General features: G+C 56.3%; 7 protein-coding genes across 7 annotated transcripts; 2 read left to right on the top strand and 5 right to left on the bottom strand.

The window, feature by feature from the left end:
• Nucleotides 1-3,841: 3,841 nt before the first annotated feature.
• Nucleotides 3,842-10,611, bottom strand: BSG (basigin (Ok blood group)). Its single transcript, XM_052643096.1, has 7 exons — nt 10,473-10,611; nt 5,975-6,131; nt 5,618-5,700; nt 5,110-5,523; nt 4,734-4,758; nt 4,545-4,611; nt 3,842-4,456 (listed from the first exon to the last, which is right to left on the bottom strand). The coding sequence occupies exons 1-6, from the start codon at nt 10,537-10,539 to the stop codon at nt 4,548-4,550; spliced, it is 810 nt and encodes a 269-aa protein (XP_052499056.1). The 5' UTR covers nt 10,540-10,611; the 3' UTR covers nt 3,842-4,456; nt 4,545-4,547.
• A 14,260-nt stretch (nt 10,612-24,871) lies between these two features.
• On the bottom strand, nt 24,872-30,484 carry GZMM (granzyme M). Its single transcript, XM_052644270.1, has 5 exons — nt 30,445-30,484; nt 26,749-26,908; nt 25,878-26,013; nt 25,454-25,717; nt 24,872-25,045 (listed from the first exon to the last, which is right to left on the bottom strand). Exons 1-5 carry the CDS (start codon nt 30,482-30,484, stop codon nt 24,872-24,874), a joined length of 774 nt encoding a protein of 257 aa, XP_052500230.1.
• Nucleotides 30,485-33,290: 2,806 nt separating this feature from the next.
• CDC34 (cell division cycle 34, ubiqiutin conjugating enzyme) lies at nt 33,291-39,296 on the bottom strand. Its single transcript, XM_052643227.1, has 5 exons — nt 39,083-39,296; nt 36,421-36,507; nt 36,231-36,328; nt 35,402-35,536; nt 33,291-33,803 (listed from the first exon to the last, which is right to left on the bottom strand). Exons 1-5 carry the CDS (start codon nt 39,257-39,259, stop codon nt 33,596-33,598), a joined length of 705 nt encoding a protein of 234 aa, XP_052499187.1. The 5' UTR covers nt 39,260-39,296; the 3' UTR covers nt 33,291-33,595.
• Nucleotides 39,297-44,187: 4,891 nt separating this feature from the next.
• TPGS1 (tubulin polyglutamylase complex subunit 1) lies at nt 44,188-50,602 on the bottom strand. The gene is made up of 2 exons (XM_052643420.1): nt 50,229-50,602; nt 44,188-44,962 (listed from the first exon to the last, which is right to left on the bottom strand). Exons 1-2 carry the CDS (start codon nt 50,600-50,602, stop codon nt 44,428-44,430), a joined length of 909 nt encoding a protein of 302 aa, XP_052499380.1. The 3' UTR covers nt 44,188-44,427.
• Nucleotides 50,603-55,454: 4,852 nt separating this feature from the next.
• On the bottom strand, nt 55,455-59,907 carry MADCAM1 (mucosal vascular addressin cell adhesion molecule 1). Its single transcript, XM_052644285.1, has 5 exons — nt 59,847-59,907; nt 59,460-59,732; nt 58,730-59,050; nt 56,700-57,191; nt 55,455-55,564 (listed from the first exon to the last, which is right to left on the bottom strand). The coding sequence occupies exons 1-5, from the start codon at nt 59,905-59,907 to the stop codon at nt 55,455-55,457; spliced, it is 1,257 nt and encodes a 418-aa protein (XP_052500245.1).
• Nucleotides 59,908-73,594: 13,687 nt separating this feature from the next.
• ODF3L2 (outer dense fiber of sperm tails 3 like 2) lies at nt 73,595-78,140 on the top strand. The gene is made up of 4 exons (XM_052643516.1): nt 73,595-73,721; nt 74,632-74,739; nt 76,480-76,593; nt 77,656-78,140. The coding sequence occupies exons 1-4, from the start codon at nt 73,595-73,597 to the stop codon at nt 78,138-78,140; spliced, it is 834 nt and encodes a 277-aa protein (XP_052499476.1).
• Nucleotides 78,141-80,944: 2,804 nt separating this feature from the next.
• SHC2 (SHC adaptor protein 2) lies at nt 80,945-106,685 on the top strand. The gene is made up of 12 exons (XM_052643701.1): nt 80,945-81,409; nt 93,283-93,353; nt 94,734-94,794; nt 94,944-95,063; nt 96,887-96,940; nt 97,073-97,124; nt 97,208-97,334; nt 98,560-98,722; nt 99,307-99,364; nt 102,012-102,161; nt 103,685-103,995; nt 106,557-106,685. The coding sequence occupies exons 1-12, from the start codon at nt 80,945-80,947 to the stop codon at nt 106,683-106,685; spliced, it is 1,761 nt and encodes a 586-aa protein (XP_052499661.1).
• Nucleotides 106,686-111,699: the final 5,014 nt, after the last annotated feature.

Genomic DNA, 111,699 nt, shown 5'->3' with positions numbered 1-111,699 from the left:
TGTGTTCTGGCTGAAGAGGGATCTTTCATGCACACCCTGGGAAGATGTCAGTCTGGGCAGACCGCCAGAGCCCTGGGGCTCTGGGTTGAGAGTAGGGAGGAGGCGGGCCCACAGCTCAGCCCAAGGACCCACCAGACCTTGGAAGGGCACAACGGCACCCTGCCACCAGGGACCTGTGAGTCACAGAGGAACGGGGTCCCAACCCCTCTCCTACAGACCCCTCCCCAACCCACGGGCTCCACCCTGAGCCAGGCCGCCATCAGGCTCCCTGTCCCTCCCTCCCACTCTCACCACTTGCCCAAGCCAGAGTGTTCTTAGCATCATTCATTCCTTCATTCAATGAATACTTATTAGGCACTTGATCAGGGGCTGGGATTCAGAAGTGAACCTAACAGGCCATCCCTACCCTGGTAGGTGACAGTCGAGCGGAGGCTACAGTCAGCATGGCAGGTGTGATGTTAGCAGACATAGTTGTATCCTTCAGAGGGTGGTGAGCTCAGCCTGAGCCAGGACAGGGGATGAGGAGATGCTAGGGGTGGTGTCTGAAGCCAAGCCAGGACCCGACAGAAGGGATGGGGCCCTGTGAATTTCTGTGGGAAGACGGTCCAGCAGGCAGCACGGCCTGTGCAAAGGTCCTTGGGCAACTTGGTGCCTGGCTGGTGGAGTAGAAGGGATACTGAGGCCCCAGGGGGTGGGAGGTGTAGGAGATGAGCACACAGAGATGGAGGGGGTGGGGACCAGAATTTGCAGATGGACTAAAGCTCTAAGTCAGTCCTTAATAGTCTGTTGTCCTAACCACTGGACCCCCATTGTCTGTGGAAGGAAAGCCCAGTTCTTGCCACCCTGTGTCTCTGCCTCTTCCTCACTGGCATTGCGTTCTGGGCCCGGGGGCCTCCAGCAGGTGGGGCCTGGAGGGTTTGTCCTGCAATCTGGCTGTCCAGCCCCCTGCCACAGACTCTCAGCACCTCCTCAGCACACCACCCACACTTCCTGCTCAGCCAGGGCAGAGTCAGGTCTGATGTCATGGAGCCCACAGTCTGGGGAAAAACAGCTGTAGGCCAAGGAAATGAGACTAGGCCAGGGTCTTGGCAGGCCTGGGACCAGCGAGAGAGGGGCCCAGAGTATAAGTTCAAGGGAAACACCGAACAACTCCTCAGCCTTGCATGGTGGCCTGGCGCCCACATGCACCGCTAACTTGGAGGAGGAGGAAGTCTCTTGGTCGGGGGTGCCCGCACGAGTGCCATTGTCAGACCCTGCCTGGCCAGTGGCCTTAGTTAAGCAGAGTGCCCCTTGCCCAGGTCTGAGTCCTGGCACCTGCACAGTGAGGGTGGGTCCTCTGTTGGCCTGGAATTTCCTTTCCCTACAGAGCCCCAGAACTACCTGGTGGGGGCACAAGGGCATGGGGGGACCAGGGTCTGAGGACCCCCACACCTTGGGCTGTTCCTTCTCAGCTCTGCCCTTTGCTGCTGGGCGAGACCCCTCAGTCCGTCTTTTACTGCCCACTGCCGTGGTACCTTGGGGTGCCTTCAGGGGCGGTGGGCCCAGGGACGGGGTGGGCAGCTGGGGCTGTGGCCCAGAGGGAAGGCACACCCAGTCCTGCCCCTGCCTCAGCCACTGGACCTCAATGCAGACCCAGGTCAAGAGCCTCCAGGCGTTTGCCGCAGACAGTCTCCCTGGATCTTGGGACACAGCTGTGACATCTCCCCGGGGGGAAGTGAGGCAGCCCCTGTGGCACAGGGGCCGCAGACCACCATGCTCACCAAACTTGCTCCAGAAATGGCCAGGAACACTTGGTGAAGGAGACAGGCGGAGCCATGTGTCTGTGCCCCACGGCCTGGCCCTGTGAGCAGTGGCCTATCTCGGAGCCAATTCCCTCCCCACATCACATGGACCACCCACCCTGTCCCTCAAGGTGCTGCCTGGGGAAAGCTGCACATTTTGGATGAAAAAACCAGCCTCCTGAACCCCAAGCTGCTGTGTGGGTGCTGGGGGCACAACAGAAAGGGGTTGGGCAGAATGGGTGGAGCCCCAGGGGTCTGGAGTTACAGGCCCCAAGCTAGGGAACCTCTACCCGTGCCCCCTCCATACTGATATTGAGCCCCAGCCTCGGCAGCACCCCCAGAAGGTCCGGCCTTGTCATCACCTCTGTGCTGGCAGAACACCCAGCCCCAGGTGCATCAGTGCTGACCACGCTGCCCAGTAGGGATGTCCAGAGAAGCTAAAGTGTTGGGTGCCTGGGGCCCAGGGCCCAGTGTGTCCAGCAAGGGGTACTTGGGACCAGGCTGCTGCTGCTGCTGCTAAGTTGCTTCAGTCGTGTCTGACTCTGTGCGACCCAATGGACAGCAGCCCACCAGGCTTCCCCGTCCCTAGGATTCTCCAGGCAAGAACACTGGAGTGGGTTGCCATTTCCTTCTTCAATGCATGAAAGTGAAAAGTGAAAGTGAAGTCGCTCAGTGTCCAACTCAGAGCAACCCCATGGACTGCAGCCTCCCAGGCTCCTCTGTATGGGACCAGGCAGGGCAACCCAAAGCCTCTTGACACGATTCTCTGACTTCGTGGGAACCAGTACTCTCAGGGGTGTGCACGAGGTGCCCTCTGGTGGTGGCTGGAGGGAATGGCTGGCCAGCAGCAGCCCTTCTGCCCAGCCCCTGGGTTTTCTGGGACCAGTGGCCTCAGTTCCTGTGAATGAGGGCATCTCCTCCAGGCTGTGGGGTGCAAAGTACCTGTAAAGGGCCCCTACTCACTCCACGGGCGCTCAGAGGAACCAGAGCGGCAGGTGACTTTGTGACACACCTGGTCAGCAGCCTGGTGCAGTGGGATCCGCTGGGGAGAGGCATGTCCATTCTACCTCAGAACCTACCAGGCCTCAAACTGGCGGCCAGCGGGCCTAGTTTATCCACATGGTATGTAGGGGATTTTTGCCAGTGTTGAAAAATGCTTCCCTTGTAGCTCAGTTGGTAAACAGTATACCTGCAATGCAGGAGACCCGGGTTCAATCCCTGGGTCAGAAGATCCCCTTCAGGAAATGGCAACCCACTCCAGTATTCTTGCTGGGAGAATCCGATTGACAGAAGAGCCTGGCAGGCTAGTCTGTGGGGTCGCAAGAGGTGGACACGACTTAGCGACTAAACCACTACCACCAGATCTCCGGCTTCTCTGGAAATATGGGAAAAGCCAGCCCAACACTGAGACCCCTGCCTCTCCCGAAAAGCAGGGGTCCGAGCCCCTCATCCAGACCTGAAGGTCTGCAGGCCTCCAGAGGGCACCTGGGGGACCATACAACCCTGCGGCTCAGGTTGCCCATGCCCAGGGTTTGGCCCCACTCATGCGTCCCCATTTGGCCCAGCTATTGGGGTACAGGATGGGCAAGCAGGCAACCCTCTTCTCCCCCTGGAGGGTCTCAGGGCATTGGCCCTGCCCCTCCTTGAGTCCCCCACCCCACCCACTATGCCTTCTGGACAGACTTCCAGCTCGAATGAGGCCCACCCAAGACACACGGAGTGGTCTGCCCAGGAAGGGCGTGCCTGGCAGCTGGGGTGAGGGCTGCCTGACCTGGGGGCCCTGTGGGAAGGATGCCTTGGTTTTGCCCAGGTTCCCTTCGAAGGACATAAACAGGCTTATTAGAAGGGCTGCTGCCTGAAGAGCCAGCAGGTGACTCCAGTTCTGCTGCAGGGCTCCTCCCATCCCTTCCCACCTTTTCCCCTCACCTAGCCCCCAGCACTCCAGCCATCATGCTCTAGTCTCCGCATGTTTTAGTGCTCAGCCTCACCATCTAAACCTCCCCATCTCCCGAGCTCTCCTAGTGAGCCCCAGGCCCCGCACAGACACACAACAGAGGACAGAGGATAAGGGTCAGACTTTATTGTGAGCAGGATGGTAGGGAGTGGGGCTAAGGCCCAGCACAGCGGCTCTGAGACTGTTGGCCAGACTACCTCCCTCCGTGTGTGCAGACGGGGTTGGTGAGGCAGATGCCCTTAAGGCCGCCACGTGGTCAGACCTGCAGTGACCTGACAACACTGGCTCCACACGGCAGGACGCTTGGCACGGCACACAGCCTGGGACCTTCCTGTGACCTTCCACAAAGGGCAGGGGCCTGGCTCCAGCCCAGCCCAGCCCAGCCCAGCAGCCTCAGAGGTGGACCTGGGGCAGGAGCCTTCACCCCTGCCCTGTGAATAGATCAGGACACCAATACCCCAGGGGACCAGTGGGATGGGGGGTGCAGCAGGAGCCTTACACAAACCTCATGAGGCCTGGGATGCTCACGAGATGTTTAAACAAGAAAAGCAAAGCCCCTAAGGAGCAGAATTCTACACATAGAAAACCCTACTTCAGTTTTTAAAAAAGGAGAGAAAATGTGTAGTCTGAATGTACAACACGGTCTACTTTCGCTGGGGGGTTTCCAGAGAGGGAAGAGCGTGGGGCTGTTCTCTGCGCTGCCTGTAGACTCATCCTGGTCCTGTGGGAAGTGGGGACTCAGACCAGCCCAGGAGCAGGGCCCCACCCCCGCCCCAGCCCCAGATGCTGTGCCCTCCCCTCCCCTTCACCTCTCAGCTGGAGTTCCTCAGGCGAACATTCTTGTCTTTGTCATTCAAGGGGTTCCCACTGCTCTTCCTGGGGGCAAAGGAGACCTCAGGAAGAGGGACTGCTGGGACTCCCTGCTCCTTCCACCCCCTCTCCTTGGATCAGGGTCCCAGCCCCTCCCCTGCCCACCCACTCCCCAGCAGGGGACTTACAGTGGAGCAGAGCCTATGTCTTCATCTGAGCAGAGCAGAGGCAGCCACATGCAAGAGAAGGGGCAGGCGTCAGGGGTTCCCCACACCAGACCCCTCACTGGGTGGCCCTGACACACAGCATTCTGCCCTCAGCCGCCCCTGGGACAGGCACCCTCGCATGGGCTGTCTGGGGTCTTGGTGGGTCTGGTACCCTGGAGCACCCCCGCAGGCAGGCACCTGGCCCCGAATGCCCCACCAGGCAGCCCAGTGAGGAGGAGAGGGGAGGTGAGGTCTCATGGGCCAGAAGACTCCCTGCCAGGGAAGGGAGCACATCCCCCTGGAGAGGCCCAGGGTCCCCCACCCAGGAGGGAGTAGAGGGACTGTGGCACCGACTCACCATCCAGGACCTCGTCTGGCTTCCGCCTCTTCTCATAGATGAAGATGATGGTGACCAGCACAAGCACCTCGGCCACGATGCCCAGGAAGGGCCAAAGGGCAGCGAAGCGGTTGCGCACGCGCAACGTGATGGCCGCCTGGCTGGTGCCCTCCAAGCTGGTGCCGTTGCACACGTACTTGCCGGGGTCCTCCTTCAGGTCCACGTTGGGGATGTGCAGCTCTGTGCGGCTCTCCGAGGAGACCACGAAGAACTTGCTCTGGGTGCTGTTGGTGATGACCTGGTCCCCAGACTCGCTTTCCTTGTACCACAGCCAGTTGATGACCGGCGGGAAGGAGTCCGATTTGCAGACCAGGATCACAGTCTCCCCCTCTGTGGCGTGCTCTGACTTCTTCACAGCCTTGATGCTGGGGGGTCCTGCGGGGAGGAGGGCAGTCTGGAGCCTGACCCCCAGCCAGAGATGGAGGTGGAGCTGCCCTGCCCCAGCCCCCAAGGTGGGATCTGCGCCTACCCCTCACTTCCAGATCGGTGCGGCCCGCGTGCTCCGGAAGGAAGATGCAGGAGTACTGGCCTGAGCGGTCTTCTGAGTCCACCCTGCAAGCAGATGCAGGGAGCAGGCTGAAGAGGGCAGATTCCTGGGCAGGAGGGACCACACCCAGGAGCCCTGGCCTGGCCGCCGTCCAAGCCCATGGCAGCTTCTGGAGCTGCTCCCTGCGGGGCCCAGGGCCCAGCGAGCCAGAAGTGGGGGACCCGAATCCACAGGAAGCAGGAAGGGTCTTAAAGGTGGTGGAGTCTGGCAGCCCGGGAACTTCCCTGGATCCTGGATCTCAGCCATCTCCACACCCGTCTGTATGGTGGCCCCACTTACTCATACTCCGTCTTCAGGTCAGGCAGGGCGTCCTCTTTCAGCACCTTACCACCCTTCACCCAGCGGTGGCCCACAATCTCAGTGGCACTGTGATTCAAGGCACAGGTGAGACGCGTTTTGGAGCCGTCATTGTCTATGTTAGTCCAGATCCTGCTCCCTGGGGAGCCAAAGAGAAATGCAAAAAGCATCAGGAAAATCCGTCAGGAGAACCCATGGTGTCAGTCTGCCATGGGCCCCAGCCCCCACCACAGGGGAAGGGAGGCCAGGGCTAGTCCCCAGGTGTCAGGGGAGCAGCAGCACCCACCTCATGCCAGAACAAGGACCAGGACGATGAGTGCTGGGTCTGCCCCCTCTGGGCGGCCTGGTATGTTCCCCTCTCCCCCAACCAAGGCAAGGGCACCATGTGGGACAGGTCTGCTCAGGCCATGGGGCTGCAGCAGCCCAGCTGGATGTGCCTGCCTCCCAGGAGGCCACACCTGCCACCAAGCCTCCATGCAGAGTGTCCTGCCTGGATACTGGGGCGATGCCCAGCAGCTGTACCACTTTGTTTCCAGCCAGGCAAACCTCTCCATTTCTTACGACCTCCTCTTTAGGAACCAAAATGCGAAGCCCCTTAGAACCAGATGGTCAGAAGCAGGTGGATGGTTCTGGAGAGGGGGGCTGGGCTTGAGCTAGGGAAGGACCCTCCGCAGGAACCAGGGCAGGACACTCCAGGCTTCCAAGCATTCAGGGAGGAGCCAGGAGGCAGCCCAGAGGAGGAGCTGTTTTGGGGGTTGGGCTGCGCCTCCAGGTGCTGACCTTCAGTCATGTCCACACCACAGCCCTTTCCCAGCACTGGGAGCAGGCTTCCTGGGGACTCTCCCGTCAGGCCCCTGGGATCCGTGGCTGCATGGGGCTCTCACTGTGCCTGGGGACAGTGGACTTTGTAATATAGCTGGCTGCCAGGTCATCCACCAGGAGGTGTCTGTTTCTCTGGAACCCTCACCCACACACACCCCCCCAAGGTGTCCCTTGGAGAAGGCCATACTCCCAGGATGGATGCGCAGAATAAGCCAACCCAGAGGCCTCTGGCATAAAGCAGAGCCCAGGGCTGCACTGGGACAGCTCAGCCAGCCGGAAAGCAGCCCAGGCCGCCATCCGGACTCCCGCTTCCTCAATGGGGTCACGGTGCCATCTGACAGCACAGACAAAGCATTAGAAGCTGGTGGAGCGATTGGAGACAGTGAAAACTCCAGCTGATGCCCAATACCCCAACCAGAGACCGTCCTAAGAGCACAGCCTGCTCAGCTCCCCACCCCCAACCCCTGTCAACACTGACTCCCAGCCACCCAGGAGACTGAAGCTTGAATCCCAGGACAGATTTCACAGCTAGGCTGCCTTCGGCTTTAGGTCCTGGGTGGGCTGGCCGCAGGCTGATCTAGACCCCAGCTCTAGTTCTGGTTCGGGAGACACCAGCTTCCTTCTGGTGGAGGAGGGAGACCCAAGGGAGCCCGTGGACAGGATATGGGGATGGCCCGGTGGGGTCTCTTCCTGAGCACCAGTCCTCACTGCCCCACCTCCAGCCACCTGCTGGCTTTCTTTAAAGGAGGACAGCATGTCTCAGAAGTCGGGCCAGTAGGGCCTGAAGCAAAGGAGGCCCCTCGGTACCTCTGGATCCCCTGCCCCGGGACTCTCCCACAGCAGCACCTGCACATGTGTGCACACAGGTTGTGTAGGACAATGTGCCTGGCCGGCTACAAGGCCCAGGGACAGGCCCACCTTCAAGTCTAACCACCCAGGGAAGCCCACAGGCAACCCAGCCCCCAGGCTAGGTGGTGACAGACACAGGGGTGTGAGGCTGGATACCACCTTTGCACCACTTTTGAAGGCTTGCCTCCAGTCACCCGTTTCTCTGTCAAGATTTCCCAAGATTGCAAAACCAGCAGCTCTGTGCAGAGCTGGGAGGTGAGTCAGGGCAGAAAGTGAGGCTGGCAGCCCCCATTCTCCCAGACAGGCCCTCGGACTCAAGGGTGCTAGGAAGGAGCTCAGGCAGGTCTTATACAGGCCCCACCCTGCCTCCAGAGAGAAAAGAAGTGCCCCAGGCCACCTGCAGGTGGCAGCAAGGTGAGGCCTCAGCTCTCAGAGAGGGGCAGAGGCAGGGCCCCAACCCCACCCAGGGCGTCTACAGAGGCCAGTGGGGGGCCAGAATCAACCAGGAGGGCCTCTCCAGCTGAGGCCCTGCAGGCCAACACCCTAGGCTTGGTCAGAGGCCTACACACAGCAAGGGAGTCATCCTACCCCCTCGAGTGATCTGCCCCATCCTGGATGCCCATCAGCAGGGCTGGGTCCCTCCTGTGCGTGTGGCGGGGGGAGGGGCAGGGGCTGCAGCCACCCAAGGCCACCACGGAGGCTGTGACACCTCTGACACTGACGGTCATCAGGACAGGGCCACGACGAAAGACGCCTCCCAGTGCCCCTCAGGAAGCGCTGATGGGAACAGCACGCCTGACCTCCAGCCAGCCCAGCACCCAGGAGGCCTGGGCAGCACCCTCAGGACTCACAGGGGCTCCGGCCAGAGGCAGCAGAGCCCAGGAAAGGAGGGCGCCTGACCCTCCTCCTTTCCTGGCCATGTGACTGCAACCCACGTTCTCAAGGAAAGTCACCTTCATCTAAAAACAGCCACCCCTCTTCCGTGCCCACTCAGCAGCCGGGCCGGGCGCAGGGCCAGGCAGGCCTCGGTACACAGCCCAGAGGGAGCTCCTGGGATGAGGCAGACAGGAGACCACCTCTGGAAGGCCAGCCCGGGCTGCTCACCCCTCCACTGTGCCGGCGGGGGCCCAGTCCTTCACCAGCAAGCAAGCCCCTGCCCGCCCATTAGCTGTGCCAGGACCAGGGGACCCTGCACATCTGGACAGCAGGTCCCTCCCAGGAGGAACACTGTCCTGGGGCCTCAGGTGACAGAAGGGCCGAAGAGGCCCCTGAGGCAAATTTCTCCTGACCTGGCCAGGAAAGGCAAACACTTCCACGAACGCCCTCACCCCAGGCAGAAAAAGGACATGGGACCCAGACTTTTTGGTCTCTGCCAGGGTCCCTGGAAAAGGTGGAAAGTGAAAATGGAGGATGAGGCAGACACTGCCCCAGGGGAATAAACCAGGACTGACCACCCCTCCCCCCCGAAACCCAGTACGTGTGTGTGTGTGTGTGTGTGTGTGCGCGTGTGCGCATGAGCACGCGAGCAGTCCTCAGCGAAGGGTGATGGACCACCGGAGGAACGGCCCTCTACAGAGGGCCACAAAGGGCCTCCTGCCCCACTGGCCAGCGAGGCCTGCACCTGGAGGGCTCAAGCTGCCAGGGCCTTACCCAGAGGTGGTTAATAAAGGGCCACTTTGATTATACGGAAGAGAAAAGAGGTGGACTGAGATCTTGGATCTTAAAGTGGGTCAGGAGCAACCAGGGGAAGCTTCCCCAACATGCAGGCCCTCCCACACCCTAGGGCAGCTGGCACCCTGCTCAGAGCCCACCTGTTCCCGCCTCCCCTGGGGAAGAGACCCAGACCCTGTTGGTTTGCACTTTGTTCTCCGTGTGCCGGTCAGTATAAATCGTTAACCTAGAACCAACTGAAAGCCTCGATCCACACAAGAAAAAAAAAAATCTGTCTTTCAGGCAAAGATTCTGTGGGGCTTTATCCAGGAAAGGCACGCCTTAATGCATTTTCAGGCAAGCATTCTCTAAATCCGACCTGCCCACCAAACACGCTGCCTCAACCTTAAGGAAGCTTGGCAAACAGAGCCTCGATGGAGAGTCTGTAAAAACAGACGGTCTCCCCACACTTCCTGCTCTGAGTCGGGTGGCTCACGGGTGACCTTGGAACACCTCCCCTCCCGGCCGGTGCCTCCAACTCCTATCCCGGTAAAAGCAAGAGGGTGAAACACCGCCACCTCCTCCTGGGCCCTGAAATCAGACAGAACTGGAGGAGGTGGAGTATCGGCCTCCTCACAAAGGTTTAAGTGTTTCGGCGACCCCAGGGGTGAGTGCACGATCAGAGTGAGACACGGGACCTAAATCCTGGCAAGAATGCGACAATCCCTCCGGCCGAAAAGCCGGCCCGCCTCAGGGGCCGTCACGTGCCGGGGAGCCCCGGGTCCCCTTGGGGACAAAAGTCCACCCACCTCCCGGATGACAGCCAGTGTCTCGGCGCCAGGGGTTCCCCTGCGCCCCACGCTCCAGCTCTCCGAGCTGAGAAGGCTCCTCATAAACTGCCTCGCGCAGATCTGCTTCAGCCCGGAGTCTCCCTCCCCACCCCCCCGGGCCTGGGTCTCCCTCCACAAGCCGGGATTTATTCCCCTGGGGTCTCCCTCCCGGGTCCGAGGTTCCTCTCCCGCCCGGGCCGGGGTCTCCGTTGCCAGGCCGTGAGTCCCCCTCTCGCAGAGGCCAGGGTCTCCCATTAAGCTGAAGGCGAGCTGCTCCCTGCCAGCTCGGACCACCGACACGCTTCGCACCCCCACCCCAAGGTCCTGACCTGCCCCGAAGCCACCCTGGGCGCTCAGCAGCACGAGCCCCAACACCGCGATCTGACCGGCCGCCATGTCCCGCCGTCCCTCCGTCCCGCCGTCCCCGGGCAACCGCAGCCCGCGGCACTATAAGAACCCGGCAGTCGCCGGGCGCGCGCACGCAGAGAGCGTGGCGGGGCGGGGCGTGTGCATGGTGAGTCGCCCACCATCTGCGCACGCGCACTGACGCCTGTACGCACATTCCTGCCCGGGCCAACTCGTTCTACGGAAGCCGAGTGGGCGGAACCGTGTGATCACCCGGATGAGCTACGCCCTGTCTCCAGGGGCGTGGTTACGTTGCTAAGAAACGGGGCGGGGTCTGGGAGCCTGGGCCGGGAGCCTCGCCTCTTTCTGGCTTGATTTACGCTCCAAGTAGTCAAAATGCTCAATTTCTGGGTACTTTACCCCAGTGCAAAAAACTTAAAAAAGCAGCGACGGAGGCGATGGGGATCACTGTGAACAGGTAGGCTATGTCCCCTGGGGTGAGATTGCCAGATTTAGCAAATACAAATAGCCCGACAGCAGTTACATTTGAATTCCAGGTAAAGGATGAGTAATTTCGTAGTGTAAGTGTTCACTGCAGTGTATGCACACTGCTTTGCAAGGAAAGTATCATCATTTGTCCGAATAGAACGTAACTGGTCGTCCTGTATTTGGCTGGACTGCATACCCTGAGGTGCCCGTGTTTTACGACAAATACTTTGAAAAATGACACACACACACACACAAAAACCCAGGGTATATTGTATATAGTCTTTGTGACCTTGGATTAGGTAATGTTTTCTTATGAATGTCACCAAACCACGAGCAAAAACAACAAAAAATCAGATATTTTGGAATTCATCGAAATTAAAATCTGGGGGACTTTCCTGGTGGTCCAGTGGTTAAGACTCTGTGCATGGGCTCTAGGTCACGCTGGCTTCAGTAGTTGCAGCTCTTGGGCTCTAGAGCGTAGGCTAAGCAGTTGTGGTGTGTGGGTTTTGTTGCCCCGAGGCATGTGGGATTTTCCTGGATAAGGGATCAGGGATCAAACCTGTTTCTCCTGCACTGGCAGGTAGATTCTTTACCACTGAGCCAGATCAGGAAAGCCCTTAAAAACATTTCTGTTTCAAAGAAGAAAGTGAAAAGACAATCCACCTGATGGAAGGAAATACTGGTAAAGCATGTATGTGATAAGGGATTTGTACCTAGAATATATAAAGAATACTTACAACTCAACTTTTTTTTTAACTCAACTTTATAAAAAGTATAAAAGAAAACAAATAACCCAGTTACAAAATAGAGGATCTGAAAACATATTTCAGAAAAAGACACCTAAGTAGACAGCATAAGCACATGAGAAGGTGCTCAGGGGTGGGCAAGTGGAAACCACAGTGAGACACCACTTCACAGCCACTGTGATGTCATGAAATAATGAGATGGGGAAAGTGGAGCCCTGTGCAGGGCTGATGAGGAGGTGGAACGAACCATGCTTCCATTCCTCGAAAGGTTAAATGAAGTGATAACTTAAGCCAGCAATGCCAGTCCTAGGTGTGTGCCCAGGAGAACTGAAAACTCAGGTCCACAAAGAAACTTCCGCGGCAGTGTTCACAGCACAATAGCAAAAAGTGCAACAGCCCAGAGCCCAGATGCTCATCAGTGGGTGAATGAATTAAAAAATGTGATCCCTTCACACACCAGAATATCACTCAGTTCTGAAAGGGAGAGAAGCCCTCACACTCACTACCACATGGAGGGACCCTGAGAACACGATGCTCAGTGAGAGAAGCAGATACAGAAGGACACACACGGTGTGATTCCACTGATGGGAAACATCCAGAACAGGCCGATCCACAGACAGGGAGCAGGTTCCTGGTTGTCAGGGGCTGAGGGAGGACATGGGAAGTGACTGCTGGTGGGGACCAGGCTTTCTTGTGGAGTGATAGATTGTTCTGGAATTAATTGCAGTAAAGTGTGCTCAACTCCGAATGTACCAAAACCCTTTAACGCTCAAATGGGTGAACTGTATGGTAAGTGAATCATCTCAATTAAAAAATGGGGTGATGTGGATCAGGAGGCCTCTTGGAGGTGATGACGTTGGAGGTTACCCATGAATGACGAGGGGGCAGCAGCCAGGGAAGGGCTGAGCTGTAAGTCTCCTGGCAGCCTTGTTGGAGGGGTGATGGAGGGCAGCTGGCTGGGGCTGAAGGAGGTAGGGGGTCAGCTGATAGAGCCTGGGCTGGAAGGGCATGGTAGAGGAGCCTGGACTTGCTGATATGGAGGCGGTGAGGGAGGGGAGGCAAGGACCCTTCCTGCATCCAGCAGGGCCGGGGCCTGGGGCTGGCAGGTTCAGCGAGTCCGCAGGGAGTGGTATGGAGACGGACGTGCTGGATGAGGGAGGCAGGCTGCCAGCTGGCCTCAAAGCACCTCCGGGCCCCGACGGAACTCTGGGCCCCCTGCCCACCCGGAGCAGGGCTGAGGAGATCTCTAGGCTGCCAGGAAGGCTCTGTTTGTGTCAATAGAACAAAGCAGCGGCTCCCTGCAGATCTGGCTGTCCTGCACCCACCGGACCCCCTCTTTGCCCGTTCAGGATGGTGGTCCCTGTCCCCTTCTGCTTCCAAGAAGAGTTTTTTCAGGATTACCCGGGCAAAGGTGGCCAGATTTAGCAAATAAAAACAGAGGACTCTGAGTTACACTGGAATTTCAGATCTTCCAAAAATCACTAATTATTCAGTATAAGTATATCCCATGCACTGTCTGGTTTATACTTATATTAAAAATGATCTATGGAGAAAGAAATGGCAACCCACTCCAGTATTCTTGCCTGCAGAATCCCATGGACAGAGGAACCTGGCAGGCCGCAGTCCATGGTGTCACATGACTGAGCATGTGTGCATGAGGGTGGAGGGTGACAGGTCAGTAGCAATAAACTGGTAGAACTAAAAAAAAGAAAAAAAAGATCTGTTCTCTGTCAGAAATTCAGATTTCACTGCAGCCCTGTATTCCATAGGCCCTTCGAGATGCTGGACCTCGGAAGCTATAAGGGCAGAGAGCAGTAGCAGGAGACCTAACCGCTGGACCACAGGGACCAGCAGTGAGGGGCTGGGTTCTGAGTCCTTGCCTGCCTGGCCAGGACGCAGAAGATAAAGAATAAAGTCCAAAGTTTATTGAAAATAAAAGTCCTTGCGGAAAGATCCAGGGGCAAATTCAGAGAGAGAGTCACTCCTCTGGGAAGTATTTAATTCCTTTATGCTGTTGCTGCTACTGCTAAGTCGCTTCAGTTGTGTCGACTCTCTGCGACCCCATGGACTGCAGCCCACCAGGCTCCTCCGTCCCTGGGATTCTCCAGGCAAGAAACCTGGAATGGATTGCCATTTCCTTCTCCAATGCATGAAAGTGAAAAGTCAAAGTGAAGTCGCTCAGTCCTGTCCGACTGTTAGCGACCCCATAGACTGCAGCCTACCAGGTTCCTACGTCCATGGGATTTTCCAGGCAAGAGTACTGGAGTGGGGTGCCATTGCTTTCTCCTAATTCCTTTATGAGTAGTGTTAATCTCTGTCGTGTCCAACTCTTTTCGACCCCATGGAATGTAGCCCACCAGGCTCTATCCGTGGCATTTCCCGGGGAAGAATACTGGAGTGGGTTGCTATTTCCTCCTCCATGGGATCTTCCTGACCCAGGGATTGAACCTGGGTTTCCTGCATTGCAGGCAGATTCTTTACTGACTGAGTCAGGGAAGGGTGCAGTTTTCCAGGTCTTTGTCTTCTTTTTGGCCAATTGTATTGTTTTGACCCCCTGGCTAATTTGCCTCTGGACCCTCCCCTTGGTGCAACAGGCACCCCTCAGTTAAGATGGATCTCATAGCAGAGGCTTATGGGAGGGGGTAGCAGTACTCCAATACTTTGGCCACCTGATGCGAAGAGATGACTCATTGTAAAAGACCCTGAAGCTGGGGAGGATTGAGGGTAAAAGGAGTACAGGACAGCACAGGATGAGATGGTTAGATAGCATCACTGACTCAGTGGACATGAACTTGAGCAAACTCCAGAAGATAGTAAAGGACAGGGAAGCCTGGTGTGCTGCATGGGGTTGCAAAGAGCTGGACACGACTTAGCGACTGAACAACAAACTACTTATTATGGGCTAGCATCCCCTACCTTTCTGACCCCATGAGTTTTCGCCCATGTCTAGTGTCTTCTTTGCCCCAAGGATGGGAAGTGTGTGACCTTCTGACCTTTTATTAATAACAGACCCTAGTCCCAATCTGTTCCTGCCATAAAAATGCCCGATGTCTGGTTATTTACCCTATTCCTGTTGCTGTGTGTTTTTTTTAATTTTTATTTATTACTTTTGGTTTCACTGGATCATCATTGCTGGTTGGGCTTTCTCTAGTTGTGTGGAGTGGGGGCTACTCTCTAGTTGTGGTGCACGAGCTTCTCATCGCAGTTGCTTTTATTGAGGAGCATGAGCTCCAGAGCACATGGGCTTCAATAGTTATGGTGCATGGGCTTAGACACTCTGAGGTATGTGGGATCTTCCCAGACCAGGGATTGAACCCCTGTCTCCTGCATTGGCAGACAGATTCTTTACCACTGAGTCACCAGGGAAGCCCTCAATTAGTTGGTTTTTATGAAAAGGAGTCGGTCATGAATATGTTGTCCTGGAGCCCGTTTGTCTCCTGCTTCAGGAAATGTAATCTGGGGGCTGGTGATGCATGGACTCCTGGAGCTCATCTCCTCACCCCGGGATGTGTGAACAGGAGGCCAGCTGTAAATACCTAGCTTGGGGCCCGTCTGTCTCCTGCCTCACTCTGACCCCATCTGTCAAAGCAGCCGGTCTGGTCACCCTCTGTAATTAACTCCCCTGGCCTCCTGGTCACTCTCTGCCCTTGTGGGCGCCCTGTGCTCCTCGCTGGAGGTGCGTGCAGGCAGGGCCAGGCGGCCTGACCTGGGCTTGCTGCCACGCTCTGGTCGGCACTCAGCCGGTACCCCTAACTGGCCATGGGAGGGTTAGATCCTCCCTGGATCCCCATCCTTCCCTGGCCTCTGGAGGCCTGAGGGCGCCCTGGGAGGGGCCCAGAGACCCACAGACAGAAGGAAGGGGAGCAGCCCCCAACCTCTGCAGTGTGCACAGACAGGCCTCTACTGCCTTCAGCTAGACAGAGAGAAGACAGCGCCAAACCCCGCCCTGGGGCCTGGCCCTACTGACCCTCGGGCCTTGTAGCCCTCACCTCCCCCACGGCTTGGCTCCAGCTTCCCTGGCCCCGCTCCCGCCCTGAGCTCTGCCTGGGCAGTGTCTGCTGCCACCAGGCATGCCTTCCCAGGTCACTGCCTGGCTCCTTCCCACGTCGCCCTGGCCGCTCCCAGAATTCTGGCCCTGGGCCTCCCACTTGGGACCCCAGCTTCTGTCCAGTTTACTTTGTTTGCAGTTTGCTTCGTTTGCTTTCTACTTTTCCCTACAAAAGCTTTCAAACTCACAGATAAGGGGAGAGAAAGCAGGGAGATTTATCACAGCCATCTCTTTGTGGCTAGGATGGTCCAGCTTAAGGATTTATGTGCATATTTCTGTGAGGGTGGAGTTTGAAATCCAACCCTCCCCCTGCAGTGACTGGCTTGGGTGTGGATTTTATCCTCAGGGCACTCAGGAGCCCTGGGAGGGATCTGAGTGAGGGAGGGAGGGCTCCTGCTGTTAGACTGATCTGGGGCTCAGGTAGGAGGGTGGGGTATGGGCACGTTAGGAGTGGAATTTAGGGAGGACAGGATGGTGCATTGGGTTCAGTGGTTGCTTCCAGACCTGAGAATGGGGCCTTATTTGAAAAACATCTTTGCGGATGTAACTGTTAAAGGTCTTAACATAAGGTCATTCTGGATTAGAGTGGCCCTGCATCCAATGACCAGTGTCCTTGAGGAGAGAGAGAAGAAGGGCTTCTCTGGGGGTCCAGTGGATAAGAGTCCGCCTGCCAGTGAGGAGACACAGGTTCAATCCCTGGTCTGGGAAGATTCCACATGCCTCAACTAAGCCCATGTGCCCCGAGCCTGTGCTCTGCAGCAAGAGAAGCCGCCGCAACCAGAGTAGCCCCTACTCGACGCAACTAGAGAAAGGCTGTGTAAAGCAGCGAAGACCCAGTGAGGCCAAAAGTAAAAGTAAATAAATAAATCTTAAAAAAAAAGGAAAGGCCATGTGAAGATGGAGGGACAGGCTGGGCTGATGTGGCTACAAGCCCAGGATGCCTGGAGCCCCCAGGAGGTAGAAGAGGCAGAAAAGACCCTCCCAAGGGCATGGTTTCTGCTGTGTGAATGGCCTAGTTGGTCATGCTTTGTCTGAGCAGCTCCAGGAGCTGGTACAGGGGGTCTGGTGGTTGATCCTTTTAGCGCTGGGGTTGACTAAAGTGTGCCGTGGGCTGCCCAGTTTGGGGGAACACCAGGCTGGGAGCCTGGGAGGCTCCCTGCAGGAGTGAGTCCTGGCCCTGGACACGCCCCACAAGCCAGCCTGGCTCTGGCTTTAAGGTCGGTGTGTGTGGGAGGAGGGGGACACGCGAGGGAGAGGTTTACAGACACCGCCGCCCTCTCACCTCTGTCCTCCCTGGAGAAGTGACAGAGGATGACCCCGAATGAACCCGGGGTTGTGATGGGGTGGCCCGGGGCTGGTGATCTTTCCTAGGGGGCATGTCCCACGGGTGAAGCAGGACAAAACAGAAATGAAAGCCTCTGAGAGTGAGATTGGGTCCAGCTTCCCCAGCTGAGATTGCAGGTAATTCAGACTCTTGTCCTACACAGTCCTGGCTTGCCCTGTCCTGACCACCTGGGAGGCTGTTCTTAACCAAAGACCTCCCCGGGCCGCAAGGGGGCCGAGCTTCAAGGTGTGCTGGTGTTTCCAGGTTTCCTCGGCCTGTTTGCTCATAAGTCATTCTGAAATACGGAGAGGAGTCTTTGTTTCTCAGGTTTGTTATGCGACGTCCTCAAACGGCAGAGGAGTCTGGGGACAGCAACACCCCACGCCCCGCCCCCCAGCTACCTGGATTCCCAGTCAAGACTTTGGCCACATTTGCCTCCCCACCCCTGCTTCTGTCTCTCCCTCCCTGTCTCCCCCCACCCCCCCCCCGTCTCTCTATCTGTCTCTCCATCTCTCCCTGTCTCTCTCTCTTTTTATCTCCATCTCTCCATCTCTGTGTCTCTATTTCTCTGTCTCTCCCTCCCTGTCTCCTGCCGCTTTACTCTCTTTTTTTTGTCTGTGCCCCATCTCTCTGTCTCTGTGTCTCTCACATTTTCCCTGCAGAACCATTTCGGAGTAAGGACAGGCACCAGATTCACCCTAGGAACCAAGCAGGGGGCTGGGGTCCACAGGCCCCTCTGAGGTCCGTGTGGGATCCTCCCTGCAGTCTAGTCCCCCAAAGACTGACCTCAACCTTCCTTCATGGCAGTCGTTCCCAGGTCCAGGGCCAGTCGGGGCCTGACTGTGTCGAGCTGCCCTGTTGCCATCTGGGCGCAGGTTCTGGGACAGATACAGCTGCTGCTCCAAGAGTCGGTTGTGGGGCTTGTTTCAGGAAACTTTCTCTGCAGGGTCCCTGCCCCTACCCCAGCTGTCCAGCTGAGAACAGAGCCCCTGGTCTATCGCTCTGACCACCTGGCAGCGCCTCCTGCTGCAGCTGCCTCATCCCCGCTCCCAACCCTTGAAACCCCTGGGCTCCCATCACCGGGGGTGGGGTGGGGCCCAGCTGGGCGGGAAGGAACCTCTGTGGAGACAGATAAGCTTCCTCCCACTAGGGTGCTGGGCTTCCAAACACTACCCGCCCCCACTGATCTCCATCCTGCTGGAGTCACTCCAGGTCCCTGCCCAGGACTGCGGAGATCCCTAAAACCACAGCTCCCCCTGGCCCTGGTGGGAGTGTGGTGCTGAGATTCCTCTGTCAACTACAAAATGTAGTCACCACCTGAAAATACAGAGTTGTGTTATTTTATTTGGTGGAAATGTTAGGACCTCAAGCTGGGGAGGCAGCGTCTCAGGTAGCATGGAGGAGGCCAGGGAAGGAGTCAGGATTATAGGAGTTTGCCACAATGGAGGCAGGCAGTCAGAACTTCAAAGGATTACTGCTAATTAAGGAAAATCAGATACCTCAAGGAATTTAACACTCTTCTCCATATGAGAAGATGCAGGAGTCTGGGATTATTGACGTCATTCCTTTTATGCATCTCAGCTACCTGGGGGCAGCATCCTGTCCTTTTGATTTCTCACATGCCCCCTCCTGCAGCTCCTGAGCAGTCACCAAAGGGGCTGGCGGCATCTCCTGGATCTGAGTCGCAGGCCTTGTTTCCCTTTTGGGAACCTCATTGACATCTGGAGGTCTGAAATCGCTGAGGGATATTACATCCTTGGTTGTTGATGCCGCAGGCCAACTGCAGGATAGTGGTGGCCAGACGGAGCAGCCACGGACCCACAGCAGCCAAGGGTACAGGGACAACCCATGTGTCCATTGATGGATAAATGGGACAAATACCACGTGGTCCCTCCACACCCCGGAGCATCCCTCAGCCCTGAAAGAGAAGCCCTGACACTTGCTACCACGTGGACGGACCCTGAGAACATGATGCTCAGTGAGAGAAGCGGACACAGAAGGACATGCAGGGTGTGATTCCACTGATGGGAAACATCCAGAACAGTCAGGGACCATGCACAGGGCCATTTGTGTCGGCCCAGGAGGTGGGAGGGGCTTCAGCTCTTCTGCAGGCTAGAGAATGCACACGGGAGAGGCTGATACGTCCTATGGGCTCAGGCTCTTGGTCCTCTCCCTCTGCAGGTGGGCAAGCGCGGCATTCATCTTGCAAAGTCCCAAATCTTTGAAGACAGTCGACGTACATCCATCCATATTGGGGCTCCCCCACCCTGTACTGCTGATATGGGGGGGTCACCCTCTGTGGGGTGTCTTGGGTATTACAGGGTGTGGAGCCACACCACTTGCTCAGTGCCAGATTTCCAAGTCCTGGGGACCACAGATGTCTCTGGGGCAGAATCACCCCCAGTGAGACCCCCTGGTCTATGGGAGAGAATAGATGTGAGGGGGGGTACGTGATGGAACCCCCATGGAATGGCATGGATGGCCCACTTCTCCCTCCGCCCCACACTTGGCCAGGTGGGAGCACTGCCACACTCATTTTTGAGGGGAGGACTGGAAACCTTGGGGGGTACAGCAGACAGGACCCCTCAGGGATGGGAACCCGGAGGTAGGAACCTTGCTGGGATGGGGGCTTGGGGAATCCTATTGTGTCAACCTGGGTGCCAAGTACAGTGGTGTTTTGTTTGCCTGGGGTATTTGTCAAGCACCCAGCAATCCTGCAATGCCCAGAGGACACCATCATGCAGTTTTAATTCAGTTCCAACTATTAGATAGGTAGAACAGGGAAAAGGAGTCCAAAATGGCGGTGGTACAGACAAGGAAGGGAAAGCCTGTGAAAATGAATCAAAAGAAGGTCCGAGGACCGGAGTGAGGACCTCAGGTAAAACAAACAACACTCCGGGCTGGCCCAATTTACATAGGACAGGCCCAGGGAGAGAGAAACATAAATACAGGAGCCAGAGCCAGTTCGCTCTCTTCCGCGTGCTGGGGCGCTCTTCTGGGATTTTCCTGCTATCTTCTAAATAAAATAGAGCTGTAACACTGAGCTGTAACACTGATTTGTCTAGGAGCTATAACACGGTCCATTTGAGACCTGAGAGCTATAACACGGTCTATCCAAGACCTGAGAGCTGTGACTCGCCGAGGGGGCTTTAATGTCCGTCACTCCCAATCTCTGTTGTGACGAGACAAAGAACCGAGGAACATACACTCGCGTGACGCAACCCTCTCTGCCTGGAGTCAGTGCAGAACCCGCAGCTTACGGGCTCAGCCCACAGCCCTGTCGCCTCCCCATACCAGTCCCGAGTCCTCTGTGACCCCTGAGCATCTGTCTTACTGACCAACTAGCTGTGTGTCATGGTTCCTGCCACCCCTGTCCCTGGGTCTGACCAACTTGTTACAGCAAACAAATGGACCTAATTAAACTTAAAAGCTTTTGCACAGCAAAGGAAACTATCAACAAAACGAAAAGAGAGCCCACAGGATGGGAGAAAATATTTGCAGATGAAGTGACCCACAGGGGTTAATCTCCAAAATATACAAACAGCTCATGCAGCTCAGTATAAAAAAAATAAACCCAATCAATAAAACACAAAGACCTAAACAGACATTTCTCCAAAGAAGACAGACAGATGGCCAATAGGTACATGAAAAGATGCTCAACGTTACTAATTATCAGAGAAATGTAAATCAAAACTACAGTGAAATATCACCTCACACCAGTCAGAATGACCATTGTTAAAACGTCTATGAATTACAAATGCTGGAGAGGGTGTGGAGAAAAGGGAACCCTTTGTCCCAGAGTTTTAGGTACAAAGGGCTTCTAGCCTGGTCCCTCTTGGCCTGGATGTGAACTCAGGTGGTTGAAAGAGGCTCATTAGGAGGGTTTTAGGAGCCCTGTGCCAGGACAGGATTCAGCAGTTTGGTTTGTGGAAAATCACCAGCTGTTGTGACCTGGGTGTGTTCTGTACATAGGTGACACCTCCATAAACAGTTAAAGGTTAACAAGGCACTTGCCTCTGCAGACCCATCAATCTTGGGTTGGGTTATCCAGTCCTGAGAGAAACATCAGAGAAAAAACAGCTCCATGGAGGGATGCTCTCCAAAACCCCTGACTTGTGCCTCCACCCCTGACTGCCCAGGCCATTGAAAGAGGCACAGCCCAGGGGGATCCCAGAGAGGCCTGAACATCACAGGGGACCCTGAAAAGTCCTGGGGCCGAGAGGATGTCAGGGAACCCAAGGAGAGGTGAATACTATGGGCTTCGGTTGATAATAACATATCAAGATTAGTTCATTAATTGTGACAGCTTCCCCGGTGGCTCAGATTGTAAAGAATCTGCCTGCCAATGCAGGAGACATGAGTTTGATCTGATCCCTGTGTTGCAGGAAGGGGGACCCCTTACAGGGCCCGAAACTGGACTCTTGTCTAACACTTGGAAATAAATTGTCTGAGGAGACACATGTGCTGACAAAGCAAGAGATTTTACTGGGAAAGGGCACCCGAATGGAGAGCAGTAGGGTAAGGGAATCCAGAACAGCTCTGCCATGTGGCTTGCAGTCTTGGGTTTTATGGTGATGGGATTATTTTCCGGGTTGTCTTTAGCCAGTCATTCTGACTCAGAGCCCTTCCTGCTGGTGCACGCCTCGTTCAGCTGAGATGGATGCCAGAGAGAAGGATTCTGGGATGTGGCCGGACATGTGGTGTCTCGTTTTGACCTTATTAGTTCCATGTTCCTTACCAGGACCTCCTGTTGTAAAACAACTCAGATGCAAATGGTTACTATAGTGCCTGGCCAGGCTGGGCAGTTTCAATCAGTGTGCTTCCCCTAACACCTGGATCTGGAAGATCCCCTGGAAGAGAAAATGGTAACCCACTCCAGTATTCTTGCCTGGGAAACTCCATGGATGGAGGAACCTGGTGGGCTCCAGTCCATGGGGTCGCAAAGAGTCAGACACGACAGAGCACCAGGCACATCATAAGAATCTCATCAACTGAAGGGGAAGGAACACTTGGAGGCTTGGTACTCTCTTCATTGTTTTCTGTAAATATAAAACTGTTCTAGGGGCTTCTCTGGTTGTCCAGTGGCTAGACTCCGCGCTCCCAATGCAGGGGATGCAGGTTTGATCCCTGATGGGAGAACTGAAATCCTACATGCTGCATGGCGGGTCCCCCCCCCCCAAAAAAAAGACAGATAAAAGAACCTTTAGCAATTTAAAAAAGAAAAAAGAGTTGAGTAGACTCCTCCTTTCTGTCCTTCCTTTTCTCTGGCTCTGAAATAAAGACATAAGTGTTTCCCAAACCGTCTTACCACCTTGCAGGAGGCCTGGAACTCGCAGTGCTTTGAAGACAGGAAATTCTGCTGCATCACCAGAAGAGAAAAGCCATTGACTTCTGATGGGCAAACTCACCTTCTGGGCTGCCTGACCAGCAGCCTTTCCTGCTCAGAACACCCTTGGATGAGCACGGAAGGCACCGCCAGAGACAGTTGCTTCCTGGGAAAAATGATTCGGTGCAGGAGGAGAGATGATTTTCTCTCCTGAGCGGCCTTTTGTCCTTTTAACTTCCTGTCCATGTGCAGTAAAAGCTACACAAAATCTCGATGTGAGACAAGCCTGTAAGAAGTGAGGGATCTTCTGGGGTCGGTGGTGTGGATTCCACAGGGCTTGGGTTGCTCATGTGCATGCCTTGCTGTCAGAGCAGCAAACCCTTGATCGAGATTTGTGCCTTTCCCTGTGTGGGAGGGAGGGAGGGAGAGATGGGCCTGAGTAAGTCCTGCGACCCAGCCTTGGCCCCCCAGGGCAGTCTGGGGGCTCCTCGGGGAGGCTGCCACCAACATGAGATGCACCAGCAACAAAGCCAAATAGACAGATGGACAGACAGACTGTGGAGGAAGAAGCAAGCACTTCAGCTGCTCCTGGGAGAACCCACGTGGCGGGAGTGGGGTAGGGGTAGGGGTGGGGGGCTGGGGGGGCAGGCACCTAGGTGTTTGGTGTGCGGTTATTTCAGGGAGGCTGTTTGAGCATTTTCATAATAAAAGCAGATTCTGCCAGAAAAAAGCAGTTTTCTCACACTGTTCCACACAGAGTCCGTCACCGCACGGTCCAGCACCTTCTCTCTGCCTCATCAGAGCACACTCAGGAGAACTAAAAACACATGCACACGTGCCTTTGCACCCGTGGCCACAGCAGCCATGGTGGAAACAAGCTAGGTGTCCATGGACAGGTGAGCAGACATACACACACGTGTCCCTCCACACATGGGGCATCCCTTAACTCTGAAGAGGAGAGAAGCCCTCACACTCGCTACCACGTGGAGCAACCCTGAGAACACGAGCTCAGTGAGAGAAGCAGACACAGAAGGACACGCAGTGTGTGATTCCACTGATGGGAAACGTCCAGAACAGGCCAATGCCCAGACACGGAGAGTGGGTTCCTGGTGGTCAAGGGCTGGGCAGGAGGTGATGTTGCTTTTGGGGTGCTGGAAAGTTCTGGAACTAGATAGAGGTGCTGGTTGCACAACCCTGGGAATGCACTGAAAACCCCTGAATCACACACTTATTTAAAAGGGTGAATTGCATGGCACATGAATTATCTCTCAATAAAGACAAACTAAGATCATGGCATCTGGTCCCATCACTTCTGGCAAATAGATGGGGAAACAATGGAAACCGTGACAGACTTTATCTTCTTGGGCTCCAAAATCACTGCAGATGGTGACCGCAGTCATGAAATTAAAAGACGCTCCTTGGAAGAAAAGCTATGACCAACCTAGACAGCCTATTCAAAAGCAGAGACATTACTTTGCTAACAAAGGTCCCTATAGTCAAAGCTGTGGTTTTTCTAGTAGTCATGTATGGATGTGAGAGTTGGACCATAAAGGAAGCTGAGTACTGAAGTATTGAGGCTTTTAAACTGTGGTGTTGGAGAAGACTCTTGAGAGTCCCTTGGACTGTACGGAGATCAAAGCAGTCACTCCTAAAGGAAATCAGTCCTGGATATTCATTGAAAGAACTGATGCCAGAGCTAAAGCTCCAATACTTTGGCCACCTGATGCAAAGAACTGACTCACTAGAAAAGACCCTGATGCTGTGAAAGATTGAAGGCAGGAGGAGATGGGGATGACAGAGGGTGAGATGGTTGGATGGTATCACTGACTCGATGGACATGAGTTTGAGCAAGCTCTGGGAGTTGGTGATGGACAGGGAAGCCTGGTGTGCTGCAGTCCACGGGGTTGCAAAGAGTTGGACACAACTGAGTGACTGAACTGAACTGAAAGACAGTGTTGGTGGTTGATGGTCTAGCTGCTAAGTCATGACTGATTCTTGTGATCCCATTGATTGTAGCCCACCAGGCTCTTCTGTCCATGGGATTCTCCAGGCAAGAATACTGGAGTGGGTTATCATGCCCTCCTCCAGGGGACCTTCCCAGGCCAGGAATGGAACCTAGGTCTCCTACATTGCTGGCGAATTCTGAGTCACCAGAGAAGCCCACTAAACACAGAACCAAAGTCAAAAAGACAAGGAAGGAGATTCGGGGCCCTTTTCTCCGTGTTTCCCTCTGGCCCCTGGTGCCCCTGGGCCTTGTCCGCGGCTGGCCCTCCCATGCAGCCTGAAAAGTGCAATCCATTTTGTAGGTGGCAAACCCGAGGCCCTCAGCCTGCAGGAGGCTCAAGCAGTTTTATTATTATGGTTTATTGGTCCCCTGATACATCTGGGCCCCTGGCTGCCCCACTGCACGATGCTCCTTGGAACACAGAATCAGGGCCACCTCTGGAGGGTCAAGGAGAGGGAGGTGAGCTGTTGTGGCGGAGGGTGTTCTTGATCCAGGACATGTAGGGGGCCACGGCGACAGCCACGGGGGGTTTGAAGATGTCGGTGCAATTCTTAGAGCTGAAGGACAGGATTCCGGCCACTTGGCCTCTTCTGCACACCACCGGCCCACCTGAGTCCCCCTGTGGAGGCAATGGAGCACCAGTCACCTCCTGATGAAGGGGGCCAGTTACCCAGTGGGAGGGGATGGAAGGCTGATTCCAGGGCAGAGACCCCCATCTCCCCACTTCCTCCATCTCCTTTAGTCCCTTCTCAGTTCCTTTCTTGCTTGGTAACTCTCTCTGTGCCCTCTTCCCACCCCAGGACCTTTGCACATGCTCCGTCTATGCCCTGATGTTTCTAGGTGCTGGAGTTCAAAGCCTAGCTCTGCCACCCACTGTGTGACCATGGGCAAGCTGCTTAGTCTCTCTGTGCCTCAGTTTCTGCACTTGAGAAGTGGGCACCTGCTCCTTCCCAGCTTCAGGACGTCTAGGGAAGGGAGGGAGCCAGGCACAGGCTGGCCTGAGCGCCCCCACCCCCAGCACCCGCACCTTGCAGGGGGCCTGGCTCTTGGAGTCAGCTGCCAGGCAGATCATGTGGGAGCTGATGTTGCCATGCCAGAACCGACTATTGTTGCACATCCTGGTGTCCAGCACACGCAAGTCCAGCTCCTGCAGTGCCCTGGCCAGGTTCCCAGGCTGGTGGGTCTGGCCCCAGCCGGCCAAGCTGCACCGGGTGCCTGTGGCCACCGCCTGGCGCCCTCGGGGCAAGTCCAGGGGCCGGATTTTCTTGCTGGGCTTCACCTTCCCATCCAGCTATAGGGACAGGAAGAGGCAGGTGAGAGGGTGAGGGGATGCTGAGGGAGGAGAACACAGCAGGAGGGGCAGTGGGAAGGTGAGTCTGGGGGAGGGGCAATAGGGGAGGGGAACCGGGGAACGGTGGACCTGGAACTACCATTCCTCCCACTGGCAGCACCTTTAGCAGCGCGAGGTCATTCTCCAGATGAGGGGCTGGCTTGTATTCAGGATGCAGGACCACCTTCCTGATGCGGCAGGTAAGGCTGGGGTTTCCCAGCACATGAAGCCCCAGCACAAGCCTCAGCTGCTGCGTCCTGGGGGTGGCAGGGTCGGATTGTGGGGGTGCTGCAGGGTGTGTGGGGAGCAGCAGGGCCTGGGTGTGAGCCCCAGCCCTCCCAGGCTCTGGCCCAGGGGCACTCACTGTCCTGCATACCCTCACCCAGCTTCTTTCTGCAGTCCTTCCCCTGCCCAGTCTGGTCTTTTCCCTGCCTCCTCCAGGAAGCCTTCCCTGCTCCCGCCTCACCCCAGACTCCTGTACAGCCGTGCCTGAAGGCTGTCTCCTTTCCATGTTTTCGGTTTCTTGAATAAACAGACCCCCTTTGATTACTTCTCCGGGTTTGATCTGCGGTCTTTGTTACTGGCCAGTCCAGAGGTAGGACAGCTCTGGGATGGGTTTACCTGGTGGTTTCACAACGGCATCATGCACCCAGGCTCCTCTCTGTGTTGGCCCTGCCAGCCTCATAGGCCAGCTCTGTCCCTGTGGCCACAGGTGGGAGACACACTCCTGGGTGTCACCTCTGTCCATTTGGAAGGTTCTTTTTTATAGCAAATAAGCTGCCCCCAGGAATCTTTGCAGCCTGATGTCACACACACACACATAAGGTTGCTCTGACGTACTGTTGCCTTAGCAACCACTGCAGAGGGAAAGGGACCCCCTCACAGGACTACAGTTGACTTAAATCTCTCCAGACCCACCTCCTGGTGGGAATGGGGAAACCAGGATAGGTCTGGGGACATCTGGCGTGATGGGGTGGGGCTGGGTCACTCACGGCTGGGCCAGGCAGTGGGCAGCTGTCAACACCCAATTCTGGCACAGGAGCACCCCACCACATAGGTGGCGGCCAGACTTCTGCAGTGAGACCATGTATGGGCGTGAGTGGGGGATAGCCTCTCGACCCCCAATGATGTGGGTCTCGAAGGTGTTGCCTCCTGGGGAGAGGAAGAGAAAGGTTAGGACTGGGTCCCCCACCCCTGCCCTGACACTCTGACTCCAGCTCTGAGGCCCTGGATGGAATGTTCTGGAATTAGACTATGGAGATAGTTGCAAAACTCCAAATGCACTAAAATTCTCTGACTTGTACCCTTTGACTGGGTAAATTGCATAGTATGTGAATGACATCTCAATAAAGCTGCCATAAGAATTGTTCTAAAACCAATGATGGGGACTTACCAGTGGTAAAGACTCCACTTTCCAATGTAGGGGACAAGGATTTGATCTCACATGCCCTGGGATGTGGCCAGAAATTTTTTGAAAAATTGTGAGTTAAAAATGATTGATAAAAAGCATTTTAATGTAAGTTAGCTTTATAAAAATCTACCTGTGATTCCCCATCATGCTTTAATTTTTAAAATCTATTTTTAAAAATTTTGGCCGTGCTGTATGGCATGTGGGATCTTAGCTTCCTGGCTAGGGGTCAAACCCATGTCCCCTGCAGTGGAAACACAGACTCCTAACCCCTGGGGCACCAGGGAAGTCCCTCATTCATGCTTTAAACATCCAAACTCCTCATGACCCACAAGAGACACCTCAGCTGACCCTGCTTCCTTCACACTTGCCTCCACCGCCTCCAGCACTCCGGTCTCCCTGCTGTTGACGGATGGATGCATAGAATGGAAGGAAGGAAAGAAGGAAGGGAGAAAGGACGATGGGTGGGTGGTGGGAACCCCTATCCTGCTGGGTCACCAGTGGATCACAGTGAACCTGGCTGGATAACAATCCAGCCAGGCCAGCATGGTGGGATGCCCACCATCCCACCCAGCCTGCTTCTCACGCTCCCAGGTGCCATTTATGAACAAGTGTATACAGTCTGGGGAGGTAGCCAGCTGGGGCTGAAATTTCAGCTCCGTCCCTCCCAGCGGGGCGATCGTGTGAAGGTTGCCTCGCTCGTGGAGCTGTGGTTTCCTTCTCTGCATTTCCTGGGTGCTGCTGGGGAGCAAACAGCCTGCACCTGTCCCCCATGCTGTGAAACCAGCTCCACCAGAGCCCCACGGCCGCCCCTCAAGACAACAACCAGGCGCACGTGTGCGACCTCACCCTGGAGAGGCCTGGTGTGATCCACCATGAAGGGGGGAATACAGCGCCCCTCCGTGGTTCCTCCGGAAAATACATCATCCGAGCCCAGCCTGGGGACGCAGCCCAGGGCCGCGGTCGGAGGACTTGGGGGAGATGGAGATGCTACCAGAGCTCAGGGGACGGAGGACAGCAAGACGACTAGATCCTGCTCACTGAGGACACCGTGCGGACAGCTGGAATGAAGTCTGTAGGTGAGCTGAGGGGAAGGATGCTGAGAATCCATCCTATGAAAGGATGGCCTGTTCCCAGCACACACACACAACCTCCCCTACACACACATATAAGCACAGGCACACACATCCGCACACGCACACAGATGCACATGCACACACACACATACCTGCCAGAGCGTTTAGGGGTGAGGGCATGCATCTACATCTCACTCTCAATTGGTTCAGGAAAATAATAATAGACACACATTTGTATTTTGTATACACGCCAAGGGGTGGGGTAGGTTGGGGGGAGATAAAGCAATGGAGGCAAAATGTTTACCACGGAGGGATTAGGAGAAAAGGAAAGTTGTCTGCAGGACTCTCCTGACTTCTCTGTAAAAGTGGAAGGAATTCAGAAGGAAAAAAATGGGGTGACTTCCCTGGTGGTCCCGAGGCTAGGACTCTGTACTTCCAATGCAGGGGGCGTATGTTTGGTCCCTGGTGAGGGAACTAGATCCCACATGCAGCAACTAAGAATTCACATGTCAAAACTAAAGATCCTGCTTGCTGCAACAAAGATTGACAATCTTGCGTGCCACCAAAGATTCGGTGCAGCCAAAATAAACGCATTTTTCTTTTTAATTCAAGAAAGGAAAAGAACCTCACATCTGCTAAGCCTTGCTCTCGCCCTCAGGCCTCACTCAGAAGTCATGACAGCCTTGTGGAGATGAAACTGACAGACCCTCGGGCACCCGAGCTGTGAAACCAGACCGTCCCCAACAGCAGGAACAGTCCTATCACCCCAGGAAGAAGCCCTGAACTGTTAGCAACCCATTTCACACCTTTTTTTTTTTTTTTTAATGGTTACTTTTGCTTTTTTTCACTTTTTCTTTTATTTTTTTGGTAACATTTATTTTTATTTATTTATTTGGCTGTGCTGGTCTTAGTAGTGACATGTGGGATCTTTAGTTGCAGCATGTGGGATCCAGTTCCCCGACCAGGAATCAAATCCAGACCTCCTGCGTTGGGAGCACAGAGTCTCAGCCACTGGACCACCAGGGAAGTCCCTTTTTTCACTTTTTAAAAAACTGACGTATAGTTGATTTACCATGTGTTAGTTTCAGGTGTATAGCAAATATATATATATTTTTATATACATTATTCAGTTTATATACATGTATATTATATATATATATTCATCCCTGGGTCAGGAAGATCCCCTGAAGGAGGGCAAGGCAATCCACTCCAGGATTCTCATGGACAGAAGAGCCTGGCGGGCTACAGTCTATAGGGTTGTGAAGAGCTGGACATGACTGATCAACTAACACTCATATTTATATTCTTTTTCAGGTTCTTTTTCAAATTTTAGGTTATTATAGGATATTGGGTATAGTTCCCTGTGCCAAACAGTAGAACCTTGCTGTATGTTTTATATATAGTTGTGGTTATTTAGTCACTAAGTCACGTCTGACTCTTTGTGACCCCAGGAACTATATAGCTCCCCCGGTTCCCCTGTCCATGGGATTTCTCAGGCAAGAATACTGGAGTGGATTGCCAGTTTTTCTCTGGGGGATCTTCCTGACCCAAGGATCAAACCCTCGTCTCTTGTGTCTCCTGCATTGGGATTCAAATTCTTTACCGCTGAGCCACCTGGGAAGCCCTTTATGTATCTGTTAATTCCAAACTTCTAATTTATTCCTTTTTTTTTTTTAATTTAAAAATTTTTGGCCATCCTGAATGATGGCTTGCAGGATCTTATTTCCCTGACCAGGGATCAAACCCATGTTCCCTGCAATGGAACAGGGGACTTTCCAATGCAATGGAATGGGACTTTCTAGAGTCCCAACCGGGGGAACACCAGAGAAGTCCCCCACTCCATTTAAAATTTTTAAAAAAGTATTGTTGGAGGAAAGTGAAGCTCCCTCCCTGCCGCCCCGCTTCCTGCTCTGGAGCCTCCTTCCAGAAATATTTCATCTGGGGAAGGGGAACAGGCTCAGAATAGAAACCCTCAGGACGGCGGGTGTCCTCGGGCCTTTGCTCTTTGCTTTCCCCACAATCTCTTTTTGAGGCTGTTTCATGGACAGCCATCTCGTGCTCTGGGGGCCGCTGACATGTTTTCAGTGAGTCCTGTCTGGGGACAGGGAAATTGTATCATCTCTGTTTCTTAACCCCCCTGCCCTGCCCCTTGCCATGGGCCCCGGATACCGCAGCTCCGGCCTCAGTGTCCCCACCTCGCTCACCTGCCCACAGGGCTTCCAGGACCACCAGCAGGAGCAGCATCTCGGATCGGGGGGCCTCCACGGTTCTGGCCCCAAGCCCCAGCACAGTTCACACCCACCCTTCCTGTGGGGGAGGGAGGTGACGTTCACAGCTCCGGCTGATTCCACATCACCCTCAAGTGTTTCTGAAAGATATGCACTCTTTGGAGACAAAACCCCGTCACCATGATCACACCTGAAAAATTTACAGGAATCCCTATTGAGCATCTATTACCCCATCATGTTCCACCTCCCAGCTCACTCGTGGTGTTATGTGGTTTTAGCTCGATCATTTCCTTGCCCTGTTGTCTCATTGTGGCAAAATACACACACCATAAATGCAGCATCTGAAGTGTATTTAAATGCACAGCTCATAGCATTAGGTACATTCATGTTGTCGTGGGATCACCCTCACAATCATCTCCAGAACGTCCTCATCTTCCCAAACTGAAGCTCTATCCTCATGAAACACTGACTCCCCAGCCCCACCCCCAGCTGGTGGCCCCACCAAATACTTCCTCTCTCTGGACCTGACTCCTCTAGGGACCTCCTGTGAGTGGAATCAGTGTGTGTCCTTCTGGATCTGGTTTCTCTGAGTATCGTCTTCTCAAGGCTCATATACGGTGTAGCAGATGTCAGAATCTTTCTTTTTAAAGGCAGAATAATATTCCAGCATGTGGAGGGACCACATTGTATTTATCCATCATGTGTGTGTTTATCCCTCCATCTGTCCATGGATATCTGGGGTCTTTTAGATTTTGGCTGTCATGAATAAAGATGGTATGAACACTCATTTGTTATAAGCACCCTGGGGATCCTGCAAGTCTGTGTCCTAGCCAGGCTCATCTGGGTCCTCCCTCCTTCAGTTCACCCTTCTCCTTGCAGCCCTCAACACCATGGGATCCAGACCAGCCAATCAGAGCACTCCCTGTGCCCTCTGGCCATAGAGATTGGTTCTGGGCAGAGGACCAATCTAAACCCTGCACCAGCTCAGTGAAGAGGAGGACCCATGTTTCTTCTGGAACTTTCCAGAAACAGCCTTCACGCTGCTGGACTTGGAAAGATAACAGCCTAGGGGTGGGACCAGGGTGAGAGGCTTCTGCCTGAAAACGAGGAAGCTGACCACATACGTGCTCAGTGCCTGAAACCACATGCATTTACTCTCTCGTGGGGCAAACATCCACATGTGGGCCAGGCCAGTTCCTCCGGAGTTCGAGAGGAGAATCATTTCCTGCCCTTCCAGTCTAGAGACACAGATGCCGGGGGTCGGGGAATGGACATTTTTGGAGCTGCTCTTCTGCTGACCACAGGTTGTGGGGAGACAAGAGTCCGGGCTGGAGCCAGTGCTGTGCCTGAAACCCCTGGCCACCAGTCATGAAGTCACACTTGAGTCAGTGTGAATTGGGTTTTCCTCTCCTGTGATACTGAAAGGGTTGTGATAAACAAATATGACTTGCCTGAAAAATGGGTCACAGAGGCAGACAGGCTCATCCTGGTACTGGCTCTGCAGCAGGGGCCTACTGTCCATCTCTCCTTCAGTGGCGTCTGGCACACAAGGCTCTGGAGCCATTTTCACAAGGAAGGTGTGAGGCCAGAGTTAGGTTTAAGAGAAATGGGTATTTATAGTGTGTTCTTATGTCCAACCCTGTTTAACCCTCCCAATGACCCCAGGAAGCAGGTTTCGTTAAGTGTTTGGGGCTGGGAGGGGATTGTTCATCAGATTTACCAGGTAAAAAAAACAGGGTAACAGCTTATATTTGAGTTTCAGATACACAAGTAACTTTTTGGTACAATTAAGTCACAGACATTACTTGGGATAACCTTTATTCCATGTATCCCATTACATGTTTACCTTAAGTCCACAAGGCAGACCCAACCCTGAGATGAGACTCTGGTTAGGATAGGACTCCCAGGCCTTGGTCAGTCATGTGGACCCTGGCCACAAGCCTCACTCTCTGGAGGGCAGCCCATGTCCCTTCCCATAGCTTCCGAGCTCATACCTGCTCTTGCTTGTCCTGTGCAGAGGTGGCTGTGCTGGGTCACTCAGGTGGTGGAACCTGTCCTGACGCTGGGCTCTCATTCTCCAGGCCCCAAGGCTCTGGTCACCTCAGTGGTGGAGGGTAATTCCCAAGCCACACAAGCCAAGTGTGAAGCAGGGTGAACACTGAGTCTGGGGCCGTGGTTACATGGCAGGAAAAGCCTGGGGGCAGGGGGAATGGGTCCCAGGAGCAGAAGGGCTGGACCCACAGGCCTGAGGGTTACGGGAGGTTGCAGACACTCCTATGAACGATCAGGAAGTGTTTCTGACTTTTGACACAGAGGCCGTATTACCATCACTCAAGCTTTAAAGCTGCAGCTCAAAAGCAGCTAAATGTGGGTGAAGAAATGAGTGTGTCTTTGTTCCAATAAAACTTTTATTTACAAAATGGGCAGTGACAAAGCCTGGCTGGAGGCCTTGGCTGAGGGCTCTGGGGTCTCCACACTGCCTCGGGGCTCCTATAGCCTGGGCGCCGGCACCTACTGGGTTCAAAGGACACACAGCCCTGGACACCACCAGCATGGGTGACATTGCCGGGGAGCTGGGGCTCAGTACCCCCAGGGCCTCTCAGCCCCAAGTGTGCCCCGAGGCCCTTCCTGCCCAGAGCCCAGGTCCCAGGTCCCTGTGGCCCCTCCCCCCAACCAGACGACCCAACAGGAGGCCCCGGGAGCTTCCGGGCTCAGAGGGGCCGCTGAAGGCTCCCGTTGTGGATCACATGCCCGTCACCAGAGCCCGTGCCCTTGCCTGGGTCCCACCGACCTCGGGGCCAAGGAGAGGTTGGTCCTCGGGCTTCTCATAAAGTTGCTTTATTTAAATTCCAAACAAACCAAAGCAGAGAGAAGAGGTGACTCTGAGTCAGTCCGTCCACTCCCAAGCCAGGACCCTGAGTCTCTGGCCAGCAGGCGGGGCAGGCAGGCTAGGGTCCCTGAGCAGCGTCTGGCCCATGCGGGGCCCAGGGACGCGAGCCCAGCGGCCTCCTTGGAGGCGGAGATGGGGTGGACGGCGCCGAGCCACGCGGCGCCCGGAGGTAGTGGCGGCGGCAGACAGTCGGGCGGCTGAGGTAAAATTTGTAAGTTTATTCGCAGGGATGTAGTGTCAGGACTCTTCTGTGCCTGAGTCATCCTCATCGTCCCCGAAGCAGCTGTCGGCCTCAGCCTCGCCATCCTCATAGTAGTCGTCATAGAAGAGGTCGGAGCCCTCGTCCGGCACTGGGGCCTTGGTCTTCACGCAGTACTCAGCCAGTGTGGTGGGTACCTTCACGCCATCCCGCTCTGCGTCCACCTTGGTCCCCAGGACCTGCTTCCTGCGGAGACACAGGTCAGCCTTGCTGCGGCCGGTGGCCCCAGACCCGTGCAGGCACGCCCGTGGAACAGTACAGGGCACCCAGGGGTGGCACAAGCACCAGGGGGTGCCCCAGAGCAGGCAGAGCCTGATCCCTCAGGGGACAGCCCATGTGTGCCCCAGGGGTTTCTGCTCACACACAGGTGCACACGCACACACGTGTGCACAGAATGGGGCGACCATGGGCTGAGGATGAGGCGGAGCATGGGCTCTGAACCAGGAAGGTGTCAGCTCATCAGGAAGAGAGACACAGATCCCAGCTGCCAAGGAAAAGGCTGGGTGAAGTGGGAGCAGCCAGGGTGCTGGGCCGGCTCTGTAGGAAGGGGAGGGCCGGCCACAGGGCGGTGCCCCTGGCAGATGCTCAGCACATTGCCGCCAGGCCGGGTCCCAAGTCCTCCCCTCTCTGCACTTGAGTATTTTGCATCACTGGCATCACGTCTTCTGCATGTGCTTCCCCGCTGGGGCTCTGACTGCACCTGCTGCCCCTGGGGTCCCACATTCCAACGGTGCCGCTGGGCTTTCCCGAGCTCTCGCTGTGAGGTCGCGAGGCTGGCCCACAGGGACGGGTCCCTACAGCTCCACAGGCACAGCAACACAGCAGGTGAGTGTGGGTGCTGGTGAGAACGAGGACTCATTTCTCAGGGTAAATGCTGGGGGTAGGGGAAGAGACTAGGTCGTCATGGAAACACGTGTCTGACCTACTTGCTTTTCTAAGAGACAAAGAACAGACCAAAAACCTCCTCAGAAGAGACTTATGGAAGAGTTAAGTTTGTTGTGACGTAAGTCACAAGTCCCAGGAGAACAAGTGAGAAAGAGCAGTGATCACTGACCAGCTCACAGGACAGAGCAGACACAGCCAGATGGAGTGCGCAGGCCCAGGGGTGTTGCTGGCACCGGTCAGCACTCAGGGGAGTTTTGTATAGACTCTCCCGCCAGATCATGTACCCTGCTCACAGGGGAGAGAACAGGAGGCCAGGGTAATGAGAGCGCTCCCCTGGCCAACTCCTGACAGAAGCACTGCTTTCATAGCCAGGAAAAAATGACTTTCCTTAAATGAAGACCTTTCCTAAACACGCTGATCCCACCCGGCTCTGCTGCCTTTAGAAAACGATTCCAACTGTCAGAACTGCAGTGCCAGCGACACTCACTTTCGTGAGGTGAGAAAACAGACCACCTTGCACAGCATGGGCCTGGTCACACACAGAGAACCCACTCCCTGAGGAGACCCGTGGGGAAAAGCCAAGGGCCAAGCACGCATGATCACACCCCGGTGTGCAGGGTCTTCACACAGGGCAGGGTAGGGGTTGGGAATCGCTACCCTTCTAGTTACAAAACAAGGGAAGGTGGCAAGACCCTGCTGAATCCTGGCAGAAAGCAGGGTGTGTTAACTCCGTGTGAGGTACATGCCCTCACACCACACACACAGACACACACACACGCCCCACAACACACACAGCATGTCCACATGTCACGGTACATACGTGGACCACACGCTTCATGACAGAAAAATCCTGGCCTTTCTGGCAGGAGGAGGAGGGCCCAGGCCCCTGGGCCGCTCACCGGATGATGTCCGTGTACTCGCGGTCCTTGCCTTTGCTCTCTTTCCACTTCCTGTACATCACAGAGGCGTCCACGTTGGCTGGCGAGAAGGTGTTGGGTTCGTTGAGGAGGGAGATGACACTCAGGAGGATGGTCCTGGAGGAGCAGGAGTCGGCGTGGGGGAATCCACGGCCCAGGGCACTGCCCACCTGGGAGTCTCCCACCCTGACCCTCATCCTCTGCCGCATGCCTAGCTCCTGGGATAGGATGTGGGGTGGGCAGCCAAGGCCAGGACCACCTTTGCTCAGGTGAAGCAGGCCTGTCCCCTCCCCAGGGTGTTCCCCCTGCAGGGTGGTTTTCCCAGGCCACTCACGCTCAGACCTGGGCTGGATGAAGGGTGCTGGGCATGAGGCAGGGTGAGCATAACCCCCAGGACAAAGGGGACTGTGTTCTCTGGGGCTCAAGGAAGGAGGGGGGACCCCTGGGGTAGACAGACAGGATTCCCCGAAAAGTGGAAGTCGTCGTGTCCGACTCTTTGCAATCCGTGGACTATACAGTCCATGGAACTCTCCAGGCCAGAATACTGGAGGAGGTAGCCTTTCTGGTCTCCAGGGGATCTTCCCAACCCAGGGATCGGACCCAGGTCTCCCACATTGCAGGCAGATTCTTTACCAGCTGAGCCACAAGGGAAGCCTAGGACTCCCTGAGGATGTTACCAAAGATGGGTGGGGTAGTGGGTGGCAGAAGATGGGGGAAAGGCTGGCAGAGACAGGGCCTGTGTGCGCAAGGACAGGAAGTTGCGCCCGCCCCCTGCATCCACGCCCCCAGGGCGGCCGTCTGATGCCCTCACCTGACATTCTGCGTGGGGTTCCACCGTTCTGAGGGCAGCTCCCCGCTCTGGGGGTCATCCACTGGAGGGTGGAGAATCGAGATGCAAACGTCCCCAGTCTGTGAGATATGGGGGGGCAGGGAAGGATCAGCACCCAAATGGCTCCTGTCCCCACGCCTCCTACCCCTACAGGGCCCAAGGGCATGCTCACCTCGTAGATGTTGGGGTGCCACATCTTGGTCAGGAACCGAAAGGCAGGAGGGGAGTAAGGGTAGTCGATGGGGAACTTGAGGCGTGCCTGGTGGGAGAGCAGGGGGCTCAGTGAGTCAGGCCACCCATGGCCACACACAGCGGTTGGCCTGGGACCTGCCTGCCTCTGGCACCCCTCACGGGCCTGGGGTGTTCATGGAGTCACCTGAGCCAAGCTGCTCCTGGTTCCTGCCTTGTTGCCAGGTGTGGGCACCCCTAGGGAGCAGCTCCAAGGCCTGTGGTGGGACCAGAGCCCAGGGCTGGCTACCTGAGCACCATGCTGGGCGCCCAGCCTCAGTCTCCAGCTCGTGGGGAGGATTAAAATAGATGCGTGTTCACTAGGCAGGCGCTGGGGGTGGAGATGAGTCAGCGCCGGGCCCTCGGCCTGCAGGTGTCAGCCCTAGGGTGTCAGAAGGTAGCCTGGAAGGTCACGGGAAGACAGGGGAGGGCCCCTGGGGGAGACTTGTGCCCCCGGCTCAGCCTGTTTATGCCCCAGTCCAGGGACCCTGGTGGTGCTTCAGGCTCTCGGGGACCCATGGGGCACCTCTGCTAAGTTCCCCTCTCCGCCTATTGTTGGAGAATCACCCTCTAGGATAGGGGACGCTAGGGTCAAGGGGAGGCTCTCTGCTCTGGAGTGACCTAACCTTGAACTCAGGTCTCAGACCCTGCCCCATCGTCTCCAGCAAGCCCAGGGCTGGGTTTCTAAGTGATAGCCCGAGGCCAGCTGAGGCCTCTTTTGCCCCAGGCACCCACCAGGTCCCAGAGGTGCCTTCACCACTGTGTCAACTGAGGCTTGGTGCAAAGTAACATGCCCAGGGGCGCACAGCATGCAGCTGTGGAGGGGCACCCCTCAGCACAGCACACGATTCCTGGGGCCCCTGCAGCTCATAAGGGGGGACGGGTGAGGCTGGGTGGCTGAGAGGGAGGCACTGGGAAACCATGGTGGCCCCCAGGCACTTCTAGCACCCATGTCCTCTCTCCACTGCCCACCCAACCACACTCTGACAGAAGGATCCAAGGGTGGCAGAACCACCGTGGGTTCCTTGCTGCCTTCCTTAAGGCCAGCCTACAGGAGACGGGGTCAGGTAAGCCCCCTCTCCAGGCCATCCTTCTCTAGAAAACCAGCTTATACCAAAACCAGCCTGGGAGGCCCTACCCACAATCCCTTGCTAACAGTAGGCAACAGCCAGGAACCCAGGTTCGTTCTTTTCAGGCCAGAGTCCTGGCCTGGCCTTAGGTAGGACTCCCTATTCCTGCTCTGAGCGGAGCTCTTATCCTCACAGTCGGCTGCTCCCAGAAGCAGACAAAAGGGGGTTGTGGGAGGGGGGCTGGTCAAACCATTTGGTGATCAGCCCCAAACGCAGGCCCTGTGTGGAGAAGATGGACTCCAGATCAGATCTCAGCCTAGGGCTGTCGACCTGCAATCCCCCATCCAACCAGAGAACCTCAACCAAGGATCACCCCAGTAGTTCAGCCTGCTCCCTTAAGGCCAACAGCAGGCTTGGCTAAAACGCTAGCCAAAAGTGCAAAGACAGACACCTGCCAGGGTAGCACCAGCCTGCCCCGCTCCCGCCCAGGCCTCCCAGCCAGGTCCGCTGGGACCTTGGCAGGTAGTGACTGGGTGTTCCAGCTGTGAGTCCAGGACCCATCTCTCTCGCAAGGCAACCCCCTGCCTTATTCCTCTTGCTTAAGGAGCGAAGTCCTTTGATCGGGAGATATCCTCCCAAGGCCACATCTGGATTCACAGCCTGTCCAGGTTTTGACCTGAGTTCTAGTCCACATTGGCCTGAGACACAGCCAATCCCAGGGACAGCCCATGCCTCACTGCTCCCGACAATGGCTATTAAGAGCGAGCTGCTCAGAACTCAATCACCACAGAGGGCCTAGGAGCAGCCCAGAGCAGGCAATTCAGGCCCAAGAAGCTGCTTGATCAGCAGGACAGGAGAAACGCCAGGTAGGCTGCAAAGGAGCCAAAGCTTCTGAGGCCCCACCTGTGTGGGTTCTACAGTGTGGCTCCCAGGAACACGGCAAAATGTGGGAGCGAGGGTCGGGCGGAACAGGTTATGTAAAGATCATGGTGAAGCCCAGAGGACCTGCTACTGGCCAGGGTGGCCGCTTTCCAAGCCAATCCTGGCTGCCAAGCCCATCCAGGCCTTTGTTGGAATCCCAGTAAGTGGCCGAGCCAAGGCCAGGGCTCTTCACAACAGTGTTGGCCAGTCCTGGGGAGGCCTCTTTGTCTGCTCTGGGCAGCAAGTACAGGCGGGAGGAGGGGGCGGGCACCAAGGCCTGGGGAAAGCAAAGGCCATGCACCTAAAGAGACAAGAAGGTCCCGGGTCTTCCCACTGGAGGCTTGAAGTAGCCTTAGGGGTCCTGGCGCTTCTCAGGGACTCTTGGGGCCGGAGGGGAAGAGGGGGTGAACGAGGGCCCTCAGCACGCCAGAGGCGACCAGGCAGAGGAGCAAGGGCAGGGGGGCCCCGCGAGAAGGAGGGGGAAGAAAGCAACCCCACGAGGACCAGGGACAGTGGGAGTGGGCTCTGCCAGGGGAGTGGGGAGGGGACAGAGGTGGGGGAGGGGCCCCGAGGAGATGGAGAAGGGGTCACCGCCCCTCCCACCCCGCCGCTCACCTTGAAGTAGCCGCCCTCGTAGTAAGTGTTGGGGGGTCCGAAGATGGCCACCTCCCAGTTGTACAGGTCGCCCTCGTCCACCAGGGTCACCCGAAAGCCCTCCACCGGCTCCTCTTGTAGCCCCTTGAGCTCCAGCAACAACGCCTTCTGCGAGCTGGGCACCAGCGGCCGGGCCATGGCGGCGGCGGAAGGGCCCGGGGCCGGGGGCGCGTGGGGCCGTGGGGCCGCGGGGCCGCGGGACGGGCCGGGGCCGGCTTCCTCCTCTGCGCCGCCGCCGCCGCCGCCGCCGCCGCCGCCGCCGCCCGGAGCCCCCGGGCGCTCCACTCGCTCTGCGCCGCCGCCTGGCGCTCGCCTCCGCTGCCGCGCCCCGCCCCCACCGAGTGCGCCTGCGCGCCGCCTGCCCCGATCGCGCCTGCGCGCCCGCCCGCGGGGCACGCCGGGAAGCGACCCCTCCCCCGGCCGCCGAGCGCGCCGCCGGGAGCCGGGGGCCGCGCGCGCAGGCGCTTTGGCGCTTCCGACCCCCTGGAAGGCCGCCGCCGCCGCGGCTCGGACTAGGTCCGCGGACACCTGTACTTGGGGCCGCGGGCAGGGCAGCGCTGCGCCGCTCTGCCCGGCCCGCCGCGCTTTTGGGGCCTTTTTGTGACGTTCCGGCGCGGGGCGGGGCTGGGGCGGTGCCGGCGCGAGCCTCAGTTTCCCCACCCGGGACCCGGTCTGGCCTCCCCAGACGCTCGAGCGGGGAGGGTTCTGTCGCTCGCAGCCCTCTCCCAGCTCGGCGCGCCTTCTGCAGCCTTGACTCGGCACCCGTCCCACCGGAACCCCCGACCAGAGTCCTGACTGAGGCTGCTCCCTGGGCCCGGACGCCCACTCAGATCTGGATGGGAGAGTAGGGATAGGGCGTGGCCTCCATCCCGGCACGTCCGCAGGTGACAGCTCACCATGAGGGTGGCCTTGGCACCCGTGGCCTGTGGTGGCCTCGTGGCGGGGGACCCGGGCTGCCAACAGCTGCACCAACACCTGGGGCAGGGCTGAGCCTCTTCCTTCTCCCAGATGCCCTGACATCTGGCCCTGGGCTGGTCACCACTGAGGACAGGCAGGTAGACCTGTCTGGGGGAGGAAAACAAAATGTCATCTGTGGGGACGAATGGAGGACTCTGAGAACCCTGGGTAGAGTAGCAGCTTCATCAGTACAGGGGGCTGTGCCCTGCACCCTGTGGGACCTGGAGGGGACCCTCGTCTATAAAGTGGGCTGCACACCCTGCTTTGTCTAGTGTTCTAAGTGTTCTCTGTTCCTCCTCTGCCCATAGCATCAACATCATAGCATTGGTATGCGCCAGTTTGTTGATCAGTAGTAATTAGAATGAATTATGATTCTTCCAGAGAAGTTTGCCAACATACACCCCACATCACAGGAGTTTTGGGGTGGGTGGGGGCTCAACTGGAAAATGTAAAGGGTAAAGGGAGGTGCCAGGTTTATGGACCCTCCAGCCAGTACCCCCCACATGAGGCTGTGTCCCTCCAGGAAAGCCCACACCTTGGACTCTGAAACATCCTGGGGTGGTGGCCACCTGGGGTTTCTACTTGCCTGTTTTCCAGCCGTAGCACCTCCATTTTCCTATGGAGGTACCCATTTTTAGCCTGCAAGGTTTGAATTGGACTGACTCCGAGCCCTGGCTGCAGAGCTGGGTCATCCAACCAACGTCCTAGGGCCCCTGGCTGCAGTGGTTCATCTGGGGACAGCATGTGACTTGGTCTTTTTCTGGGGACACGATGCTGGGGTGGCTGAGCTGGGAGAACTTGGGCCTGCAGCTAAAGGACCATCTCATCACCACAAGGCCTGTGAAAAAAGTTGGCCCTCAGGAAAGCTGAGCTGCCTGATGGGAACGTGCTGATGATCCTGTTTGTGCTCTGGATCCAGCCATGCCTGACCTCCCCTTGCAGTAATGCTAGTAATTAAATTATTTATTTTTTTGTTAAGCCAGTTTGAGTTGAGCCTTCCATCACATGCCATAGAAGAGCCCTGAATTCAAATCTAGGTTCTGCCATAAACTTGGAAATGATCCTCAAATGTTAAACCTTACAGAACTGTGAGATAATGAACTTGTGTTGTTGTGGGGTTTTTCTGGGGTTTTGTTTTTCAAGTGCTTTGTTACTGCAGCCACAGCGAATGAATACCCTGGCTTCTGTGAGTGTAGATTCTTCCTCTGGAAAAGTGATTAATTAATTCATGGCCTTCCATAGACATATTCAGGTACAGCAGTGAATAAAATTTATAAAAGCCCTGCTTTTGGGGAGACAAGAAGAAAGGACAGAAGCGAGTTGTTAAGCAACTTCTGGTAGCAGTAATTGTTATGAAGAAATATAGAGCAGAGTGAGGCATTAGCAATAGGAGTGGAGCAGACAGGTTATTTTGGATGGGGATTGTTGGGGGAGGCACCTCTCCGGAAGTGGCATTTGAGCAGAGACCAGAAAGGAATGAGCCACGTGGGTCTGGAGGAATAGTGTCACAGAAAAAGGAACAGTGTGTGCAAAGGCCCGAAGCAGGGACAAGCCAGACCAGCTGGAGACCAGTGTGCCTGGCCCAGTGAGGGGACAGAGGCAAGAACAGATGCTGAGGAGTCTCCCTGCCCAGCCTTCCTGAGTGCTCACTTTGTTCACAGGCCATGTGGTGACCAGATGGCTCCAGGATCCAGGACCAGGTCTTCTCAGCACAGCAGCTCCAGGAAAAGTCCCAGGGCTATGTGTCTCATTGGCCAGCTGGGAGTAACATGCTGTTCCTGAACCACTCACTGAGGCCAGGGTACCTGAAGCACTGCTGGGCTGGTGGGGATGTGGGCTGGACCAGGGTAGGTAGGAGCAGGCAGGATGAAGCTGTAATGTGCAAGCAACAGGATGCAGAGAAGGGCCGGCTGACAGGACAGGGGAGGCACCCAGGCCAAGCCCCATTCCTGGGCGTGGAGGCTTCCTCAGAGACCACAAACTCTAGAGGAGCCCCAGGACCAGAGAGGCTGTCCGGAGGCTCCATCCTGAATGTGACAGGCCTGGGATGATCTTGGGATGTCCCTGAGGAGATGCCCAGCAGGTGGTTGGCTCTCCAGGGCTGGAGCAGAGCAGAGCTGGGCTTGAGACGTGAATTTGAGACTCCTTGGTGACCAGGCAATAATTGAAGCTGTGGCCCCGGTGAGATGCCAAGTGAGGAGGAAGCACGAGTAGAGGAGAGGCCCTTAACAGAGCTCAAAGACACCTGCCTTCCCCTGGGAAGCTGGGGGAGAGGAGGAGACTTCTGGGGCCTGTGGAGTGTGGAAGGCAGGGAGGCCAGCGCCCATGCTCCTGCGAGGCCAGGTAAGCAGAGTGGCTCAGCTTCCCCAGGTCATGCCTGTAAAGGTCAAGCCAGGACTTCTGGACCCAAGACCAGGCGTGATGGTGACTTAGGGGAGGCAGTGAGGGAAGGTGGACGGAACAGGGGACATGACCCCAGCTGGCGTCAGCCTCAGCCCAACCCAGGCGGGGCAGGGGGAGTTGGGGGGAGTCAGTTGGCCCTGAAGTGTGACCTGCTCCAGAGGTAGCTTCCCCTGAGGCAAGCAGGCCAGCTTAGACCTATGGCCAGTCCTTCACTGGCCATACCCGAGTGATTCCTTGCTGGCCACGCCCCTGAAAGTCCCCCATTGGTCATCCCCTGGTGGTCACTGGCCACTCCTGTCCCAGAGGGGGTAATGGGGTCTCCTGGGCATGTGGCTCCTTCTCTGCAGTGGGGCAGCTGTGAGCCTCCTTAGCTGGGAAGAGAATCTGGTGGCACCAGTGACAGCTCCTGCATACTGTCCAGCCTTGTTTCTGATGGCTGGCGACAGTTTCTGTCGCCCCAGGGGAACCACAGGTAGTAACCCAAGAGTAGGCCGTACAACGTAACAGCTAATGCTTACTGACTGGAGCACCTGCCTGAACCTTCTGGTTATGAAACAAATGACCCCACAACTTCAAGACTTGAGACAATAACACTCATTCATTTACCCCAAAGCAGGAGCTGCCAGTCAGGTACCTCCAGGTAGCTTGTGCCTCCCTCACAGCATGGCCGCTGCATACCATGCCAGCACCCACAGGGGTACCTGTCACCTTTTATGATGACAGGTACATAGAGCCAAGTACTGTCACAAAAGCCACCAAGTGCAAGGAGTGGAGGGGTGGGACTCAGTTTCCATCTCTTTCCTGCCCCTGGAGGGGGTTGGGAGATTTTGGAAGAGCCAGTGGGAAAAGAAAGGAAGGTGGGGCTGTTACTGTTTTATCAGTTACCTGCCAAGGGCAGGTGCTGGGAAACGAGGAGGCAAGCTGGCTCCTGCCAAAGGTAGCTGGAGAAAGGCTTTAGATTCTGTCCTTGTGTGTGGTCTCCCTCAGTCGGAATGGGGGTGGCCTGGGTCCCATTAGCAGAGGAGGAAGCTGAGGCTGGACCCGCCTGCACCTGGTCTGGGCTAGCAGTGTGTTTCCTGCAGAGTCCTGGTTCCAGGAAGTGATCCCACTGGTGGGAGGGGGACACCCAGGTGCTTGGTGACTGTCTGGTGTGCCTGGATCCTGGATGGGTTTCCCACCCCTCCCCTCCCACCCCGTGGTGATGGAGGTGGTGTGGGTGTGGGTGACTGGGGCTTGGGCCGTTAGCCCCTTACTGGTGGTGTGACCTCTGCTCCTCTGGGCTTGGGTTTCACCATCTGCCAGATGTGGGCAGTGGTTTACCTTCTGCATAAGAGAGTGGTGAGGCAAGACACTGCAGGCCTTGGACTTGTAGGCTATTTCTGTCATCACCATCATGACTACTGGCCCAGCTGACCTCTTTCCTTGGTGGCTGGGGTAAACCGAGGACCAGAGAGGACCTGTTCCGGCCTGGCGCTCGGGGAGGGACGGCTGGGGGCCACCCGTTCCTCCCAGATCTTGGGGCTGTGGGTCCAAGGCATCTCACTGGATGTCTCAGTGCCCTCCGCTCCCATGAAGCCGAGTGCAGGGGCACCCTGGTTTCTGGGCAGCGGTGGGACTCGCTGGGGCTGGCTGGGGTTTCCCAGAGTGGAGAGCGTTTCCAGGGATGTGTGCTGGGAGTGGACACCGGCGCTCACACACACATCAGGTCAGCCTGGGGAACAGACTTTATTTCTGCTCAGGAGCGGCGAAACTTGGTGAATGTGCGGGGAGGGACCCTTGCCCCCTCTCCTGCTGAAGGGGGCTGAAGCACCATTCCAGGTGGGAAGCTGGCATGCAGGGATACCCCAGTCCTGGCCCCCGGAAGTGCTCCGCCCAGAAGCAAGTGAGCAGGCCCTGAGGGCCCTGTATGTCCAGGCGGAGGAGGAGGCGGTGGAGGAGGGCGGGGCTCAGCCCACGGGCTTGACCTTAGCGATGAAGAGGGCCGCGGCCTTCTCCAGGAACTCCTCCCGGGTCATGGGGGCACTGGGTCGTCTGGCCACCAGCGCGCGGTCCATAGCCAGCGCCAGGCTGTCGGGCCCCAGGCGCGAACCCGCCTCCAGGTAGCGCGCGGGCGCAGTGTCGTCGCTGGCCTGCAGGGCCCCCTCCAGCGTGTCCAGCACGGCCTGGCCCAAGCGGCGGTCAGCCACGGCCAGGCCCGGGTCCTCCAGCAGCCGATAGAGGGCGCCGGCGCGCGCCACGAACTCCAGCAGCACGAAGCAGGTGAGCATCCCCGCGCGGAACACGGCCAGCGGCACTGCCTCGTGGTCCCGGCACTGGATCTTGCGCAGCAGTGGCGCCACCACCTCCTTGGGGGCCTCTCCGTCGCGGCAGATGCGCTTCAGCAGCTCGCTATACGTGCGCCCGTCCAGCCCCGGCTTCTTCTTGCGCCCGCTGGCGCTCAGGCACTCGTAGGCCACGCCGACGTTGTTGTTGAAGGCCGTCCTGAGGGCGGAGGGGGCGTCGGCTCGCACTAGAGGCCTGCTCCGGCCCCCCAACCTCAACACACCGGCCCCTCCTGCCTCAGGTCTGTTCCACCAGCTGTGCCCTGACCTGGAGTGCCCTCCCGCAGATTTCCCCACAGCTCCGCGGAGTCTGTGCTCAGCCGTCTGTGTTCAGCATCATGTCCAGGGCAGTATCCTCCCCGACCCCCTAACCCCTTCCTATACTTATCTTCATGGAGTCCTCCTGAGTTCCCTCCCTCCCATCACATCAGATCAGGAGCCTGTCTGAGAGTTCATCTGTCCGGTCACTCATTACAGTCCCAGGGCCCACACCACCACCTAGGAGCTAGAGAAACGGCTGCCAACTCTGCCAACGGGCTCCTGCCGACGGACTTTCCACTTTAGAGATGTCACTGGGCAGGACTGTCCCTACCTCTTAACTGAGTTAACTCATTTCACCTGTGCAGGCCCTGCGCCTGTAACCCAGGGTGTGGCTCAAGCCTGCTGCTGCTGCTTTGTAAGTTTATCCGCAAGTGGCCACATCAACCTGGACCCGCTGCTTCCTGCCTCCACAGGTCACATCAGGAATGGCCCTAGTGCTTACACTACTTACTGCTTGCCCCACGAAGCCATGAGGTACCCCCTGCTGTGCCCTGGCCATGCCAGGAGCCTCCCAGGTGGTCGTGTGCGGGCTTGGGTCAACCTGGGTGCCCAATCCAATCCCCTCCTTGACAGTCAGCACCCTGCCGCAGCTCTAAAGCAAAGGAGAAGTGAGGCTTGGGGCAGCTGATGGCCGGGCCAGGGGTCCCACAGGTAGGGGAACCCCATGGCTCACACTCACCGTTTCTGAGAGCCAGGCTCCACTCTTATCTGTGAGACACGGCATGCCACCCGCCTGTACTGGACAGCGTGGGTAGGAGCCTGGTCCACACTGGGCCGGAGCAGGGTGGGGTCCAGGGACAGCCATGCTCACCCAGTGAGCTCCAGGGGTCAAGGCCCCTTACAGAGGAGAAGCCGAGGTGCAGAGGGGAGAGGGCAGGACCTGGGGTCTTGCCCAGCTGGGATTCACTTCTCAGTTCTAGGACAATGTGCTGGGGCTTTAGGGTTAGTGAGAGCACCCTGTGAAGTGTGGGGGTGCCAGACCCTCCCTTTGCACAACTGGCACTGCGTTAACTGCTGCTGCCTCGAAACAACCCTTTGTAGGAACTTCTGTTGTCAGCTACTTTCCCCAGGACAAGGGTCTCTGGTGGGAGCAAGCCTGGTGGTGATGATGCCGGGGCCAGCTTGGTGGCCGTGTAGCAGTTAAGCCCACACCTAGATCATGTCCCAGACTGAGTCAGGAACTGGGAGCAGCTTGGCTGGGTAGTCCCAGCTCAGTCTGCAGCCAGGACCCTGGCGGGGCCCCCTCCCCTGAAGGCTCCCTGTGGAAGCCCCTCCCCAGGGGCAGGGTGAGCACGCTCAGGTTATGGTGCTGGCCCCGAGTAGGTGACAGGCAAGGTAGTGATGGGGGCTGGTCTGGTTTGATGTGCGAGGCAGCTGCCTGAGGTTGTGAATACAGGGGGGCTTTTGAGGGCATCTCGGCAGCAGGCTATCCCACCCCCGAGGGCGTGGTCCACTTCCCATGGAGGGTCCACACCTGCAACCCTGAGTGAGCAGTGCCCTGTTGATTCTGCAGCAGCCGTGAGGCCACTGAGGTTTCAGGTGCCTGTCCCTGTGGCCTGATAGCTCATCCATCAACCACTCAGCTCTGCCCGAAGTCTCCCCCAGGAACCTGGTCAACTAGCCAATTGTTCTGAGTGACTCAGTCGCCCTGGAGTTGGTCAGTGCTGTTCCTGGCCGGCCTAGACCTGTGCCGGTTCTATCCACTGTGCCGTTTTCCTCATCTGGAAAATAAGGGTTCTAGCCCGTGTCTCAGGATTCTTGGGAGGACAGAGATTAGTTTTTGTGCCTTGTGTGAGGCTGGGGTCCCACGTGTGCTTGTCACTTGCTGCCATGCAGCCCTGTCCAGGTGCTGTTTACCATGGGCTCCCAGCCTTGTGGGCAGGACGATGCATAGCAGGCAGTGATGGCCCAGGGAGACGAGATCATCGGGGAGAAGACAGAGGAAGGCCCACCCCACCTCAAGGCCGTTCTGGGGGCTCCAGTTGAGAGGGGGCACCCACGTGGTCTGCCATCCTGGGCTCTGGTCCTCAGGCTCCCCCTGTGTCAGCTCCCACACAGAGTTTACAGAGCATATTGGGCATTTGTTAAAAACCAATTTATGGGTCATGTCACAGAGACAGGGAGACTTTTCTGCTGTAGACAGGGGGCTCTTGATGGGGTGACTCTGCCCCTAGGAGACACTAGTGATGATGTCTGGGGGCAGTTTTGTCACCATTGGGTGGGTGCACAGGAGGTTGCTCAATACCTGCAGGACCCCCTACAGTGACCTCCCCCACCCACACAATGTCAGAGAGCCAAGGGGGAGGGGCTCTGGTTCAGTGTTTGAAGAGATGCGGTCCTCTCTTTGCTCACAGCCTTTGCCTTCATACTTGCCCCTCTGAGTCACATGGTGTAAACCAGGGTGGCCCCCGAGCATCTGTAAGTCCCCTCTCCCCAACTGACTCAGGTGTGTGTGAAATGTGTACATCTCAGGACTTCAGAGGTCACATGGTCATGGAATGCAGGGTCTCCTGGGGCAGGGGGAGGGGGGGTCGTGGACTCCTTTATCTCGGCGTGTCTCATCTGGGGAGATTCTGCCCCCAGGGAACATGGGGTGATGTCTGGGGCATCTGTGCTTGTCATGGGGGAGGGCTCCTGGCATTGAGTGGGTGGGGAGCAGGACGGCTGCCTCACACCCTCACAGTACCCAGGACACCCCCACAGAGGATGCTGTGAGCCTAGGACACTAGCCTGGACACTGTGGTGCTTCTGCGTGCTTTCTGGGGTGACAGCGCCTGCAGGGGTTGGCTACTTGCTGCTACTCTCCACATGTGGCATGGCTGCCCTACAGCATCAGCTGTTTGTGCTCTGGGGGCTGGTGGGCTGTTGGCTCCACTGTCTACCAACACGTGTCATTCCTCCACCCCAGCACAGGGGATTTAGGTTGAGTTTGCCCCAAATCTTTCGTGCTGAGGTCATTCTCAAGAGCAGCCCCAGGAAACCCCCGCCACTGCACAGCATCGGGGCTGCCTGGCCTCAGGTGGACCCACGCCTGGGACCCACCTGGTCTGGCTTCTGCTTCTGACCTGGCAGCTGAGGTGACCGGGCGTCTGCCTGGGAAGCCACCTCTGAGATCAGGGAGGCCAGGTGCAGCACTAGCCCTGGTCGTTTGCCTGGCCCGCTCCTTTCTCTTGGAGCCTCCCACCAACAGCTCCAGCAGCCCTGCAGCGTGGTGGACAGTGTCGTCCCCTCAGCCCCACGCGTGCAGTGCAGGTCTGCCCAGGACCTGTGGGTGTAGCCTTGTCTGGAAGTAGGGTCTTTGTGTCATTAGTCAGGATCTGGAGATGAGATGAGCCTTAAACCCAATGCCAACTATCCTTTAAAGACAGACACCAAGGATGTTCACAATGCCCTGAAGGGAAAGAAGTTGGAAGGACCTCCCCCAGCAGCCTCAGCGGATGGGGGAGCACAGCCCTGTAGCCCCTGGATTTCTGGCTTTGGCCGCAAGACTCTGGGAGAATACATTTCTGCTGCTTTGAGTCACGAGCTTGTGGTAATTGCTTACAGCAGCCCCAGGACACTCAGGCAGCCCCTAGGTTCTAAATCCTACACGTCTCACATGCTCTCACCTTGAAGGCCACTGGACATGGGGTGGCCGGCAGCTCACAGGTACTTGTGTGGATTAGGAAAAGTGCTGCAAAAAGCCTTCACCTAGTGATGTCTAGGGGCTGAGTGGCTTGTGCAGTGCTTGACGTGGACAAGGACCTGACGGCCCTGCTGCTGACTTTTCTCCTCCTTGGAATGTGTCCTGGATGCCCCTGTCTTCTGCTTCCCTCCTTTATGTCTGTTCTGCCTTCTGACACTTTCCTGTGGGTGCGCTGAGCCTGGGGCGCCTCAGAGTCGGGTCCTGGGCTCTTCTCAGCTCCCCTGAGGCCTCCATAATGCCCCTCTCCCCATGACAACCTCCTGCCCCTGTTACATGTGTCAGCTGCAGACGTGAGTATCCACCTTCCAGCAGCAAGGTTTTCCCAGCACCCGATTGACCAGTGACCTCCCCTCTCACAGACCACCTGGGGCTGCTCCTGAACAACCCCCATCCACCTGGGCTCCAGCAGAACCCATGCATGCTTGCCAGTCTGCCCCCTACCCCCCATCCCCCCAGGCCCCCATCTCCAGGTGCTCCCTTTTCTGGCTGTCACTTCGGACACCCCGCCACCCCTCCACACCCGGCTCGTCCTGGCCTCTCTGCTCCCCCGCTTGGGGTCTAACACGTTGACTCAGGAGGGTGCTCCCAGGCAGGTGGGTGCTGGGCTCAGGCTGAAACGCTCCCTTGCTTGGCTTCCTTCCCTTTCCTGGGTTCTCTGGGGACCGCCTCAACATCTGAGTCTAAGCCCACCCACGTCCAGCGGCCACCTTGTCTGGTTGATGCTGCGAGTCAGACGGCTTCTCCCCATTCACCTGACCAGGTCCATTCACTCACCCCCCAGCTCAGAGCTGTGGGGGGATGGGGTGGGGGAAGGCACCATTCCCTCCACCGCCCCATGCTTTAGCTCTTCCCCTTCCCCATGGGTCCCACACTACAGCCCCGCAGCCTCCAAACCAGTGCACCTGGTACCTCGTGCCCGCAATACCCTTCCCTGTGTGTCAAGCGGGCCCCTTCCTGGACGCCCCTCCTGCCCGCAGGGGACCTCCCCGTAGAGTAGGGGCCTCGAGTGACTGGTTTGCTCCCCATCTCCACGACCCAGCCCTGTAAATACTCATTTTCTGATTGAATGGGCAGGGTTCTCCAAGCCGGGAACTCTGCAGCTAGGAGGCACCAAGTCCTGTGTGGGTGCCATGATTTTCAAAAGTGGGGTGGGGTGCACGGGGAAACTCGGCATCTGCAAAGAGGCATCACCGAATACCAAGTCGACCAGAAGTACCAGCGCCAGCACTCAGCTGGCCTCACCGGGACCCTGGAGCCCCGCGCGGTCCGCGCCCCTCCTGCGCCAGACGCAGCCGTCTACATTTCCCATTACGCCCCGCGCTCGTGCACCGGCGCCGAGGGTGGGGAGCCGCGCGGAGCCCGCTGGGAGTTGAAGTGCGGCTGCGGCCCCTACCCGTCCAGGCCCGGCCCAGCCCCGCACCTCTGGGAGTGGTGAGCCAGGCGAAGATGCCACAGTGCGCGGCCCAGGCGCTGCTGCTGCAGCAGGAGCTGGCCCGGAGGCTCCCCGGCGCCGCCGTTTGCAGGAGACCGCAGGCCCATGTTCTCGAAGTAGTGAGCCAGAAAGGCGATGGGCTCCTCCGGTCGCGCCTCCAGCACCTTTAGCAGGGCCGCGCGTAGCATCTCCGTCACGCCGACCTGTCGCAGGAAGTCCTCTTCACTCTCGGCCGTCGCCGCTGCTCGGGGCACCCCCGGCCGGCCGCTGTCTGTGAAACTGGTTGCCTGTGCCACCGCCTGCCGCCGCTTCTCCACTGCCGCCATCTTCGCTGAGGGCAGAGGGACCGGAAGCGCTGCCATATCTCACAGTGCGCTGCCGCTTCAGAGCGGCCATCTTGGTTAAGGGCAGAGGGCACCAGAAATTTGCTGAGACTTACAAAATGACCAGGACAGGCCACCCTTTTCCCTAGGTTCTAATAGGCACTGTCTGCAGGTTTCCTCTTTATGCGTGTGTTGTGACCAAGTCGCGAAATCTCCCAATGACCACCAGGGAGCTGATATCCGATGCAAAAGCAAGAGAGTTTTTATTACCAAGCTCGAGCTGGGGCTCCCACCATCACCAACGCAGCGGCTATACGGAGGAGCCCCGAGCTCTGGGTTACATTGCTTATATAGGGTATTCTCGCGCGAAAAATTTGAAAAACGGGAGTTTCCGGGTTGGGAGACGTCTAATTGGTTACCTTGTGTGGAAGGGCTGACCACGGGTTCTGATTGGTCCGCGGATGGTGGGGTGAGGTTAAGGGATTTCCAAGAAGCTCGCTCTCGGAAATTTTTACAAAATGGAGTCTTCTTTAACAAAATGGGGTGGCTTAGGTTCTGATTAGGTGCTGATTGGCTTTCCTGGTTTAGACGCGGAGCTTAAATTTTGCCAGACTCCAAAATGGACCCCAGGAAGGGCTTGGTTTCAGGTATGAAGCCTATTGCTTGCCATCTTGGTAATGGGAGGGTCCTTTCTTAGCCTGGTCCGCTAGCAACAGGTCTCCTTGGTTACCAGGAAGCCCTGCCAAGCTTGGGCGGGTGGCTCCACCCCTACGCCGGGACCAAGCGCCGCTGTCGCCCACTTTTTTGAGGGCAAGCTCGGAGGCTTTGTGCTCAGCCTGGCCTTCAGCCTAACCCAATGTCTGTGTGAGTTTGTAGCTCACCTCGTGCGGAAAGGCTCCCTCTCCCCACCAGGCTGGGTTAGGGGTCTCCTCTGCGCTTTCGCTACGGGATCACAATAAACTGTGGAAAATTCTGAAAGAGATGGGAATACCAGACCACCTAACCTGCCTCTTGAGAAATCTGTATGCAGGTCAGGAAGCAACAGTTAGAACTGGACATGGAACAACAGACTGGTTCCAAATAGGAAAAGGTGTACGTCAAGGCTGTATATTGTCACCCTGCTTATTTAACTTATATGCAGAGTACATCATGAGAAACGCTGGACTGGAAGAAACACAAGCTGGAATCAAGATTGCCGGGAGAAATATCAATAACCTCAGATATGCAGATGACACCACCCTTATGGCAGAAAGTGAAGAGTGTTGGGAGCCAGCGTGAGGAACTCTGCCCATGGCAAAGGCCATGAGGAAGGAAGCTTGGCATACGCAAAGGTGTGATCAAGCCTCAGGAAACCCCCTGTTCCCGAGCATCTACCCAAAACCAGAGTACTTTACGGGGAGCGCTCCCCCATAACCATTTCTCTCAGAGAAGGAGTTAAGTTGCAGCTCCAGTTAATAAAAATTCCTGGGCGTGATAAGAGTGTTTCAACTTACGAACTCTGAAGGTTCTCTGGCCTGCCTGATCAGGCTCGTCCGGCCGCATGTTATTGTTTACAGCCTCCCAACTGTGAGAGGCATGGGATGTTTTAAAACTTTCTAAATACAGACTCTTTTGAGAAGTTAGAAGAGTATTAGTATAGCATTAGTAGGAATTATATTGGTGAAGGGTTTTTTCATTTGTCCTGCCAATAATTACTGCTAATTCCCTGCCCTAGGTGTGACAAGGATGTCTCAGGTCAAACCTCTCTGCTGACAGACTAGCTTGTGTGACAGCCTCTCAGCCATAAACAGCACAGAGAGTTTGGAGTATTAGCATAAGGCTTTTTTCATTGATGAGTCAATGATTGCCATCAGGCCTCCATATCCTTAGGCACCTGGGAATATATTAATCAATGTATTTGGAATATAGAAAAGGAAATACAGTAGTTTTTTGATGTTAGCAATACTAGACTTTTTGAGTTAATGAATCTTCTCTTTTGTTATAGATCACTGTACTTTGTTATAAATCACTATAAATCACTGTGTCCTTGCTATGCAAAAATGTAACTTTATCACTATAGATCTTAAGGGGAACTTTGGTGAAGGGTTTACATTTGTTGAGCCAATACTTGCTGCTAAATCTCCATATTCCTGTCCTTATAATGAATATAACTAGCATATAGGAGAAATAAGTATTAACCTTTAAGATTAATCATGTTAAACCTTAGGTTAAGTAAATTCCTTTCTTGATTGTAACTCACTACACCCTCACCCTATAGGAATGCAACTTTATTTGGAGGCTGGCACCTGATTTAAGAAAAAAATCACCCCTGGAAAAATAAGTTTTTTGGTTTACTGACCAGTATCAGAAAGGGCCATAAAATGTCAGCAGACCTCATGGCTAAAAGATGATGAAACTCATAAGACCTTTGTATAATTTTATATGAAGCACCTGATTGTGACAAGGGTCAGGTCTGCTGACCCCCGCGTGACTCTGTATTCATCCCTATGTATAACAAAAAGGTATATAAACAAACCTGAAAAATAAAGAAATCGGATCAGTTTCTGGAAAGACTGATTCCCCCGTGTCGTTTCTTTCTCGCTCCCCGTTTTCCTGGCTGAATTCCCATCTGAAATGTGGGTACTCACCAAGCCTGCTAATTCTGCCTGGGCTTCTGAGATCGGACTGGGGAGGCCTCAGTGCCTCCTCTCCTTTGGGAGAATGGAAAGACGCCTGTGGCCTATGTAGGTGGTGATTGGTATTCCATGTAAACCAGTTGTTCAGCCTCTTTTCTCCACTAATTCTCCTACTACACTATCTGTTTCTAATCTCCCTCTATATCTGTAATTAAATAAGTTTTTTCCAGGACACCGACTCCATCCCCACCTTTGAATCACCCTGGATCCACCGGGGCTGGACCCCGGCAGAAGAGGAACTAAAAAGCCTCTTGATGAAAGTGAAAGAGGAGAGTGAAAAAGTTGGCTTAAACTCAACATTCAGAAAACGAAGATCATGGCATCTGGTCCCATCACTTCATGGGAAATAGACGGGGAAACAGTGGAAACAGTGTCAGACTTTATTTTTTGGGGCTCCAAAATCACCGCAGATGGTGACTGCAGCCATGAAATTAAAAGACGCTTACTGCTTGGAAGAAAAGTTATGACCAACCTAGTTAGCATATTCAAAAGCAGAGACGTTACTTTGCCGACTAAGGTCCGTCTAGGCAAGGCTATGGTTTTTCCTGTGGTCATGTATGGATGTGAGAGTTGGACTGTGAAGAAGGCTGAGTGCCGAAGAATTGATGCTTTTGAACCGTGGTGTTGGAGAAGACTCTTGAGAGTCCCTTGGACTGCAAGGAGATCAACCCTGGGATTTCTTTGGCGGGAATGATGCTGAAGCTGAAACTCCTGTCCTTTGGCCACCTCATGCGAAGAGTTGACTCATTGAAAAGACTCTGATGCTGGGAGGGATTGGGGGCAGGAGGAGAAAGGGACGACCGAGGATGAGATGGCTGGATGGCATCACGGACTCGATGGACATGAGTCTGAGTGAACTCCGGGAGTTGGTGATGAACAGGGAGGCCTGGCGTGCTGCGATTTATGGGGTCGCAAAGAGTCGGACACGACTGAGCGACTGAACTGAACTGAACTGAACTGAGTCACCTGTACGCGTCCGTAGAGTGAAAGATTATGGTGCCTAGTTCCCTGTCCCAGCCTGCTACCTTTCGTTACCACCAGAGGGCGCTTTTCATGCCGCATCTTCTGTACCTCTGAAAGTGTCAAGTCACTCAGTGTTCGACTCTGCGACCCCATGAATTGTTTTGTAGTCCGCCAGGCTCCTCTGTCCATATGATTATCCAGGCAAGAATACTAGAGTGGGTTGCCATTCCCTTCTCCAGGGGATCTTACCGACCCAGGGATTGAACCCAGGTCTCCTGCATTGCAGGCAGATTCTTTACGGTCTGAGCCACCAGGGAAGCCCTAAGCCCTTTACCTCTAAACTCTTACAAAGGTCCCCAGTTCCAGAAGGTCGAAACCCGTGGCATCTACAGCCCTTCACCTGCCGGTATCATGTCCAGTCTGTCTCAACCCCCGCCGCCACCCCGCCACCTAACCCCCAGCCACCCTAAAAGAGTGTATACAGTTTCCCTGATCAAGCACCCTTCTGTTTCTTTGCCTGTGCGGTCCTCCAACAAGTACATTTCTCCGCTTCTTTTGAGGACTCCTAGTTACTCTTGCCTGGAAAATCCCATGGACGGAGGAGCCTGGTAGGCTGCAGTCCATGGGGTCGCGAAGAGTTGGACATGACTGAGAGACTTCACTTTCACTTTTCACTTTCATGCATTGGAAAGGGAAATGGCAACCCACTCCAGTGTTCTTGCCTGGAGAATCCCAGGGATGGGGGAGCCTGGTGGGCTGCCGTCTATGGGGTCGCACAGAGTGGGACACATCTGAAGCGACTTAGCAGCAGCAGTTACTCTTTAGGCTTCAGCGTTCCCACATGCAGGGAGGGGCCCCAGGCAGAATACACGCCTCCTTCCCCCAGCCCTGGCCACGTGGGGCTGCAGTGGTGTCTGTCCTTCCTTGCCTCTCTGGGGGAGTCAGCTAGAGCAGAGGATGGTTGGAGCTGTGTGGAGGATTCCCATGTCGTGGGACCAGGACAGAAACCACTAAGGTCAGACTAGATGCTCTTTATTCTCCAACTCTGCACCGTGGAGGTTCGGCTCCCCAGGGGCCCACAGAAGGGACACCCAGCCAGCTGGGGAGTCTGGATGTGCCGGCCATCAGGGTAGGGAGCCCTCGGTCACCGCTTGCTGTCCAGAATGCTGCCCACGTCTTCTAGTCACAACCAAGTAGAAGGAAAGTCTCCCTTCGTGTGGTCTACATGGGGTGGGGGTGTGAGGCCCAGGTCATCAGCTTGTGGGCTGGCAGCGTTTCCACAGGCGGTAGGTGAGGAACACCAGGAGAAGGAGCCCCAGCGCCAAGCTGCTGGTCCACAGGGCAGCTGACATTGTCGGGGAGCCTGGAGAGAGAGGCATCTGGAATCCTGCAGCCCTCTTCAGGCTTGGGGAGCAGCCTGGCAAAGCCTGCTAAGGGCTCACAGACTGACCAGGTTCCCTGAAACTGTACAAAGGACTTAACAGTTTAAAACACCTTTGTGAAATGTACAAAAATCCCTGGACTAGCCAAAGGCCTTTGTGTGTTTAGTCACTCAGTTGTGTCTGACTCTGTGTCTGACTCCATGGACTGTAGCCCACCAGGCTCCTCTGTCCATGGAATGCTGGAGTGGGCAAGAATGCTGGAGTGGGTTGCCATTCCCTTCTCCAGGGGATCTTCTGACCCAGAGATCGACCTGGGTCTCCTGCATTGCAGGCCGATTCTTTACCATCTGAGCCAACAGGAAAGCCCCCAAAGGCCTTTAGAGCAACTCTTTGGAAAGGTACATAGGACCTTGTAGTTAGAAGTGAGCAGTCCAGGAACTTCCTGATGGTCCAGTGGCTAAGCCTCTGCACTCCCAGTGTAGGGGACCCAGGTTCCATACCTGGTCAGGGAACTAGATCCCACATGCCACAACTAAAGATATTGCAAGCTGCAACTAAAACCAGATGCAGCCAAGTAAATAAAGCGCCATATAAATATTTTTTTTAAAGTGGGCAGTCCAGTGAGGGGCCCCTCACCGCAGCTGCATTTGAAGTGTGACCAGTCTGGATGGACAGCATTGTCCATGTAAAACACACATTGCATTTTGAAGACTTAGTCGGAAAACAAACTTCAGTCATGCTTTTTAATAGACTGCATGTTTAAATGATAACATTTGAGATATATTGGGTTTGATGATATAGCATCAAACTTATTTTTACTTTTTTTCCATCCTGAATGTGGCTTCCAGGAAAACTGAAGTTACTGACGTGTCTTGTTTCTATTCCACAGGCTGTCTCAGTCCATTGAGTTTATAGGGTTTACAAAATGCTGTGACAGCTGCAGGGTCCCTGAAACTTAGTTATTGCCATGCAGGCAGCTGTGACTTGTGACCCTTAAAGGGTCAGGGAAGCCCACTAGACAGCTGAGGACACAGGCTGACTAGCAGGGCACTCCTTGTCTAAGGCCTGGACACAAGGCTCCCCTCCCTCCCAGGCCCCTGCAGCCCCAAAACTCACAGATTTCCGGGACCACATACAGGTTGGCTGTGTGGCCCCCAGGGTCCAGACGACACTGGAACCAGCCCTCAGGACGGCACCCGGACCACAGCATGCTCCTGCTGCTCAGCCAAGCTTGGGCCCCCACCTCCTGCGTCTCGTAGGCCTCCAGCCCGCCAGGGGCCTGGGTCCAGTGCACGGCCATGCTGGGACCACAGGGCACCTCGCAGAGCAGCTCCAAAGCCCCTGATGCTGACAACTGGTGGATCTCCGGGAGGCACGGCCTGGTGGAGCTGTTCCTGGGCGCGGGGCCAGGACTTGTGGGGCTGCAGGTGGAGGCCAGCTCGGGGGAGGTGTTGATGGGGGGCTTCGGGGGCTTCATGACAAAGGGCTCTGGGGTGGTTGTCTCAGTGGGCTCCGGAGATGCTGTGATGCTGCGCTTTGCTGGGGTCATGGCGGGGGGCTCTGAGAAGGTGATGGTGGGGGGCTCCGGGGAGGTCAGGCCCTGCAGGACTGGAAAAGGCAGCAGCCGTTTGTTTTCTACCTGCTGCCCAGGCCCCTCTCCTACCTCCCTCTCTCCTCCTGGAACACATGGTTGGACCTGATCTGCTCCAAGCCCTGTCCTTCACTTGGATGAATTGCAGGGTATCCCAGTGGGTAGGGGCAGGATCGGGGTCTGACATGCCCCCCACCCCCACACCAGTGAGTGTCTAAATCTGTTAAGAGACATGAGAGCCCCTGGGGACTCTCATCTAGGGGCTGGGCTGCAGAGTGATTCGGGCATTGGATTTTATTATTATGGGGCTAAGGGGGGAGGAGGGGAGGAGGGAAGGAGGGGAGGGAGGGCCCGCCTAAGGAACAAGGACGTGCCTGAGTTTTCTTTCTGCAGTTTCTTTCTGCCCCACCTCGTGGTGCAGATGAGAGACTGAGGGTCTTCCCACCCCACCCCACTTCCCTTACCTCAGTTCACCTGAGCCAAACCTTCCAGGCCCCCAGGACTCCAGTCATTAATGTGAGTTTTGGGGTGCCCTGTCAGAGAACCAGTCTGTGCTTGCTTGGTGAGAGGCTGCCACAGGCTTGGTGATAAGGGCGGGGTTGTCCCAGATGAGAGCAAATTAAACAGTAACCTCTGACGTGAACTGACCACCTACTGTGTGCCAGGACCCACATTAAATGTTTTCATTTTTGCATTCAGCAAGCATTTATTGTGCACCTACTATGGGCCAGTCCCCCAGGATAACAGTTATTCAGTCATTCATTCATTCAGGATGTATCTACTGAACACCTACATGCACTGGGCACTGGTTTGGCCTCTGGGGACACAGCCATGAACACATTGCTATCTTAGTGAAACCAACAGCACGGGAGACAGATGATAGAAAAAGCGAGCACACGAGTCGGATGTTGATAAAAGGTGTCAAGAAACACTCAACAGGGGAAGAGAAGAGGCCTGTGTGTGTGTGGGTGGAGGGACCTCTTGGGCAGGATCAGGGCAAGCCTCACTGGGCAGGAGACCTCAATGGGAAGGAGATCTGAGGGGGGTTGGGGAGCTATAGGGAAGAGCATTCCCATGGAGGGCACAGCGATGCAAAGGCCCTGGGGCAGCACTGCCCCTGAAGTGTGGGAGGAACTGCAGTGTGAGTGAAGGGGAAGAAGGGAGGGGGATAGGGCAGGTGTGCAGGGCCCTGTGGGTGGGTGCAGCCAGCTTGGACTTTCACCTAGAGGGAGGTGGGAGCCCTGAGCCCTGGAGGGCTGTGGGCAGAGGAGGGGCAGCACCTTGGTGGGCTTGGCTCAGGGTAGGTGCACTGCAAATCTGTTGAATGAATGAACCAGTGAGAAGTAGCCCCCTGGCTGCCACTGGGGCCCAGGTGAAGGATGGAAGGTGACTTTCCCTCCAGCTGGTGGTGCGGGACCTGTCCAGGTGCAGACCCAGCGGGCACAGGGAGGAGCCAGGACTCCCAACGAGTGGCTGGGCAGCCACCCAGGGCTCACCAGAGACTCAGGTGCTGGGCAGTGTGACCTTGTTCACTTCCCCGCGGGCGCAGGCTCACCTGGAATGCTTCGGTGGTGGGTCAGCTCCAGGCCGGGCAGCCTCATGGTCACCTGGCAGTGGAGGGTGTGCAGGCTGGAGGTCTCTGAGGCGGGCAGCAGCCAGCGCTGGGTCACTTGGAACAGCGGGTCCTCGCCTTCCTGGGGCTCCTCAGTCATATCCAGGAGGGCTTCCACTCCCTCCAGTTCCCGACCCCCCAGGAGCAGAGACATGGAGAGGGTGTCAGGGCCAGCAGGTGTGACGTTGTGGGCCGTGCAGGCCACCTCCTGGTCCCTCCCTGGCACTACGGCCTCAGGGGATACACTCAGCTGGTCAGGGAAGGCTGTGGGGAAGGGGAGCAAGACGGTGAGCTGAGCCGGGAGGTTTAGGGCTGCGCCCGGAGGAGGGGGTGTGGAGGGGGCCTGGGGTTCCTGGAGACTGCTGGGCCACAGGGACAGGGGAGATCCACTACCACAGCCTGTGTGGGTAGAATATAAGGTGTCAGAGCGAGTCCAGAGCAGAAACGGCAGGGGGTGAGGTCCTGGAGGATCGAGGGTGGATGGGGGAGAGGGATGCGCGGAGAACGGGGACTGCAGAGCGACTCTGGAGGACCTGCGAGGGGGCTATGAGCGGGGACGTGGTGGGCAATCCGGGAAACGTTCCAGGTGGAGGTGGCCAAGGGACGGAGGGAAAGCAGGGCTGCCGGCCGGGGCCTCGAGTGCGCAGAGGCGGGGGGAGGGGCGGGGGCTCACCAAATACCAGGAGCCGCACCCGGTGCTGGAGGACCACGTCCCCACAGGAGCCCACGCACACGCGGGTCCCCGCCGCAGACAGCGAGGCGTTGATCACGTACAGGACGCTGAGGCCCGCGCTGGACTGCACGGCGCCCAGACTGGTGTCCAGGCCCCGCCACAGCACCGAGGCCGCCCTGCCGTCCGCACAGGTCATGCGGCAGGTGAAGTTTCGCGACTCTCCCACGGCCATCGCCACCTGGCTCTCAGGTGGATCCACTTCCAGCGGCCCACCTGCGGGCGACCGAGGTCTCAGCCCCGCCCTCCTCTTCCTCCCTGGCCCCTACGTGGGGTCCCCCATCACCTCCCCAACCTCCGCACGCGCGTCTGCGGCCCCTCCCCGCTCACCGCGGCCGGGCTGGAGCAGCCCCAGAAGGAGGGGAAGCAGGAGGGCGCGGCCCCGCTCCATGCTCGGCCAGGCTCTGTCCCTTGCTCGTGGGGGCGGTGGCTTAAATAGTGGCGTCCTGGGCTCCTTCCCGCCGCCCCGCGACCCCGCGACCCCGCTTCCCCTCCTCCAGCTGCTCCCCGGGGGTTTCCCGACGGGGTTTCCCACTCTGACCCCAGACGACCCTGGAGGCGACAGAGGGGCAGGGGCTGGGGGCAAGAGGTGCGGGGGCGGGGTAGGGGAGAGGCCGAAGTAGGAACAGGAGGGCAGAAGGCCTGGACCGGTTCCAGGCCTCGCTTTTAGAAACGCAACCTCGGAAGATGGAGGCAGGAGAGGGCTGACGGTAGAAGAGCCAGGCCTGGGGTTGGCGCCAGGTTCGCGCCGTCGCGCGACTCTCGGTCTTCACTACCCGGAGCGGCCGCGCGGGGGCGGTGGGGAGCGGTCTCCTGGGAGCTGGGGCGGCCGTGCTGGGGTTCTCCTGCGGTGGACCTCCGGGAGAGGGGTCCTGGCGGAGCGGGGCGGGGGGAGGTCCCCAGGGGTGAGGATGTTGTGGGGGTGGTGGGGTCTCTTGGGGGTGATGGGGTTGCGGCCCACGATGCCAAGACACCGCACTACCCACCTCTGAGCTTGTCTCCCGTGCGCCTAACGGGCAGGCGGGATGGGAGCCCGGGGCCACGGAGCGTCTTCCGAAGAGACGCCTGGGAGGGGACCCACAGCAATCATCAGCCAGGCCCGAGAGCCTCGTGTCCCCAACGCCTGAATCCGTCTGCCCTTTCCGTTGTGTAGACCACCCTCAGCCTGGTCCTGGGTTCCCTCAAGGCCATTGACCACCGGGCACCAGAGTGGATTTAGAAACACCCTCTGAGCATGCAGACACTCCACGGCTGCCCCGCGGCAGAGGGAAAAACCCCAACTTCAGGCCGCGGCTGGAGCCTGGGCACTTGGCAGCCTCCGGACCTAGCACGTGCCTTCTCTGCTGGGCTGTGTCCAGGCGCAGCCTCCTGAGTGGGAAGCGCCCCAGCCAGCTTCTCCTCCCCCACTTCCTCCAAGTCCTTAGAGAGGTCAAATGGCTGATGTCATATCCCCCCTGTACTGGGAATGGCCGGGGGCCGGGGGGGGGGGGCGGTTGTCTACTGTGGCCTGTGCTGTGACCCCAGACTCTGAGCACAGCAGGCACAGAGGAGGAAAAGGGTGGAGTGTCCTGGCTGCCACCCAACCCCGCCTGACTTTAGGTGTGACTTGTGCCTCAGTTTCCCTGACTTCAGAGTGAGAGGACCTGCTGGGAGATGCCAGTTTCTAAGCACTATCAGCTCTGCCCATCTGTGTTCTCAGCATCTTTTTTTGTTTTTTTAGTTAACTTATTTGACTGTGCGGGGGTCTTTGTTGTGGCTCTCAGCATCTTCCGTCTTCTTTGCAGCTGCTGGATGTTTAGTTGCAGCAGATGGATCTAGTTCCCTGACCAGGGATGAACCCAGGCCCCCTACACTGGGAGCACAGAGTCTTAGCCACTGGACCACCAGGGAATGCCCTCTTCTCAGCATCTTAATTGTCAGAGGCAGAATGTGGGGCCCAAGTTCAGGGACTGGAGGCAGAGAGGGGGAGCTGAGGCTGAGGGGCTGGGGGCAGAGGAGGGGCTGAGGCTGAGGGGCTGTGGGCTACGGAGAGCTGAGGCTGGGGGATTAGGGGCAGAGGAGGAGCTGAAGCTGGGGGGACTGGGGGCTGGGGTGAGCTGAGGAGGTGGCTGTAGAGGGCTGGGGACAGAAGAAGGAGGCTGAGGCTTGGTGGTCCAAGGGTTGGAGGATGAGGCTGGGGGGCTGGGGCTGGGGGTCAGGCTGGGGGGGCCTGGCATCAGGGGATGGAAGCTGAGATTTGGAAGGCCCAGGTGTGTGAACCCAGAGTCTGGCTCTTTGGCCCCATCCCCCTACCCCTGGTGCCGGGAAAGGCCTCACAGGAAGGAGGCTCCGAGGTGCGGTCCCTCCCCAGGCCGGAGGTTTGGGCCCTTCTCGGGAAGCTGGGCACTTAACCCGGGTGGGGGGCAGCCAGCCTGGTAAATGGGTCTCTTCCCAGCCCCTGACCTGGCTTCCTGCTGCCCTGGCAGCCAAGGTCCTTGCAAGGCGTGGGCCTGCTGCCCCGCCCCCACCCCCCCACCCCCTCCCCCGCCCCCGCCCTCACCGCTTGGCCCCTCCAGCTCCAAGCCTCTGCCTGCGTGAACGAAGAACCCTTGGGTTAAAGATGCCTGCAGTGATCAGAGGGCAGTGCTAAAGGGGACACAATGACCAGGGCATCATTGGAGGGAACTATGAGGAAGGGACAGGTGGGCTCAACAGAGGAAGAAGGTTCTGGGCAGAGATGGGGGACAGGAAAGGGTGGAGACACTGAGACAGAGTAGGGGTGGGGGAGGAAAGGGATGGGCAGGTGCCTGGAGGACCAGAGCCAGCACCAGGGGGAGGGGATGGAAGACTGAACCCTACTCCTAGGCTGCTCCAGGGACATCTGCTTCTGCCCCTGGGTGACTGAGCCCATGGGAGCCGCTGCCAGGGGGGCTGATGGTCTGGCTGTACCCCCTACCCTGGGCTTCCTGCTCTTGGTCCCCACTTCCCAGCATTGCACCCTGCACAGAGGAAGTCCTCAGTGGCCTCTGCTGGAAGCCTCCTTTCCATGAAGGGTCCTGTCACCACCGGAGGTCAGACACTGTAGCCCCCTCCTTGCTCCCCAGGATGACCTTGGCTCTGCAGGGGACCTGGCTGAGCAGCGTGTCCAGAGGCCAGTGCCCTGGCCCCGGGAGACACCTATTCCCCCAGGACCCCTGTACCCTGCCTGGCCAGCTCCCCTTGCTAGCATCACTGGTCAATTGGGGGCCTCATGAATTTTCTTTGGCGTGAGCTAGAGCCCTGGGGCAGGGCTGAGTCATTGGAGGCCCTCCCCCACTTCAGATGCCCCACTCAACTCTGGTGCTGGAGGACCCTGGATGTCACCTGCAGCCCCCTCCCTGGGTGGCTTCCTGCCTGGGTGGTCTCAGGGAGGCTAGGGGGGGAGATGGAGGCTGTGAGGGTCAAAGATCGCCTGTTACATAGCCCCACAGAAGGTTCTAGAGCCTGACAGGGCTGTTCTATCAGTTCTTCAATGTCCCTGCTGGTCCCTGAAGTTCCCTGGCCAAGCTGGGCTGAGGGGGCAAGGAGGGCACAGGGGAAGGACAGGCCCCAGCTGACCTTAGCAGTTGTGGGCAGACTCAGGCAGAGATCAACTCAGGTCTGCCTACCCAGCATCTGCCCATCCAGCCATCCACAATTATGCACCCACTCTGTCCCTTAGGCCACCAGGCTCCAAGCACCACTATCCATCTATCTACCCAGCCTTCTGTCCACTTGGCATCCAGCTGTCCATCCACCCATGCATCCATCTGCCCCCAACTGAACATCCTCCCCCATCTACCAACCCACATGTCCACTTTGGCGGCCTCAGTGTGGTGTGGTGACTGGCTGTGTTTGAGGGCGGAAGCGCTGCTCTGCTGCTCCAGGCTGTGATGAGGGGGGAGGTTACAAGGTTGCAGCACAGGGCAAATTCAGATCAATACTGAGTTTGTAGTGGGCAGGGCTGCCAGCCAGGTGTCACTTAATTCAGTTCAGTTGCTCAGTCGTGTCCAACTCTTTGTGACCCCATGAACTGCAGCACGCCGGGCCTCCCTGTCCATCACCAACTCCTAGAGTTCACCCAAACCCATGTCCATTGTGTTGGTGATGCCATCCAACCATCTCATCCTCTGTCGTCCCCTTCTCCTCTGGCCCTCAGTCTTTCCCAGCATCAGGGTCTTTTCAAATGAGTCAGCTTTCCGCATCTGGTGGCCAAAGTATTGGAGTTTCAGTTTTATTATCAGTCCCTCCAATGAACACCCAGGACTGATCTCCTTTAGGATGGACTGGTTGGATCTCCTTGCAGTCCAAGGGACTCTCAAGAGTCTTCTCCAACACCACAGTTCAAAAGCATCAATTCTTCAGCGCTCAGCTTTCTTTATGGTCCAACTCTCACATCCATACGTGACCACTGGAAAAACCATAGCCTTGACTAGACAGACCTTTGTTGGCAAAGTAATGTCTCTGCTTTTTAATATGCTGTCTAGGTTGGTCATAACTTTCCTTCAAAGGAGCAAGTGTGTTTTAATTTCATGGCTGCAGTCACCATCTGCAGTGATTTTGGAACCCAGAAAAATAAAGTCAGCCACTGTTTCCACTGTTTGCTATGAAGTGATGGGACCAGATGCCATGATCTTAGTTTTCTGAATGTTGAGCCTTAAGCCAACTTTTTCACTCTCCTCTTTCACTTTCATCAAGAGGCTCTTTAGTTCTTCACTTTCTGCCATAAGGGTGGTGTCATCTGCATATCTGAGGTTATTGATATTTCTCCCTGCAATCTAGATTCCAGCTTGTGCTTCTTCCAGCCCAGTGTTTCTCATGATGTACTCTGCATATAAGTTAAATAAGCAGGGTGACAATACACAGACTTGACGTACTCCTTTTCCTATTTGGAACCAGTCTGTTGTTCCATGTCCAGTTCCAACTGTTGCTTCCTGACCTGCATGTAGCTTTCTCAAGAGGTAGATCAGGTGGTCTGGTATTCCCATCTCTTGAAGAATTTTCCACGGTTTATTGTGATCCCCACTGTCAAAGGCTTTGGCATAGTCAATCAAGCAGAAATAGAGGTTTTTCTGGAACTCTCTTGCTTCTTCCATGATCCAGCAGATGTTGGCAATTTGATCTCTGATTCCTTTGGCTTTTCTAAAACCAGCTTGAACATCTGAAAGTTCACGGTTCACATATTGCTGAAGCCTGGCTTGGAGAATTTTGAGCATTACTTTGCTAGCGTGTGAGATGAGTGCAATTGTGCGGTAGTTTGCCCATTCTTTGACATTGCCTTTCTTTGGGATTGGAATGAAAACCGACCTTTTCCAATCCTGTGGCCACTGCTGAGTTTTCCAAATGTGTGGGTATATTGAGTGCAGCAATTTCACAGCATCATCTTGTAGGATTTGAAATAGCTCAACTGGAATTCCATCACCTCCACTAGCTTTGTTCGTAGTGATGCTTCTTAAGGCCCATCTGACTTCACATTCCAGGATGTCTGACTCTAGGTGAGGGTGAGTGATCACACCTTCATGATTATCTGGGTGGTGAAGATCTTTTTTGTACAGTTCTTCTGTGTATTCTTGCCACCTCTTCTTAATATCTTCTGCTTCTGTTAGGTCCATACCATTTCTGTCCTTTATTGAGCCCATCTTTGCATGAAATGTTCCCTTGGTATCTCTAATTTTCTTGAAGAGATCTCTAGTCTTTCCCATTCTATTGTTTTCCTGTATTTCTTTGCATTGATCGCTGAGGAAGGCTTTCTTATCTCTCCTTGCGATTCTTTGGCTCTCTGCATTCAAATGGGTATATCTTTCCTTTTCTCCTTTGCTTTTCGCTTCTCTTTTTTTCACAGCTATTTGTGAGGCCTCCTCGGACAGCGATTTTGCATTTTTGCATTTCTTTTTCTTGGGGACGGTCTTGCTCCCTGTCTACTGTACAATGTCACAAACCTCCGTACTCACCACTTAAAATGTGATTTTTAATTTAAATATTAACCTAAAAACAGATGTTTGACCTGCTTATGAGAAAACTTTTAAGTGTGCTTGAAGCAACTTGGGTTTATGAATCTACTTTCTCATCTACAATCTCATTTAAAAATGTTATTTAGGTAGTTATTTTTGGCCACTCCATGCAGCATGCAGGATCTTAGTTCCCTGATGAGATATTGAACATGTGCCCCTTGTGGTAGAAGTGTGGAATATTAACCACTGGACCGGCAGGGAAGTCCATTTATTTATTTTTTGGCCTCACTGGGGGCTGGTGGGTGAACTGGCTCCCTGGCCTTGCAATGGATCTGGATCCCTGAGCACAGAATGGAAATGTCCTCCATCGGACCCTTGCCTGAGCCCTGGGATGCCCACTGTGCTAAGGGTTTAGGATGGTGGTTTTCACCAGGTGGACTTTTCTGGTGGCTCAGCTGATAAAGAATCCACCTGCAATGTGGGAGACCTAGGTTTGATCCCTGGGTTGGGAAGATCCCCTGGAGAAGGAAACAACTACCCACTCCAGTATTCTGGCTTGGAGAAGTCCATGGACTGTATAGTCCAAGGGGTCACAGAGTAGGACGTGACTGAGTGACTTTCACTCTCACCAGGTAGGGGCACTAGGTGACTCTTGGAATGGAGAGGATGGGGCCGGGTGCCAATCAGTGCTGGGAACATCAGAAGTTGGGAAATCCTGGGTGGGAGGCGGTTGGTGGAGGACTTGGGAGCCTCTGGGCGCCTTGCCTGTAGACAAGGAGGGGTTGGGTTGGGGGTCACCCAGAGCCGTCCCCTCGGGGAAGTTCTCTGTTGCAGGAGCCTGTTTGAAGCCCAGGCTCTCTACCCCTGACATGAATGGACCAGGAGGATGCGAGCCTGGCAGCAAGGTCTGGGTGATGGGGGAGGGGGCTGCAACTTCAGAGCCCAGTCAAGGTGCGATTGGGGTCGTTCGTTCTGCAGGGAGGATGGGAAACTGGGCTCGCAGGGCTGTGCCCGGACACCTGGGTCAGGGCGTCTGGACGGACCAGGTTGGGCTTGGGGGTGCTAGGTAAGGAATGGGGCCAACGTCTAGCGTCAAGGCAGACCAGCAGGGGATGGTCAGGATGGGCAACTGAGGTCAGGGTCCTGCTGGAGCCGAGGGTCGGTGGTCAGAAGGTCAGGTTCGGGCGGGGTTGAGGGTCAGGGTCGGGCCAGTCGCGCGTACTCGCCGCGCCGCCTCCTTGGTGAGGAGCTTCTCAACCAGCAGGACGCGTTGGTCCAGCGCGGTTCCGCACCAAAAGGCGCCCGCAACCTACAGCGAGGAACTCAGGTACGCCCGGGCGCGCGTGCGGGTCTCCCCGGAGAACCACGGTCCCCCCGCCCGGACTACAACTCCCGACATGCCGCAGGCGCGGAGGTGGCGGCCGGGAGCGCGTTTCCCACAAGGCCAAAAGGGAAGCAGCGCCTCTCTAGCCCCGCACTGGCCAGCGAGGTAGCACCGCCCTCGGTTCTGAGCGAAGGGGCCTCCGGTCTGCACGTAATTTAGCACCAATGTCGGCGGCGTTGTGCGTCTTTGAGGCCACGCCCCCGGGGTTTCTGCTGCTGTGGCCCCGCTTGGGACTCCGGCGGGAGCTCTTGAGGCAGGGGATATGCGGCGAGGCCGAGGGTCTTGTATCCCGAAGCTAAAGGTCCGGGTCGCGAGAAACTGCACCACTAGGTCTGGACCGCGGCCTCGAGGCTTCGGGGGCGTCTCAGGGGCTGGGGTGGGGTCGTGACAAGGGTCGTGTAATCGGACGGGGTCCGTGTTAGGCGGTCAGGGTCCTTGTTGCCAGGTGGCCAGGGTCCGGTCGCCCGGCCCAGGGTCACGGTGCTGGGGCCCTGAGTGTGTTCTCTAGCGCTGGAGGATGACCAGGTTCATGCTGAGGCTGGATTTGTCGCATGGATCCGGATAAAGATCATTCATTAAGTCGATATAGTAGTTATTGAGCGCCCGTGTGGTCATGCTCAGTCGTGGCCACGTCTTTGGGACGCCTCTGTCTATAGGATTCTCCAGGCAAGAATACTGGAGTCGGTAGCCATCTCCTACTCCCAGTATCTTCTGGACCCGAGGATGCTACCGGCGTCTCTTGTGTCACCTGCACTGACAGGTGGATTCTTCACCATTGCAACACCTGGGAAGCCACTAGTCGCCAAGCATTGTTCTAAGTGCCTGAGAGACAGCAGAGAGCAAAGTGGGCAGATACTGCCCGCAGGGTCTTCCATTCTAATTGGGGTGGGGAGGGACCAGGAGGTGTAAACATTAAGTATAATAAACAGGCAGCAGTGTGCCCATGAGACTTCCCAGGGGGCTCTGGTGGTAAAGAACCTGCTTGCCAATACAGGTAAGAGACTCGGGTTCGACCCCTGGGTCTGGAAGATCCCTTGGAGAAGGGCATGGCAACCCACTCCAGTATTCTTGCCTGGAGAATCCCATGGACAGAGGAGCCTTGGGGGCTACAGTCCATGGGGTCACAAAGAGTCAGACATGACTGAAGCGACTTAGCTCGGGAGCACTAGAGTGTGCTTATAAATGTTGAACAGCTAGCACTTTTAAGGCAAAAAGCCCTGCTCCGTGGCACATACTAATTCCTGGGGTGTAGATACTCCCTTCTTGGGTGCTTTCAAGCTGCCATCATCACATCAGCTTGCATATAACACTTCTGCAAATTTAAGCCAGCTCTCACAAGCCCCAGCCCAGCACTGCGCTGGGGGTCAATGCTCTACTGTATTAGTGGGTGATAAATGCAGTGGGAAGGGCTTCCCAGGTGGCTCAGCAGAAAAGAATGCACCTTGCCAGTGCGGGAGCCGCAGGAGACCTGGGTTCGATCCTTGGGTGGGGAAGCCTGGAGGAGGAAATGGCAATCCACTCCAGTATTCTTGCTGGGATAATCGCATGGACAGAGGAGCCTGACGGACTATGTCCATGGAGACTGGGACACATCTGAGTGACTGAGCACACGCACAAAGGCAGTGAGTGAGAAAAGGGGAATTGGCAGTGTGGAGGTCGGGCATATGTAGGGTGACATTGGGTGGCCACATGGGGAGGTTTGAGGAAAGACTTGGGGGAAGGGATGAGAATTAGGAAGCATCTGTGTGGGAAGGGGTGTACCAGGTGGAAGATACAGTATATGCAAAGGCCTTGCAGTGGGAGCTGCCTGGCAAGCTCCCGGAAAGCAAGGGGGCCAGAGGGGCACCCCCAGGGACGGGGAAGGCCATCGAGGGGAGATAGGACTTGGCTGTGGTCAGGTCAGACTTGGTGGGCCTCAGGAAAGCCCGCTAGACCCTCTCAGCCCCCCAGTTTGAGCCCTTCTTTCCCCTGAACCTTTTGTCTTTGTCTTCATAATGGGGACTAGGCAGGCATGCAGCCGGGGACCCGGAAGGGTAGAGGAGAGCCACTCCCTCCCCACCTGGCAGGTTCCCTGGTGGTCTGAGTGAAGGGGAGCTGGCAGGTTTGCTGGGTCCTTCCGGAATGGAGGCAGGAGGGGAACTGGCAGGTTTGCTGGATCCTTGTCTGTCTGAGAAGAACAAGGCTTCCTTGTTAGCATCCCCGCCTCCCTGGAACAAAGGGGCAGGCAGCCACCAAGGCACATGAGCCTGAGTCAGGCCCTGCCGAGGGACAATTGTGAGCACCCCGGGGAGGTGGGAGGTGAGAGATCGCAGGCCAGAGGGCAGAGGGAGAGTTGACACTCTGTGGGGCAGCATTCTGAGAATACCTGCCCCTGGCCCGCCCCACCCACCATGCCAGGAACAGAACAGCAGGCTGGCCGATAATCCAGCTTCTCACTTTCAGCCCCCAGACAGCTTTAGAGACGGTGGGGGACCTCAGCTCAGCTGTGTCAACAGCCCCCACCCCTTTCTTCTGTGGCTGTCTGTGCACCGGGTCTGGGCCAGCAATGTGCTGACCCCAGGACAGGAAAACCACAGCTTCGCCTCTTCTGTGTGTGTGTGTGTGAGAGAGAGATGGGAAGGACTGGGGAGAAAGGACAGCAAACTGCTGAAGAAAGCAGCTGGTCTGAGCTCAGGTCCTTCAGAGATTCCACTCTTGACGCCTCTCTCCAAATGCTGACCGCTCCTCTCCTCTGCTCCAAAGTCTCCAGGGCTCCCACCTCCTCAAGTTCACAGGCAAGATGTACCTGCACCCACAGAGCCCGTGGATGACCAGCAGCCCACCCTGTATAGCTGGTCCACTGTGTGTCCATGTGCATCTCCAGCTGGAGCCCCAAGCCCCCAACCCCAAGACTGAACTCATGATCATTTAAAGGCTGCCCTGGGACTCCCCAGTGGTCCAGTGATTAAGACTCGCTGCTTCCACTGAAGGGGGCAGTGGGTTCAATCCCTAGTTGGGGAACTGACCAAAAAAAGGAATGCCCCATAAATATTTATACAAAATGGAATAAAATAAGTAAAGCCTGCCCCTCCCAACTCTGCTCCCTCCCAGGTAACCGCAGCTCTATCCTTTGAGATGAGCCAACCAAAGCCCTGGGGCTCTGTAGCTCCCTCCCTCCCTCAAATCTGCTTGCAGACCTTGTTTCCAGTTTTAAAGTAGACCCAGAATCCCTGCTTCTCGCCCACTCTTCCATCCCTGCTCAGCTGGCTCCACCATCCCCCGGCCCCCAATTCCCCCTCCCATCTTCACTCCCCACCTTCCCCGCCACCATCGCCCTATCATCTCCCTATCATCCATCACCCCTCCAAGACACCCCCATCTCCACCCCTCTTTCCCCTCTCGCAGGCCCAGGGTTCCCCTGCTGCCCATGGCCTGTTTTCCCCGAAACCGCCAGAGGGCGCCTGTGAGCAGAGAGCGAGGCGCGTCCCTGCTCTGCCTACTCCACCCCGCCCCCTACACCTTTCCCTGTCTTGGCAATGGAGCCTTGCGCGTCCCCGGGCCCTCACCTCCTGCCCTAGTCCCTCGCTCATCCTCCCCGCGGCCCCTCACACCCGCCAGGTGCAGGGCTCTCCCAGGGCCTTTGCACAGGGCTCCCTCTCACCAGGTCTCCCTGCTCTCTCCCCACCTCCCTCTGGTCTTTGCTCCAGTGATTCCTCCCCACTGAGGTCTCCTAGGCTGCACACCCACGGCTCTGGCCCCTTCTGACCACCCCCTTCCCACCCCGTTCTTCTCCAGGGCACTACTTGCCTGCCTGTCTAAGTGGAAAGGAGAGGCGGGGAGGTTGTGTGTTCCGTTCACCCGTTTTCCCGGCGCCAGAAACTGCCTGGCGCCCAGCGCTGTCCTGGTAAAATTAGTAGCTGTGATGAGGGCACTGGCCGTATTTAGGCCTCGGCTTAGCCGGGCAGCCTCACTGGATTCTGCCTGCACCGGGGCCTCGCGGCTGGGCCTGAGCCCCGCTCTCATGCCCAGCTGGGCTTCCGTTTTCAAGTTCTCTGACTTGCCCTCTGCTGCCCATGTCAGTTTGGATTAAAATGCGGCTGGTTCCCATGTAGACTTTGAGTTGTTCACATCTCAGCCCGCCTGCTGGAGTGAAGATTTCTGGGCTAAAGAGAGAGAAGCCGGCCAGCAGTGGTGGCCAGGCGGGCTAGAGGGGGATCAACTCCAGTGGGGAGGGGCCTGGGCCTGAGGGTCCCCCGAACACCCTGCACAGGCTCAGGCTGCCTGTCCTTCCTATTCACTGCCCCCGCCCCCCAATTCTGTGTTAGCTCTTGGCATCTCACAGTCAGAAAGGGGAATGGAGCCCTGCCTGGATTCTGAATGTAGGGTCTCATCCCAGAGGGGGTGGTCACGGAGAGGAAGTGGAAGTGGTGAGGGCCAAGTCCTGGGTCTCGAGCCCTCTTCACTCCAGGGCTGACCGAGGGAGCCTGGGCTGGGGGCCCAGAAACGGGGAGGGCTGGGTCCTTCCACCCCCTGTCCTGGGCCCCAAGGCTGACCAGTTTCTGGGCTCCTGCACATCTAGCCAGTGTGGGTCCCTGAGAGGCGCCCATGGGCAGGAGGAGAAGGAGGTGGGTATTCATCCCCCATCTCCCACTTCTGTCCATGACTCTGCTAAGGAGCACATGGCTCACTGAGTGTCGGGGTGACCGATGCCTGAGGATGGAGCTGGCTGTGGGCTGATGGGCAGAAGCGAGCATCTCTGGGGAGGGGAGCAGGTGAAGGCCCCGAGGTTCCCATCCAAGGGGCAGGAAGCCGGCTGGTGTGGCCACAGGGTCGTGGACAAGGGCTGAGGGCTAGGAGTCCAGGGCAGAGGGGAGCAGGGATGAGACAGGGAGGACTTGGGTTTTATCCTTAGAATGTGGGAAATCCAGAGATTCCAGCACACCCGGAAAACTGAGCAGGATTTAGAACCTCGGAGAAGCCCTTGATGCCAAGCTTTGCTCTAAAACCTGAGTCAGAGTTCCGTGCAATCCCTACACCGCCACCGCCCCCTTCCCCTGACTCACCCTCCCTCCTTCCCCACTCTGTCTCCTATCCTGTGACCAGAGGAGGTCAGAATCCACACCTCTCACGTGATGCTAGGATAATTAAACACTGCGATGCTGGCCCAGGATGCCTGAGTCCCAAGCTAGTAACCTAGCGACTGGAACACGGTAAATGCCTCTGGCTTCACACAGACTCCAAGTCTGCAGTGCTGCCGGCCTCCTGTCCCAATGTCATTGATTCACTGTGCTGGTTTCTTGTTGATCCTTTTAAAGAGTCAGCTGTTTGGTGGTGGTGGTGGGGCTTTGTTAATTCTTTCTGCAGTTTTCTGTTTCATGCATTTCTACTTCGTTTTTAAAATCTCCCTTCATCTACCCACTTGTACTCTTACATTTTTCTAGTTTTTAAAGGTGAAATCTTAGGTCATTGATTTTAAGATCTTCTTTTCTATATTTTTATTTATTTGCTTGTCTGTGCCGGGTCTTAGTTGCGGCATGTGGAACCTAGTTTCCCGACCGGGGTCAAACCGGGGCCCCTGCATTAGGAGTGGGGAGGCTGAGCCACTGGACCACCAGGAAGCCCCAAGATCTTTCTAACATAGCATTTAAGACTTGTTTTATGACCTTTGACACAGACTATAACATTTCGAATAAAAAGTTGCAAAAATTATAGAATGCATAAAAATTACCTTGTGGAATGAATTGTATGGTATGGGAATGGTCACTCAGAACACCTGTTAACACCTTGCACTGCAAAAGGGCTTGACCACACAGCAGCAAAGAAGGACGCTCTGAAGACAAGGAATGTGAATTCTGCTTGGCCAGGCTTACCTGAGCCTGGTCTCAGAGCCCGACAGGGGTTGGGGTTGGGGAGGCTTCCTGTGTCAGGGACAGAGACACTCTGTATCGCTGGCTTCTGGGAGGAGGGGGCTTCCTGGACAACCACAGCCACCGCTTGGCCCACGTGACTCTTGTCCCGGACTCAGCTCGGCCCCCTCCTATCCTGAAATGCTGCCTTCTCATCATCTCACCGCAGTGACCACTTGTCCTGCCCTGCTCTCTGTTGCAGAACATGTAACACCTTTTAAGGTATGAAGTGCTCCTTCATACATTTACTGCTTATTTCCTCTTGCCTCCTGACATCAGCTCCGGTCTGTCTCTTCCTGTCATGGACCCCAGCCCAAGCAGAAACTAGTACAGAGTTGGTGTTCAGCGAGAACTTCCTAGATGAGCGAAGGAGGGGAGGAAGGAATGCTTCTTGGCCCAGAGTGGCAATCTTGGACCATGCCTCGGCCTCCCCAGCTGTAGAAACAGGGCCACGCTGCCCATGACCTCGCCCGTCCCTCCTGCCACCAGGCTGTGGGTGTCCTGTTTGTGGCTCCAGCTCCCGGGAGCCTGCTCTGGCCTGGGCTGCCCAGCTCGGCTGGCTCCCTGAGGACTGGCTCTGCTGACACTGGACTCTTTCCTGGACTGTCCGGCCGCCTGGCCGACATTCGATCCTGGCCCCACTTCCAGGCCAGCGACCGCCGGCCAGCCTGATCAGGCCAGGGCCCCAGACTCCCTGCCATGGGACAAGGGGCCGTCTGTGCCGTTCGGGACCGTGTGGTTGGCCAGGGCTCTGCCAACCCCGCAGGAGCTGCCAGCATCAGGGACAGTGCCGGCACCTGTGGCCCAGAGCTGCTGCGTGGCCAAGGAGCAGACACCAGGAGCCAGGGGCATCCGCCCACCATGGGGACTCTCACTTGCGACCCGGCTCCATGGCTGACCCCAGCGCCTCTGGGCCGGCGGGCCACTGACTATCAGATCCCGGAGACCAGCCTGAGGAGGACCTGCGGGGTGGCTACCTTGGAGCACGGTAGGTGGGCGAGGGGCCCTGTGGAGGTGGGACACTTCCCTGCTCTCATCCGCTCCACCCAGATGGGGTTTGGAACATGTGGGAGCCCAGCTGGAGGCAGGAGCTTCTGGCAAGCCCCTGCATTTTCCAGGAACTCAATTTTCCTTCCTGCAGGATGGGTGTGAGCCTGGCATTCTTGTGGGCCCCTGAATCCAGTATCATAAAGTCAGACACCTTTCCCGGTGCTGAGTATACAGTGGGCAACAGAGCAGCAAAGGTCCTGTGGTGGGGATGGACGTTAGCAATGACAGCCGAGAAGCCTTTGCAGTGTGTTCATTGCTGATAGTGACCTTGGACAAAAGGCAGCAAAGAGGCTGGGAGCCTGTGCAGGGGCAGGAAACGAAGAGATCTGTGGGGCAGCTGAGTCTCCTGACTCTGCCATGGACTCCGGGATCTTAGGGCCTGTTCAAGCCACAGTTCTCCATCCCTAACAAGGCAGCTGGAGTCAGACTGTGGGACTGACATTCTTGTGGAGGCCACCAAACACTGCAGCTGTGACAGTGTGTCTCCATGCCTGGGGTCAGTTTCCCTACAGGTGACCATGTGTCTCTGAGTCTGGGGTCAGTTTCCCCACTGGTGACAGTGTGTCTCTGTGTCTGGGGGTCAGCTCCCCAACCAGTGACCATGTGTCTCTGAGTCTGGGGTCAGACTTTCCAAGGTGCCCTGGCCCTGAAGCCCCTCCCTCCTATGACTCACAAAGCCCCTGTCACTCCCCACTCCCCCCAGCAGGGGAAGGCAGCCCCTCCTCCCCTACCCCTGTCATGGAGGTTGGCTAGGAGGCGGGTGGGGGCTCTGGGGCTGGTCCCTGGGTTCCCTCTCCATCAATCAGGGTGAGCAACCCGAGGCCGTGACCCAAGGATTCTGGTCACAGGCTCTGGGCCAGGCTTGTATGCCCTGCCTTCCACCGTGGGCTACATCAACCACGACTGCACCAGGGTAGCCGGTCCTGCCTACTCACTCTTCCGGAGGCCCAGTGAGGGTAAGGCCGGTGAGGGTGGGAGGGGAGTGGGGGGTGGACCTCCAATCTCCCACTGGAGCACTTCCTACCCCCTTAGATCCAGGCCCTCACTCATCAGGCAGGAAGCTGGGATGGTGCATGGTATCACCCCTACTGTGTGACCTCAGGGAAGCTGCTGTGCCTCTCTGGTCCATTTCTGTATGGAAGGGGAGTCGTGGGCGGTGTTCTCCTTGCTGCCTGATTCGGGAAAGCTGTGTCTCAGTTTCCCATGCTGTAAACAATGAGGGCACAGTCCTTACCAAGTTGTAGTCAAGACCGAATACACCTCGGAAGCCTGGAGAGGTTCATGGAGTGAGAATTAGGTGATTTCAAAGTGGCTACCGCAGCGCCTGGCCTCTATCAGTAAAGAAGGGCCCGGTGTGGGGTGGCCTCCAGGCCTCCGTCAGTGGGATGGGGGCTCCCGGGCCATGTGGTCCCACAGGACACAGGGAGGTGGGAGGCGGCCTTTCGTGTTTGGGCAGGAAAGGCTGGCGAGACCGCAGGCCGTGTCACTGCTGCCTGCGCCTTCACAGCGATGCCTGCAGGTGACTTCACCCCACATTCTAGAGTACTCGGGGTCCTGAATGTGCTGGGCTGGGGGCTGGAAGGGATTTTACTCTTCAGGGACTTTCATTCGTGTGGACAGAGGCTCCTTTGGAGGGGTGGGGCTCACAACCTCTTCCCAGCCTTCAGAATCAGCATCCACCCCAAACCCAGGAGCCTCTGAGGGGCCCCAGAGGCACGTAAGGGAGTCAGTGCTGCATCTGTCACTAGGAAGGACTGAGACCTGGGTCTGTGGTCCAGAGCAACCTGGACTTCCAGGCTCTCTTCCCAGTCATAGGAGCCCATCCCGGGACAGAGGGACAGACGGAATGGGGAGTTGGGTTACTGGTGGTTAGTGTAGACTTTGTTGAGTGTCCAGAGCAGACTCTTGGAGGTGGGGGCAGGGAGCTGGGCTTTGTAGAATGAATAGGAATTTCGTCCCCCTTGAGAAGAAGGGACTCCAGGCAGATCTTGCAGCACAGGCAACAGCCTTGAGGTGGGAAATGACATGAGCGGGGCTGTGCCTGTTTGTCAAGACCATGCTTCACATGTGCGCACCATGTCACATATGCACATGTACACACGGTACTTAAACCCATGAATCCGTGTCAGACCTACCACTCTCAGATGCACATGCATTGGTACCAGAGTAGGCTTATAAACAGTGGCAGTGGCCATCACAGTAAGGGTCACGAGTATTAAGTGCAGGCACCAGACCACCCTATCCCGAGGATCATCTCCCCTTCCATCTTCGCATCCTGCTGGTGTGAGGAGGAGACTGGCCGGTTGGGAGAGCTTCCTCAGGCCCAGCTGTCAGAGGCGTGACTCAAGCCCTGGCCCCAGGCTGGTCGCATGCTAGCATACCCCAGCTCTGCAGGGCTCTCCTCCGACAGATGCTTACTCAGGGCCTGGTTACTTTAACTCTACACACAACTCTAAGTGTCCCATAGCGGGTCCCCCAAGCCGCTGACAGGTTGGAGGTTGGGGGTGGGGCACAGCTCTGATTTCAAGCACATAGACGGTCAACACGATCCCATGCCCCAGGTCCGGGCAGTCACTCCTCCATAGGCTGAGTTTCCTGCCCTTCAGGACGTGGTAGGGGCCTCAGGGTTAATGAGGGCATCGACTGGGGGCGAGGTCACTGGAGCTGCCCTCGAGACCCTGGGCTCTCCCCGCAAGCATCTCCGCAGGAGACCAGCCCTGGGCCAGTCTACTTCCTGGACTCGAAAGTCACCCGCTTCGGCCGCAGCTGCACCCCTGCCTACTCCATGCAGGGCCGGGGCAAGTCTCCCAGTGAGTATCTAATTTGAGCTGATCCCTCCCACAGGACCCTGCCCCTTCAGGGTCTCAGCGAATCTTGCGCCACCCTTCCTTTCTGCCCTACCCCCACCAATTTCTTAGATCCTCAGTGTCTTTGGAATGATGAAATCCAGTAGACTTAGAAGAGGGGTCAGGGACCCTAAGAGAACCTGAACGGGTAAAGGGGGCCAGGCTAATGTGACCCAGTACATGCGTGGGCACAAACTACTCAGCCATCCATCCATCTACTCACCCATCATCCATCCACTCACCCACCCATCCATCCACTCACCCATCCATCTGTCTGTTCATCCATTCACCCACACTTTCATCCACCCTTCCATCCACCCACCCACCCACTCACCTACCCATCCATCCATGTACCTACTCACCCATCCAACCATCCTTCCATCTACCCATCCATCCATCTAACCATCCATCCACCCATCCATCCATCCATCCATCCATTCACCCATCCATCTAACCATCCATCCATCCATCCATCTGTCCACCCACTCACCCATCCATCCACAGTCTACTCAGCTACAACTCCCTGAATCCATCATCTGCTCATTCACTCGTCACCTCTTCACTCACTACCCATCCTTCCGTTGACCCATCCACTCAAACATGCACTAAGCCAGCTGCTGAGCATTGAAGTAGATATGCCTCATTCTTACTTTTGTAAGACCCCAGCCCTTGGTGCTTAGATCCAGGTGGGGACCTCTCACCTCAGTGTGGCCATGTCTGGAGAGGCGGAGAGACCCACATCAGGGGGAACCTGGAAGGGCTGTGAGGGCTCTCTGTAGGAGCGTGTGGAGAAGGCATGGGGAGAAGGGGATTTTGGGGCTGTCTTGAGATGGAGAAGCAGCTCCTGGGAGGTTGGAATGGGAAACAGGAGGTATGCCCAGCAGAGGGCTGAGCTTGGACAAAGGCTGGAGGCTTGAAAGAGAAAGAGGGCAGCCAGGCTGCTGTGAACTCCACGATGCATATGGCAGGGGAGCCATGCCGGGTCTTGGAGGAGGTGAGGACTCTGTCCACTGTCCATTCTTACAGGTCTGGAGGTGACGCCCGGCCCAGGGGCTTACAGCCCCGAGAAGGTGGCCCCCATGCGCCAGCGGACGCCTCCAGCTTTCACCCTGGGCTCCCGCCTCCGCCCACGGCCCCTGAACACCTCAGCCCCTGCCCCCAACACCTACACCCTGCCCTCCCTCTGGGGCTCGCAGGTGTTTACCAAGCCCAGCAGCCCCAGCTACACCGTGGCCGGCCGCACACCTGCCGCCCGCCCCCCGCAGGACCCTGCGGAGATACCCGGCCCTGGCCAGTATGACAGCCCGGACCCCAATGCCTACCGTCAGCGCCGGCCGGCCTTCACCATGCTGGGGCGGCCCCGAGCCCCACGGCCCCCAGATGAGACACCCGGCCCTGGCAGCCACAGCCCTGAGCAGGTCACTGTGACCAAGGCCAGGGCCCCGGCATTCACCATGGGCATCCGCCACTCCAAGCGGGCTACCACCATGGCCGCAGACACTGCACCCTGATGCCCTCATGACAGGAGGTGACAGGACGCCTGGCCCACTCCTGGGTTGAGCCTCAGTCTCCTGTGCTGTGAAGTGGAGGGGGGTAGGCAGGCAGTTGGAGGGGGGAGCCTAGGAGAAGCCAGGGTGAGGGGAAGACACCTCCTTCCTTCCTGTCTTCTGAAAGGTCCAAGGTCCTTCTAGGCCACTGCTTTCTCCAGTCCTGGGGGCTGTGATCCCGTGGTCCCCACAGGGTGAGTCTCCTTCCAGTGTCCCAGTTTCTTCTGTCCAGGTCACAGCGGGCCGGGCCAGGCCAGGCCAGGTGGAAAAAGGGACACTCTGGCCTTCCCCAGCCACTGGCCAGACACACGGCTTCCTGTGTCCTAGAACTCAGTGTCTGCCCTCAAGGGCCTGGGTCCCCATCATGGCTCGGGTTTCTGCCTCACTTGGGCTCATCCCTGCTACTCATGGAAGGGTTGTTTGGGCCCAGATCCTGCTGGAGGCAGCCCAGATCCTGCTGGAGGCAGCCCAGATCCTGCTGGAGGCAGCCCTGCTGCCCTCCTACCTGCCCCACCCTCTAGCTGCCTGCCAATAAAATTCTGGGGCACCGGCAGCTGTCAGCATCATGGTTGCATCTGTTCACGCCACAGGAAGGAAACCTGAACACTGCTCTCAGAGCCCAGCCCCTAACTCTGCAGCCCCCTGGGCACCTGGATGGGAGTGAAGAAGGGGTCCAGGACTGGAGGAGATGAGCCGTGGGGCAGGGGCTTTGAGTGGAGGGAGCCAGCCTGGTAGGCTTCTTGAAAGAAGGGACACCAAACCAGGGCTTTGAAGGATGTATAGGAACTTGATGAAGTTGAACATTTGCCACAGTAGGCGCCTACCGTGTTCCAGGCATTGATAAGGTTGTTTTGCAGCGACTCCGGAGGCAAGTCACGTTTACAGACATTTGTCAGAGGGCATAATGGGTGCTGGTGTCCTTCCGAGGCCTGGATATGAATCCTGCCCCATGGGCTCTGTTCCTGCCACTCTTTTCCACGGACGGAAAAGAAATACGTGGATGAAGCATGTAACCAAGCCCTTGGGACCACGCCACCTTATTAACTGCAGCCCAGAAAGACCCTAACCCAGGATCTTGGGAGGGACAGACCACACTTTGACTTCGTGGAGGAGATGACTGCCAGGGCAGCGCAGCAGGAAGAGCCTAGACCTTGGAGTTGGGGGTCAGCTCTCTCCTACTTGGCCCCTCTCCCCCAGCCTGGGTGCCAAACCTCAACACACACCCTTCACCAGACTAGGTGGACACATGCCAGGAGCCCCTCTACACAAACCTGTGTACACACCAGGACCCCCTACACACACACCTGTGTACACATCAGAACCCCCTACACACACCTGTATACAAAACAGGAACCCCTCTACACACACCTGTGTACACATCAGGACCCAAGACTCCTGACACACACACCTGTGTACACACCGGGACCCCTACACACACAACGGTAAACATACCAGGATCCCCCAACACACACCTGGACGGGGACCCAGACTCCCTCCTCTCTCACACACACAGACACACACACACAGTCACATCCGCACAGAATATACACACAATCCAACTCTCACACAGTCCACAAGTCTGTAAGTCTCTAGTCCGCAACAGAGACACAGCACAGAGCCCAGGTGGGGGCTGCAGACCCCAACAAACGTCCTCCGACCCCCTCACTGACCCAGGGCCACGCCCCTCCCAGGCCGCAGGAGCACAATAGTTCTCCCGGCTGGAGGCTCAGGCCTCCCGCCGCACCCCCGCCCCCGCCCCGCCCCGCCCCGCCCGCCGGCCAATCACGGCCGCGCGCGCGCGAGCCTCGGGCCCGCATCCCCAGCCTCCTCCCCCGGCCCGCGGGCGGCTGCCGAGCGGTGATCTCACCACTCTAATTTATCGATCCGGTCTCGCGCGGCCTCACCACTCCTTTGCTTCCATCCCCACCGGGTCCGGCTCCGGCCCCCTCCCTTTGTTTCCCGGCAGCCGGCCCTGCACGGGGCGGGGCTGGAGAGGCCGGGGGTACCGGCCAGCCCCCGTCCGGGAGGCTGGGTCCTGGGATTCTGTTGGGTGGACGCTGGAAGCGGCTCCGCAGAAACGCAGCAGGAGGAGCCCGTGACCCTCTGGTCCGCTCCCCCGGCTTACAGCCGGGGAAACTGAGGCCCAGGGCGAGGCCGCGTAGCGGGGACTCGGCTCGTTCGGACGCAGCCAGCCGGACTGGGTCCAAGTGTGCGCTGTGTGCCCCAGAGCACATCCCTTCCCCTCGCTGATCTCAGGTTCCCAGTTACAAAATCTAGCAGGGCCTGATTTTCAAGTACCTCCTCCGTCAGCAGCAGTGGGAAGGGAGGGGGACGACCTGGGGGTCTGGGGCGCTCTCCTGCCTTGACTGAGCCTCCATTCCTCTCCAGACCTCAATTTCCTCCTTTCGAAAAGAGAAGAAAGGAGATTTCTGTTTCTCCCACCTCCGTCCTTCTAGGAACTTGGGGGACGTGTGGAGGGCTAAGTAAGGGGTCACCGCCCGGGTGCTGGGTTCGAAACCTCGCTCCCTCCCAGGCTGCAGACCCCGAATTAGCCCCGTGCCTCCGGCGGGCCTCAGTTTCTCGTCTCCCCGCCGGGCACCGGGGCGCCGAGGGCCGGTGGTCCCAGGGGCGCAGCCCCCCGCGGCTGCGCGCTGGGCTGGACGGATGACATCACCGGGCCGGGGGCGGGGAGCGAACGCGCGGGAGCGGGAGGGCCTCCTCCGCACCAGGCGCAGCGCCCGGTCGGGCTCGGTCCGGCGGCCGCGGCCATGACGCAGGGTCCCGGCGGGCGCGCGGCCCCCGCGCCCCCCGCAGCCCCGGAACCGGAGGCGCCCACCACCTTCTGCGCGCTGCTCCCTCGCATGCCGCAGTGGAAGTTTGCGGCCCCCGCTGGTTTCCTGAGCCGCGGCCCCGCGGCGGCGCGGGCGGCGGGGGGCGCGGGGGCCGCCGACCCGGACCCCGAGCCGGCCAGCCCGGCCGGCGTCCCGGCGCTGGCGGCCGCGGTCCTGGGCGCCTGCGAGCCGCGCTGCGCCGCGCCCTGCCCGCTGCCTGCCCTCAGCCGTTGCCGGGCCGCCGGGGTGCGGGGACCGCGGGGCGCGCGGGGGGCGACCGGGCCCCCGGATGCCTCCGCCGACGAGTGGATCCGCAAAGGCAGCTTCATCCACAAGCCAGCGCACGGTTGGCTACACCCGGACGCCAGGGTTCTGGGGCCCGGGGTCTCCTACGTCGTTAGGGTGAGTGCGTCGGCGGGACCCTGGGACCGCGTCCTCCCCCGAGCCTCCGTCTGCACACGGGGGTTCCCATCCCCCACTTCTCTCTCTTGGACACTCTGGACCCGGGAAGCCAGGTGTCTGTCCATCTCTCCTCTCGCTTTCACCCTAGACCCCAACTGCCACGCCGTGCTCTGCTGGCCACCCCCACCCAGGAGGCGCTGGGGTCCAGGTTCCCACGGCGTCACGTGGGGAGGGGCGGGGAGAGGGCGGCTGGTGGGAGGGGGGCACGCATGCGCAGGTTAGGCGTAGCCCCCCATTTCTTGGGTGAGACTGGGGACGGAAGACGCGGGTGGGGGCGGCCGGGTACCCAGATCCCCACTGAAAACTCCCTCTAGACAGAAGGGTCGGAGACCGTGGGCAACGTGGGGTGCAGAAGGGCCGAGTCCCGCTAGGTCCCTGATTCCAAGTGAGAGATCGCGGGGCCTCGGAAGGCGCTGCAGAGAAGCAGGTCTTTATTTGTCCTGGGTTTATATGAACCTCTGCCTCTGTGGGTAGTTTTGATGAACCATCAGGAAGCGGCGAGCGGCCCGTGGGATGCCTCGCCGTGAAATGCTTCCTCACGCCCCAGGCTACCGGCCACTCCGCCCACCCACAGTTCGTTGTCACATCAGAGTCCGATGTATATTGACAGCGTTTCAGTCTGGGCTGGGGACCAGGATCCTGGAGTTCTGTGTCTTTGCGTGTGGTGTTTTGTCTTCGCTTCTTTTACAGCCTCCCTCCACCCACCCCATACTAGGTTGACTAGTATTCCTCAGATTCCTGACCTTCTGAGCCTGAGAATATGGTTTTATGTGGAAATGGAGTCTTTGTCGATATAATCGAGTTAAGATGACGTCACACTGGAGTACCGCGGCCCTACTGCGATCTCTGCTATCCTCCTAAGAAAAGGGAGATTCGGACACAAACGCTCAGGGAGGGGCCCCGTGACAACAAAGAGAGAAATGGAGTGACGCACCCACAAATCAAGGGGCGTCCAGGGTGGCCGCGCGCCACTGCCAGACGCTGGAAGAGGCTGGAAGTACCCTCCCCTCAGGGAGCAGGGCCCCCACCACGCCTGGATCCCTGGCTTCCAGCCTCCAGAACTGTAGGGCCAGGCTTACATTTCTGTTGTTTTAAGTCCCCAGTTTGTGGTGCTGTGTTGTGGTGGCTCTCAGTGGCCTTGACTTTCTGCACGTCCAAGTGTGGTCCAGGCAGGCCTGCTGCTTCCCTGGGAGTGGGTTAGAAAGGAAGAGCTTTGGACTGGCCAGCAGGCCTCAGGCTGCCTCACATTCTAGACCTGCTCCTCTCTCCTGGAGTCTTCTGACTTGGTCATGGCCGCTTCTTTTGCTGAATCTCAGCTTCGCTGGATTCAACACTGATTTTGTAGCGAGATGTTTCCCAGGCAATGCCTTGGGCTTCCCACTACATCCCCTCGGAGGCCGTGGCTGTGGGGATTAGAAGTGCTCAGAATTCAGATGCTCATGTTGTTGGGGTGCAGGCTTTTGGACTGTTTCAGTGGTCTGGACGTTGCCATCGACGCTGCAGACATTTATTAATAATGCGTGCCAGAGCCTGCCAGGTGCTGATGGCATGCTAGGAAATGGGGCCCACCCATCTGATCCCTGCTCTTATGGGGCTCAGGTTTCTAGAGGGAGAGACTGATGGTAAATAAACAAGAGATAGACAAACAACAGGGAAGTGGCAGATATTGGCAGGTGCTGTGCAGAAATTCCAATCAAGTGATGTCAGAGACTGCTGGCTGCTCTTAGCAGGGTTGGTGGGTGGGGTGCCCCTCAGAGATGACATTTAGGCTGAGCCCTAAAGCCACGGAGGCCCTAGGCATGAAACAACTGGGGAAAGGGAATCCAAGGCAGGGGCTCAGCTGGCAGGTTTGGGGACTGGCCGGAGACCCATGTGGTGGGGCCGGTGCAGAGAGAGGAGCACAGGAGTAAGATCTGGGGGCTGTGTGGGCAAGCTTGGCTTTGGATGGTTCTAGGCAGGGTCACAGAGCAGCGTTGGTGCTGAAAGGAGCTTTCCTGTGGAAGTGGGCTGGGGTGGGGCTGGCAGGGCAGCAGAGAGAGCCAGGGGGTGCTGGGGCACTGTTGGGGGCACTGTTGGGAGATGCCCTGGAGCAGGGCAGTGTGGGGGTGGGGAGGAGGGGCTACAGCGTCTGTGCTCGAGATGGGCCCTGGTGTGGCTGCCCTGAAAGGGGGACAGGTGGGGAGTCTGAATCAGCCCCAGTGTCCGGCTCTGTTCCCCTGGGAGCCTCAGTCTCTGCACCCACAGCCCCCAGGTGTTCTGAGAGCCATGAGTCCCCTCCAGGTTGGTTCACAGAGACGTGTAAGGTCAAGGCGGGAGCAGCTGTGTCCCAAATCATGCAGGGGCCGACGGGGGCGACCCAGGTCCTCCGGAGAGAATGTGCTGTCCCCACTTATGTAAGGTGGGGACACCAAGGCCCAGAGAGGCTGAGTTGTCACCTGGTGAGAATCCAGCACCAGACCCAGAACGGAAGCCGCTCTCCAGCCCGAACCTGCTGCCACCTGAGTGGCAGAGTAACTACCAGACCAGCAGCCTCGGAGACACCCCTATCCTGGTCCCAGGACCTGTGGACATGTCATCTCACAGGGCAGAGGGGACTTTGCAGGAGGGATTAAGTTAAGGCCCCTGTGATAGGGATGACCGTGCATTCCCAGGGGGCCCAGTGTCATCAAAGGGTCCCTAGAAGAGGGAGGGGGGAAGGTCAGAGGCAGAGAGACAGGAGATGCTGCTTTGCTGGCTGTGAGGATAGAGGGAGGGGCCGTGAAAAGCTGGAAAAGCAGGGAGCCTCTGGAGGGCCCAGCCTTGGCATGTTGGGATTTAGCCTCCTGAGATCCAAGCTGGGCTCCAGACCTTCAGGACTATAAGGGGATACATTTATGTTAAATCTGTGTTAATTTGTTATAGCAGCAAAAGGAAGCTAAAACAGCAGCTGACTCACCTAGCTGATATCATAGAACCCTCACGAAACCCTGTTAACGGTCCCTGTTTCAAAACAAGAATAGGAAGGCTTGGCGAGCAGTGATGCCCTCAGGGCATCTGGTCTAGACATGAGCGTGGAGTCAAGCCCCCGGTTGAATTCTCCCCCATCCCGAGGTTTTCTACTCAGTTTCTAGGTGAGGACCTGAGGTGCAGCCATGTCAAGGAACCTGGCAAGGGTCGTGGCCGCTGTGGCACCATCAGCAGCCTCACCACAGGCACGACTCAGAGTGGCTTAGAACCAGGAGGACGTGGATCCTCTTGTGGGAGCAGAGGCCCTGGTGGTTGGGGGCCTGGGGCTGATTAGTTTCCCAGCTCGGTGACCTCATCACGGACTCTAGTTGTTCTCATTCCTGACCTCGTTTGGGAACTGGGTCTTCACAGGTGTCGTTAGGTAGGATGAGGTCACCCTGGATCCAGAGACTGGTGGCCGTGAGAGCAGGCCCCTGGAAACGCGTGGAGGAGGGAGCAGTAGGCACTGGCCGTGCAGCCCTGGGGCAGGGCAGGCAGGAGGGCGGCTCCACCAGATGCTGGAGGAGGCAGGGAGGACCCGCCCGTCTCACCTGGGCAAGAGGCATCTGGCCTTGCTGCGCCTTTTCTGTCCCAGATTAGAACCTCTGCCCCCTCACCCTGCAGAAGAGAGGCCCCTCCTGACTGCTGGGTCCTTCTGTGAGTAGGATGCCTCTCCTGGAAAGCCCCAGACTATGTCTTGTGATGTTCCCTAAACTGCACGTGCGACTGGCCCCGACCAGTGCTGCCTGGAGGGTCTCCATGGCATGGAATGTTCTGGCTCCGTGTTGTCCCATTGGTGGCCACATGTGTGGCCATGCACACTTGAATGGGCAGGTGCGGCTGAAGAACTCACCTTTAATTTTGCTCCATTTTAAGCTGAGGTCACGTGGTTGCCTGGCACGTGGCACTCTCACACGTTCATGAAAATTCCAACAACAAGCCCTTTCTGCTCTTCGGGGTGCTGTCATCATGCCCTCTCGAGTTCTTTTCAAAGAAACTTTTCAGTGGGGCCCAGAGAGACAGAGGGCTGCCTCAGGGTCCCAGGCCTGGCTGCCTCTGGGCCACCCAGTGTTTCCTGAAGGCAGGTTTTTGTAAGTGGGCGTGTACCGAGAATGTGGGAGGTTAACTTGTCTCAGGTATTTTAGCTGCAAATACAGCTGATTCCTTGCAGGCAAGGAGTAGGATGGCTCCAGGGTGGATTAATTCAGTGACTTGACCATATCCCTGCAGACCCAGGTCTTCTGTCTTTTCACACTGCCATCTTCAGCTTGCTGGTGTAGCTGTCCTCATGGTCACAAAAGAGCAGCCACAGCACCAGGTGTCATATGCAGATCCAACCATGTCTACTGGGAGAAGAGAAAGCATTCCTTCCATTCTTTCTACACCTTACCTGCCGGAGTGTCAAACTCCATTCGTGGCAAGGGAGACGGGCCACCAAATCGGCTTGAACCAATGCTGAGCAGAGTGGGGTGCCCAGACATCTGAGAAATTATTATAAATGCACATTCTCAGGCAGAGTCAGAAACTCTGGGAGTGGGCCTGGTGATCAGTGTTTACAAGCCTTCCAGGTGATTCCGACACCCATTCATGTTTGAGAACCACCAGCTTAAGCCAACTGTTTGCAATCCTGTCACATTAGCCACAGCTCATTTATTACCAGTGTTTTAACCCTCTGTCCTCCCCGATGGCTCTGCCTGCAATGCAGGAGATGCGGGTTTGATCACTGGATGGGGAAGATTCCCCTGGAGAAGGAAATGGCAACCCACTCCAGTATCTTTGCCTGAAAAGTCCCATGGACAGAGGAGTCTGGTGGGCTCCAGTCCATGTGGTTGCAAAGAGTTGGACACAAATGAATGATTAAACACACCGAAATGAACATCAAATATAAATATAACATCTACCTGCACATTTATTTCCCCCCAAACCACCACGATGTAATAAAACAACAATAAAAAGGAGAAACACAGGGACAGCAATTCACAATAACTTAGAGTATATTTCAGGGTATAGGTTGTGGGCTTCTCTCCCCTTGACACACAGGGCACAGAGCTGCCCTCACGCAACAGCTACAGACTGATCCCAGGCATTACTGTGGCAGCTCCAGTGCCACTGCGGGTGATGTGAGCTTCCACAATAGTGGACAACCCCAATAGAGCCTGAATATCAGAAAGTGAAGCCTTCTATCAGCATATGAGATAGTTTCATTAAATTCAGCATGTATTAAAACCATACCAAGGGAATTTCCTGGTGGTCCAGTGGTTAGGACTCTGCACAGAGCCCAAGTTCACTCTCTGGTCAGGGAACTAAGATCCCACAAGCCATACAGTGAAGCCAAAAAATAAAAACAAAAGCACTATATCAAAAAGTTAAGCAGAGAATTACTACATGATCTAGAAATTCTATTCGTTGGTAAATACCCCAAAAAGCAGGAGGCCTAAACATATATGGCTGGATATATGAGTAAGGTTGAGTGTGTGTATGTCTGTACATCTAGGATAGAAAATAAGTATTTTCCCCTTATGACACTTGAGCAAGAACTCAAACAGATATTTGCACACCCATAGTTATAGCAACACGATTCACAACAGCCAAAAGATGGAAACAACCCAAGTGTTCATTGATGGATGAACAGATACACGTGGTTCATGCACACAGTGGAATATTACTCAGCCTTAAAGAGGAAGGAGGTTCTGACATCTGCAACCTGGAGGAACCTTGAGGACGTGATGCTCAGTGAGAGAAGCCACACACAGAAGGACACACACTGTCTGGTTCCACTCACAGGAAGTTCTAGAGGCATCAGATCCACAGAGACAGGAAGTAGATGGTGGGGCCAAGGACTGGGGAAGGGGACGGGTAGTCAGAGTTTCAGTTTGGGAAGATGAGAAAGCTCTAGAGCTGATGGGATTGTTGCACGACAATGTGAGTGTGCTCAGTGCCATCAAGCTGTGCACTCAACAATGGTTAAAATGATAAATTTAATGTTACTTATGTTTTGTCCACAGTAGAAAAGTAAACAAACAAATGCCCTAAATGCTTCGAGTTCTGTGTAAAAAGGATTCGGTTGAAGCAGTGACTGGAAAGGGCTTTTCACAGACATGAGCACCCAGGAGGATGCTCTGTGGGGACCCACAATGAGTGGGAGTGCAGGGTGTCCCAGTGCTCAACGCCAGGGGCTCCCCAGCTTTTGGAGCACACCCCAGCTATGTTGCAGGCCGCCCCTCAGTTTGTGTCAGCCCTCAATGGGGCTCACGATGCTTGTGGGCCAGGTCAGCTTGTGCGTTTTCAGCAGGGGACTTGGAGGTGCACTCTGTCACCGATGCAGCTGCTGGGAGCTGGATCGCTTGGTGTATGGGTGATGATGGCGTCCCCAGGTTCATGTCCGCTGGGTCCCAGAATGTGACTTCATTGGGAAATGGGGTCTTTGCAGATGTAATCAGGTCAAGATGAGGTCATCCTAGGTCAGGAGGGGCCCAGGACCTTCTGTGACAGGGGTCCTTATAAGAGGAGGGACAACTGGACACAGACACATAGGGAGGGGCTGTGTGACCACAGAGGATGAGACCAGAGAGATGTGTCTGTGAGACCAGGCCAGCTGCTGCCAGAAGCTAGAGAAGGCAGGAGGGACCCTCCCCTGGACATTGGATACCAGATCCCCCCGACTGGGAGATGCCAGACCTCTTGTTCTGAGCTACCCAGGGTGCGGTGCTTCACTCGGCTGCCCCCGGAGACTACTGCACTCAGTTAAGGGGACGTTTCTCTCTGGTAAAGGCCTCATTTGTTTCTGTTAAAATTAACACATACCTGTGGGCTTCCCAGGTGGTGCAAGTGGTAAATAACCCACTTGCCGATGCAGGAAATGCAGGAGACTCGCATTTAATCTCTGGGAGGGGAAGATTCCCCCGGAGGAGGGCATGGCAACCCACTCCAATATTCTCCCTCGGGGAATTTCATGGACAGAGGAGCCTGGTGGGCTACAGTCCGTGGGGTCAGAAAGAGTGGACATGACTGACCTACTGAGCATGCACACACACACACAGGGATGTACTTTCCTGGGGACAGACTTCAAATGGAAGAATAACGTAGATGTGCTCAAGTTTGCAAGGTGGTTCTGTGCACAGTCCTGGGGCTCCCTTGCTGGCATCCCTCCAGCCCCTCTCACCAGAGTCCAGGTTTTCTGTTCTTCAACCTCCTCTAGGAGCGGGGAGACTCTGAGACTCTGCAAATGGCCTGGAGCCCAACGAACTTCCACTAACTTGCTTAGCAAAAATGAGCAATTCATCCTGAACGGGTCTTTTCATTTTGATAATTATATGTTTATTTTAATGGTTATTAGGAAGCACTGCTAGGCATCAAACCCGAGGTTTATGGTAACAATATGCAGTTTCCTTTTTACCTCATGCACATCTCCTTTTCTTTCTTCTTTCTCCTTTTGTTTCCTCATGCATATTAAAAAAGCAGATATATTTTAGTATCATAAAACTCACTCATTTAAGCTGTACAATTCAGAGGTTCTTGGTACACTCATAGATTTGTGAAACACTCATTATAATCTAGTTCCAGAACATTCCAGCACCCCAAAGGAAGCCCCATCAACAGTCACCCTCACCCCTTCCCCTGACAACCAGGAACCACTCTCTGTGTCTGTGGATCTTCCTGTTCTGGACGTTTCCCATCAGTGGGATCACACCCTGTGTGTGCTGCTCTCACTCAGCACCATGCTCTCAGGGTCCATCCACGTGGTAGCGAGTGTAAGGGCTTCTCTCCTTTTCTGGGCTGAGTAATATTCCAATATGTTGAGAGACATTTTACTTATCCCTTCACTGGTGTAAAGACTTTGGGGTGGTTTCCTACAGTGGCCTTTAGAAATAACCTCAGTTCTGTTTACAAATGGAGTTTAGAAGGAAGACACTGAGTAATAATGGTGTGGGGCCTATGGCACCATGAGCCATGGGGGGTCTTTTGGGCAGAGTGGCAAGCTGGATGCTTGTACTGTGTCTTCCCTACTTTGTTGTGTGAGCTTGCCTAGGTCCCTTCCCCTCTCTGGGCCCCAGTTTCCCCACATTAACTTGATTTCTCCCCTTACATCCTTGGGTGGGCTCTGGGTTCCCTCGATTTCTACATTTGCAGAGGGGAAGGTTGGTCTCCCTCCAGAGTTTCTCTGTCGGCCTCAACTAGGCAATGAAAACCACAGGAATGTTTTCTCTCCTGGTTCTGGAGGTCCAAAGTCAAGGTGCTGGTGGGCTGGTTCCTTCTGGGGCTCTAAGCAGAACCTCTCTCCAAGTTTCTGGGGGCCACAGGCCCCAGCCCTATCCCCCGCATCTGTGTCTCAGGCTCCCCTCCCTCTGCCATCCTTCTGTAAGGACGTCGGTCACTGGGTTAAGGACCAGTCCTGAATCCAGGACTCTCATTTTGACATCCTGAGCCTGGCTGTATCTGCAGAGACCCTGTTCCACTAACGCTCTGCTCACAGGTTCTGGGGGTGGGGACATGGACAAGCCCTCCTGTGGGTCACTGTCCATATTCCATAGCTGGCCTCCTGCGAGTGTGGCATTCTGGATCAGAAGTCATGCCGCCTGGCAGCCTCAAGGCTGAATTTGACCTCTGCTTTCTTTTTCTCTCTTCTATTTAAAAATAAGGATGTCTTTAAAAAGAGATAAAGAAGAAAAAAAAGTTCTTTAAAACTTAAATAATTATTTATGGCTGTGCTGATTCTTTGTTGCTGCACGTGGGCTTTCTCTAGTTGCGGTGAGAGGAGGCTACTTTCTGGTTCCGGTCCACAGGCTTCTCACTGCAGTGGCTTCTCTTGTTGCAGAACGTGGGCTCTAGAGTGCAGTCTCAGTAGTTGTGGCTCTCTGGCTTAGTTACTCCCTGTCATGTGGGATCTTCCTGCACCAGGGATGGAACCTGCATCTTCTGCACTGGCAGGCGGATTCTTACCCACTGGACCACCGGGGAAGTCCTAAGAATAAAAATTTCTTGTCATCATTTACAAATTGGGGCATTTCAGGCAAAAGCCCTGGATTCCAGGGGGGTCTGGCCCCAAGCGTGTAGTTTGCTGCAGCCTTACCACTTCCTCCCAGCACCGTAATTCAAAAGCATCAGTTGTGTCTTTGGACTGCAAGAGATCAAACCTGTCCATCCTAAAGGAAATCAACCCTCAGTATTCATTGGAAGGACTGATGCTGAAGCTCCAATACTTTGGCCTCCTGATGCGAAGAGCCAGCTCATGGCAAAAGACCCTGATGCTGGGAAAGATTGAAGGCAGGAAGAGAAGGGGATGACAGAGGATGAGATGGTTGGATGGCATCACCGACTGGATGGACACGAGTTTGAGCAAGCTCTGGGAGATGGTGAAAGACAAGGAAGCCTGGCGTGCTGCAGTCCATGGGGTTGCAGAGTCAGACACAACTTACTGACTGAACAATAACACTGCCTGCGTGGCTGGTGACACTGTGCGTGACACTGCAGGTGATCCTGGAGCCCAGAATGTGGGCTCATATTGTGCCCTTGCAGCCTACAAGTAGTGACTCTGAGCAGGTTGCCTCATGTCCTTGGGGCTCTGTCTCCTGGGGGTGGTTTGTCACTGTATCACGGGGGTTCAGGTGAAGTGAGCTTGGATCAGGCCTGCATGTGACAAGTGACTTACCAATGTCATCACTGCCTGGCGCTCCTTTGGCCTCCTCCTCACCTTCTGTGCCCTTGTGGTCTGCTCTCTGTCCCCCAGGATGGGACCCCTAGCCCATCTCCTCTCCTGCACAGCTGAGTTGTGCCCCCACTTCATCCAGGGAGGGACTGGGGCACAGGAGGATTTCAGCCACATTTTAGCTGCAGAGCCAGGGTGGGCTGCACACTAGTTGAGGGGTGATGCTTAGACCCCTCACCCTGGGGCCCTGCTGCCTTGACATCCCCTCAGATGTGTGCTCTGTTAGAGGGTTTCCTCGTTCACGTGGTGACGGGCTCCATGTCAGCTGGGGAGATGGGGTAGGCCACCTTGTCTTGTCATCAGGCAGGCCAGCCTGGCAGGGTTACGAGGCCCCAGAAGCAGTCGGGGAGCAAGCAACAGGTGCCTTTCCAGCCTCTGCTTCCGTCTAGGCCAGCCCAGGACCTGGATGGGGGCGGGCAGGAGCTGGTGGCTGTTTTTACACTTGTGTGCTCTTTCCTGGCCCCCTTGTCCACACAAAAGGCACTCACTGAGCTCTAATTGCTCCTGTCGCTTGATGCCATATTGTAGAGATATTTGCATATAAATTTATTAAAATTTTGTTTCCTTTTATAACGGCAAGCTCTTCCCTTCCCAGCACCATGGTTTATTTAGTTTAGCAAAAATGCAAGCTGCCCGGTTAAATGTAAAGTTCTCATAAGCACAGATAATGGCCTAAGCACATCTCCTGCATTATTTAGGACATATTACACTAAGAAAATACTCGTCGTTTATTGGAAATACCAACCTGGCCTCCTGGGTTGGACCTCGCAACCCTAAATGTGTCAAGTTTTGGGGTGTCTGCAACTCCTTACTCAGTCCTTCAGTGCTGTAGCTCTCATGGGAAGGGAGGGGCAGGCTGGGGCTGGCGAGACTTCAGAGCAGCATCAGGTGTTGGGACCAGACAGGTGGCTGGCACCCTCGGACCAGCCCAGGAGGGCAAAGCGAGTCGGTGGGCACTCCAGCCACCCTGCACTGGGCTGCAGAGTCAAGAGTGACTGGGGGTAAATACCAGCCCACTGGAGCCCTGCAGAGATGGGTGGAGTGTGTGCCCCGAAACAGCCACTTGTACCCACATCTGGTGCCTAGGGACTGGTGCTTCTGTGAGATAAAGTCCTAGAAATGGAGTTTCAAGGTCAAAATGTGTGTGTGTGAATCATTTTTTAAAAGTTGAGGTACAGTCACGTAACTAAATTAACCATGAGTCATTTTGGAGCACAGTTCAGTGCTACTTTGTACCTTCACAACGTTGTACAATCACCACCTCTCTCTGTTCTGGAACATTCCATCACCCCACAGGAAGTCTGTCCCCATTATCAGTGATCCTACCCCTTCCCTCCCCAACCCCTGACAACCAGGAACCCACTCTTTGTCCCTGCGGGCCTGCCTGTCCTGGACGTTTCCCATCCATGACAGTGATCACATGACGGTCGCTGCATGTGGCCGGCCCAGGTCCCTCCTGCAGCGCAGACACCATGTTGGGGGCACTGGTGGCCCTCATCTCTGGTACCCCTTCCCCAGCTGCCCCTGAGCAACATCTTTTGGAGATTCTGAGTTCCCTTTCCTGGAAAGGGTGGTCCAGGCAGGAGTCAGCATTCCCTCCTGCAAAGGGCCAGACGGCTTCCACCCACCATCTGCTCTCAGGCCCTGCCCTGGGCCCTGGGATATAGAAGTGAGCAGGGTCACCCCGACACGGTCCTCCTGGGCTGGCATTCTAGTGGAGCAGAAAGAGAATGAGCAGGAGAGACTGAGTTGAAGGGATCTACCAGCTTCCAGGGAACAACTCACAGTCAAGAGGGTGGCTCTGAGGAGGCAACCAGGAGCCTGGAGCTGGGGAAGGAGCCAGGCTGCAAATGACAGACAGGAAAAAAAAAAAAAAATGACAGGATGGTGTGGGGGCGGCCAGGTTGGGCATCGTCCTAAGGATGGGGGTGGGGGCTATAGCGCCAGCGGGAGGGGAGGGCTGTGGGCTCACTGGAGGGGGTCTTGGGTCCACAGTGGGCCCCCAGCCCCAGGTGGCAGGAGGGGAGGCCGATGGGGATGCTCGCTGGAGGGGGCTTGGGTCCACGGTGGCCCCAAGCTGGGCTCTGCCGGGCTGGTGCTGACCTGTGCTCTCTCCCCTCAGTACATGGGCTGCATCGAGGTGCTCCGTTCCATGCGCTCCCTGGACTTCAGCACACGCACCCAGGTCACCAGGTGAGGCTGGCTGGGGCAGGCTCTGGCGCCACTCAGTGCCGGAGTGGAGGCGGTGGTGCTGCGCGCGATGGGCGCGGTCGTTCAGTCAGGTCTGACTCTTAGAGGCCCCATGGACTGTAGCCTGCCAGGCTGCTCTGTCCGCCTGATCCTCCAGGAAGGGATACTGGAATGGGTTGTCATGCCCTCCTCCAGGGGATCTTCCCGACCCAAGGACTGAACTCAGGTCTCTTGCATCTCCTGCATTGGTAGTGCCACTAGTGCCATTGCTTTACCACTGGTACCACCCTGGGAGCCCTGTGCAACCATGACCACGGTCTAATTCCAGGACATTCCATCACCCGGAAAGGAAACCCTGCCCCTGTGAGCAGCCATCTCCAACCCCCTCCCCCAACCCCTGACAACCAGGAAACCACCCTCTCTGTGTGTGGATTTGCCTGTTCTGGATCTTTCCCATTGATGGTATCACACGCTGTATGTCCTTCTGTGTCTGCTTCTCTTACTGAGCATCTTGTTTTCAGGATCCATCCACGTGGTAGGCAGTGTTAGGGCTTCTCTCCTTTTCAGGGCTGCATGGTGCTCCCACGCATAGGAGGGACCATGGGCTGTTTATCCATCTTCAACTGATGGGCATTTGGGTGGTTTCTACCTTTGGGGCTCTTGTGAGCTGTGCTCTGTGGCCATGTGTGGAGGTTTTGTGTGTACCTGTGTTTTCCGTTCTCCGGGGTGTGCACCTGGGGATGTGACTGCCTTACCCATTTTGAGGAGCTACTGCTCCATTTGACCTTCCCACCTGTCAGGCTGAGGGCTTGGTTTCCCCTTGCAGCACTGACGTTGTTAAGAACTTGTGTGTCTGCCCGACCTTCAGGATCCTGTAAAAGTTCCAGTCCCTCCCCAGGGATGAGCCCTTTCACGAAGTCTCTCCCATTTGGTCTGGGGGGTCAGTTTCGGCCCTTGTCTTGGGGGCCCCAGAACAGAGGGCATCCTCTCATGCCTCAGGTGGGAATCTTGGCCAGCCTGTGGTCACACAGAACTTGGGGTCCAGGCTCAAGGTTTGTGCCAGCATCCCCAAATCTGACCTCAGTGCCTTCAAGTGGGCTGTGGCTCAGGGGTCCGCTGGTGTCTGAGAAAGAAAGGGCAGGATGGGGAGAGCTGAGGGCAAGGGCACCTGCCAGGCACATGGTGTGAGCGTCTGGGAGCCTGAGAGTCCCCGTCTAGGCCACCAGTTGCCCCAGCATCCCTCTGTCCTCTGGGCCCCTCCCCCCTCAGGATGCAAGGCACTCCTTCCTTAGCCCATTGCCTTCTCTGAGCCTTTACCCTCCTCTGAGCTCCTGCCCCTTCTCCTCCAAGCTCTCTAAGCCCCCTCCCTCTCCGCCCACACAGGGAAGCCATCAACCGGCTCCATGAGGCGGTGCCTGGCGTCCGGGGCTCCTGGAAGAAGAAGGTGGGTGAGGGGCCTGTGATCCCCGGGTGGAAGTGAGGGGGGAGACGCCTGGCCATCCCAGGACCTGCCCCAGCTGGAGTTCCACTGTGGTCCCACCTTCTTGAAGCCCAGGCTGCCCCCTTCAACCCCCGTGCCGTCTGCCCCCCTAGGCCCCCAACAAGGCCCTGGCCTCAATCTTGGGCAAGAGCAACCTGCGCTTCGCGGGCATGAGCATTGCGGTCAGCATCTCCATCGACGGCCTCAACCTCTCGGTGCCGGCCACGCGCCAGGTGAGCGCCGCCCGCCCCGCCCTCGGCCTTCTCTAGCCCCGCCCTCGGTCTTCTCTAGCCCCGCCCTCAGCCTCCTGCAGCCCCGCACTCAGGCCCAGCCAGCCAACTAGGGCCTGGCTGAGGGTCTGTGGATTCACCCAGGTGAAGCCCGGAGGGAAGGTGGGAACGGCCCACTCCACTTGCAAGTGCGGGTAAACTGCTCACCTGGACACATGCTGAGGCCCTGCCCTGGGCCAGGGGCCGCTGCCCTCACGTCGCCTCAAGGTTGTCACACCGGGGCGACGAGTGGGCGGGGCCAGGGGAGCTGCTCCTCACTCCACAGCTCCTAGGACGGCCTCCCAAAGAAGGTCTCGGCCCCATTGTCTGCATTGCTGAGGAGGCGAGACCGAGGCTTGGAATCTTCTGGTGGAAACAAACAACCAAAATAAAAGTGCAGAAAGAAGGGAATAACTATGAATTCTGAGGAGGACTGTGAGGCCAGGCATGGGTTGTGAGCATGCACAGGGCACTGTGACCTAGCAGGGGCATCACGAAGGGCTCCTTGGAGGTGGTGATGCTGGCGCTGAGTGGAGAGGTAAGAGGACATTGAGCAGAGGTCACCTGATAAGATAGAGCCCGAGAGGTTAGCAAGGATCCTGGTGAGGACCTGGGATTTTTCCAGACAGCACTGCTATCCTCCTCAGAGGTTTGGGGCAGGAAGTGCTGTGATTTGTGGTCTGGTGTGAGTGTGGGAAGCGTGGAGGAGATGAGCTGAAGCCAGGGCCCCAGGGAGGGGGCTCAGACTGCCCCTAGGGAGGAAGCTGTGGGACGGGGAGCTGCCAGCACGTTCACCTCTCTGTCCACCCCTGCATGGACTCTATCTGGAACACACTGGGCTAACCGTGAGCAGTTCGCCAGTGGGGGCCTCCCTGCGTGGGAGTTGATTAGGGGGAGCCCTGAGTATCCCTGAGGGGTGACAGGCTGAGTGAACCATTGGGGACCCTGAAAGAGCCCTGCTTGGGCATCTGTGGTGCTTACTGGGTCTTGGAGGGACATGACCACTTAGGGCAGCAGTGGGTGGTGGCGGATAGATGCTATTGAGCACGCAAGTGAGCACATCTACACAAACATGCAAATAAGCAAATCAGCATACTCATGCAAATGAGCACACTGATTAGCAGATGTTGCAAATGAAGTTGCAAATGAGCAAATGGAGGCAAGTGAGCACACAGGTGAGGCTGCCTGGGTTGACTGCAGTCAGGAACCTCCAGTGGGTCCTTCTTTTGTTTCCTCAGTGCCTCCACAGTGGCATGGGGCATGTGTCTGAATGTGAGAGTGGTGAATGTCTGGGTGTGCATGTGCTGTGCCTAGGTGTCTGTGTGGGAGGGTGTGAGGGCCAATGTGTGATGCATCAAGGTGTGAAGGTGGGCTGGAGTGTGTTTGAATGTGTGAGTGGTTGTGTCTCTGAACAGCTGGAGTGGGGAATTTGTGTGTGTGTGCGTGCAGGGTGTGGTTTGTGTGAGGCTTTTAGCCCATGTACCTTTGTGTGTATCTGTATTGGATGTCTGTGCCCGTGTGTGCACATGTCCACCAGTTGGGGCAGGTTTGTCTTCCTGTGTATGTGGGCGTGTGACTGTGGGTCTCTGCGTCCTGCCCTGGCTTCAGGGCTCCCCATCCAGCAGGGCTTTCGGTCATCCTGGCATTCCGTCGAGGGGACGTCTCCACTTCCATGCCCTTGTCCTTCTGGTCCCCACTGTGGCCCTGTTCTAGTGACTGGCCCAAGCCCCTGTCTCCTCCCCCAACTGAAACGGCAGCCCCATGACTGGTGGTCTCTCTCTGGCCAGATCATCGCCAATCATCACATGCAGTCCATCTCCTTTGCGTCCGGTGGTGACACGGTAAGGCCCCAGATGGGTGGGAGTGGACTTCCAGCCCCTCTGTCCCCAAAAGCCCTGAGATGCCCTGTCCGTGCCCATCAGTCCCACCCCCACGTTGCTGGGACTCCTGTGTCTGCTGCCCTCTCTCCCCAGGACATGGCGGATTATGTGGCCTACGTGGCCAAGGACCCCATCAACCAGAGAGGTGAGGCCAGTGGGGGCGGGTGGGGCCGCGGGCTGGATCAACAGCCAGTCGAGACCCCGCTGATGCTGCCTGACGACCCCCAGCCTGTCACATCCTGGAGTGCTGCGAGGGCCTTGCCCAGAGCGTCATCAGCACCGTGGGCCAAGCCTTCGAGCTGCGCTTCAAACAGTACCTGCACAGCCCCCCCAGGGTCGTCGTCCCTCCGGAAAGGTACTGGCCTGCCCCTCTATCCCCATTCCCCAGCACCCATGCTGGCCCTGCCCCTCCCCTTCCCTGGGGCTGGATCCTTGCCCCCTCCCTGCTCTGTGCCCCCCACCTCCATGGCCCACTGCTCAACCATGAGGATGCCAGGATAACAACATCTCCAGTCCTAGCAGAGTAGAGGACTCAGGGAGCTGATCACCAGGCAGTGACCGTCATGCTATCATCCTTAGTCTGCATGGGGGCAGCCGGCACTTCTGCAAAGGGCCAGACTGCCTGCCTGCCTCTGCCGTGGTAGCGGGAAGGCAGCCAAGAAGGACGTGTGAGCAGTCGGTGGGCCACCTGCCAGCCAATCTTTATTTATGGACACAAACATCTGAATTCCATCTGACTTTCACGTGTCAGATGCAGTTCTTCTGATGTTCTCTTAACCATCTGACAGTTCTGTGGCTTAACAGGGTAGAAGCCATCCTGAGCTCCTGGCTGGCAAATTAAGGCAGTGGCCTGTGATCGGCTATTTAAATATCTGAACAGATGGGAACTGGTTAGAGTAGCGAGTGAATGAATGGACATGTTGAGTCCCATATGCACAGATGAGAGCCAGCAGTGTATAGCTGAGCTTGCCCCTTGGCCTTCACACAGGATCATGCGCCCCTAGTACATGAATGAGCGCTGGTTTTTACCTGGGCCTACCTCAACCCCCTCCCCTCTCCTGGCCGCAAAGCCCTCCTCTGGGAGCCCCGCTGAGACCTGCTGTCCACCCCTGACTGAGGGGCAGGCTGTGGCTTCCCCCGTTTTGCTCTTAGGAGCCAACTTGCCTGGATAAGCATCTGTAGCACACATTTCGAAGATGCCATCCATGGCCAGTGGGTGAGGGCATTGTAAACGCTGATGGTGTCACCACCCTAAGGCTTCTGGGTTTAGGATGCAAGCTTGGTGTCATGCCCAGGCCGCGGTGGGGCTGAGGTGGCTGGGATGGGTGGAGGCCCCTCTTAGTTTAGCCAAACCGTTGAGACGTGTGTAGAGCCCCTGTTGGTGGACAGAAAGGGACGCCCAGTTCCTCTATCAGCAACGGCTCCTGGCGCCACCACCCGCCCAGCAGATAGAGGAGAGGTCAGGATCCCTGGGTCAGGCTTGTCCCCCATGGTGCACAACTCAGTCTGGGGACCTCGGCGCCATCTGTGCCCCACAACTTGTGCTGTGGCCCGTGCTCCCGCTGGCTATGTGTCTGCAGGCTGACCGGGATGGAGGACTCGGCCTGGGGGGATGAAGAGGAGGCGGAACACAACTACTACAACAGCCTCCCTGGGAAGGAGCCGCCCCCGGGCGGGCTGGTGGACTCCAGGCTCGCCCTCACACAGCCCTGTGCCTTGGGGGTCCTCGGCGCCCTTGGCCAGGTCAGCCTCAGCACACCTGTGGGGAGGGGGGCCCAAGGGCCAAGTCCTGGGGCTCAACCCCTAGCTCTTCTTTCTGCTCCCCGCCTCCGTGATCCTAGAGGAGGGTCTCTCCTGCCCCCTACTCCTTCCTCCCTAAACTGTCCAGGTCTGCTGAGCCCTCTCTGGACACACCAGACAAGGTTCCCATCTCAGACACTGACACAATGACCACAGCCATGACTGAATCAGGGCTTCTGAGGAGGGTGACCAGAATGTCCATGGGGGACTGACTGTCTCTGTCAGGAGGATGTCCCAGGGCAGAACTTGGGCTGGGCCCTAACGGGTCAATAGGAGTTGCCCCGGAGAGCAGTGTAGGGAAGGGCCTCCAGGTGTAAGGAACAGCATATGCTGGGGGCAGGCCTTCCAAGTTGGGCTGGGGGATGCAGCTACAGCAGAGGCAGGTGGGGGCTTGTGGGTAGATGGAGGCCCAAGAGGGAGGGATGGGTACAGAGCTGAGCTTGGAATCTGACTTACAGGAGGGTTGGGGTGGGCGATTGGGGGTCTGGGGCTGCACATTGCAGGGGGACCCTTGCTCTCTTTTTCAGGGAGCCTCTCCTGCTAGAAGAGATGCCCGCGGCCTGCAGTGGGACGTAGGCCCCTCAGGTACCAGCCAGCACACACTGCTCCGGTGTCCCTGTGTCCCCACCATCCCTCACATCGCTTCCCCTCTTTGGGTCATTCCATCTGGCCAGTGAGATTGTGTCACTCCCTGGGCTCTTAGAGATTTGACAGCATCTGCTTTTTGTCTGTGTGACCAGTTTCCTTGCATGTTGGACAGAGACACTGCAGTTAGTGGTTCAAAGCACCAGCATATAAAAAGGCATCCACCGAAAAGTCAGTCTCCTGCCCACATTAGCTTTATCCACCTCCCTGATCAGGTAACCACTGGTAGTAGTTTCCCTGGTTTTTCTAGAATTTTCATGCATGTTCAAGTCAGTTCAGACATACGTCGCTTTCTTAGTTTTGGACAGTAGTGTGCTCTCCATCCCTCACCTGGCTTTCCCAGGTAAAAGCCCATCTTGGACTCACCCCTGCACCAGTGCTAGGCAGCTGCCCCCCTCCTTTTTCACCACAATGTAGTCCCCACCACATGAAGGACCCCCCTCGGTCACAGACATCCGGGCACTTTCTAGGGCTCTGCCAGGACAGCAGTGCCTCCAGTTGTCCACCACTCATTGTGTTCAGGGTCTCAGTAGAGTCTGTGCCCAGGACAGCAGCCGCTGATCCATGTGATGGAAATCACAGAGCTGCCCACCAGGTACTATGAGGTTTTAACAAAATGGTTGAGTTTTCAGCCCATGAGCATTTTGTCCTGTTATACATTAAAAAAGACAGAGGAGGCTAAAATCCCCTTAGCCCCCAGCTCTGAGGTCTTGAGCTTACCCCCTGGCACCTGTGTGTCTCCTTTCAGCCCTATGTGAATGGACCCCCCAAAGAAATGAGGACAGGCTGTGAGTACCCACAGTCTCTCAGGGGCTCTGGCTGCTTCAGTGGGATCTTCTGAATGGCCACGTGCCAGTCCCCTGTCCCTGCAGTTGCTTGTCCACGTGGCCCCCTCTTGATCGGTGGCAGATGCCCCCTTGGCTCCCCTCATGTATCCCTCCCACAGATGCTGAGCTGTAGACAGCATACATACCTCTGTCACAGTAGGGGAAGCTGCCAGATGGCTCCCTGACGTGGTTTGGCAGTTTGTTTGCCCACCAGCCCTGCCGTGGCTGCCTGTTTCCTTACAGCAGTGCTGACATCTGTGTTGGGCTTTTTTTTTTTTTTTAAAAGATTTTCCCAAACAATCTGGGCATTTCACTGATGAGCATCAGCACCCTACTGCTCCCAGCACCTGTGATTAAAGAACACATGTGGCACTGGGTGCCAAGTAGATGCCCAGCCATCATCTGGCCCTGGTCAGCTATTTCTCTGGGACACGGGCTGCTCACACCTGACCCCCAAGGTCATTAGCATTTCCTACGAGCTTTTGCACACGAAGTTATTGCTTCATATCATGGTTTCCCCAAGTCTCTGACCAAGAACTCCTACCAGTACATCAGTGCCCCAACTCCAATGTCCAGGAATTTTCACTCTCTGGACCCCTGCAACTGAGATTTCTTCTTTCTCATCCCACCGTGACTGTACAAAGCTGGGAGAATCTGCACCTTCTCTGTGCAGACTGGGCCCTTTGCCCCCATCAACCACCCAGGGCTGTAATGATGTTAGCAATTTTATCAAATCATAACTTCTGCCAGAGGTTTTGGTCTTCACCCCTACTTGTGAAGAAGCTACTCCTGTTCTCCCCATTCAGCAGAGGAGGAGACTGAAGCACTGAGAGTTTACTCACCTGTCATGCCAACAGAGGGTAGAGCTGTGTGTGAGCCCAGCTGCCTATGAGGGTTAAGGATTTAACTGGTATAAAGCAGAGATTGTAGCTTCAGGCCCTTGGGTTGGATTTGGCCACAGTGTACTAAAAGATCATCATTTCCCTGCCAAGGATTAAAAATGGAGATGTTTAGAAATGGATGGATAGATCTAGGGGAAAATACACAAATGTCCTTGGAACAAAGATGCTCAACCTTGCTCAAAATAAGAGAAATGGAAATTAAAGTCCCCCTGGATGCCATTTTTCACCTATCTGGTCAGCACAAGTCCAACAGTCTGATACGGTGGGTGAGGCCTTGAAGCTGGGCAGAGGCCAACTGGGGAGGACCCAGTAGAATCCACACAGGACACTGAGGGACCCCTGAAGAGACTCACCCAATGATACCAGTTTCACGAAATTGCAGCTTTTGAACCATTTAAATGCTTCACACATTCAAAACAAAATTAGAAAAGAACAGAAAGGAAACTCTAAAATAGAACACAAGCAAATGAATGACCTGACTGTGCCTCACTTGATAACATAATTATAGGGAGAGCAGAGTCTTATTGTTGTTACTTTTTAAATGTGGAGATTTAACATAAACATCAGGGTTTCTGCCTTCTCTTGAAACTGGGAAGCTCTGGTCCCTGGGCCACCTTCCTGCCTGATAGACTAGTGAGCCTGGGTGTGTGTGTGTAGGGGGCTCCTGTAGACCTCCGTGCCTCTCAGAGCCCCAAAGCTGGGCTCTCATGGGGTTTTTCACTCCCGACCTTGCTGCACTAAAGGGCAGGCTTCCTGGAGGGACACAGGCGTGGGCAGGGTGCCCCTCTTGGACCCCTCCCCAGGGCTTCCCCGTGTGACCCTGTGCTCCTTTGAACTCACGCTCCTCTGACTTCCCAGTCCCAGCCCAGCCCGGGGATGGCTACGTGCAGGCGGATGCCCGGGGCCCCCGAGACTACGAGGACCATCTGTACGTCAACACGCAGGGTCTGGACGGCCCTGAGCCCCTGCGGCCCGAGGATAGCCCCAAGAAGGATCTGTTCGACATGCGTAAGTGGGGGCAGGCCGGCCTGTGGGGTGGGGCCACGCCCGAGCAACCTGTGGTCTGGTGGGGGATGGGCTGTATGCTGTATGCTTCCCTTAGGACTCCCTGCTCCGTGGGACCCTACGGTCTCCTGAGGGTAACCCAGATTCCTCTCCATGGGGGTCCCCAGTTTGGTGGGAGGGGCTAGTTCGTGTCCTGGAAGAATGTGATGGGGATGCAGTGGGCTCTTCTCTGTGGGACTCAGTCTGCAGGGTGGACGTGCCTAGCTCCCTGTTTCTGGGTCTCCTCAGTCTGATGAGTGAGTTTAAGCTCCCTCTTCATGTGATCCATGATCTGAGAGAGGAGGCTCAAGCCCCTTCTGGCTTGTTGCCAGAAATCCCCTGCCTGAGAAGGGAGGCCTAGCAGATGGTGGAGTCCCTCCCCCAGCCTGAGAGAGGGCTCGATCGGATGAAGGAGGTTTGTGTCCAGAACCCTCCTTCTTTCCCACAACATCAAACTCCATCCTTTTGCATGAGCACTTTGGACGTGTTGGCTCTGTGCTGGCCCAGGCAGGGTCGTCTCCCACTCCTAGGACACCTTCCCAGGTGAGGTCTTTGAGGAACTCCCAAGCCAGCTGGAAATCCTTTCTTCCACAAAGTTTGCAAAGCTCCACTCCCCCACCGGCTGATGACATGCTAGGCAGTGACATGAACCCCTGCCGTGGCCCCACTGGCTCCTTAGAGAAGTCTCAGATGGGAAAGGAGGTGCCCCAGGTGTGAGCTCCTGAGGCAGGCTGTCCGCTTGGGTGCCCAGCCGGGTGGTCCAGCAACCCTAGTATGAAACGGGATGCTTGTTGCCAGGCTCTCATTAGAAGTCTTGGGGCTGCTTCAGATTTGCCCTCCTTGGGTCATGGTCTCACCTCTCCCAGCCAATCACTAGGCCAGGAGCGTGAGAGGCATATGCTGATTGGCCAGGACTGGTCACATGTCTTAGAAGCTGGAGGCTGGGTCAATCTCTCTCGGATCACTCGGATCACTCGAGAAATCAGGGAGGAGGGATTCCCAAGGGACCAGAAGTGAAGAAAAGCGGGTTGCAAAGCAAGTGCAGAGACACCAGGGCAGGGTTCAGGGCTGTCACTGCACACTCCAGGGCGTCTGAGCTATGCGGTACCGTCTCAGGGAGGGTGACACTGGTGCCTGCTGGGAGCCTAGGAAACTTGTACAAACCATCAGGAGCTTTTCCATTAGAGTTTGGAAAAGAAAGGGACACCTGTTGCCTACCAAAGAGGTGGCACGTGTAGTGGAGGTCCTGGCCAGTGCAGTCAGAACAAGATGATGAAACAAGAGGCATAATAAACATTGGGAAGGAAGCCAGTGTAACAAGACAAGAAAAAAGAAATAGGTGTGCACATTGGAAAAAAAGAAATGCTCATTCTTTGCATATGCTTAGAAAATCCAAGAGAATATATTGAGTTACAGGACCAGTAAGGGGTGAAGGAGCAGGTTCCCACAGCCCAGGCCTCTCCCGCCCACACTCTCTCCGCCCGCAGGACCCTTCGAGGATGCCCTGAGGCTGCATGAGTGCTCTGTGGCTACTGGCACGGTGGCAGCCCCCCTTCCCGTGGAGGATCAGTGGCCCAGCCCCCCGACTCGCCGGGCCCCCATCGCCCCCACGGAGGAGCAGCTGCGTCAGGAGCCCTGGTACCATGGCCAGATGAGCCGTCGGGCGGCGGAGAAACTGCTTCGGGCGGACGGGGACTTCCTCGTGAGGGACAGCGTCACCAACCCTGGGCAGTACGTGCTCACCGGCATGCACGCAGGGCAGCCCAAGCACCTGCTGCTGGTGGACCCTGAGGGCGTGGTAAGGTGGTCGCGGGGGGAGGGGCGGGGGCAGGTGCTGAGGATGCAGGGGAGAGACTGCAGAGATAGACCCGCAGGGGGCTGGTGTGGGGCAGGGCTGGAGGCTGCGAGTAGGGGTGGGGAGGGGACTTAACGGGGATGTCGGGTCTGCGGGAACGGCCCAGGCCTCTCTCCCCTGTCCGAGATCAGGGCACCCACATTCTAAGCACCCTTTAGGTTTAATAAAGCATCTTTCAGATTACAGAGCCCTTTATATTTACAGATCCTGTTTCGCCTTACCACATACTTCAAAATTACAAAGCATTTTCCAGTTTTAGAGGAATTTTAGCTTTCACAAAGGATTTCCCAGCCTATAAAGCATTTGGAGGGGTTAGAGAACCTTTTCCAATCTCAGGGCCTTTCAGGGCTTACAAAGTACTATATTTCATCAACTGTAAGATGTACTTTCCCCCCATATTCTATCATCACTAATGCATCTTACAAACAGTGATGTCTTTGAGTGATAAATACAAAGCTGACTCACTGGAAAAGATCCTGATGCTGGGAAAGATTGAGGACAAGAGGAGAAGGGGACGATAGAGGATGAGATGGTTGGATGGCATCACCGACTCAATGGACATACATTTGAGCAAGCTTTGGGAGATAGTGAAGGACAGGGAACCCTGGAGTGCTGCAGTCCATGGGGTCACAAAGAGTCTGACACTACTTAAGAGACTAAACAACAACAATTTATGTCATCTAGCTGAATCCTCCACACCACCCTGGGGGCTGTGTGTGCTCGGTGCCCTGAATAGGGCACACTCCAGTGGCTACTGTGCAGCCTGGCCCAGGTGGGACCACGGCTCCAGGCCCCTGTTCTATCACTTCCCTTCTCCATCTCCTCCTCCATACCTAATCACACTGCTCACTGCTGTGTCCTCTGTCTGAAGTGGTGTTAGCCTCCCGGGGGTGGGGGTGGGGGTGCTCTGTGTTGCATCCGGGTCTGCTGAAATTTTCTCAGCATTCTAAGATGCAGGCGGTGTTTAGATTTGGTGGTTCTGAGTTTTGGATCTGTGTCCACAAGATTCCTGAGGTGTGTGTGTTTCCTAGGGCTGCCCTCCCAGTGACCATCACCAGCTGGGCAGCTTCAAACCACAGAGATGTGTTCTGTCCCAGTTCTGGAGGCTGGACTTCTGACATCTAGGTGCTGGCTGGGCTGGTTCCTTCTGTGGCTCTGAGGAAGGATCTGGTTCAGGATCCCCCATCAGCTTCTCCTTGTTGCTGGAAATTCTTGTTCTCTGGCTTGTGGACCCATCACCCCAGTGCCTTTGGCTTCTCAGGGCTTCTCTTGGCTTCTCTCTGTGTCTCTGTGTTGTCCCAGTCCTTCTTTTCTTATAAGGACACAGGTCACTGGATTTGAGGTCACCTGAGTAATTCAAGATGAACTCATCCTTTTTTTACTCTTTTTCTAAAATTAATTTTAACTGAAGTATAGTGGATTTACAATGTTCTGTTAATTTCTGCTGACCAGAAAAGTGACTCAGTATACACATATATACATTTTTTTCTTTAAGGAATTTCTTTTCTTTCTTTTGCACTGCGCTGGGCCTTCACTGTAGGCGTGCAGGCTTTCTCTCTCTAGTTGTGGCGAGTAGGCTTCTCATTGTGGTGGCTTCTCGTGTTGTGGAGCATGGAGTGTAGGGTGTCTGGGCTTCAGGAGTTGTGGGACACAGCCTTAGATGTTCTGCGGCATATGAGATCTTAGTTCTTGGACCAGGGATTGAACCCATGTCTCCTGCATATTGGCAGGCAGGTTCTTAGCCAGGGAAGTTTCCATATATACATTAAAAAAACATTCTTTTCCATTATGGTTTATCCTAGGACATTGAGTACAGTTGCCTGTGCTCTATCTACAGTAGAACTTTGTTTGTCCATCCTGTATATGATGGTTTGCATCTGCTAATGCCAGACTCCCAATCTGTCCCTCCCCCAGCCTGATCCCCCTTGGCAACCACAAGTCTGTGCTATACATCTGTAACTCTGTTTCTGCTTTGAAAATAAGTTCATTTGTGTCATATTTTAGATTTCACATATAAATGATATCATGTGGTATTTGTCTCACTCCACTTAGTGTGATCATCTGTGGGTCCATCCATGTTTCCACAATTGGCACTCTTTCATTCTTTATCATGATTGAGTAGTATTCCATTTGTATATATGTACCACATTTTCTTTATCCTTCAAGATGAACTCACCTTAATCATATCTGCATAGAGGCTTTTCCCAAATAAGGGCCCTTTCACAGGTTTCGGGGGTTAAGATGTGGACATATGTTTTTTTGGTGGGGGCACCATGCAATCCACTATAGGAAGCCACGCCCCCTGGTGCTGGAGCTTTGGAGCCTGTGTCCACATGTATTCTGTGGTTGAAGTCTTTGACCCAGTGGTTTTCAGATTTGTACATGAGTTACAGGAGGCATTGTGAAAACTCAGTGCCCCGTCAGCAGGTCTAGGGTGGCCCAAGAGTTTGCCTCTCCGACTGGCTCTCCCAGTGGTTCTGATGCTATGGCCTCTGGCCCTGTAGGTGCGGACGAAGGATGTGCTCTTTGAGAGCATCAGCCACCTGATTGACTACCACCTGCAGAACGGGCAGCCCATCGTAGCTGCTGAGAGTGAGCTGCACTTGCGAGGCGTCGTCAAGCGGGAACCCTGAGCCAGGTGCGTCTGGCCCCAATGTGCCAGATTTTTCGCATCTTAAAAATTGACACGGGTGCACATGCTGCACACTTCACCCATTTACAGGGCACAACTCAGTGGGTGTCTTCACAGAACTGTGCCCCCTTCCCTATCTAATTCTACAACACTCCATCACCCCCAAAGGAAACCCTGTCCCCATCAGCACTCACTCCCTGAGTTGTTATGGTAACTCTGTGTTTAACTGGTGGTAAAAATCCCTCAGAGAGGCAGCATTTGGCCACCTGGGAGGTGGGCCCAGTAGGGCTGGGTCCAGCAGGGCTAGCATTCGAGGCAAGGCAGGTGGGTGAGAAGGTCCACCTGGGTCATCAGTTCTGGAGCCTCAGATGTCTTGAGTGGGGGAGGACAGACAGGTCCCATGGTTCTAGAGCCTCTGGTGGGGGGTCTGGGGTGAGATGGGGGCCTGTCTAAGCTGGGAAGAGGCAGCTGAACTGGGGTGCAGAGGGGTCGAGGTACCAGGGCAGTCTGTGGGAGGAGGCAGAGGCAGGCTCTGGAACAAGGGTAGGGGGCAGGAAGCTGGGAGCTGGGGGCTCAGCTCATGGAGGGAAACAGGCCGTGGAATTTCCCCAAAGGCTGAGAGGCCTTCTGGGCCAGGTTGGGCTGCTCTCCCGTCCCCATGACAACAGTCTCTTCCTGCTTCCTCCCCCCGTCAGCGCTGGCCTGCTCCCTGCCCTCAGCCAGGCCCAGCTGTAGGCAGAGACAGGGTTCCCAGCCTGGGGAAGGGCTCCAGGGATGGAGGCGGTCCTGTGGATCATCTGAAATGATGTGCAGTGCCACGGACTGTGTATGTGCACGTGCCAGGGTCCGACCTGTTTGCTTTCTACACCCTGAATTGTTTGTGACCTGAGAAATAACACCAATGGGAGTAATAATCGCTGCCAATGCAGAAGTTGCTGTGTCCTGGCCCCATGCTCAGACCCTCCCCACATCTGTACTGACTCCCACGCAACTCCCAAACAGGCACTGTTAACAATCTTCTCATTTTGTGGAAGAAGCAGTGTCACAGAGAGGTTACGGGGCAAGACCATGGAGGAGCCGGGACTTGAACCCTGGCCCTCCACCTGAGGCTTGTCACTGGGTCACTTTGTTACCTTGTAACTGAGGTCTATGACACCTGAACCCAGGTTTCCTGTTGCTGTCTCTGCTGACCTTGACCTCTGCTTCACTTTCTTCCCCAGGTGATGGTTCTCAGCCTGTGGCTTCTGTCCCTGCTCCCCAGATGCTCCTGTTGTGGCCTTAGGGGCCCTTCAGCCTTTCTCTGGACCCTGGTCAGGCTGGAACCGCCGCTGTCTCTCCTTCACCTGGGTCTCTGGCGTCTTCCTTCTCTAGCTGGTCCTGGGGCTGGGATGGGTCAACCTGGTCAGGACACGGGGTGCATGACCCCTCTCTCTCACCCCCACCTGCTGCCACCTTCACCTGGAGTGAAGATGTACGTACCAAAGACAGAACCTTTTCTCGCCTTTAAAGAAAATATATCGAAAAGCAGCCATCCGCCTTGAAGCCTGGCCCAGGTCCCCGATGAGGCCGAGGGGCACCATTTTCCTTCCTGGAGGGTCATCAGTTCGCCTCCTGGGGAATGCAGGCCCCCAGCTCCCTGGCATGCAGATGGGCTCCCGTACCCGCCAGGCTCAGATCTTCCACTTGAAAAATCGGTGCATAGTTGTCTTTTGGGGGTAGAATTGAAGCACTGTGGGTCCTCAGACCAGGGCAGATGAGGGTGTTGAAGTGGGTGAAAGTCTTGGGTGATGGGGTCATCTGTCAACTCCATGACCACTGACCCAGGAAGGGGTTGTTGTGAGGCCCCTCCCTCCCAGCTGTCAGCCTGGACTGGACGCTTGGAATCTGTTTGTAATTAAACCTGGGAATGACCGTGTGGTGTGTGAGCCCTCCTGTGATCTACGAGGCTTCTCGGGGTGGGGACCCTCTCTGGGTAGATGTCATCTTGGGGCAGGGGTCCTCTTGGGGCTGGGGTCCTCTCAGGGTGGGGGTCCTCTCTGTGTGTCATCTCAGGGTTGGCGTCCTCTCAGGGTGGGGGCCATTTTGGGGTCAGGGTCTCCTCAGGGTGGGGACCCTCTCTGAGTAGGTGTCATCTCATGGTGGGGGCCCTCTTGAGGTGGGGGTCCTCTTGGGGTGGGGGTCCTCTAGAGGTGGGGGTCTGGGGTCCAGGGAAGCCAGGGTAGCACCAGATTTGGCACCCCAGGGCTGGGGAGGAGAGAGCCAGGCCCTGGTGTGCCCCTGCTATGGGGAGAGAGTTGGGGGCAGAGTCCCCTGACATTTCCCGGACCCTCAATTTTATCGCAAGAGAAAGCACACACCAACTTCTCTGTTAAATATCCACCCCTCTCTTTGGAAACACCTGAATTTATCTCCGAAATGCTACAAACCTGTGGACTCAAGATACTCCAGATATCTGGCAAAACACAGCTTGTTTTCTTCTCCAAATTGTTCCTGACTTGTCCTGAAGGATGGCCTGGCTTCTCAGTCTCCCAATGTTTCTCATCCTCATTTCTTGAGAAGCACCTGGTTCTCACTCTAGCCCCTTTATCAACTTGAAAGCACCTACTTTTACCACACGCCCAGCTTCCTGCGCTCACTCTTGACTCTGCCCTTGACCTTTCCTCACATGATGTCTCCTGCCCAGGGAGACCCCCATCTCTCCCCAGGACCCTCCTCACAACCCTCCCACAAACATGGAACCTTCCCTCCCAAGGGGGTACCAGTCTCACCACTGGCTGGTGTCACATCTCTGCCCAGGTTCTGGTTCTGGGGAGGGGCTTTGCTTTCTTTGCTGTCAGCAGGCCCTGCTCCAGGCCTGGGGGGATCTGGTAAGGGTGTGGGGAAGTAAAAGCCACTCTGATCTGCCTATAAGTAGGGTGGAAGCGATCATAAGGCAGAGCAAGAATCCATCATTCACTCTCCCATTCATCCATCCATCCATCATCCATTCATTCACTCTCCCATTCATTCATCCATCCATTATCCATTTATCCATCCATCCATTCACCTTCCCATTCATCCATCCATCCATCATCCATTCACCTATCCATCATCCATCTATCCATCCATCCACTCACCTACCTCTATGCCCATCCATCTACTCATTCATCCATCTATCCATCTGTTCACTCACCCACTTTTCCAGCCATTGTTTATCAGTCCATCCACGTAACCATCACATCCATCCCTCTAACCGCCCATACCTCGTTCATTTCACTCATTGGTCCGTGCCACCCACACCCCCATCCTCATATCCTTTAATCTTCCTTCATGACCTCCTCTTATTGACCAAGACCCTGGTGGATATCCCCTGGTGGATAATGGAGATGCAACATCACCAAGACAGACTCACTCTTGTGGAGTTTGCCAAAACCCATTCATCAGCAGGTCACCACTAGGTGTATGATGACAGCTGTGGGAAGGAATGCACCTCGGAACTTGTGGGTCCTTAGAAATCCAAGTGGGTTTCTTTGTGGGGTTTCTGGAGGATGAGTAGGGAGACCCTGAATGAGGAGGAGAGAGATCTGGGCTGAAGGGATGGCATGTGCAAAGGCCCCAGGTGTGTAGAATACAGCTTATTTGAGGGACAGAAGGATGGCCAGAGGTTGGAAGGGAGGTCAGATGGCAGTGGAGTCGGGGACACAGCTGGGCGCAGCCTGGTGCCAGGGAGAGCTGCCTGGGGCCTTTTAAGCACAGAGGTGGTAAGAGTCCCAAGTAAGAGTTGTGCTATGGGGACAAGATGGAGCCAAGAGGCTGCTGGCAGAAGGCACTGGGTGGGGGGTGGGGGCTACTGAATAAACTCACTGCCGCCTCCTCCCCAACCCAGCTGGGAGGACAGACCCCATCCCAGCGTGGCAAGGGCATGTGGAGAGTGAAACCACAGTACCAGGTCAGCCTGTCAGCGGGACACCTGAGCCAGTCAGCTTGCTGTCCTGGGCCCCTGTGCTGGTGCGGACAGTGGAGGAAGGTGCCTCACTGTGCTCGGCATTGCTCTTCTTACTGTAGCGCTCACTCATCCTGGGGGCCTGCAGGAGTAAGACCACCACCACTTTCCTCCTGGGCTCCAGGCCCAGCAGGGGCGATGTACATTAATGGAATAACTTCTCGGAGTAACCGTGCTCCTCATGAAAGCTGAAGCTGGGGTTCCGTGAGCTCTGTCTGGCTGCGATGTGGGTCAGGCAGGGGAGGCTTCCTGGAGGCGGCAGTGAGGTGATGCATTCATTGGTACCTGCCTCCTTTGTCAGCCTATGTTGCCACACCAGCACTGCCCCTAGAACAAACGTTAGCGGGCTGGATGTTTGCTAGGTGAGCAAAGTTGAGAAAAGACTCTTGAGGGAGCCTCACTTACCCCATCTGGACAATGATACTCTGAGCCCCACCTCACTCCAAGGTCAGATGGAAGAGCTGGAGGGGCTCCATCCAACTCAAGCTCAGCCTGCCCCTGTCCCCCTCATGCTGTTGAACCAGTGGCTACTCCAGACTAACCCCTATCCAGCTCCAGCAATGATGATTGGGACATGTCTGGAACATGGGTGGCTCCTGGGATATCCTAATTTAATAAGGTCCAGGCATTCCCTGCTGTGTGTCAGTCCTGGCAATAGGTTATCTTGCTGGACTGGGGACTGGTCAGTTGGCCTTGTGTTGCAGAGGGGAAACTGAGGCTGGGAGGGAGGAAGCTGTGAGCAAGTAGGGGGCTGGGGCTGGCAGATGACAGGGTGGCATGTGGGATCCTGAGGGATGCCCGTGGATTCGGGGCTGCCATGCCTGGGTCTCCTGGTCTTGCCCTTGACAGTTTCCCCACCTGCAAAGTGCATGGGGGACTATCCTCTCATCCCAAATCACATTTTCCCTGTTACATTTTGTCACGGGAACCATCAAGCCTACAGTTACTATTTACCTGTGTATTTCTGTACTGGTGTCCTCCTGTCCTCCTTCCCCCTGGGACACATCACAAAGTTGACAGCTGCATCCAAGCC

Source organism: Budorcas taxicolor, chromosome 7 (assembly GCF_023091745.1).
Source record: "Budorcas taxicolor isolate Tak-1 chromosome 7, Takin1.1, whole genome shotgun sequence".
Lineage (NCBI taxonomy): Eukaryota > Metazoa > Chordata > Mammalia > Artiodactyla > Bovidae > Budorcas > Budorcas taxicolor.
Note: the sequence above shows the minus strand (reverse complement) of the source record. Positions and strands in the feature narration are given on the sequence as shown.

Bases quoted from the DNA above. Each gene is read 5' to 3' on its own strand.
- BSG (XM_052643096.1), bottom strand. From the start codon at position 10,539: ATGGCGGCCGGTCAGATCGCGGTGTTGGGGCTCGTGCTGCTGAGCGCC. The intron at 6,132-10,472 runs GTCAGGACCTTG...TTGGCTCCCCAG, and splicing joins CCAGGGTGGCTTCGGGGCAG to GGAGCAGGATCTGGACTAAC. The intron at 5,524-5,617 runs GTAGGCGCAGAT...TCCTCCCCGCAG, and splicing joins CACCGATCTGGAAGTGAGGG to GACCCCCCAGCATCAAGGCT.
- GZMM (XM_052644270.1), bottom strand. From the start codon at position 30,484: ATGCTGCTCCTGCTGGTGGTCCTGGAAGCCCTGTGGGCAG. The intron at 26,909-30,444 runs GTGAGCGAGGTG...TCCTCTCCCCAG, and splicing joins CCTGGAAGCCCTGTGGGCAG to GAGGCAACACCTTCGAGACC. The intron at 25,718-25,877 runs GTGCTGCCAGTG...CTGTCCCTATAG, and splicing joins ATGACCTCGCGCTGCTAAAG to CTGGATGGGAAGGTGAAGCC.
- CDC34 (XM_052643227.1), bottom strand. From the start codon at position 39,259: ATGGCCCGGCCGCTGGTGCCCAGCTCGCAGAAGGCGTTGTTGCTGGAG. The intron at 36,508-39,082 runs GTGAGCGGCGGG...CTCTCCCACCAG, and splicing joins ACGAGGGCGGCTACTTCAAG to GCACGCCTCAAGTTCCCCAT. The intron at 35,537-36,230 runs GTGAGGGCATCA...CTGCTCCTCCAG, and splicing joins AACCCCACGCAGAATGTCAG to GACCATCCTCCTGAGTGTCA.
- TPGS1 (XM_052643420.1), bottom strand. From the start codon at position 50,602: ATGGCAGCGCTTCCGGTCCCTCTGCCCTCAGCGAAGATGGCGGCAGTG. The intron at 44,963-50,228 runs GTGCGGGGCTGG...CTCCGCCCTCAG, and splicing joins CTGGCTCACCACTCCCAGAG to GACGGCCTTCAACAACAACG.
- MADCAM1 (XM_052644285.1), bottom strand. From the start codon at position 59,907: ATGGAGCGGGGCCGCGCCCTCCTGCTTCCCCTCCTTCTGGGGCTGCTC. The intron at 59,051-59,459 runs GTGAGCCCCCGC...CCTTCCCCACAG, and splicing joins GGTGCGGCTCCTGGTATTTG to CCTTCCCTGACCAGCTGAGT. The intron at 57,192-58,729 runs GTGAGCCTGCGC...TGCCTTTTCCAG, and splicing joins CCACCACCGAAGCATTCCAG to TCCTGCAGGGCCTGACCTCC.
- ODF3L2 (XM_052643516.1), top strand. From the start codon at position 73,595: ATGGGGACTCTCACTTGCGACCCGGCTCCATGGCTGACCCCAGCGCCT. The intron at 74,740-76,479 runs GTAAGGCCGGTG...TCTCCCCGCAAG, and splicing joins CTTCCGGAGGCCCAGTGAGG to CATCTCCGCAGGAGACCAGC. The intron at 76,594-77,655 runs GTGAGTATCTAA...CCATTCTTACAG, and splicing joins GGGCCGGGGCAAGTCTCCCA to GTCTGGAGGTGACGCCCGGC.
- SHC2 (XM_052643701.1), top strand. From the start codon at position 80,945: ATGACGCAGGGTCCCGGCGGGCGCGCGGCCCCCGCGCCCCCCGCAGCC. The intron at 81,410-93,282 runs GTGAGTGCGTCG...CTCTCCCCTCAG, and splicing joins GGGTCTCCTACGTCGTTAGG to TACATGGGCTGCATCGAGGT. The intron at 102,162-103,684 runs GTAAGTGGGGGC...CTCCGCCCGCAG, and splicing joins GAAGGATCTGTTCGACATGC to GACCCTTCGAGGATGCCCTG.